The sequence below is a fragment of the Canis aureus genome, chromosome 4 (assembly GCF_053574225.1).
Source record: "Canis aureus isolate CA01 chromosome 4, VMU_Caureus_v.1.0, whole genome shotgun sequence".
NCBI lineage: Eukaryota > Metazoa > Chordata > Mammalia > Carnivora > Canidae > Canis > Canis aureus.
Window position 1 is genome coordinate 56,676,410 of NC_135614.1, and position 121,896 is coordinate 56,798,305.

General features: G+C 39.7%; 3 protein-coding genes and 1 pseudogene across 13 annotated transcripts; 1 reads left to right on the forward strand and 3 right to left on the reverse strand.

Moving 5' to 3' along the window:
• Positions 1-18,944: 18,944 nt before the first annotated feature.
• Positions 18,945-56,594, reverse strand: MRPL22 (mitochondrial ribosomal protein L22). Of its 3 annotated transcripts, none has more exons than XM_077895755.1 (7): positions 56,513-56,594; positions 55,613-55,655; positions 37,837-37,972; positions 32,253-32,318; positions 31,367-31,444; positions 26,424-26,493; positions 18,945-19,239 (listed from the first exon to the last, which is right to left on the reverse strand). In XM_077895755.1, exons 2-7 carry the CDS (start codon positions 55,642-55,644, stop codon positions 19,028-19,030), a joined length of 594 nt encoding a protein of 197 aa, XP_077751881.1. In that variant the 5' UTR covers positions 55,645-55,655; positions 56,513-56,594; the 3' UTR covers positions 18,945-19,027. The 3 variants fall into 3 exon arrangements, with proteins under 3 accessions (XP_077751881.1, XP_077751880.1, XP_077751882.1); XM_077895754.1 differs by lacking the exon at positions 56,513-56,594 and adding an exon at positions 55,738-55,847; XM_077895756.1 differs by lacking the exons at positions 37,837-37,972; positions 56,513-56,594 and adding an exon at positions 55,738-55,813.
• Positions 37,989-43,759, reverse strand: LOC144311998 (splicing factor, proline- and glutamine-rich pseudogene; annotated as a pseudogene).
• A 489-nt stretch (positions 56,595-57,083) lies between the features above and the next one.
• GEMIN5 (gem nuclear organelle associated protein 5) lies at positions 57,084-97,347 on the forward strand. 4 transcript variants are annotated; one of them, XM_077895757.1, is made up of 28 exons: positions 57,084-57,339; positions 58,134-58,294; positions 58,998-59,179; positions 62,216-62,367; positions 62,579-62,698; positions 64,074-64,206; positions 65,172-65,337; positions 66,671-66,883; positions 67,980-68,065; positions 70,781-70,863; positions 71,547-71,680; positions 73,889-73,962; positions 74,626-74,807; positions 76,316-76,455; positions 77,653-77,824; positions 79,388-79,615; positions 80,960-81,073; positions 81,518-81,640; positions 83,383-83,481; positions 83,883-84,020; positions 85,224-85,371; positions 88,133-88,252; positions 88,665-88,875; positions 90,447-90,695; positions 92,465-92,627; positions 93,401-93,905; positions 95,655-95,751; positions 96,400-97,347. In XM_077895757.1, the coding sequence occupies exons 1-28, from the start codon at positions 57,174-57,176 to the stop codon at positions 96,565-96,567; spliced, it is 4,527 nt and encodes a 1,508-aa protein (XP_077751883.1). In that variant the 5' UTR covers positions 57,084-57,173; the 3' UTR covers positions 96,568-97,347. The 4 variants fall into 4 exon arrangements, with proteins under 4 accessions (XP_077751883.1, XP_077751884.1, XP_077751885.1 ...); XM_077895758.1 differs by having other exon boundaries at positions 83,386-83,481; XM_077895759.1 differs by having other exon boundaries at positions 62,582-62,698.
• On the reverse strand, positions 97,306-119,419 carry CNOT8 (CCR4-NOT transcription complex subunit 8). 6 transcript variants are annotated; one of them, XM_077895765.1, is made up of 7 exons: positions 117,759-118,481; positions 111,229-111,409; positions 109,244-109,437; positions 105,202-105,363; positions 104,513-104,657; positions 103,671-103,781; positions 97,306-98,787 (listed from the first exon to the last, which is right to left on the reverse strand). In XM_077895765.1, exons 2-7 carry the CDS (start codon positions 111,343-111,345, stop codon positions 98,755-98,757), a joined length of 762 nt encoding a protein of 253 aa, XP_077751891.1. In that variant the 5' UTR covers positions 111,346-111,409; positions 117,759-118,481; the 3' UTR covers positions 97,306-98,754. The 6 variants fall into 6 exon arrangements, with proteins under 6 accessions (XP_077751891.1, XP_077751889.1, XP_077751887.1 ...); XM_077895763.1 differs by lacking the exons at positions 97,306-98,787; positions 117,759-118,481 and adding exons at positions 100,352-101,866; positions 119,292-119,419; XM_077895761.1 differs by lacking the exon at positions 97,306-98,787 and adding an exon at positions 100,352-101,866 and having other exon boundaries at positions 117,759-118,478.
• Positions 119,420-121,896: the final 2,477 nt, after the last annotated feature.

Here is a 121,896-nt window from a genome sequence, read left to right on the forward strand (position 1 = left end):
TTCTGCATGTGGATGTCCAATTTTCCCAGCACCATTTATTGAAGAGACTGTCTTTCTTCCAATGGATAGTCTTTCCTCCTTTATCGAATATTAGTTGACCATAAAGTTCAGGGTCCACTTCTGGGTTCTCTATTCTGTTCCACTGATCTATGTGTCTGTTTTTGTGCCAGTACCACACTGTCTTGATGACCACAGCTTTGTAGTACAACCTGAAATCTGGCATTGTGATGCCCCCAGATATGGTTTTCTTTTTTAAAATTCCCCTGGCTATTCGGGGTCTTTTCTGATTCCACACAAATCTTAAAATAACCTTACACATAAAGGAGCTAGAGAAAAAACAGCAGATAGATCCTACACCCAAGAGAAGAAGGGAGTTAATAAAGATTCAAGCAGAACTCAACGAAATCGAGACCAGAAGAACTGTGGAACAGATCAACAGAACCAGGAGTTGGTTCTTTGAAAGAATTAATAAGATAGATAAACCATTAGCCAGCCTTATTAAAAAGAAGAGAGAGAAGACTCAAATTAATAAAATCATGAATGAGAAAGGAGAGATCACTACCAACACAAAGGAAATACAAACGATTTTAAAAACATATTATGAACAGCTATACGCCAATAAATTAGGCAATCTAGAAGAAATGGATGCATTCCTGGAAATCCACAAACTACCAAAACTGGAACAGGAAGAAATAGAAAACCTGAACAGGCCAATAACCAGGGAGGAAATTGAAGCAGTCATCAAAAACCTCCCAAGACACAAGAGTCCAGGGCCAGATGGCTTCCCAGGGGAATTTTATCAAATGTTTAAAGAAGAAATCATACCTATTCTCCTAAAGCTGTTTGGAAAGATAGAAAGAGATGGAGTACTTCCAAATTCGTTCTATGAGGCCAGCATCACCTTAATTCCAAAACCAGACAAAGATCCCACCAAAAAGGAGAATTACAGACCAATATCCCTGATGAACATGGATGCAAAAATTCTCAACAAGATACTGGCCAATAGGATCCAACAGTACATTAAGAAAATTATTCACCATGACCAAGTAGGATTTATCCCTGGGACACAAGGCTGGTTCAACACCCGTAAAACAATCAATGTGATTCATCATATCAGCAAGAGAAAAACCAAGAACCATATGATCCTCTCATTAGATGCAGAGAAAGCATTTGACAAAACACAGCATCCATTTCTGATCAAAACTCTTCAGAGTGTAGGGATAGAGGGAACATTCCTCAACATCTTAAAAGCCATCTATGAAAAGCCCATAGCACATATCATTCTCAATGGGGAAGCACTGGGAGCCTTTCCCCTAAGATCAGGAACAAGACAGGGATGTCCACTCTCACCACTGCTATTCAACATAGTACTGGAAGTCCTAGCCTCAGCAATCAGACAACAAAAAGACATTAAAGGCATTCAAATTGGCAAAGAAGAAGTCAAACTCTCCCTCTTCGCCGATGACATGATACTCTACATAGAAAACCCAAAAGTCTCCACCCCAAGATTGCTAGAACTCATACAGCAATTCGGTAGCTTGGCAGGATACAAAATCAATGCCCAGAAATCAGTGGCATTTCTATACACTAACAATGAGACTGAAGAAAGAGAAATTAAGGAGTCAATCCCATTTACAATTGCACCCAAAAGCATAAGATACCTAGGAATAAACCTAACCAAAGAGGTAAAGGATCTATACCCTAAAAACTACACAACACTTCTGAAAGAAATTGAGGAAGACACAAAGAGATGGAAAAATATTCCATGCTCATGGATTGGCAGAATTAATATTGTGAAAATGTCAATGTTACCCAGGGCAATATACACGTTTAATGCAATCCCTATCAAAATACCATGGACTTTCTTCAGAGAGTTAGAACTAACTGATATTTTCATTTATGGCTTCTGCCTTTACTTTGATGTTTAAAACGCTTTCTCCAGCCCGACTCAGATCACCATTTGTTCATTTTTGATTAAACATCTCCTATCTGTAACCTAGGTCCTTTTAAGTTGGCCTTGGTTTATAAGATTCAGAATCTGTTAACTTGTGTTAAACCATGTGGCTGCTTTGGCTAACAGAGCATTGGATTGGGAGTGGAGAGCTGGACCAAGAAATGGGAAAAATTAATCTTCAATAGACTTTGTCTCTCTGTGCCTAAATCCTCTGTGTGTAAAACGTAGAAATTTGCATTTGGGCCCCAATTTTACCTTTTTTTTTCTATTGTAAAATATGGCACATATACAGAAGGCTGCAGAGTGATAAGTAATCATAAGACAACCATCCATATAACTGTTATCTATATTATTGAGATGGAAATAGAGATGGTGGGGGAGGGGAGGAGGGAGGGGGAAGAGGAAAGAGGGGGAGGGAGAGAGAAGAGAGATTCCTGTTCCAAGTCCTTTCTCAAGGACACACTCCCCTTAGCTCTTGGTAATCATCATCCTATGTATAATCACTATGTTAAGGTCTTCACTTCCTTACTGTGCTTAACGCTTTTATCCCCTATGCATTCATCACCTATAATTCCCACATATTTCTAAGTTTTTAATGGTTTGATTTTTTCCATTCATATCTATAATCCATTTAGAATTTATCTTATTTCATGGTGTGAGAAATCAAAAGTTATTTTTCTTCAGGTGGTTTAACAATTATTTAGGCACTGCATATAGCACAATGCTTTCTTCCTGAACTGTGCTTTTAAAAGTCCGGCTTCTTGGGATGTAATCTGTACTTTGTAAGAGTATAGTTCTGTGAGTTTTGACCAACATAGACAGTTGTATAGCCACCACCACAAGCAAGACACAGAGATGGAGTATTTCCATCATCCCACCAAGCTCACTTGAGCCCTTTTGTAGTCAGCCCCACATTCCAACACCCCAGCCCCTGGCATCCACACATCTGTTTGCTGTCCCTATACTTTTGCCTTTTCCTGCTTATCAACCTAATATGAGCATACAGTATATAGCCTTTTGAGTCTGGCTTCTTCACTTAGCATGATGCTTTTGAGATTTATCCACGTTGTTGCTTGCATCAGTAATTCATCCTTTTTATTGATGAGTAGTATTCCACTATATGGACGCATCATGATTTATAGGTCCAATCTTTCCCCATGAAGGATGATTGGAGCTATAGGGCTTTTGTAGATATCCTTTATCAGGCTGAGGAAGTTCTAGTTTGCAGAGAATTTTTAATCACAAATGGATGTTCAATTTTATCAAATGCCTTTCATGCATCTACTGAGCTATGCATCTCTGTCTGCCCTGGGAATAACAGACTTGACCACCCTAGAGACTTGAAGCTTCAGTCTGAATTCCAGGGAAAATTGCCCAGTGAAGTGGGCAGAGCCTCGGGCCCCATCTCACTTTTGAGCCCTGTGAACAAGTGAGTTTGCTGCCCTACCCCTGGGAGCTTAAGGGTTCTGATTCCTAAAAGAGGAATCCAGAGAAGTACATGGCATTTTGTATCCCCAACAGCCATTACTTGCCTCTCTCCTGCCTACACCTCTGAGGCCAGGCTGGGGAGAGGCAGTCTCCAGCCCCCTGTATTTCTTGTGAGCATCTGGTGGAAGTCTGTGGGAAAGAGTTGACAGCTGAGTGTGAATTCCTTGGGTACAGCTATTCCAGATTGACACACTAACACACAGGTGGATTTTGAGAGTGTTACAGTTTCACTGGTTTCTTACCCACCCGGACCACCATGGAAGCTGTGAGGCCCACCTCACCTCAAAGGGACTTGTGTCTCTTCTGAATCAGATGATTCAGTGGCCTCACATCCTCATTTTTCTCCTGGGCTTAACAAAAGTCATGATTTTGCAGTTTATCTGTCATTTCCTCATTATTAGGGCAGGAGTGATGTGCCTCACAGCTTTCTATACCTTAAGCAGAAGCAAAAGAACATTTAAATCCCACCTTTATCCTATATCAAACGTATATACTTGAGCCTGTTTGGGGGCTATTTTTATTCTTACAAAAGAACCATGCTACTTTGATAATAAATCTTTCTTTCTTTCTAGCACTGTAAGTCACCCTTCAATCTTCCAAAAATTCTTCAGCCTTTTATTAATCTTCCCAGGTGACCTTAGAATTATATTGTCTAGTTAAAAAAATACTTTTGACATTTTTATTAGAATTGAAATGGCAGCATTATTGAGTTATGCTATCCAAGAATGTGGTATGCCCTACCATTTATTTAAGTCTTCATGTCTCCCAGTGAAGTTTTAGTTTTATTTATATGGGTTCTGCATACTTTTCTTATGCCAAGCTTATTCCTAGATATTTTATGTTAGCCTCTATCTTAATGCCTTTTTTAAATTGTATTTTCTAACTGATGATTGTTGATTTAAAAGATAAGCATTGATTGTGTATACTGATTTTGTAACCAGAACTGCCTTATTAAACTCCTTACTTCTAATTATTTTTTGGTTGATTTTCTTGGATTCCCAGGAAGGCAATTATATGCAAGTAATAATCTATCTCCTCCTTTCTGATGATTTTTCTCTTATTTCATTTTGTCTTACTGCTTTCACTAAACTTCTGGGAAATACTAAATGACTATGGATAGTGGGTAAATGAGACTTGTACTTGACTTTGGTGGGGAACACCGAGTTTCACCATTAAGTATGATGATACCCGGGGCAAAAACAATGAATGTGCTTACTCAACAGCCACTCCAATCTCCTTCTAGATTGCACTTGAGAAAGAAAAGAGCAGCCTTTGACATTCGGAAGCTGGCCAAGCATTCAACACTAAGCTATATTGTTCTCCTATTGGTCATAAACCATCTCACAGAATACCAGCCCAGACAAGGTCACTCTGATACCATGATTAAATGAGATAAAGCAAGTGCACACCATAATTTTGTCTAAACACAAACAAAATTAAGGTCATTGTGCCACCCACAAAATACCAAACATCTTTCTCTCTTGGCTAAAATAAGTGACTGTTAATTCTTTACCAATTACACCTGTTTTCTCACTCTATTTGCCTATATATAAAATTTATCGAGATATTCAATCATAAAATCACACACACACTTGCAGATGGCACCCTACGTAGAGTGAATCCTTTCTTCCTTAGGCCCTCCACAAATCACACAACCAAAGGCCAAATCCTGTAATATGTTCTATCTAACATCCTCTTGTTGAGGGTTCCCCATGGTTCCCTATGATGTGTGTTCTTGCTCACTGCAACAAGTAAGGTTATGGTTATTTTCACGGCAGTCTCTGGCTGGAGGACACAGATATACTTTAAGAGTACAGAGAATTAAAAAGTGTATTTCTAGACACACTTATAGCTAAGGTTCAAGTCATATGATACTCCTGCCAGTCATTTAAACCTTTCAGAGATTCAGATAAGAAAGAGAACAATGTGAGGAGGGGGTCAAAGACAGAGAGAGTACATATTCTAGAAAGCACAGTGCATAGACATCTGGCCCTTTTCGAGCAGCTACAATAGATCCTGGTATCAAGCCTATAGCATCATAAGTAGTCTTTCCACTAGAACAGCCTTTTTTTTTTTTAAGATTTTATTTATTTATTCATGAGAGACAGAGACACAGGCAGAGACACAGGCAGAGGGAGAAGCAGGCTCCATGCAGGGGGCCTGACGTGGGACTCAATCCTGGGACTCCAGGATCACGCCCTGGGCCGAAGGCAGATGCTCAACCACTGAGCCACCCAGGTATCCCCACTAGAACAATCCTGTTGCAGTAGAGGGAATTTTTTTTGTGGCTATATCATCTGGTTGCATGTAGCTTTAAAATCTTAGTTCTTGGGCCTTCTTAGAAATCCTTTGAGGAATGCCTGGGTGGCTCAGTGTTTGAGCTTCTGCCTTAAGCTCAGGTCATGATCCCGGAGTCTGGGATCAAGTCCTGCATTGGGCTCCCTGATGAACAGGGAGCCTGCTTCTCCCTCTGCCTGTCTCTGCCTCTATGTGTGTGTGTGTCTCCCATGAATAAATAAATAAAATATTTTAAAATAAGAAATAAAAAAAACTTGGTTTAAAAAAAGAAATCCCTTGAACTATCTAATATTCCCTAATAATTCCCTTTTGCTTAAATTAGTCTTATAAGATGTTGGAATTAGAAGTTTGCTGCCTTAGTGTAGTGTCTTACTGTTACAGCTGTCAGGATGCCAAAATGATTATAAGGGCATCATTACCATTCTCAAATATTACTCAAGTTCATCTTTTGGCCAATTCTAACCCAGAATCATACAGAAAGGCAGATTCTGGGAAATATAGTTTCAGGTCAGACAAGTGGGCAATAGGATGATCTAGCTAGCACATTCCTACATAGGATTCTTCATTTTCTCTGCATGCTTTATGTCTTTTTCTCATACCTATTTTTTGATTTGTAATTCTTGATTGGACTCACAGCGTCTGTCCACTTCAGGAATTTTTTTTCTTATCAAAGAAAAAAGAGTTAGGAGTGTTCCATTATCAAGTAGACTATGTTTGAATTTTCTTAAAAAGAACAAATTTCCAGCTTTAAGGCAGTAGGATTTTTAAGTCGTCTATATAACTGTTATTTGGGAGAATCTAGTGAGGCCTTCTTTGTGATAAGTCTGGAATCAATTTTATAAATTGATTTTTAAATCAAAAGCATCTGATAATAGGTATTCTCTGTAGGGTACAAAGTTTGAAATATTTATCACAACTATTATTATAAAACAAACCACCTCAAATCTCATTGGCTTATACAATAAGAGCTTATTACTCTTCATGAGTCCATAGGTCAGTTGTGGTGATTTGTTTGTTTGTTTGTTTGTTTAAGATTTTTGGGGGGGGGGGGCGGCCCAGATGGCTCAGCAGTTTAGTGCTGCCTTCAGCCCAGGGCCTGATCCTGGAGAGCTGGGATGGAGTCCCACCTCAGGTTCCCTGCATGGAACCTGCTTCCCCCTCTGCCTGTGTCTCTGCCTCTCTCTCTCTCTCTGTGTGTCTCTCATGAATAAATAAATAATAAAATATTCTAATAAAAGAGTTTTTTTGTTCACTCTTAAAAAAAAGAGTTCATTTTGTTCAAACATGAACATTCAGGGCAGCTTTATTTGTAGTAGCCCTGTGGTAGGCTGGTTCTTGTCCACTTGATTCTATCAACTCTGTCATTTCTGAGTCCGTTTCAATTATTTTTCTTTTCATTAGGGGTCGTATTTTCCTGCCTCTTTGCATGCCTGGTAAGGTTTGTTTGGCTGCCAGACATTGCGAACTGTTGGTTGTTGGATTTAAAAAGAAAATTGTACTTAAATAATTTTAAGCTTTGTTCTAAGATACAGTTAAGTTGCATAGAAGTAGCTTGATTCTTTGACTTGCTTTCAAGCTCCAAGCCAATCCAGAACATCCTTTAGTCTAAGGCTAATTTGGCCCTACTACTGAGGTGACACCCCTTTGGAGGGGCAAAGGAGATCTTTCACTTCAGGCTGGTGAGAGCAGGAACTACTTCCTTGAGCTGTGTGAGCGCCAGGGATCAGCCTGCCTGTTCCTGTGCCTGCTTGTTTCCTCACACACCTTCGCTGATCAGTCTGGTAAAGACGAGGTGAAGGCTCAGAAGCAGTCTGTTGATGCAGCTCTCTCCTCTGCAGCACTCTGCCCCACAGAGCCTGGCCAACATGGACTTCCAAAACTCTGAACTCTGGTCCTCAATTCAGAGATCGCTTTGTTTCCCTTCTTTTAGAAGTCCTTTTCCTATGTGACTGTTGTCCAAAGTCTAAAAACCATTATTTCATATATTCTGTCTGTGGGTTTTTTTTTTTTTTTATTTAAGACAGGAGGATAAATCTAGTCCCTGTTACTCCATTATGGACAAAAATGGAAGTCTTTGCTCTCTTTTTTTGCCTGTGTGTCTAAAACCCCAACTACTTAGAAAATATTTTAAGATAACACAATATGTATTTGAAGAAGTAGATGTGACAAAATTCTAATCCATGAATACATAAGCTAACATTTAATAAAAAGGGGGCAGAGAGCAAATTGTGGCCAGATAGATAAATGAACTTAAATTGTTTAATCAGAATTTCTTATCCTGGGGGTCTACTGTAAATACTTGGAATTTATAGATGACCTTCAGGAGGTTTAGAAATTTTCTCAAATTGTGGGTATTTGTCATTTCTAATGGTCAAATTGACTTCAGAATATGTTCATCTATATGTGTATTCAACAACCCTTTTATTTAATGCCTTTTCCTTACCTTCTTTGACATAAATTTTGCCATCCCTAACTGGAGGGTATTTTGCTGAGTGAAGTAAGTCAATCGGAGAAGGACACTCATCACATGGTTTCACTCATTCGGGGAATATAAAAAATAGTGAAAGGGAATAAAGGGGCAAAGAGAAAAAATGAGTGGGAATTATCAGAGAAGGGTACAGAACATGAGAGACTCCTAACTTTAGGAAACGGACAAGGGGTAGTGGAAAGGGAGGTGGGCGGGGGGTTGGGGTGACTGGGTGATGGGCACTGAGGGGGGCACTTAACGGGATGAGCCCTGGGTGTTATACTATATGTTGGCAAACTGAACTCCAATAAAAAATATACAAAAAAAATTGCCATCCCTTATTTTCCAGAGTGAAATTTTTATGAGTCTCCATGGGACATAAGTGAAAATAATGATTCATTCAAGTCCCTACTGGAAAAACATTAATATATATATATTTTTTTTTACTTGGGGGCACTTGGGTGGCTCAGTCAGTTAAGCCTCTACCTTCCACTCAGTCATGATCCTGGTGTTCTGAGATCAAGTCCTGCTGAGCGGGGAACCCACTTCTCCCTCTCCCTCTGCTGCTTTCCCTGCTTCTGCTCTCTTGCTCTCTCTCTCTCTCTCTGTCAAATAAATAAGTAAAATCTTTAAATTTTATTTATTTATTTTACTTGTAAGGAGGGCTCTCTGGCCTGGGAGCTGCCACAAAGTAGTGTAGGGATCACCAGGATCGCACTGCTAGAGATCATTCTCCTTGGAGTACATTTGGAAAAGGGTAGGAAGAAAGACTGCAAATGCAGGAGCCAGCCTAGGGCCTTTCATTGGCAGGGAACAAAAGCTCACACAGAAGTGGCATAACCTGGTAGCAGCTTTTCCTGGTGCTGCAGCATAGAATCCACACATTCTGCAGGTGAGGGACTGTTTTTTCTGGGACAAAGGGCACTAGTCAGAGTGCAACAAGCCTCTAACCCAGAAGAGGGAGCAGATCCAAGTAGTGCCAGCTCTTTTAAGATTTAAAGGTTTGCATCCCAGCCTTGCTGGAGATAAACACAGGAGAGCTGGGCACCAGTCACCCTAACAGCCCTTGCTTTTCCATGAGGGCTTCCAGAACAGCGAGGAGTATGAGATACCCTGTCCAGAGAGGAGAGTGTGGGATGGCACCATTTTACCCTGCTACCAATAGGGTGGGATATCAGAGTACAACACAGAGGCCCCTAATAGAGGGAGGAGCCCCTCAAACCCTGCCCCACTGTGCGTGGCAAGTGCATTTTTACTGGGGCAGGACTAACTCTGAGTCTGCTCAGCCAGCAGCCTCTCTCCCAGGAAAGCAGCAAAGGCAGCACCCTGCATGCGCCAAGTCTGCTGATCATACAGTGGCCCCCACAGTAGCCCCTTCGGTTCCGGGAGAAATAGGACCAGGCTGTAATTTTTTTTTCTTCCTTTGGAATCAAGGTTATAGTTTTGTGTGTATTTATTAGTTTGTTTCTTCATTTCCTTTTTTCTTTCTCTTTAAATCAGGCTTTTAAAAAGAAATAAATAAAAAATAAATCAGGCTTTTTTCTTTTATTTTTTTTTCCTTTCTTTTTCTTTGGAATCAGGCTTATAGTTTTGTTTTTAATTGTTTAGTTTTTTTCATTCTCTCTCATTTCTTTTTATTTCTGGAGGCTTTTTCTTCCCTTTCTGTCTTTTTTCTCTTTCTTTCTTTCCTTTTTTCCAAGCCTTTTTTTCCCCAAGCCTTCTTCAACAAACAAATCAAACCACTCCTAGATGAAGGCCCAGGCACTCCTCACCCAAGGCAAGGAGGAATTCTGCAGAGGACAGACCAATGGGAAAGAGCAGCCAAAACACAACAGCAGAGACCACATAACATACGCCAGAAACACTTCCTGAAGTGTAATACCCTGGACAGTGTATGACCTCTTCTTAATATAGCATTACTCTGAGGTGCAGGAAACATAACAAGCTTTCATAACATGCAAAAGATAGAAACTTAGCCAAAATGACAAGATGGAGGAATTCTCCCTAAAAGAAAGGTCAGGAAGATATCACAGCCAGGAACTCCCTGAAAATAGATATAAGCAATATATCTGAACAAGAATTTAGATCAGCAGTCATAAGACTACTAGCTGGATTTGATAAAGCATAGAAGACAGCAGATAAATCCTGGCTACAGAAATAAAAGACCTAAAAACTAGTCAGGCTGAAATTTTAAAAATGTATAACTGAGAAGCAAAACCAACTGGATGTAATCATAATGAGTATAGAAGAATCAGAGGATCAAATACACAATATACAAGATTAAACTATGGAAAATAATGAAGCTGAAGAGAAGAGGGAAAGAAAACTATTAGATCATGAATAGAGACGTAGGGAACTCAGCAAATCCATAAAACAAAATATATCCATATCATAGGAGCCCCAGAAGAGGAACAGGAAAAAGAGCACAAGGGTTATTTGCACAAATTATAACTGAGAACGTTCCTAATCTGAGGAAGGAAATAAGCATTCAAGTCCAAAAGGCACAGAGAACTTCCCTTAAAATCATCAAAAACAGGTCAATACCAAAACATATCACAGTGAAACTTGCAAAATACAAAGGTAAAGAAAGAATTCTGAAAGCAACTAGAGAAAGAAAGTCCTTAACCTACAAGGGTAGATACACAATGCTGGCAGCAGACCTGTCCACAGAGACCTAGCAGGCCAGAAAGAAGTGGCATGATATATTCAATGTGCTAAATGGTGAAAATATGCAGCCAAGGACATTCTATTTGGCAAGGCTGTCACTCAGAAAAGAAGGCAAGATAAAGAGTTTCTAAGACAAGCAAAAACTAAAGGACTTTGTGAACACTAAATCAGCTCTGCAAGAAATACTATAGGGGACCCTTTGAGCAGGAAAAAAGAGACCAAAGCAACAAAGACTAGAAAAGAACAGAGACAATCTACAGGAACAGTGACTTTACAGGTAATATAATGGCACTAAATTCATATCTATCAACAATTACTCTGAATGTAAATGGACTAAATGCTCCAATCAAAAAACATAGGTATCAGAATGGATTAAAAAAACAAGACTCAATGATAGACTGCTTACAAGAAGACTCATCTTAGACACAGAGACACCTCCAGATTGAAAATGAGGGGGTGGAGAACAATTTATCATGCTAATGGACATCTAAAGAAAGCTGGAGTAACCATCCTTATGTCAGACAAACTAGATTTTAAACAAAAGACTGTAATAAGAGACAAAGAAGGATATTATATCATAAAAAAGGGTCTAGGGGCAGCCCGGGTGGCTCAGTGGTTTAGCGCCACCTTCAGCCCAGGGCCTGATCCTGAAGACCAAGGATCAAGTCCCACATCGGGCTTTCCTGCATGGAGCCTGCTTCTCCCTCTGCCTGTGTCTCTGCCTCTCTTTCTTTCTCTGTATCTCTCATGAATAATAAATAAAATCTTTTTTAAAAAAAAATAAAGGGTCTAACTGAAAAGATCTAAAAAGTGTAAATATTTATGCCCCTGACTTAGAAGCAGCCAAATATATAAATCCATTAAAAACAAACTTAAAGAAACTAACTGATAAAAATACAATAAAAGCAAGGGACTTTAACAACCCACTCATAGCAATGGAGAGATCATCTAAGCAGAAGATCAATAAGGAAACAACAGCTTTAAATGGCTCACTGGACAGATGGACTTAGCAGATATACTTAGAGCATTTCATCCTAAAGCAACAGAATACATATTCTTTTCAAGTTCACATCACCAACATTCTCTAGAATAGATCACATACTGGGTCATAAATCAGGCCTCAACCAATGCAAAAAGACTGAGATCATACCATGCATATTTTTAGACCACAATGCTATGAAACCTGAAGTCAATCACAAGAAAAAATTTGGAAGGACCACACTCATTCTTTGGTAGGATGTTTTTTAACCTCTAGGTGTTTGTGGTCCTTCCAAATTTACGTGGAAGCAAATGAAAATGAAAATGAAAATGCAACAGTCCAAAACCTTTGGGATGCCGCAAAAGTGGTTCTAAGAGGGAAGTATATAGTAATACAGGCCTTCATCAAGAAAAAAGAAAAGTCTCAAATATACAACCTAAACTTACACCTAAAGGAGCTGGAAAAATAACAGCAAATGAAACCTCAATCCAGTAGAACGGAAATAGTAAAGATTAGAGGAAAAATCAATGATATAGAAATTTAAAAAAAATAGAACAGATCAACAAAACTAGGAACTGGTTCTTTGAAAGAATTAATAAGACTGATAAACCCCTAGCCAGACTTATCAAAAAGAAAAGAGAAAGGACCCAGATAAACAAAATTATAGATGAAAGAAGAGCGATCACAACCAAGACTGCAGAAATACAAACAATTATAAGAGAACAGTATGAGCAACTGTATGCCAATAAATTAAGCAATCTGGAAGATATAGATAAATTTCTAGAAACATATACACTTAAACTGAAACAGGAAAAAATAGAAAATCTGAAGAGATCCATAACCAGCAAAGAAATTGAATCATTAATCAAAAATCTCCCAACAAACAAGAGTCCAGGGCCAGATAGCTTCCCAGGGGAATTCTATCAAATATTTAAAGAAGAAGTTATACCTATTCCTCTGAAACTGTTCCAAAAAATAGAAATGGATGGAAAACTTCCAAACTCATTCTATGAGGCCAGCAATACCCTGATCCCAAAATCAGACAAAGACCCCATCAAATACAATTGAATATTACTCAGCCATTAGAAATGCCAAATACCCACCATTTGCTTCAACATGGATGGAACTGGAAGGTATTATGCTGAGTGAAGTGAGTCAATTGGAGAAGGACAAACATTATATGTTCTCATTCATTTGGGGAATATAAATAATAGTGAAAGGTAATAGAAGGGAAGGGAGAAGAAATGGGTAGGAAATATCAGAAAGGGAGACAGAACTTAAAGACTCTTAACTCTGGGAAATGAACTAGAGGTGGTGGAAGGGGAGGAGGGAGGGCGGTGGGGGGTGAATGGGTGATGGGCAATGAGGGGGGCACTTGACGGATGAGCACTGGGTGTTATTCTGTATGTTGGCAAATTGAACACCAATAAAAAATAAATTTATTATTTAAAAAGGTAAAATAAAATAAAATTTCTTTTAAGTATCATGGAAAAAAAAAAAAGACCCCATCAAAAAGGAGAATTACAGATGAATATGCCCAATGAACATGGATGCAAAAATTCTCAGCAACATACTAGCTAATGGCATCCAACAGTACATTAAAAGGATTACTCACCATGATCCAGTGGGATTTATTCCTAGGCTTCAGGGGTGGTTGAACATCCACATATCAATCAGTGTGATACACCACATTAAAGAAGAAATGATAAGAACCACATGATCCTCTTGAAAGTTGCAGAAAAAGCATTTGATAAAATATAGCATCCTTTCTTGATTGAAAAAAAAAACCCTCAAAAAAGTAGGGATAGAAGGAACATACCTCAACATCATAAAGGCCTATACAAAAGACCCACAGCTAATATCATCCTCAATAGGGAAAAACTGACAGCTTTTCCCCCAAGGTCAGGAATATGACAGGGAGGTACACACTTACCACTGTTGTTCAGCATAATGCTAAAAGTCCTAGCCTCACCAATCAGACAAGAAGAAGAAATAAAAGGAATCCAGACCAGCAAGAAAGAAGTCAAACTTATACTCTTCCTAGATGGCATGATATTCTATGTAGAAAACCCAAAAGACTCCACCAAAAAATTGCCAGAACTGATACATGAATTCAGCAAAGTTGCAGGATATAAAATCAATGCACAGAAGTCTGTTGTATTTCTATACACCAATAATAAAGAAGCAGAAAGATAAATCAAGGAATTGATCCCATTTATAATTGCCTCCAAATCCATAAGATCTCTAGGAATAAATCTAACCAAAGAAGGAAAAGATCTATCAAAATCCTAGAGAACACAGGCAGCAACCTCTTTGACCCTGGCCTCTGCAACTTACTAGACGCATCTCCAGAGGCAAGGGAAACAAAAGCAAAAATGAACTATTGGGACTTCATCAAGATAAAAATCTTCTCCGTGGCAAAGGAAACAGTCCACAAAACTAAAAGGCAACCTACAGAACGGGATAAGATATTTGATGACTTATCAGATAAAGAGCTAGTCCAAAACCTATAAAGAACTTATCAAACTCAACACCCAAAAAAACAAATAATCCAGTCAAGAAATGGGCAAAAGACATGAACAGACATTTCTCCAAAGAAGATATACAAATGGCCAAAAGTCGCATGGAAAAATGCTCCACATTACTCAGCATCAGGTAAATACAAATCAAAACCACAATGAGATACCACATTGCTCAAAATGGCTAAAATTAACTCAGAAAATAACAGATGTTGGCATAGATGCAAAGAAAAGGGGAACCTTGCACAGTTTGTAGGAATGCAAGGAAACTGGTACAGTCACTCTGGAAAACAGTGTGGAGGTTCCTCAAAAATTTAAAAATAGAACTACCCTATGACCCAGCAATTGCACTACTACATATTTACCCAAAAGACAGAAAAATAGTGATTCCAAGGGGTACATGCACCCCAATGTTTATAGGAGTAATGTCCACAATAGCCAAACTATGGACAGAACCCAGATGTCCACTGACAGATGAATGGATAAAGAAGATGAGATTTATACATACAACAAATATTACTCAACAATCAAAAGGAATGATATCTTGCCATTTGCAAACACGTGGATGGAACTAGAGTGTATTACGCTAAGTAAAAGAAGTCGGTCAAAGAAAGACAAGTATCATATGATTTCACTCATATGTGAAATTTAAGAAACAAAATAGATGAACATAGGGGAAGGGAAGGAAAAATAAAATAAGACAAAAACAGAGACGGAGATAACCTATAAGAGACTCTGAACTATAGGGAACAAACTGAGGGTTGCCGGAAGGGAGAGAATGGGGTGAATAGAGTAACTAGGTGATTGGCATAAAAGAGGGCATGTGATGTAATGAACACTGTTACATTCCAATGATGAATCATTAAATATTCCCACTGAAGCTAATAATATACTATACGTTAACTAACTTGATTTTAAATAAAATCTAAAAAAAAAAAAACAAATTTTACTTGATGTGCACAAGTGATTCACCTACAGATATTTCTTCTCTTCCATCCAATGTATTTGCAATTCCATTAACAGATATTTCTGATGTTACATATATAACAGAATTCACAATAGGCTGGTTTGACTTAAAAATAAGAAACCTCTTATAGAGACCTAACTCCAGACAGTTATATCAGAGACAGAGACATACAAAAAGAAGCCCAATCCAGAAGTGTTAATAACGTCACCTATGCAACTTTCTCCTGCTTTGGAATGTGTCTGGAAGCTCATCTACTCCAAAAAAAAATTTCCTATTTTAAACCTATATATGTTACTGAGCTAGTCTTAATCAATTAAAATCATTATTACAACCTCTGTATTAAAATTGAAAGAATAAAGTTTACGATTTTTAATTGCTTACAGGAAAAACTCACCCATTTTGTTTTATAATGTTTGCAGTACAATTCACATGCCTTTCCCCTTGAGTTTAGCTGGAGCCTTATAAGGTTTGGTAGATTTGAGTCAGCTCCAAAGACAGTATATTCTCCATCCACATCCCACATCCATCTTAACTTGTGGAAGGATGAAATGGTCCTCATGTTCATACTGTTAAAAATAGAACCCAAGTTGGCATTCTAACACAATTCTTTCTGTATAATGTTTGTTGTTTTTACTCTTTCCCCTCACTGTATCTCTTTAAGGACATAAACTTCCCGTTTTTCAGGGCACCTTGAATGTCTGCCTACATAGCCTCATCCCTCCACCTCCCTAACAGTCAGCATGGTAAACCCTTGCAATCACTGACTTAACAGTCAGTCTTTTCCCATCAGTGTGAGCTCCATAGGGCAGGGCTGTTTCCTCTTCCACTGCTTAATTCCTCAGCACCAGGCAGATAATGGCTGCTCAACAAATTATTAAAAAAAAATCCAAAAGCTAATCACTTTTTAAAAATCTATCATGCTGTAAGTCAGGATGATGGTTACCTTGGGGGAAGGAAGGAGGGTAGTGACTGGGAGGGGGCAGGAAGGGGACTTCAGGACTGCTATCATGTGCTATCCACTGGGTTACTTGAGCATGTTCACCAGCGGATCATTTATTGGGCTATACACTAGTAATTAGTGCACTTTCTGAATATGCTACACTTCAGCAAAAAAAAAAAAAAAAAGTTTAAGTCTATCATTATCTGATGAAGAAGGAAATGACAAGCATTCAGAAATTGCCATTAAAAATAATTAACAGGGGTGCCTGGCTGTCTCAGTTGTAGAGCATGCAACTCTTGGATCTCGGAGTCATGAGTTCAAGCCACACATTGGACACAGAGCCTACTTCAAAAATAATAATTAACAGATAATTGTTTCTGAACATGTAAAGTGAAACTTTAAGAACCAAAATGTTCATTTATGTCAGAAAATGCACTCAACCATGGAAACTAATCAGATGTATATACTGCACCAGCACAATGGGGAAGATTCACTGAGATGATGTACATAGAGTGCTTAAGACAGTGCTAGATACACAGAGCTGTACATTCACTATTACACATTTTAACACATCAGAAGCATTTCCAGATGAAAGCTTCACCTTAGATCACAGCAAATTTCCTTCATTAGAATCCAAGGTCTGTTTAGCCCTTAACTCTTTGAAAATAGTTATGGAGTCCACGTCACCACTTGGCTTGCATCATGCCTGAGGAATTCAGAACTCCTGGGCTAAGAATCACGGAACATCTGCACTGAGAGAGCACAAAGACCCTCTAGTCCAGTGATTCTCCAGTATGCACATCACTGGTGCATTTGTTCAAGTGTTCACCTCAGATTCAGATTCACTTAGTGTGAGAGTACCACCCAGGAATTTGCATTTTTTAACCAACTCTTCAAGTGATTCGGAAGGTGGTCTAAAAGAAACAATGAACCTCTTGTTTTATAGATGAACAAAATAGAGGCCAGGGAAGGAAGGGACCTGCTCATAGTCTTCTTACTGGTTAGTGAGTATTCAAGGACTAGAATGAAGATTTTACCACTCCAAATAATACTATTTCCATGAATCCATGCCACAGTACCTTAGGACCCAGAATGAATCTGTCCTAAGCCTTAGTGGTTTATTCCACTGAGCCCTTTGTCTTCTCAACCACGCCACAGGTTAACTGGAGAAGCACAAAAACCCACCTGTATATTCATTAGGTAGACAGAACCAGGTACTTTAGAAACCTACTTTAAATCATTGCTCCAGGGCAGCCCAAGTGGCTCAGCAGTTTACTGCTGCCTTCAGCCCAGGGTGTGATCCTGGAGACCCAGAATTGAGTCCCATGGCGGGCCCCTGCATGGAGCCTGCTTGTGTCTCTGCCTCTCTCTCTCTCTCCTGTGTATTCTCATGAATAAATAAAATCTTTAAAAAAAAAAAATCATCACTCCAATATTTTTATACTCTGTGTAACACTGAAATAGTTATTTGAATTCTGTGTGCTTTAGTTTCTTCCTTTATAAAGTGACAAAATAATACCTTTGGTTTGCAGGATACTATGAAGAGTTATGAAAAATACTAGCACAGAGCTCGGCAAATAATGAGGTTCCAGTAAATAGTAGCAATCATTAATGCCATCTTAAAACATGGCACTATAACCACATTCTTCAGACTAGAGGAGTATTCTCAAGTGCGGTTCCATACAAACAAAATCATCCAGAAGTCCTTGTTGTTGTTTTTTTTAAATATAGACTTCTGAAACTCACCCTCACAAGACCCCGTGAATCAGAGTCATGTGGGAGAGACCCAGAAGACTGGAATAATAAGCAAGTACCCCACGGTCCTCCTCTGTATACCAAAGTTTGAGTAGCATTGGACTAGGGGTGTGGACCAAGGGCTTCTTGTAAGTGAAAACACTTGTATCAATGACAGCCAGGTAGTGCTGAACACTCCAACTTAATACTAACAATTTTCTGTTAATAAGAGGTAAATGAGTGCCACCTACTGCCTTATTTTAGAATGCAATGCTCAGACTGGTTCAATTCTTCTCTAGGTAATTGAATTTACTCTGAAAAATGAATCAATCCTCAACAAGATAACCAAGCAATAGAAAGCATTGTTGGAAGGAGACATGAAAACAGTCTTTATTTAACTAGAAGAAAACTTTCTCAGAGGGTTCTTGGAGTTCTAGATTAATGTATCTAATAAACTTCTGTAATTTCAAGTCACTGCTAAAGCAGTAAAGGAAAATATAATAATGTCTTGCCCACCGGCCTATGCCAACAGTGAAAGTAGAAACAGAACTACAGAATGCCCTAAAATACATGTAGCTATGCTCTCCTCCACCACCTCCTCCCCAGTCCCGAGAAGATCAAGTAAAACAAGAACTTATTCTGCATAAGAATAAGTGTTATTCTGTATAACTTATTCTGTATTTCTTATTCTGTAACATTCTACTCAAGTCCAGTATCAAAACTGCCACCTGCTTTTGGAAAGTTAACATTCCCTTCCAAAGGTATTCAAAAAAGCCTTCTGAATTGTAGTGTTACTGTTTAAAGCTGATTTCCCCTTCCAAGTTGCAAATGCACAAATATACCCAGAGGCTCAAAAAAGATGGGCAAAGCCTTATACATATTCATATAAAACAAGCAATTATACTTCATATTGCAATAACTCAATGACAAGTCATAAAAAGCATTTATCTTTAATCTGTTTGTTTTTAAGAAATAAATGGCAAAATATATACACTGTAGAGTCTGAATCCCCCATCACAGAGTGTGAATAATGGTCCGGTTGCGGAGCTCCTGAATATACTCTTTGGCATGGGTGACTGCTGTCTTCCGTGCCTCAGGTGGAGGCGGGGGGCCTTCCACCAACTTCACAAAGTAATGGCAATAAACCTTCTCCATGATCCCAAAGCGTCCTCTGCCATGGTATCGGATGCGTTTCAGGTACTGGCCTCGCCCTGAAGTCGATTCAGCTAGACAGGGAAGACAAAGAGAGTTACAGGAAATGATTACATCCACAAGACTATAGCTCAATCACCTGGGCAATTTTTGTCCTTTCCTTAACTGGATTCTAAGGCCACATGAGTTCATTTGGTGGTGTGAGGAGATTTGTCTCAAAATAGGTATCTCTTGAGTACTTATTAAGGACCTCTATCCTAGGTGTTGGATAAGAGTGAACAAGACTAGCAAGGGCCCTGCCTTCATGCAGCATTCTAGAGAAAGAAAATAAACATGATCATTCCAGTTAGTGACAAGTACAGTGAATAAAAACAGTGATGTGATAGGGATCCCTGGGTGGCGCAGCGGTTTAGCGCCTGTCTTTGGCCCAGGGCGCGATCCTGGAGACCCGGGATCGAATCCGTCGGGCTCCCGGTGCATGGAGCCTGCTTCTCCCTCTGCCTGTGTCTCTGCCTCTCTCTCTCTCTCTGTGACTATCATAAATAAATTTAAAAAATAAATAAATAAATAAATAAAAAAACAGTGATGTGATAGAGACTGATGGGGTGCTGGGGGCAACTTCAGACTGGACGGTGTCAAGAGGCATCATTGAGGAAGAGATATTTGATCCAAGACCAGAATGAATCATCTATGCAAATATCTAGGGGCACGGTACTCCAAGGAGAGGTAAAAGCAAGTGCAAAGACCCAATGGTGGGAATGTGCTTGGCTTGTTTTATTTTTTATTTAAATTCAACTTAACATATACTGTTATCACTGGTTTCAGAGGTAGAATTTAGTGATTCATCAGTTGCATATAACACCCAGTGCTCATTACATCACATGCCCTCCTTAATGCCCATCCCCTAGTTACCCCATCTCCTACTAACCTCCCCTCCAATGACCCTCAGCTTGCTCTCTAGAGTTAAGAGTCTCTTATGGACTGTTACCCTCCCTGTTTTCATCTTATTTTTCCTTCTCTTCCCCTATGTTCATCTGTTTTGTTTCTTAAATTACACATGAGTGAAATCATATGGGATTAGTCTTTCTCTGATTTGTTTTGTTTAGCATGATACACTCTAGTTCCATTATGTCATTGCAAATAGTAAGATTTCAATTTTTTGATGGCTGATTAATATGTGTAATGTGTGTATGTGTGTGTGTGTACACCACATCTTCTTTATCCATTTATCTATCAATGGACATCTGGGCTTTTTCTATATTTTGGCTATTGTGGACATTGCTTCTATAAACAATGGGGTACATGTGCCCCTTCGGACCATTACATTCGTAACTTTGGGGTAAACACCTAGTAGTGCAATTCTTAGGTCATAGGGCAGTTCTATTTTCAACTTTTCAACCTCCATACTGCTTTCCAGAGTGGCTGCACCACCTTACATTCCCATGAAGAGTGTAAGAGGGTTCCCCTTTCTCTGCATCCTCACCATCTGTTGTTTCCTGACTTGTTAATTTTAGCCGTTCTGATCAGTGTGCTGGCTTGTTTTAGAAACAGAAAAAAGATCAGCCTGCTGAAGCACAGTAAACAAGGCAAAAAGTAGTACAAACAGGGAAGGAGACCAGTGGTGAAGGCACCGTTACTGAGAGTCCTGAAGGCCGAAGTAAAGAATTTTCATTTCATTCTAACTGTGGTGAGAAGCCCCTGGAACCAAAGATTCCTAAATGCTGGTCCTCTGGTACATCAGACTAACCCACGGAACATATTTTAAATGCAGATGCCAAGACTCCATCTCTGGAGATTCTAATTTACTATATTGGGGTGGGTCTTGGAAATTACATTCTGAACCAACACCAATCCCCCTCCCCCAGTAATTCTGTTTTGTGGTCAATTTTAGGAACTCCCACATCACAAGAGCTCCCTCTTCTCCCCTCCCTAATTTTTTGCACGTCAATGTCTGACTTTGTAAATTTAAAGAAATTTTTCAAATACTAGTTAAGAAGAAATCTTTTCACCAGTTTTTACCCACAGTAAATCAGAGGAGTAACCACTTTCTACTATTTTCTGAATTTTAGTCAGTTACTCCTTGAGTTAATTTAATAAGCCCTTTAAAAAGCCAAAACCTTGGGACACCTGGGTAGCTCAGTGGTTGAGTGCCTCCATTCAGCCCAGCACGTGATCCTGGAGTCCTGGGATTGAGTCCCACATCGGGCTCCCTACACAGAGCCTGCTTCTCTCTCTGCCTATGTCTCTGCCTCTCTCTTTCATGAATGAATAAAATCTTTTTAAAATTTAATTTAATTTAATTTAAATAAATAAATAAAAAGCCAAAACCTATGGGTGGGGGATGGGATAACTGGTTGATGGGAAATGAGGAGGGCAATTGATGGGATGAGCACTGGGTGTTTGTTATACTATATGTTGGCAAATTGAATTTAAATTTTTAAAAAATGTAAAAAAATAAATACATTTTTTTTAAAAGCCAAAACCTACAGAAGACATATCAAATTAATCCACTTCAATACTCACCCTTCTTACTGCATTCTTACTGTGACGTAACTTTATAAATATAAGGACTGCATCAAAGTATACCGCGGACAACCCTCTAACTACAGTCCTCTCATGAAATGAGTTTCAGCATAAACATCCTAGCTTGGCCAGAGAGAAAGTGAAGGATGAAAGTGATTAAGAAAACTGCCTAGGGCCTCCGGGAGATAAGGAAAGAACTACTGTCCTTATACCAACTTCATCATTGGGCACTAAAGAAATGTGTTTAAGATTTCCAAAGAGAAAGCCAAATTACACAAATCACTTTAGAATGAAGTACCACTAATTCCTCTAGATCCATCTGTCAGGAGGAAACCTACAAATAAACACAATGACACTAGGAAAAGTGGAGAAATCTTCTAAAAGGCATTTTACAAACACAGTGGCTGCTTCTATCCAAAACTGCAACTCTATTCCACTTGAGCACCCATTTCCAAATACTTTGAGGAAAAGGAACACTACTCCAGTGAAAACAGTATCTGAATTAGCTAACTATGCCGTACTACATAACCTATCCAAGCACAATGATCTGCCTCTCAGGGTCAATGTTAACTACCATTTTCCATCTCCCCCAAACACGTAAGAGCAAATGTCAATATCTGCCAAATGCTAGTCATGATTTCATCCTAAAGCCATAAAATACCATCTGCCTATCTTGTGGCACATAATACCACATTTTTTATGTCAAAACAAAAACATTAATTATTCTGAAACACCAGAATTCTTTAATACACTGTAATGGGAATATGCAACATAGCCACTATGAGGTTTGAATGAAATCAGGACTTAGAGGATTATAGATTCCAAACTGGTTTCTGGTCTCTCCTCCTCAGTCTCTCACACTAATTCTGTATGTTAGGGATTTTAACTGCTTTTGTATAGAATCATCTGTTCTAATTGAAATACGAGTAGGGAGAGATCCAAAACTGTCCCATTCATTCACTCACAAACTATATCTGAGTTCCTGTGAGGTGCCAGGCTCCATCCTGGGCTCCAAGGCTGCAGCAGTGACCCAGATATCAAGGAGCTCTTCTGTTTGCCCTATGCCTCACCCTTGGAGACCCCACAGCACAATCTCAAAACCATTGCTTTATAGTTAATAGTCTTAAAACACTGCCTTAATAACATAAATCTCTTACCCCAAAACTTCCTGTGGTTCCTCTTCAATATGAAAACCAAATTCCACAGCCCGTCCTGTTCAGCCCTCTGGATCTAGGCCCAATCCACCCTTTCAGTTTTATCTGCTCAAGGTCAACTCTCTGCTTCCTTCAACTATTTCACTCACTGGACCACACAATCACTGCTCATTCCAACCTATGTGCCCTAGCTCATGTGGTTACTCCACTCTGAAAACCTTTCTTCCTGGACACTCTTTTGGATACCCAGACACCTATCTTCAAAAGCCAAATTGTTCTAGAAAAATTACATGACTTTTCTAACCAATACTAACATCCTCTTCTCTATTCCTATTTACACATATTACTCTTTTTGGTCCCAAACTATATACTATCTTGTATAAGTGTTCACGTTTAACCTGTAAAAGTCATTTCCTCAACCAATTAGGTCTTTTGTATTGCCCCCAAAGTTTACGTTCAACAAGGAACAGAAATGATTTTGAAATACAACCTCTACTAATTAATATCATTTTCTTCCAATATAGCTACCTGGTAAATTTGCTCAAATTCTAAAATAAGTTTCAAAGTTTTCCAAGTACATACAGTATTAATAATGTATATGGTTTGTTCCCACTCAGAAAAAAACAATTTATGTATATTTCTAAAGGACTACTGCTGTCAAAGAACAAAACTATGTGTGCTAAATGTTTTACATTGCTTTAATAAGATATACCATCCCTAACTACGTGGGCAGTATGCACATGGAAGGTACTCAAATACTTTCTGAATCAAAGAAAAAACATTAAGATATCTCAAAAATGAGAACAGTGTAAAGTATGCCCAAGATGGTGCTCATCTAAAGATGATACCCAACAGGTATGAAGAATATTAAAAATATTGTCAATATTTCCTATTACTGGTATTTAGGGAAATGTGAATCCTGATATTTTAAAATTGGAAACCCTCTTCTCTCTTCATCACTCTTAGCCCAGAAGACTGATTTACAAAGTCAGTCAATCACATTCTCTAAAGTGAATCACTTTAGATGCCATGAATCACTAAGCAGTGACATTTTATTAGTCCATGTCCACTTGTTAAGGTCTATTCACAGTGCCATTAGTCATCATTATAAGTTTGAAAAGGAAATGAATTTTCAAAATCTGTGGTCATGCAACACCAGGTATTAGCTTTAGACTGATGACAGGCATTTGAAGGAATTACCTTATAATGAGAACATATGCTACCAAAAAAAGTACTTCCCTTGAAATGCCCATACTTATGTAAGAGACTGAGGAGCCACTGCTGGGCCAAAATTGTAGCCAACATGTGACTAGTCTTTCAAAACTCTAAAAGACATTAATCTATGGAATGAAATGTCTAGTCTAGGTCTTTTCCATGAATACAAGGAGGAAAAGGAGTTTCTCATATTTTATAGGTAAGAATCACTGGGATATTTATTAAACAGCTCCCCAGGCCTCTCCCTTGAGGTTTCAGATCCAGTGGGTCTGTGGTGGGTTCTGGGAATCTGTATTTTTAATAATCTCAAATGATTATCAGGAAACTTTGGTTTTGTTTTTTGTTTTTTTTAAGATTTTATTTATTTATTCATGAGAAACACAGAGAGAGGCAGACACACAGGCAGAGAGAGAAGCAGGCTCCATGCAGGGAGCCTGATGTGGGACTCGATCCCGGGACCCCAGGATCAGGCCCTGGGCAGAAAATAGACGCTCAACCACTGAGCCATCCAGGCACCCCATATCAGGGAACTTTGGCAAATACAGGGATAAATGTCTGACATGTGATGGTAAGATACTTCATCTTCCTGAGGGTATTCATCTTTTTTTTACTCTTCATAAAAGAATTTGGCAGCAAAATATTTAGCAAATGAGCTTTTATAATCATAAGACAAATCCAAACTTATTAGCCCTACTCAAGAAAAGAGATTTTTACACAGAACTGGATGAAAAAAGGGTGCAGGTGCAGTAGAGATTTTTCAGCAGAAATGTGCATAAGGATTGGTTAATTTTATTTTTGCTCAATGGCAACATTGGACTTTGCTCCTTCATTTGGGAAGACAGGATAAAGCTCCTCACCCGTTCTCACTTTACTAAAATTACTGAAAAGGATTTAAAGACAAATTCTATTTCATTTGTATCTGAATTCCATTACAAAGTTTTGTCTGTCAGCTAAGAAAATCCTATTCTTATGAAAATGAATAAAATTAATTAAATTGGATTTGATATTCAGTCTTAAAAAAAGGAAAGGTCACCAAGAGGTTTAAAGCAAATGGTCTTGTTCTTCATCTACTTTATCTCTTCCAATGATTCTGGGCCCTCCCAGCATTATTTATTCATACTTCTCTCAGAAGAAAAAGCTTATGAGTAACTACTATGGCCCTGCATCTTCTGAGATACCATTTTGATTTCTCTCTGCATCTATGCATGTATCAGAATATAATCAGTTATACAAGATTCAGCTTTAAAATAAGATATTTCAATTGAAAATCATAACTCATTTGAATTTCAGGAGTAGGTGTGGCTGCCAGCATCAATTCCAGGTGAGCTGAGGTAGGATTTTAACTTAACCAAAATAAGTATCTCCAGTTAGGACTGAAGTGATATGATAAAGTAGAATTTGGATGATTTGTTTTTACTCTAATTGTTGAAAAATCATAATGCACAACTGATTTCTCCCATAATGATTTGGCCTCTTCTCTATTTGGAAAGCAGCAGTCCCCTGTATCATGAGTTTAAAAGATCTTCAGTTCTTCTCATACATAGGTTTGGCAGATTGAGAAAATTTTGCTTCGACATCAACATCTTTGTTTGATTACAAAACTGCTGAGGTTAGGAGTAATTGCTGCTGAAGTGAAAGGAAAACAGTAACTCCACCTACCGTTCCACTTGACTGTGGTGTTGGGAGGGGGTAAGGGAGGTTTGTAATAAGCGTTGATCTCTTTCTAGAAAAAAAAAATCCTTTACATTTATACGGAGCATCATGCTTCCCAAAGCATTTTCACTTACATTAATTTAATTTGATATAGAACAAGCATAGAAAACCTGAGATAATGCTTCAGAATGTAATAACAAAGGGAAACAAACACATCTGGGTCATCTGCGTCTTGGCTTTTACCACTCAACAGATTTTCCATTCTGGTAATTGGAAGGTTAAATTCGGACACCTTTATGGATTAGGCACCTGGCTTGGCACATTATAAATAGATTTTTTTTAAAGTCAACATGTGATTCTTCATTTACCTCCTTCATTTTAAAAAAATCAGTTCTGTTCCCTCTTAGTTTTATTGTGATTAAAGGACTACTCCAAGTACCATCATTTTGGTATCCATTATTAAATAATTATTAGCAATAGGTTCCATGATCTCACTTGCATTACAGAACAGGTAACAATAAAGCAGTGAGGTTATTACCATTTATAACAGATTAACATTAGCATGCTGAAGGCAGAAGAATAAGCTATTATCAGCAATTTTCACTGGCAAACCCAGTCTTAAGTAGTTAGATATCAAAGACTATTGTTAGATAATGAACTTGGCATCACTATTGGAAGACATTTTCCAATGCTAAGAATATTAAATATCTTACCTATATATAAATTGGATCTGAATTCCACATTGTGGTCTCTCACTGCCATATCTTGTGCTTCTAAGAGAATCTTAAACAAAGAAAAGACAGGCATTGATATGGCTGACCCTGAGCTAAAACAGAATGAAATATCTCATTTCTTGTTATCACTACAACAGCTAATCACATGCCTCTGTTTTATAGTTAATTTTTAAAAGAGAACATTAAATGATAACAGTACTGAGGGGAAGGGATGCACTGAGCTTTCTTCCCTCAGACAAGAACTGCAAATGCAGGCAACATGGCTCATCCTGCTAACTGTACAATGGGATATATGAGCTGTAAAAGAGGAAACAACAGGGCAGCCTGGGTGGCTCAGCGGTTTAGTGCCGCCTTCAGCCCAGGGCGTGATCCTGGAGACCCGGGATTGAGTCCCACGTCGGGTTCCCTGAATGGAGCCTGCTTCTCCCTCTGCCTGCGTCTCTGCCTCTCTCTCTCCTCTCTGTGTATGCTCATGAATAAATAAATAAAATCTAAAAAAAAAAAATAAAAAGAGGAAACAACACTAATAGTAACAGTACCCTTGATGATGAACATTATGTCTTTGAGTCAGAGACTCATTAAAAAGTTCAAGAGGCTTAAGAGCTAAATCTTACTGAAAAATTCTTAAACTCTGGATCCAAAATAACCATTAAACATCAAACAAGTAGAGAAAATCATACTTGAAAATTTGAATAATTATTAAATCTATTCTCTGTAGATATTTTGAATTAAGGTAACCTGCTCCAGAACACATTTTTAAAAACAGCACAATTGTCAAAATAACAGAAACCATGGAGAGCCTGGGTGTCTCAGCTGGGTAGGCATAAACTCTCAATTTCAGCTCAGGTATTGATCCCAGAGTCATGAGATCAAGCCCCACATCAGGCTCCGTGCTCAGCAGAGTCTGCTTGGGATTCTCTCTCCCTCTTTCTATCTCTGCCCCCTTCCCTTGCTTGCTCATGCACACACTCTCTCTCAAATAAATAAAATCTTTTAAGAAAAAGAAAAAAAAAAAAACAGATCTTTCATTCATTTAAAGATAAAGAATACAATACAAAGTTGAGTACACAAAAGATACTTAGTAACTGCATTCTGAACTAAATTAAATATAGGCATTACAATGGAACCTCTTCAAGCCTGAACCCATCAATCTCAACTAGTGAACTACTAAACTAAAAATATCTGGCTTTAAGGGAGAATTAACTGAAATGTAGAAAATACTACTGATATCCCCAGATGTCCTCAACCCAGCTTTTTGAAAAGGACATCATGTATCCACATCAAGGAAGATAGGAAGTGTAGGGACATGGTTTAGGGGAGAAATGGATTTCAGGTACTGCACAGGAAAGGGAACCATGGTTGTAAATAAGAGTGAGAGAGGAGCACATGGAGGAATGAACAAGAATGTTTCCCCATAACCACTGGCTTGGAAAACAAGAGGGGCTGAATTTCGTGACTTCTTACAAGCCGTGGGGGGCTTAAAGCCTGGAGTTTTAATGGTCAGCAGGCATGGCATGATAGGGATAGACCCCACGGGGGAACTGCACTACTCTTGGAGAGAAGGCAGGCAAACATCCCAGGGGCAGGCATCATGGAAATAGTGATTGGAAGAGCACCTAGGACCTCCAGTGGGAAGATCATTCGCTCTTCTCCGAGCACTTCCTTGAGAAGCAGTGTTCATAGAGACCTCTGGAAACAAAGGAGATGGCTGGCACCATTTCCTTCCCTACCCCTCAGCATGAACTCAGAGACACCTGAGGGTTTGAAACAGCTCAGCACTAGCACTGGCTGCCTAATTTGCTTCCATCAAGCCCCAATCTGCTGTGCTCTGGTGGGACTGCCCCTCTCAGTCAAGCTTGCCTCAGACCCACCCTGGCAGGCCCTTCCCCCAGAAGACCAGCACAAACCCCTGCCCATACCATGTCTCCTGACCAGAGAGTTTTGCAGGGCCTTAGTTCCAGCAGAGGTGGTAACAGGTCTCATTTCACAAGCAGACCAGAGCATATCTAATTAGAACTTGCCACATTCAAGCAAGGGATGAAATATGGCCCACAAAAGAAAAGGAGAGGCTCTGCAGGTGACTCAAAGGACAGAACAGCCAGAACGCAACAGCAGAGTACACAAACCACACAGACACTTCCTGAAGTACTAGGCCCTGGGCACTACATGGTCTCTTCTTTATAAGGCCAATACTTTCAGGAACAGGAGACATAACTGGCTTTTCTAACACAGAAGAAGGCAGAGACTTACATAGAATGCCAAGATGGAGGAATTTATTCCAAATAAAAGACCAAGATAAGGCCATGGATAGAGATCTAAACAAAGCAGATATAAGTAACATGCCTGATGAAGAATTTAAAGCAATGATTATAAGACACTCACTGCACCTCAGAAAAGAATGGAACACATCAGTGACAGCCTTAGCACAGAGATAGAAGAATTAAAAAAAAAAAAATCAGAGATGAAGATACAATAAAAGAGATTGGAAATAGGCCTGATCCAATCAACAGCATGCTGGAAGAAGAAAAGGAACAAATTAGTGACCTAGAAGACAAAATAATGAAAAATAATGAACCTGAACAAAAGAGAGAAAGAGTAATTATGGAACACAAGAATTGAGTTAGGGAACTCAGTGACTCCATCAAACATAACAACATTCGTGTTATAGGAGTCCAAGAAGAGAGAGAAGAGGGGGAAGAAAATTTATTTCCAGAAACAATAGCAGAAAACTTCCCTAATCTGGGGAAGGAAACAGACATCTAGACCCAGGAAGCACTGAGAACTCCCATCAAAATCAACAAAAGCAGGTCAACACCAACACATATTATATTTAAATTTGGAAAATATAGTGAAAAGTAAAAAATTTCAAAAGCAGCAAGACAAAAAAGTCCTTTACTTACAAGGAAAAACCCATAAGGCTAGCTGAGATTTCTCAACAGAAACTTGGCAAGTCAGAAGGGAATGACATGGTATGTTTATTGTGCTGCATAAGAAAAATCTGTAGCCAAGAATACCTATCCAGCAAGGCTATAATTCAAAATAGGAGAGGTAGAGTTTTGCAGACAAACAAAAACTAAAGGAATTCATGACCACTAAACCAGCCCTGCAGGAAATATTAAAGGGAACTCTTTGAGCACAAAGGAGAGATCAGAAGTGACAAAGACAAGAAAGGATCAGAGAAAATCTCCAGAAACAACAAAACAAGTAGTAAAATTACAATAAATATATATCTATCAATAATTACTTTAAAAAATAATTACAAAACAACACCCATCTACATGCTGCCTATATGAGACCCATTTTAGTCCTAAAGATATCTGCAGTTGAAAGTGAGAGGTGGAAAAACATTCATCACACAAATGAATCTCAAAAGAAAGCCATAGTAACAATACTTTTATCAGGCAAACTGGACTTTAAAACAAAGACTGTTAAAAAAAAAAGACGAGGGTATTATATAATCATTAAGGGGATAAGAAGCTATAACAATAAGAAGCTATAACAATTGTAATTATTTATGCACCCAACATGGGAGTACCCATATATACAAAACAATTAATAACTAACATAAAGGAACTAAAGGATAATATTACAGTAACAATAGGGGACTTTAAATCCCTCTTAACAATAGACAGATCATTTAAACTGAAAATCAACAAGGGAACAATGGCCTTGAATGACACACTAGAACAGATGGATTTAACAGACATATTCAGAACACTACATCTTAAAGCACAGAATATATATTGTTTTCAAATACACATGGAATATTCTCCAGAATAGATCATATATTATGTCACAAAACATATCTCAACAAACACAATAAAACTGAAATCCCACCATGCACCTTTTCTAAAGACTATAACCACAAGAAAAAAATTTGGAAACACCACAAATACAGGGAGGCTAAACAACATGGCTCCTAAACAGTGAATAGGTCAACCAGGAAATCAAAGAAGAAATTTTTAAAAACAGGAAAAGAAATGAAAACACAACAGTCCAAAACCTTTGGGATGCAGCAAAAGCAGTCCTAAGAGGGAAGTACATAGCAATATAGGCCTACCTCAAGGAAGAAAAAACTCAATAAACAATTTAATCTTATACCTAAAGGAGCTAGAAAAAGAACAAACAAAGCCTAGAGCCAACAGAAGGAAGTAAATAAGATTAGAGCAGAAATAAATGATATACAAACTTTAAAAACAATAGAACCGATCAAAGAAACCAGGAGCTGGCTCTCTGAAAAAATTAATAAAATTGATATACCTAAAAAAAAACAAAACAAAACAAAACAAAAAAAAACATACCATGTGCCTAGAATTAAGTCAGCTTGAGTACCAATTAGCATATTTGTATGTAGTGACTTAGCTACATTCAGAGCTAGAAGGGTCTTTAGAAATCATTTAATCCAATTCCATCCAGTTTACAAATAAGAAAAATGGTACCAGACAGGTTAAGTGTTTTACCCATCATCACAATAGAAACTGTCACAGAAAAGATTAGATTCTAAGTCTCCTGAATCCCGGGTAAGTGCTCTTTCCAACTCGATTAGTTATAAAATCATAAGCTCTCAATTGTGGAATTAACCAAAAAAACAGCAGTCACCAAAAACAAACAAAAAAAAAACAAATCAATCTTCTAAAAAAATCATATCAAGTCCCAAATCATTAAAACAAAGATTTATCACTTCATAGACAAATAGTAAAAAAAATGAATAAATGTCTGGTGCCAATAAAAGCATCTCCAGAGAAAAAATATACTTAAGACTATAACATTCCTAAGGTATAAGGAGGACATTAATAAAACTGAATGCCTTAAATCTGTACTATATGAACTATGTACTTACAGCAGGGAACTCAGGATTTAGGCTGAGCTTACTAACACCAGCAAAACAGCTATGCACTCCCTCCCTACAAATCTTAGTTTACCTCTTTAATTATTTGGGCCCCCTTTTTGTCACTGAATTCCAACTGAGCCAAAGCCTGGTCAATGGACATTCCTCGTATCTAGAATTAAAGGGTAACAGATAAGAGAAGATAAATTAGTTTACAAAGTCAATGTTCCCTTTTCAGTGAAAAGCAAAAGCCTTACATAATACAAATAACTTCTAAAAATAGCTAACTAGTTATATGTCAATTACATCTCAATAAAACTGGGGGAGGGGCTCTGACTTAAAAATAGCTAACGTAGGCAGAGAAGAAAAGTTTGAGAACAGATGCAACCCTTTTTAAGTCAAAATCAAACTTAAATGTTTTAACCATAAAACTGAGAACCGAGATTATAAATGTTTTAGTAATATTGAGAGCAGACATGAGAGAACACAGGGTGGCGAGCATCACACTAGGTATGAAAGACCATCTTTTTTGCAGGATAAGTGTATTATATGTTTATATCTGGGGCTTTGTCTTCTCTCATAGATAAATTTCATTCTCCTGGGGAAAATCTTAAAAAGCAATGGTTTTGAAATTTGAATCAACTTTATTTTTTTGAATCAATTTTTAAGATAAATAAGCTTGTTTCCTACATTCTCTCAGAGTACAGATTCCTGATGCTTTTGTTCTTAATATCCATGTATCCAATGTGATTTAGTTCCTCAGAAAAAAGGTAAAAATTAAGCAGAATCACTCATTTCTGAGCAAATCATTCGTGTATTACCTAACAACTGTCTGAAACTGTAATTATATTCCTCACTTTCTGGAAAAATCAGGGTGATTTTTTTCAATTTTTCAAATTGCAGAGGAAAATTCAAATTGTGGGGGAAATTTCAAATACTTCTTTTCCTAAGTATTATATGGTAATGTCATTTTAGCTTACCAATTTTGCCAAATACCACATCTTGTCTTTGCTGTATTTTATTTGCCTTCGACAATGGTAGATTTCCTTACAAATAGGGAAAAGGAAAAACAAGTTAGCAAATTGATCAAAATAATAACATACACTGTTAATAAAGCTTTAACTTTTTATGCCTAATGAAAATGTTGCCACAAGAAATAATGACATTATTAAGAATTTGGAGATTTTTTTCTCTACATACACTAAGTTGTATTTTTCCAGTCTCACTATGTTAAAAAGATCATTAAGACAGTAACAGAAACTACGAATGGCCACATCGTGCCAATATTTGTAACATTTCTATCCAAAGGAATAGTAAAAGATCTAAATGAAAACATTTAGCTGGCTAAAGAAACAAAAGAAAAGGTACAATAAGAAAAAAAAGTTTCCTGTTATTGGAGAGAATAAGAGAATAGGGTGAAATGGGACAAAATAACAGATTTCACAGGATATTCTAAGTGTCTGGTCAAGAGCAAGAGCAAAGGTCCTAGACTCAGACTGCCTGGGTCTGAATTCTAGTTCTACTCTCTACAAGCTACAGAACCCAAGCTCTTTTACCTCTCTGCCCAAGCTTCCTCTTTTTTTAAATGAAGATAATAGTACCAGCCTCATAAAAATATAGTAAGAATTAAAGAAAATAATCTATGCAAAGAAAGCATTTTGCAGTGCCTAGTACCTGGTAAGATCTTAGTAAATATCAGTTTTTATTATCTTCTCTTTAGAGTAGTAAATATATCCCATTTAAATGTTTAATCAATCATCCATTACATAATTTACAGTTCACAAAGTACTTTCTAAACCCATTATTTCATTTGACCTAACTCTATGAGTTGGGAGAAAAAACACTTTACAATCCTTTTACAGGGGTGCCTGGATGGCTCAGGTGGTAAAGCATCATACTCTTGGTTTTGGCTCTGATCATGATCTCAGGATCATGGGATTGAGCCCTGAATTGAGCTCCCTTCTCAGTGTGGAGTCTGCTTGAGATTCTCTCTCTCTCCCTGCTCTCCCCTCCGACTCACTCACTCTCTTTCTCTCAAATAAATAAAATTTTTTAAAAGAATAATCCTTTCCCTGGTAAAAACCAGGAAAAAAAAATCAGACAAATCAAGTGACTTAGCCAAGATTGCAAAGCTTGTGAGAGACAAAGCTGGAAGTCAAAGTGCCATACAGAGAAGTATATGAAGTGCCTAACACAATGTCTGGTAAGTGTATCTTTAAAGTTCCCCTATGACTGTAAAACCCAACTTCTTTCCACTACTACACCATATTGCTCCTTTAAAATAATTAGAAAACATTTGTCAAGGCAAACAATAGCAAGGGAGACTTCAGAACTTGCTAACATTCTGACTTCTGCTGGAAATTTTCAAATGCCTGAGAAACAGCAGAGTTTTCCCAAGGGGCCATCTTTTAATATGTAGCAGATTTCATTTCAGTTCCAATAGAAGCTGACAGACTGAAAACTGTAGCAATAGCCTAATTACATTTTCAGCAATGAAGTGTCCAGGGGAGCACTGGAGAGGAAAGAAGAACTGTCATGACTGATAATATTCATCTGTGAAAATTAATACACTCAATAAAATCTTTTGTGTAAGAAACCCTTCAATTCTTGGTTTCTCATAGTGGGCTATCTCCAAACCTGAATTGTATATGATTATCTTCAAATTTTGTAACAAAGATATTGTACTCCTGGCAAGAGCATGGGGAAAAAAGGAATCAAGTATTTAACAAAAAAGAAAAGTTATTCAATCATTTTCTTTTAAAACAAAAAGCTCAACATTTCCTTTAGGCAGGTGCAATGTCTAAAGGCATTTTCTAAACACAAGCCAGACAAACCTATCATTGCAAATAGATAAAGTGGCAAAGAGAGATCAGAAGGCTCAGTTAAATGTCACTATTAACCAACCTATACAGTAAATTAGATAAAGTTAGGATCTAATGTGCAAGATAGTTATTCAAATGAAATGAAAGCCTAAGTTGCAAAATGTCTAAACCACTAACTTCCAAAGAAACTAATTTATTTTGCATATAACTAAACAGTAAAAAAAAATTGTCTGGGATCCCTGGATGGCTCAGTGGTTTAGCACTTGCCTTTGGCCCAGGGCGTGATCCTGGGGTCCCAGGATCGATTCCAGCATCAGGCTCCCTGCCTTGAGCCTGCTTCTCCCTCTGCCTGTGTCCCTGCCACTCTCTCTGTGTCTTTCATGAATAAATAAATAAAATCGTTAAAAAAAAAAAAATTATGACCAAATGGGGCACATGGGTGGCTCTCAAGCATCCAACTCTTGATTTTGACTCAAGTCATTATCTCAGGGTCATCGAAATTGAGTCCTGCATTGGGCTCTGTGCTGGGCATAGAGCCTGCTTGAGATTCTCTCTCTCCTTTTCTCTCTGCCCCTCTCCCCTAATTTTCCTCCCCATCCATGCACACTCTCACTCAAAAAAAAAAAAAAAAAAAAAAAAAAAGAAGTGTTGCCTAATAAAAGTCCAAACTAGAGCTTTCCAGGATGCACACAATGATTTCTAAGTATGACTTATCAGTATGTCAATTAATCCATAAATTAAAAACATCCTCTTATAGAAATGGGTGTTCAAATAGTTTTAATATAGTCTCACTATATTTTTAGTTTATTTAATATAGCTTTCTTCACAGATAGTGCAAAAGTAAACTCAAGACCAAATTAACAAGGCCTATTATGTAGAAAACCATTTAATTTTTTTCTGGCTCATTTTCTTTACCCTGATGTAGCCATAAGTAAGATAAAGTCTACAGGAGTATACGCTATTTGGAAATTGATGTTAGCTAAATTAGAAAAAGTCTTAAAAATAATAGGAATGGCCTAAATGTGCCTAAATTGGTGACATGCATTTTAATTTATTGCTATAGGATTTATTCACTACTGATCCACTACTATTTAACTTCATATTTCAGGGACGCCTGGGTGGCTCAGCGGTTGAGCACCTGCCCCTGGCTCAGGGCATGATCCATGGTCTCAGGATAGAGTTCCACATAGGGCTCCCTGCATGGAGCCTGCTTCTCTTTCTGCCTACATCTCTGCCTTTCTCTGTGTCTTTCATGAATAAATAAATAAAATCTTAAAAAAAAAAAACTTCATATTTCAATGCTGAATATCAGAATGAGAACAGTAAATATTATTTGACTCCCTTTTATTTTTTTTCTAAGATTTTATTTATCCGTTTATTTGAGAGAGAGACAGAGTGCACAAGAGAGAGAGCGAGTATGAGGCTGGGGAGGTAGGAGGAACAGAGGAAGAGAGACTGTTAGCTGACACAAGGCTTGATCTCACGTCCCTGAGATCATGACCTGAGCCAAAACCAAGAGTTGGACGCCTGACTGAGCCACCCAGGTGTCCCTATCTGACCTCCTTTTAAATTAGGGATAAAACTAGTTTTTAAAATGTTTGCAGTTAGCAGATTGGCAAGTACAAGGTCACACTGCTGCACATAATGACAGTATAAGAACTATGTGGCTAGGTATGCAAACTACTCCATTATTAAGCTAGGTATTTAATGAAGGACATTAATATTTCACTCATAACAGGTACAAACGCACCACTGTCAATTTACTAAACACTATTTAGAGTCGGAAAATGTTATTTTCTAAAAGTCATAATTTGTTCCCAAGAGGATTACTCAAACAAAATCTGTGATCTACTTGTTAACTACTTGAATTTTGCCATTTGGGATATATCTTAAAGTGCATTTAGTTTAATGCCAAAAAGACTAGTACCATGAAATACAAATTTTTTCTTTTAGATTCTGGACCTGACAAATGTCATGATGTCTTTCTCAATTAACATCTAGGTTCGGGGCAGCCCAAGTGGCTCAGCAGTTTAGCGCCGCCTTCAGCCCAGGGTGTGATCCTGGAGACCTGGGATCAAGTCCCACATCGGGCTCCCTGCATGGATCCTGCTTTTCCCTCTGCCTGTGTCTCTGCCTCTCCCTCTCTGTCTCTCATGAATAAATAAAATCTTTAAAAAAAAATCTAAATTCAAAGAGCTCAACAAAGCTCATTAATAATAGGAAATTTTTTATTTATGATATTCATAAAAATATGTCACTCCTCCTAAACATTGTTAATTATAAAATTAGCACAGATTCTGCCACAAATCTAACTTTTAAGTTCTGATGGTAAGATAAAATATGGAAGTTAGAAAGTTATACACTTGAACTATTAGCATCTTTTTCTCTTTTATTCCCCAAAGAAGTGGGAGCTCTCTAAATCAACAAATTAACTCCTCTAAGAAAAAAAAGAAAACATAAAACTGTCCTAACTCAGACCAATACTTGGCAACTGAATCCTAATGAAAGGCAAGCTGTCAAATTCCTATAAAAACTAAGCAAATAACATTACTTAGATGATACTGATTATACAGTAGCCTTAAATCCCAAAGGCCTTTAAAAGATGTTTTCTAAACTGAATGACTTATAATTAACACTACTGATTCTATTAATATTTATTAATTAATAATTCTATTTCTAAGCACTTACAGTTTATTTTCTTAAGGATTTAAATGTTACCATCTTGTTTATGCCGTCATTACTTGTCTAAGCTTTGTGACAGATACCTATGTATTCCACAGCAAATTCCCATTAAGCTGGAAATTAGTCTTGTATCTCAGGCTAGAACTCTCACAAGCAGTTTGGAGGATAAAAGAATTCCAAGCAGCTAAAGATGAGATAAAATTCAGTATCTCTGAAAGCAATCCAATGATTAAATTCAAACCTTAGTTCAAAGCTTTGTGAATTACAAACACAAAAAAAATCACAACTAAGTGTGTCTATGTTCAAATTTAAAATGTTGGCAAACCACACATATGATTTAAATATGGTTTACAGTTTAAGTCATTCTTGCCAACCCCTCGTGCTTCACTACCAAGAATGCATTAGCAAGCCTCTTAAGAGTCAAAAATCTGTCAGGATACCTCAAGTTATTAGCTTAGTTTTAGAGTTAAAGCTCCCAACAGAAGGCTAGGTCAAGGCAAACACATAAGTAAAACAGACAATCTTTTAAAACTACCAAGAAGGGTGACAGGCAATGAGGAGGGCACTTGATGGGATGAGCACTGGATGTTATACTGTATGTTGGCAAACTGAACTTAAATTTTAAAAATGTAAAACAAAAAAAAACAAAAAAAACCCCTATCCACAACAAAAATAAATAAATAAAAATAAAACTACCAAGAAGATAAATGTAGAACAACTTCTGTATCGATCAAATGATCACACAAATTGAGGTATACTTTTTCCCTTCCTTCACATGGAACAGTAAATCAATGCTAGTCATGTAAGAGTAAAAGCTCTTTATCAAAATTAGGAGATTCTTTCTTTAAAAAAAAAATATTTGAGAGAGAGCACTCGTGCATGAGTGGGGAGGAGCAGAGGGAGAAGGAATATGAAGCAGACTCTGCACGGAGTGCAGAGTCCAATGCAGGGCTCATTCCCATGACCACGAAATCATGACTTGAGCCAAAACCAAAGTCAGATGCTCAACCAACTGAGCCACCCAGGTGCCCCAAGAGATTATTTCTACCCACAAACTTACTGCTGGTCTCCGAGGTTCTCCAGGCAACTGTGGAGGATAAACAATTTTATTCTTCTTTTCCCATTTTCGAGAAATGTCCAGAGACCCACTCGTGTGGATATATGACTGGGGTAAAACATTGTGAGATGAGAGAAGCCTATAAAACAAAAAACACTTAGAATTTTTTCCAGAGCTTATGTATCTCCTGAACCACATCAGCTCTATTTTGATCAAAATTATTTAAGGATTGCAAGTGTAGAGTCTAGATGTATTCATTAACAGAGAACAATTTTACATAAAATACCACAAAAATCTAGTTCACTGCAAAATAAGAATAAAAAGTTGATAACTAGCATAATCAAATAATAAACAGTAATTAACTCAAGATCTCTTGCCCTGACTGGCCAAAAAATACTAACTCTCTAATAGAAGTCAGCTTAGTCCTAAAATAGACTTAAAGAAGACACAATGGATCCCTGACCTGACCTGTAGAATTCCTCAATTTTGGTAAGCAGGCAAGACAAATCACAATATTTTGTAATCCCTAAGAAATTAATGGATAAAGGTGGCATTATTTGCCTCCTGAGGAAAGAACTCACTACCCACTGTCCATGAAGTAGTCTCTCTACAAAAAACAAACCTGAATTAATTAAGTTTCTAGATTCAATACAGGAAATACAGAGACAGGGGAACATGTTCAGCAATAGGAGATGGATGTGCTCAGCAAAATTCAAGCCGTACAAATTCTACAAGACAAACAGCCTTCAATAAACTACAACAGGAAAAAGAAAGAGCTGAATAAAGAACCTACTGATTAAGACTTAAGAGAAATATCAATTAATTTCAATATGTAGATTATTATAATTTTAAAAGTACAACAGTTATTTAACCATTGGAAATCTGAACATTAACTGGATATTGGTTACTTCTTAATGAGTTATATAGTTAAATATTTACTGATTAAATAGTATGCTATATGGGATTTGTTTCAAAATATGATAGAATAGGGGCCAATGATAAAACAAGACTGGCCATGAGTTATTGTTGAAGTTGGGTTCATGAGGGTTCATCACATTATCTACTTTTTTTATATCTAGGTATATCCAAATAACACACAAACTTGGTGTTTCCCTACTATAGAGAATATAGAGTCTAAACTCCTAGGAAGACACAAAAGGCCTTTTATAATCTAACTTGAAACTGGCCATCTTGGCTCATGTAACCTTATGGCCAGGCCACAGAGACATTCATTGTTCCCTGAACAAACCATCTATTTTCAGATCTTTATACTTTTGATTATATTGTTTCTTCCTTAATCATTGTCTCCTGAATGAAACACTTATCCTGTTTTAAGCTCTAGCTCAAATGTCACCTCAATGCAAGGCATCACTAGATCCCTTCTCCCAGACAACCATTCTCTCCACTATCTTTGTACTCTGTTCTTGCCAGCCATGGAGCAGTGAGTTGGAACTATGGTACTGTAAGGTGGCTGTAGAATGAGTTCCTGCAGTAAGTGTATAGATTTGAGCCTTCTGAGGGCAAGCATAACATCCTCTGTATTCCAGCACTAAGGACAATATCTGGCACATGGATACAGAGTAAATATTTAACCTAGACTTAAATATTCAAAGTTGTTGTAAATTGGCAGATGTTCACACAATTTATGCAACTGGATAATACATTTAGCAAGGCCTTTGTTTTTAATTTTAAAACCATTTAGACTAAAGGATTTTATTTTTTTTCATGTTTAACAATCTTTAATTCAAATGTGAAAGTTCAGTACAAGCCATTTGTAGGGCTTGGGACTTGTTCTTTTAAAAACAAGAATGGAGGAATGCGACAGAATGATTTTTCCACTTTTCTTCAGAAACTTTCAAGGAAAGGATAGATCATAGGGCCATAAAGATCCATTTAGTCATACCCACTTTCTCCCCTATCAATAGTCTTTCACCCATTCCATAATCTTAATACACATTCCTGAAGAAAGATTTACAGTTCAGCTTGCTTACATAACCATTTAAAAATACTTAGCACCAGCTTGCTTCCTATAATGCCAAACAAATCAAATCATGAAACTACTTCAATATGCATTTCTTCTTTTTAAAACAAGGGGGTACTTATTTTTAGAAAGCAATACTTAGCCTACAGATACATTTCCCAGAAATGGCATGTGCCATTCAAAGGCCTAGACACGCTCATGCTTTCAAAGTGGAATACCTAGCCTAATGTGCATAGAAGCATGAATGGCAAAGTTGAAGATCCATATTATAACTATTTTTTCTATGTATTTGAAGCACAGTAAAAAAAAAAATTGGTACACTTTGGAAATTCAGTGGCACAAGGTACACTGTCATAACTTGACACAGACATTATACAGTTAAAAAAAAAAAGGAAATAAGGGAAAAAATTCCCCTGTTTGAAACCCTGTATTACATAATTTTACCTGCCCAAACAGACCATTTACAAATATTAGGTCAATAAACTGCTAACATCCATAAAAAGATAGCTTTCTTACTAAAATGCAAGAATTTAAAAGATTGGTATCTAAACAAGAAAAGACAAAAACAAACTGGAATGAAAACCTAGATATCACATCTAAAATCGGGGCTTTTTGTTTGGGCCTTCATACTCTTCTCTCCCTCTACCATATCCTGCTGGAGTTCCAGGCCCCATTCCTCTAGGACCCTGTCCACCCACAGGTCCCGCACCTCCCTGCCCAAAGCGCTCAGTACGCATGTCGCTTCCCATCATGGAACCACTCATGGTTGCTGGCGGAACTCCAGGATTAGCTTCATAACCTATGCCACTGCCACCACCTAGAGGTGGAAATTTCTGGCCTCCTGAACCATAGGGATCTCCCATGTTCATTGCTCCTCCACCACCCATTCTCATGTCTCTTTCTCTTGGATCCACGTAGCCCATCCGGCTATAACTTTCCTCTCTTTGGCGTCTCATTTGTTCTTTCATCTCACGCTGCCGAATCATCTCTTCTTCCCTTCTACGCCGTTCTTCTTCTTGCCTTAGTTGCATTTCTTTACATTTCTGCATTTCTTGATTATGAAATTCTTCCATGCGTCTTAATTCTTCCTGGCATCTCATCAGATCTTGACGCAAAAGATTTGCCTGATCTTCCATTTCATTTTCCAATTTGTCTTTCGCATCTTTCATGTTTTTTTCAACTTGTTCCCTTTGCTGTTTTTCCATTTCATCCAGGGACTTCCATCGCTGAGAATATTCATACTCAAATGTGCCATGCTGGGCAACACGAGGAGGCGTTTCTCTCTCCTTTTGATACATTGGATTCTTCTGTGCAAGTTTTTCAGAAAGGCCATCTTCATCATCTAATTGTTCAAGTGGTTCCACAATGACTGGACGAGGCGTTGTTGTCAGTAAGAAAACACCTTCGCCGCATCTTTCAAATGCTTTTCTTGCCACTGGTTTAGAAGCAAATTCAACAATGCCTTTCCCTGTAGATCTCCCACGATCATCCACAATTACAACAGCCCTCTCAATAGGCCCAAAGTGGCTAAAGGCTTCTTCCAACACTTCGTTGGAAACATAAGGTGAAAGATTTCGCGCCGACAGGGTAGCAGCATGTGTGGCAAAGCGAACCCGAAGCTGCCTACCCCTCATGGGTGTATCATCGAGTTCAGGTTTGGCAATTTCAGCCAGTGCCCTAGATTCAAGTTTAATAAACCCAAATCCTTTGCCTTTGTTGATAAAAACTTCTCCTGGTTCTCCGAATTTAGCAGAGTCTTTTGAATTCATCCTCCATGATGTCCGCAGGTAGAGTCCCGAGAAACAACCAGCAGCGCCGCGTGTAGGTTTTCTCTCCGGGCCTCCTCAGGAGAGACAAGTTGGCTTTGAACCCCTCCGAGTCGGACATCTTCTCCTCGCTGCGGCCGCCGGGCGGGGCCCCCGGTGCTGCTGCTGCTGGAAGGGCGGGCGGGGCTGCGGCCCTCCGCGCTGCGCGGCTCCCCACCCCCCCCCCTCCCCCGCCCCGGCGGCTTGGGGCGGCCGCAGGGGGTACTCAGGCACGCCCGGCAATGCCGCCTTTCGGGCCTCCGGGGCCTGGGCCCTGTTTAGGCCCCGGGCGCGGGCCCCCTGCGGGCGGAGGCGGCGGCCGCCGGCCTGGGGCGGGGTGGTGGGGACCCCGCTGCTCGGCGGCGCGGGCGGGGGCGCCCCAGGCGGCGCCGAGGTGACCGGTGACCGCGGGCGGCGGGGGCGGGGTGGGGCCCGGGCCCGCAGGGGCCCCCGAGGTCGGAGGAGTCGCGGGCGGTGCCGAGCCGGAGGCGGGGGGCGCTGCCCACTCCCGGAGGCAGGCCGGGCCGGGCCCCTGAGGACCCACAGGCTTGGACGAGTCCTGCGGCGGCGGCGGCGGCGGCGGCGGCTGATGGCGGCGGCTGCTGCCGTTGCTGTTTGGTGCGGAGGTGGTGGCGGGATCGGGGGTTTGGGGCCGCCCTGGCCCGGGCCGGGCCCCATGGGTCCCCGGTTCTGATTGAGGCCCATGCCGGGCGGCGGGGAGCGGAAGTCGTGGAGGCCACCGCGGCCGCCGCCGCGGCTCCGGAACCGTCCCGAGACATGTCTGTGATCAAGGGGCGGTCGAGGCAGAAGCGGAGAAGACGCTCGGGGAACGCGGAGGCCACCTTGCTTCGCACAAGATGGCGGAGGACACAGGCCTAGACTAAAGGATTTTAAAAATCTCTTTTCCTACTGGCTCATTTCTCTTAGGCTACCTCAAGTTCACCACTTTATATCCCGATATTAAGATCAGTACCACCAAAATACTTGACAAAATCTTTGCCATCCACGCTTAGGTTCCACTATTTTAACTGAAAAGCACAAGACTAGGATACATGATGCTGGAGGGCAGACTTTCCATTAAAAAAAAATGTAAGCTAAGTGATAAGGGCAGAGATTATGGAGTCAAGTAACCCAGAGTCTAATCTTAATTCTAATACAACGTAAATGGCCTTGGGGACATCACATAACTTTCCAGAGTTCAGTTTTCTCATTGGTAAATGGAGTAATAACCATAATTACCTCATAGGCTTTTTGAAGAGCTCAAATAAGATACTTTAAGTAAAATATTTAACCTGACACTTAAAAAGGCTCAATAAAATTGATGTTATTACTTTTAGAATAATACCCACTTCATTCTGTTAATGGTGGATATATAATTAATGTACTGCCCCGTATGATGTCTAGCACATGATAAACACTGATGGCTAGTATTAATTTTAAATCAGGCCCTCTGAACAGTTCATCTCTCCTATTCTCCAAAAAACTGAACACTGTGAACTATAAACTTTATATTACACAATTTCAAACCTTCTTCTCATATTTGCAATTATGATCATTTGCCTCTCTCCTGCTATAATTCATAGGCACTCTAAGTTCATCAACTCTTTGGGCCTCCATTTTTTGATGAAAACAGGAATTGGAGTACATTATCTTTAGGGGCTTTCTGAACTTTAATTATATCCTGAATCTCATTGTTGACATAGGATTACAGAAACACAAACCCCTTGGCTTCTATTTAATTCTTCAATGAAACCACTGCTAATAGAGTTGCAGCCCCCAGGAGTCCAATTCCAGCAGCACAGGGCCCCGGATCCCAGGGCGCCCAAGAGGACAAAGCTGGTGATCCCACGTTCCCCCGGAACAGACAGAAGCAAGGACTCTCCTGCTGCTGGGTGCCCCCCCCAAGCCGTGCAGAACAGCACACCTGCGTCGGCCCTGGGAGCATCTAGGCCAGTGTGGACTGGAAGACTGCGTTAGTTACTCGCAGGGAACTGACTCCAGGGCTGGAAATCCGGCCGCCACCATTGTTTTTCCTTCTTGCTTCATCTTGTGTCTGGGAGACACGGGGCCACCAGGGAGCGGAGGCCTCACGGAGTAAACAACTCCCACTGAGCCTGGCACCCGGCAGGGGACGCTGCATCTCCCCCAGGTACACACACCTGAGAATCAGCATAGCACCCCTCCCCCAGAAGACCAGCTGGAAGAACAGGGAAGAGTGTTCTTGGCCAAGCAGTGCTGGAAAGCTCCAGGACCAAGGGAAAATCAAGGGAATATAATATATAGAACGAGAGGGTTTCCCCTCTTTAAATTTTTTTTTTCCTTTTTCCATTATACTTGCTTTTATATCAGACTAAAAACTTAGTTTTTTCTCTTTTCCCACCTTAACTACAATATTTTACCAGCTCTTCATTTTTAAGTTTCTTTCTTTTTGACTTCCATATTTCTACAATTACATGTCTTAGACATACTTTTCATTTCTGGATTCCCTTCAACATATTCAATTTAATTTTGGGAGATATATGATATGGGTTTTGTTTTCTCTGCCTCGTTTTATTCTAAAATGGTGGAAGTTAATACCTTCTGAAACATGACCAACATACACCCATAACCAAGTGGAATACCATGCCGGTTCATTCTGTGAGATTATATTCTCCCTTTGTTCCCATTCTGCCCCCCTCTTTTATCTTGTTTATATTTTGGTGGTCAATGTTGGGGCTATCAAAAGTATTGCTGGTTTATATAAATTTGGGATTGACCATCTTCTAACACACAGAACTTAATATACTCAGAACAAAGAGAATCACCCTTTAGGACACCTCAGGTAAACTACATTCTCCCTCCACTACCACTTCACCACCACCATCTCCAAGTCCCCTCTTTTTCTTTTTTCTTTTTCTTCTTTTCATTTTTTTTCTTCTTTTTTTTTTTTTTTCCTCCTTCTTAGGGATTTTCGGTCTTTTATTTTTTTACTACTTTCTTTTAAAATTTTTTTTCACTTTAGTGGTCCTTTTGTTTCATTTCATTCTGATCTTCTTTTTCATTTTCTGGTCTCTGACCTCGTCAGAATCATCTAGGATGGAATTTACTTAAGTCGTGGTTGTTATTCTTGACTCACCCCGCTCATACAGCCACTCTGCACTGAACAAAATAATCAGAAACAGCACTCTCTGCCACAGAGTTACAGAATATGGATTCCAATTCGATGTCAGAAAGCCAATTCAGAAGCACAATTATAAAGCTACTGGTGGCTGTGGAAAAAAGCATAAAGGACTCTAGGGACTTCATGACTACAGAATTGAGATCTAATCAGGCCAAAATTAAAAATAAACTGTAAATTTGTTTTATTTTATTTATCCATGAGAGACACAGAGAGAGAGAGAGGCAGAGACACAGGCAGAGGGAAAGCAGGCTCCATGCAGGGAGCCCGAAGTGGGACTCAATCCTGAAACGCCCTGTGCCGAAGGCAGCCGCTTAACCGCTAAGCCAGCCATGCATTCCAATTAAAAATAAATTAAATGAGATGCAATCCAAACTGGATGTCCTAATGGCTAGAGTTAATGAGATGGAAGAAAGAGTGAGTGATATAGAAGACAAGTTGATGGTAAGGAAGGAAGCTGATGAAAAAAGAGAAAAACAAGAGACCATGAGGAAAGGCTAAGGGAAATAAATGATAGTCTGAGGTCTAAAATTGGTCTATAATTCTCCTTTTTGGTGGGGTGTTTGTCTGGTTTTGGAATCAGGGTGATGCGGGCCTCACCCTGCTCAAAAGAGAAAAACAATTAAGAGACCATGAGGAAAGGCTAAGGGAAATAAATGATAGTCTGAGAAGGAAGAATCTACATATAATTGGGGTTCCAGAAGACGCCGAGACGGAGAGAAGGCCAGAAAGTATATTTAAACAAATCACAGCAAAGAACTTCCCTAATTTGGAGAGGAAAACAGGCAATCAGATCAAGACATAGAGAGGGGATCCCTGGGTGGCGCAGTGCTTTAGCGCCTGCCTTTGGCCCAGGGCGCAATCCTAGAGACCCGGGATCGAATCCCACGTCGGGCTTCCGGTGCATGGAGCCTGCTTCTCCCTCTGTCTATGTCTCTGCCTCTCTCTCTCTCTCTCTCTGTGACTATCATAAATAAATAAAAATTAAAAAAAAAAAGACATAGAGAGGACCCCTTTACTGCAAAATCAATAAAAACTGTTCAACACCTCACATTTAATAGTGAAACTTGCAAATTCCAAAGATAAAGAGAAAATCCTAAAGGCAGCTCGAGACAAGAGATTCTAAAGTTATATGGGGAGAAATATCAGATTAACAGCAGATATCTCCACAAAGACCTGGCAGACCAGAAAGGGCTGGCAGGATATATTCAGGGTACTAAATGAGAAGAACATGCAGCCAAGAATATTTTATCCAGCAAGGCTGTCATTCAGAATAGGAGAGGTAAAAAGCTTCCAGGATAGGCAGAAACTGAAAGAATATGTGACCACCAAACCAACTCTGCAGGAAATATTAAGGAGGACCCTGTAAAACAAAGAGGAAGCCCAAAGAAATAATCCACAAACAGGAATTGAATCGGTATTACGATGACACTAAATTTGTATCTTTCAATAGTTACTCTGAACATGAATGGGCTAAATGATCCCATCAAAAGACGCAGGATTTCGGACTGGATAAAAAACCAAGACCCATCTATTTGCTGTCTACAAGAGATTCATTTTAGATCAAAGGACACCTCCAGCCTGAAAATCAAAGGTTGGAGAACCATTTACCATTGAAATGGTCCTCAAAAGAAAGCTGAGGTAGCAATCCTCATATCAGATAAATTAAAGTTTATACCAAAGACTATAGTATAAAATGAAGAGAACACTGTATCATACTTAAAGGATCTATCCAACAAGAACCTAAGAATCATGAATATTTATGCCCCTAATGTGGGAGCTGCCAAGTATATCAATCAATTAATAACCAAAGTAAAGAGATACTTAGATAATTATACACTAATAGTAGAAGACTTCAACACAGCACTTTCTGCAAATGAACAGATATTCTAAGCACAACATCTCAAAAGAAACAAGAGCTTTAAATGATATACTGGACCAGATGGATTTCGCAGATACATACAGAACTTTCCAAAAGCAACTGAATACGCATTCTTCTCAAGTGTACATGGAATTTTTTCCAGAATAGACCACGTACTGGGTCACGAATCAGGTCTCAACCAATACCAAAAGACTGGGATTGTTCCCTGCATATTTTCAGACCACAATGCTTTGAAACTAGAACTCAATCACAAGAAGAAATATGGAAGAAACTCAAACACATGGAGGTTAAAGAGCATCCTACTAAAAGATGAATGGGTCAACCAGGAAATTAGAGAGGAAGTAAAAAAGATTCAAGGAAACTAATGAAAATGAAGATACAAGCATTCAAAATGTCTGGGATACAGCAAAAGCGGTCCTTTTTTTTTTTTTCTTTTTTTTAAGATTTATTCTCTTATTTATTCATGACAGATACAGAGAGAGAAAGAGAGAGGCAGAGACACAGGAGGAAGGAGAAGCAGGCTCCATGCCGGGAACCCGACGCGGGACTCGATCCCGGGACTCCAAGATCACACCCTGGGCCAAAGGCAGGTGCCAAACCACTGAGCCACCCAGGGATCCCCAGCAAAAGCAGGAAAATACATCACAATACAAGCCCCCCTCAAAAAATTGAAAAAACTCAAATACACAGGCTAACCCTGCACCTAAAGGAACTGGAGAAAGAACAGCAAGTAAAACCTACACCCAACAGAAGAGAGATAATAAACAATCTAGCAGAACTCAGTGAAATAGAGACCAAAAGACTGTAGAACAGATCAACAAAACCAGGAGTTGGGTTCCTTGAAAGAATTAATAAGATAGATAAACCATTAGCCAGCCTTATTAAAAAGAAAAAAGATCCAAATTAATAAAATCATGAATGAAAGAGGAGAGATCACAACCAATACCAAGGAAATACAAACGATTTTAAAAACATATTATGAGCAGCAATATGCCAACACAGAAGAAATCTAGGCAATCTAGAAGAAATGGATGCATTTCTGGAAAACCACAAACTACCAAAACTGGAACAAGAAGAAATACAAAACCTGAAGAGGGCAATAACCAGCAAGGAAATTGAAGCAGTCATCAAAAACTTCCCAAGACACAAAAGTCCACGGCCAGATGGCTTCCCAGGGGAATTCTATCAAATGTTTAAAGAAGAAACAATACCTATTCTACTAAAGCTGTTCCAGAGGATAGAAGGGGATGGAATACTTCCAAACTGTTTTATGAGGCCCGCATCACCCTGATTCCAAAACCAGACAAACACCCCACCAAAAAGGAGAATTATAGACCAATATCCCTGATGAACACAGATGCAAAAATTATCAACAAGATACTAGCCAAAAGGATCCAACAATACATAAAGAAGATCATTCACCATGACCAAGTGGGATTTATCCCCAGGATGCAAGGTTGGTTCAACACTCAAAAAACAATCGTGATAGATCACATCAACAAAAGAAAAAACAAGAACCATATGATCCTCTCAATAGATGCAGAGAAACCATTTGACAAAATACAGCATCCATTCCTGATCAAAACTCTTCAGAGTGTAGGGATAGAGGGAACATTCCTCGACATCTTAAAAGCCATCTATGAAAAGCCCACAGCAAATATTCTCAATGGGGAAAACCTGAGAGCCTTTCCCCTAAGATCAGGAACACGACAGGGATGTCCACTCTCACCACTGCAATTCAACATAGTACTAGAAGTCCTAGCCTCAGCAATCAGACAACAAAAAGAAATAGAAACCACTCAAATTGGCAAAGAAGTCAAACCCTCCCTCTTCAAAGATACATGACACTGTACCTAGAAAACCCAAAAGACTCCACCCTAAGATTGCTAGAACTCATACAGCAATTCAACAATATGGAAGGAAGGATACAAACTCAATGCCCAGAAATCAGAGGCATTTCTATACACTAACAATGAGACTGAAGAAAGAGAAATTAAGGAGTCAATCCCATTTATAATTGCACCCAAAAGTATAAGATACCTAGGAATAAACCTAACCAAAGAGGTAAAGGATCTATACCCTAAAAACTACAGAACACTTCAGGAAGAAATTGAGGAAGACACAAAGAAATGGAAAAATATTCCATGCTCATGGAAGAATTAACATTGTGAAAATGCCTATGCTACCCAGGGCAATTTACACATTCAATGCAATCCTTATCAGAGTACCATGGACTTTCTTCAGAGAGTTAGAACAAATTATTTTAAGATTTGTGTAGAATCAGAAAAGACCCCAAATAGCCAGGGGAATTTTAAAAAAGAAAACCATATCTGGGGGCATCACAATGCCAGATTTCAGGTTGTACTACAAAGCTGTGGTCATCAAGACAGTCTGGTACTGGTACAAAAACAGACACATAGATCAATGGAACAGAATAGAGAATCCAGAAGTGGACCCTCAACTTTATGGTCAACTAATATTTGATAAAGGAGGAAAGACTATCCACTGGAAGAAAGACAGTCTCTTCAATAAATGGTGCTGGGAAAATTGGACATCCACATGCAGGAGAATGAAACTAGACCACTCTCTTGCACCATACACAAAGATAAACTCAAAATGGATGAAAGATCTAAATGGGAGACAAGAGTCCATCAAAATCCTAGAGGAGAACACAGGCAACACCCTTTTTGAACTCGGCCACAGTAAATTCTTGCAAGATACATCCAAGAAGGCAAAAGAAACAAAAGCAAAAATGAACTATTGGGACTTCATCAAGAGAAGAAGCTTTTGCACAGCAAAGGATACAGTCAACAAAACTAAAAGACAACCTACAGAATGGGAGAAGATATTTGCAAATGACCTATCAGATAAAGGGCTAGTTTCCAAGATCTATAAAGAACTTATTAAACTCAACACCAAAGAAACAAACAATCCAATCATAAAATGGGCAAAAGACATGAAGAGAAATCTCACAGAGGAAGACATAGACATGGCCAACACGCACATGAGAAAATGCTCTGCATCACTTGCCATCAGGGAAATACAAATCAAAACCACAATGAGATACCACCTCACACCAGTGAGAATGGGGAAAATTAACAAGGCAGGAAACAACAAATGTTAGAGAGGATGTGGAGAAAAGGGAACCCTCTTACCCTGTTGGTGGGAATGTGAACTGGTGCAGCCACTCTGGAAAACTGTGTGGAGGTTCCTCAAAGAGTTAAAAATAGACCTGCCCTACGACCCAGCAATTGCACTGTTGGGGATTTACCCCAAAGACACAGATGCAATGAAACGCCGGGACACCTGCACCCTGATGTTTATAGTAGCAATGTCCACAATAGCCAAACTGTGGAAGGAGCCTCTATGTCCATCGAAAAATGAATGGATAAAGATGTGGTTTATGTATACAATGGAATATTACTCAGCCATTAGAAATGACAAATACCCACCATTTGCTTCAACGTGGATGGAACTGGAGGGTATTACACAGAGTGAAAACAGTCAATCAGAGAAGGACAAACATTATATGTTCTCATTCATTTGGGGAATATAAATAATAGTGAAAGGGAATAGAAAGGAAGGGAGAAGAAATGGGTAGGAAATATCAGAAAGGGAGACAGAACATGAAGACTCCTAACTCTGGGAAACGAACTAGGGGTGGTGGAAGGGGAGGAGGGCGGGGGGTGGGGGTGAATGGGTGACGGACACTGCAGGGGCACTTGACGGGATGAGCACTGGGTGTTATTCTGTATGTTGGCAAATTGAACACCAATAAAAAATACATTTATTATTAAAAAAAAAAAGAGAGAGAAAGAAAACCAGAGTCGGGGGCATCACAATGCCGGATTTCAAGCTGTACTACAAAGCTGTGATCATCAAGACAGTGTGGTACTGGCACAAAAACAGACACATAGATCAATGGAACAGAATAGAGAACCCAGAAATGGGCCCTCAACTCTATGGTCAACTAATATTTGACAAAGCAGGAAAGACTATCCACTGGCAAAAGGACAGTCTCTTCAATAAATGGTGCTGGGAAAATTGAACGGCCACGTGCAGAAGAATGAAACTAGACCATTCTCTTACACCATACACAAAGATAAACTCAAAATGGATGAAAGATCTAAATGTGAGACAAGGATCTATCAAAATCCTAGAGAACACAGGTAACACCCTTTTTGAACTTGGCCACAGCAACTTCTTGCAAGATACATCTATGAAGGCAAGGGAAACAAAAGCAAAAATGAACTATTGGGACTTCATCAAGGTAAAAAGCTTCTGCACAGCAAAGAAACAGTCAACAAAACTAAAAGACAACCTACAGAATGGGAGAAGATACTTGCAAATGACCTATCAGATAAAGGGCTAGTATCTATAAAGAACTTACTAAACTCAACATCCAAGAAACAAACAATCCAATCATGAAACGGGCAAAAGACATGAACAGAAATTTCAGAGGAAGACATAGACACGGCCAATAAGCACATGAGAAAATGCTCCACATCACTTGCCATCAGGGAAATACAAATCAAAACCACAATGAGAAAAAAGAAAAAAAAAAAAAAAACACAATGAGATACCACCCCTCACCAGTGAGAATGGTGAAACTTAACAAAACAGGAAACAACAAATGTTGGAGAGGATGTGGAGAAAGGGGAACCCTCTTGCACTCTTGGTGAGAATGTGAACTGGTGCAGCCCACTCTGGAAAACTGTGTGGAGGTTCCTCAAAGAGTTAAAAATAGACCTGCCCTACGACCCAGCAATGACACTGCTGGGGATTTACCCCAAAGATACAGATGCAGTGAAACGCCAGGACACCTGTACCCCAATGTTTATAGCAACGATGTCCACAATAGCCAAACTGTGGAAGGAGCCTCGGTGTCCACTGAAAGATGAATGGATAAAGAAGATGTGGTATATGTATACAAAGGAATATTACTCAGCCATTAGAAAGGGCGAATATTCACCATTTGTTTCAAAGTGGATAGAACTGGAGGGTATTATGCTGAGTGAAGTAAGTCAATCGGAGAAAGACAGTCATTATATGGTTTCAGTCATACAGGGAATATAAGAAATAATGAAAGAGATTATAGGGGAAAGGAGGGAAAATGAGAAAAATTAGAGAGGGTGACAAAATATGAGAGACTCCTAACTCTGGGAAACGAACAAGGGGTAGTGGAAGGCAGGCGGGCGGGGGGATGGGGTGACTGGATGACAAGCACTGAGGGCAGCACTTGATGAGATGAGCACTGGGTAGTATACTATATGTTGGCAAATCAAACTTCAATTTAAAAAAAAGAAAGAAAGATTGAAACCACTGTTTTATCAACCAGTCTGAAAATGCTTCAGGGTGAGGCCCATGATATCTAGCACAGTGTCTTATACTCAAGGCAATACACATTTGATAAATTAAATATGGTGCTTAATAAATTAAACACATTTTGAATTGATAATGACAAAGATGTCTGAATACCTACAATACTTTCAGGGCTCAAATGGCTCATAAGATGAATTATGAAGCACATACTAAACAACTATAATAAAATTATTATATTTAATAAAATTAAATTAAAATATTCCAAACAGAGCACTTAATTCAAAAGTATATTAAATCAAAAGTTCTTATTCACCCTCTCCTGGTCAGCTGTTGGAACAACAGAGATAAAGCAGAAAATGAAGCAATCATAAGGTAAACTGAAAATCTTTAATTCAAAACTTAACTATGTAATTTGAAACTTACAACTTTTAAGACCTTTTTATGTAAGAAACACTGTGAACACTCACCAGAGAAAATGAACTCAAGAAAAGGAAATTTGTGAAATTAACAAATGAGAACCTGAATTATTGCTAGAATCCATTTCCGTCTGTAAATTTTTTTCCAACAAATATTAAATTTTAAGTCTGTCTAGCACTTTAGATCATTGCTAGCATTCTAAAGAATTAGAACTAGTTAAAACCTTTAAAAAAAAAACTAAAAGGCATCAAAGGATCAACTTTCCTTACTAATATTTACTATATCCTCCTTTATTGGGAAGTTCAAATCCCTTTAGCTTCACTAGATCTCTGTAAAGTGGATGAACTAAGGTAGGCCTGAACCAAATCTCCAAAGTGTCTGTACACACAGCAGATACACAGGTACCCCATTATGGTGAGACTGACAGAGTTCAAATAGAGAGTGGGTGGTATACTGAAACTAGCATATGAATTTTCTTACTCCTGTTACTCTTATGTCTTCCATCTACCAACATTTAAGGATTCAGTTTAAGTATTACCTTTCAAATTCTTCCCATAGCCATTAGATACATTAAAGAGTAGCAGATACAAAGCAAATTTTAGGATTAAGAATTCAGATTAAACAGTATTTCAAAGTTTCTAAAGTCACAATTTGAGAAATAATACTTCCCATTTATTATTCAAAGTTCATTTTGAACTTTAGTACAAGATATACCCAAATCCCAAGTGAAGATAATACCGGCATCTGGCTTACCATGAGACTATCATGCTACTATACACATCAAGGTAAAAAATTCTTTGTTCCCAATTTACTTTTGCTAACATTAAGTTAATCCCACACTTGAGACTGAATAAAAGAACATCCTTGCCTCAATAAGAATCTAAAAGGGCTGAAGTGATGTGCATATTGTCATAACTCAATATAATTCCATTTTGTGAAAGTCAAGGACAATCAAACAAGGAAACAAGAGTTTAGCAAACAAATAAAAAAAAATTTTCAGCAACTTTCGACCCTAATAAACTCAGAAGTTCCTCAATCTCTGCAATATTGACATGTTAAGCCAGATCATTCTTTGTTGTGAGGATTATCCTGTATCTTATAGGATGTTTAGCAGAATTCCTCACCTCTAGCCACTAAATGGCAGCAGCACCCCCTGCCTGAGTTGTGACAACCAAAAATGTCCCCAGAAATTGGCAAATGTCTCAGGGGATTTGAGGTAGGGAGTGGGGGCAAAACTGGCCCCAGCTGAAAGTCACTATTAGCTAAAGTGATGGGGCAGGGGCGGAGGGGAGAGGTTTTTGCAGACTAAAGAACATGACTTCCCGGTTCCAAAAGGTTCCTGTTACCATGTCATAAACATGTGGATAGTTAGCAAGCCAGATTTTTAGGGAGCCTGTGTGGCTCAGTCAATTAAGTGTCTGACTCTTGATTTTGGCTCAGATCTTGATGTCAGTGTCCTGGGATAGAACCTGGCCTCACAGTCCCTGCTCAGTGGGGATCTGCTTGGGATTCACTCTCCCTCTCCCTCTTCCACTCCTCTCTAAAATAAATCGAAATTTTAAAATTATAATAATAAAGCCCAAAATAGAGATTCATAAAATTATATAACTTCAAAACTAAAAAGAGCCTTAGGGATTATCCAACAAAATCGAACTCTCCTGTATTACATAGATGAAAAGACCAAAACTAAACTGCTGAAGTTGCTTGCTCAGAGCTTCTAAGTACAAGTCAGTGCAGGACAATTTAGGTCAACAATCATTAAAAAATATTCTTTGTGCAAAACTCCATCCTGGAACTATAAAGAGAAACAAGAAGTATCCCTACCTATCCAGAGTATACAAGCTAGTAAAGAGCACAGAGACATAACATGAAGCCACTATGAAGACAAGCATGCTAAAAGGAAGGAGGGATTAATTTCCTTCCTTCTCAGTGAGATCTGAGAAATCTCCTAAAGAAGAAACATCTGAACAGGGTTTTAAATAATTAGAACTCCTATATAGACAGGAAGTGAAGGCACAGGATGAACGCCAAGAAGCAAATAAATAGACAGCATATTCAGAAAAAGTAAGTAAGTCATCCCATACTAGGGTGGGATGATAAAAGATAAAGAAAATCTTGAAAAGCAAATTGCAGACAAATCCTAAGGAGCAGTGCCTCCCATTTTCTTCTTTAGCCCACCTGTTCATTCCCCTGACCCAGGAACTGGAAACAGCTAAATATAATGGGAACTCAGTAATAGCTTATAATGATAAAAAAAAAAAAAAAAAAACAGTAATAGCAGCTAGAATTTAGGGTGGGATTGTTATATGCTATGCACTATGCTAAACACTTCATATACATTACCTCATTTAATCCTCATAAAAAATCCAAGGCATAGGTACCAATATTACTCTCCTCGCATATTTAAGTACAAAAACTTAGGAAAGATAAGTAATCTTTCCAAAATCAAACGGTTTAAAACGTGGATTCACACCCAACTTATCGGTTTCTGAAAGCCTATGAACTAAGCCAAAATAAGTTCCAACAAATGCGCCAGATTATCAATCTCCAAATATCAACAGCTGTACTGCAGAAGAGGGGAAGACAGACAAGAAGAAGGTGACAGAGAAAGGCTCCTTGCCATTCCTGACTTAACTGCATCTCCCTAACGAAAAAACTTTTGTTCTGAGGTCTAAGAATACTCTGGAGAATATAGTATAAAGCTTTAAAATTTCCTATGACTAGGGCAGCCTTAGGCAAGTCATTTTACTTTGAGGAGCTTCAATTTCCTTGTCTGAAAAATGGGTGTAGCAATACCTACACTATGAAAGATGTTATGAGAATGAGATCAAGCATATAAGGCGTTTAACACGACGCTAGATACGTTGTAAAGCGCGGTTGTCTCCGATACAGCCCCTGCTCATGGTAAGCAGGAACGAGAGGGAACTAGAAAAGTCGGACGCTCCCAACACCGTTGGGAAAAGCGTTAACCATGCTCAGAGACTGTCCAGAAAAGAGATTCACAATGTCCCTTGAATAACCGGTTATCCTGATTCCGTCGGAGCCATGCAGCACGGCGGCGGAAAGATGGAGTGACCAAGTAGACTGGCTGTCCCGTTCGTTTCCACAGCCACAGAACCTAAGGGCCGAGGGTGGCACACAGGCGCCCAGGAATTAACTGACAACCCGGTAAGGAGTCCTTGAGTCCTCTGCAACTCCGGGGTGAAAAGACTTACCCTAAGGCCAGCTTCCTCCGCAGGTTCGGCATCCATGATGCACCTGAAACATCAACACAAGCAGTCAGTTCCGATTTCCACCTCCATTCCCTCCTACGGCGCCTAAACCGCTAAGAAATCCCTACCCAAGCGCTCCAGCGTTGCCGCCGCCATCTTCCTCCCTCCCTCTACGGAAGCCTCCGAGTTCACGCACTGCCGGGACCACGCGCATGCGCAGTTCTCAGGTTGCCTGCCCCCGCGCGAGACCCGGCAGTACTCCCGCCCCGGGTGTCGTCCTGGGGACCGCGAACGCGCCGCCCGCGCCTGAGGTGTGAGCCGGACAACTTTGCCTGGGAGTGAGTGACTTTAACACAGGCCGAAGACTGAGAGTGTACGGACATTCATGGAGATCCAGAAAAATTGAGAAACCTCCCCTCACACGTGGCCAGAGAGAGTAGGACAAGAGACGGTGAACAAGCCACCTAACGTGGGTGGACCTGTTTCCTCAGCAAAACAGAAAAGCGGCACAGGCTTGTTGTGAAGATCACTAGAGATCGTGTGGAAAGCTCTTTCAAAGAACAAACAGCTCAAATATAGAGTATGATGTCCTAATCCCTATGTTAATCTCCAGGTTGATCTACAAGAGATAAATCAATACTCATATGCCGGGCAGGCGTTTCACTAAATCTGTGAATTCCTCACAGCAATCCGACCAGGCGTGGGTTATCACCTTCCTGCAAGTGAGAAAGCAGATTGGGACAGGTTAAGGTATCTCCAACAACAACCGGCAAAACCACTGATTCAGCCTCGGCCTGGATGCCTCCCAAACGTGCCCCTACCCACATTCAAAAACAGGCTTGGCCTCTCCCCGTTAGGAGAGATCTCCGGCGTCGTTCGTCCCCGTTCAGGGCTGCCACATACCCCAGGAGAGCCGGGGCGCGGAGCCCGCAGCTCCACACACCTCGCCCTTCACGGAGCCGGCACCCCATCAAGTCACGCGATTCTGCTCCTCTTTGAGTCCGAAGACTCTAGGGCCAGAATTTCCTCGCGGTTGCAGAAACTAACTCTTCCGGTCCTTTTTGATTTGATTCGAAGTTTATCTTTTGGTTAACTGGCTTGTTGCAGGTCTCTGCAGAATCTCCGGAGCTAGCGAAGTACCCTGGCACAGAGCGTTCACAACTACTTGATGGAATAGTGGCTGAACTATTCAAAAATTAAAAAATTAAAACGGCTGGTCGAGGTGACTCCACTAGTCAGTCTAACGCTTTAATTAGTACTTTGCTGTGGGAGGTGAGAAAGCCTGACCCCCAGGCTGGGCTCGGCAGCACCGGGACTCCTGGCCCCGGGCGGCGGCGGCAGGCAGAGCCCCGCGCGCGCGGCCGCCCCTCCCAGCCCGGCGGCGGCGGCGGCGGCGGCGGCGGGAGCGGCGCTCGCGGTGCGGCCTGGGCCTCGGCGCGCGCCGTAGCGGCGGGCCCGGCGAGGCGGGGCTCCGAGCCAGCCCCGCCCCCTTCCCGGCTGCGGCGTGGGGCTGCGAACGGTCTGCTCCTGGGGTTCCTTCGTTCGTCCCTGCTGGGCCGTGATCATGGGACAGGAGCCGCGCACGCTGCCGCCCTCTCCTAACTGGTACTGCGCCCGCTGCAGCGATGCGGTGCCCGGGGGCCTCTTCGGCTTCGCAGCGCGGACCTCCGTCTTCCTTGTGCGCGTGGGCCCAAGCGCTGGCGCGATCCCTGGGACGCCCCCATTTCGAGGTAACTCCCCGCTTTGAGCCCCCGCCCTCCTGCCCTTGTTGGGTTCGTCGTAGGCGCCGAGGGAGAGTTTCTAGGCACCCTTCCCTGCAGGTGGGGAAACTGAGGCCCAGGTTGGCAGAAGGATACCGGGCTGAGTTGCGTCCGCGTCTCCAGGATTGAGTTACCATACCACGCTGTGGCTGCGCGGCCCCGCCTCCTGGCGCTCTCGCGTAGAACCGCTCGCTCCCTCGAGTTACCCCTTTATGGAGCCAGGCGTTGATAACCTCTGTGGCCTCCCTCCCCGACGCAGCGCACACTGTCCCCTGGGAGCCTCCCTGCGTTCCGGGGCTGTCTACAGCTCCAGGCCCTGAACAACGTCCTGGAAATAGATGATACCTGTTTCTTGAAGATGAATGAGTTGAGCCAGATGCTTTCAGGCTCCAAGCTAGGTTTAGATTTTGCCTTGGGACATGGCAAGCCAGTTATTTATTCTTTCCCAAATGACCTCTGGGCCACGTTTAAATAAGAATCACTTTTACATTCTTCATTTGAGCCGCTCCTCAGCCTGTGAACTGTGAACAACAAGGGATATCAGCAGCATTTTACGGCTGAAAAGAGTGAGGCTCAAGGAGATAAAATGACTGGGCTGAAGTCCCGTGGCAGAGCCAGAACCAGCACTTGGGATTTCTGATTGTGAGTGCCTGGATATTTTTGTTATGCCATGGGATAAGTGAAGTCCCACTCGTCTAACATCAGTATGATCCTCCCAGGAATCTTAGGTAGCACTCTAACCTGAAGTCCGGTTTTGCTTGAAGTCGTAGGGGAGTTGGTGGGACACACCGAAAGGGTCTCTGGCTTCACATTTTCTCATCATCCGGGTCAATACAACCTCTGCGCCACCAGCTCTGATGATGGAACTGTGAAAATCTGGGATGCGGAAACAAAAACAGTTGTGACAGAACATGCACTCCATCAGGTACTGTGGCTTACCGGTTTCTCAGACCATTATTATATATTTGCTGAGGGTTCTTTTGTTTCAAGTACGCTAACTCATCTGTGCAAGTTAACTTTTATAATAATGTCCATTATTTGGATGAGAAGCTCTGTATTCTATATATAAATTGTAAGATGCCTCAAAACTTTTTTGGAAGGAGATACATATAAACCAGAGGTCAGCAAACTACTGTGCTGCCTGTTTTTGCAAATTGGTTTTATTGGAACACACCCTCAGTCATTCATTTAAGTATTGGCTGCTTGCATACTACAACAGCAGAGTAGTTGTACCAGAGACAGTATGGCACACAAAGTCTAAAATGTCTACTATCTGGTTTTTTAACATGGAAAAGACTCCTGACATAAACTGTAAATGAATGAAATTTGTTTCTAAACCAGATGATTACTTACTAAGCCTACCTTTTGAGAGAATGTAAAAAAGAAAAAGACTCAATCTTAGTAAGAACTTTCAATTAAGCTAAAGGAAGAAATGTTTTTAAATAGTTCTTTAATCCTTAGGAGCTTAAATTCTTCTACCATTTGGTTAATGTAGTCTTGGTATACAAGTGGTACTAACGGTATTTATTAAGTACGTATCAATGTGCCTAGTATTATACAAGTTAAAAATGAAGTAAAAATTCAGCACTGACAAATGAAAAGCAATGTATTTTTGTTTTGTTTTAAAGCATACAATATCAGCACTGCATTGGTCTCCTCAAGTAAAGGATTTAATAGTATCTGGAGATGAAAAAGGAGTAGTTTTCTGTTACTGGCTTAACCGAAATGACAGCCAGCACCTCTTTATAGAACCCAGGACAATTTTCTGTCTTACTTGCTCACCTCATCATGAAGATTTAGTAGCCATTGGGTAAGTACTGTGTCATCTGTACTGGTAATTTGTTTTTGTTAATGAGCATATTTTGCATTTGCTTTATCTTCTCTTCCTTATTCCTCAGAGGAAGCCATGTATAGGTATTAACCATTCCCTGAGCCCATGGTATCATTTATTCCTGTGACTTCCAGGTCCTTACTGTCCTTCTCACTCTCTCTGTTTTTATTTCTTTAATTTCTACAATAGTGTACTTTCCTCATTCTTCACATCTGATTTCTTCAGCTAGCCTCCAAATGTAGGAAATACCCTCTTTCTCCCCTTTCCTCTCTCAATATTTGCTCTTGGAGATAACATTTACTCTCAGAATGTCAGAGGACTTAACTCTGTCCCTGTTCGCAGCTCTCCCTCTGGATTGGGACAGTAGTCTGGCATTGGGCGCTGCCTCCGCCTCGATCACCAGGATTATTTCACATAAACTGCCTGAATGGGCACCACCCTTTTCCTCACTGCTCCATCTACTACTCTCCCAAAGATGTCTTATCACTCTAGTTTGGATATTTGACATAAGCACTAGAATGCTAGAGGAGAAGTCTGGTTGGAGTGAATTCAAGAGACTGGGGTACAGTAGTCAAGATACACATGGAGACTTTTGTTTTTTGTACAAATGTGCATAGACATGAAGCCAGAGGAGGTACATGGTAGTAAAGGGAATATTAAATGGAAGATAATAGGGCATATTTTTATGCTGATGGAAGAGGAAAAGCTGGTTGCATGGAGAAATGGTAATAAATACAGGAGTGATATGAGAAGTCAAGAGGGATTGTATCCAGATCACAAGTAGAAAGGACAAGTGAGAATATGGAAATAGTTGCAGGTGGGTTTGTAGATCTGGCTGGAAGAGGAAGGTGTTTGTTGTCGGGTTTTTTTTTTTAAGATGTTTTTGGGTTTTTTTAAAGATTATATTTATTATTCGTGGGAGACACAGAAAGAGAGGCAGAGATACAGGCAGAGAGAGGAGAAGCAGGCTCCATGCAAGGAGCCTGATGTGGGACTCCATCTTGGGAATCTGGGATCAGTCCCTGAGCCACCCAGTTGTCCCGAGGAAGGTATTTCATTCTGATGTCTTCTGATTTTCTCTGTGAGTCATAAGTCAGAAAGGTAGAGTCAAATTCAAAGTGGGGCTGGGAGCACGCAGGAAGATGTAAAAATAGTCATCTCAGAGAATAAAAAAATGAGCTTACTGAGAGAAATTGTAGGTCCAGTGGTCCGTATTGAGGCCAAGCTCTGAATCAAAATCATGAATTCAAAGTAAACTATTCAAACTGAGAAAGGGTATGGTTGGATTTGACAAGATTTGAAGTTTTGTGGAGTAAATACTTCTGAAAGAGACAGGACAAAGCTGCTAAGGGTGTTTTTAAAGGAGTGATAACGAAGCATGAGGGGAAGGATAGGAAAACAGGTATGTGTGCGTAATAGTGAAAATGGGAGGAGTCTGTGGATCGGTGGTCTGCTGGGTGAAGTGAGCAGCGTTACAGTGGGAGCGCTAGAGGAAGAGCAGAATGGGTGGTAGGCAGGGATCAAAGAAGGTAGGATCAAACTGACCTTGAAAGATGAGCAAGAATCCACAAGAAAAGAAGAAATCTTTCAGGTAGAGGGAACTGCACAGAGGATTGAATCAGAATGATTTGTTTTTAGAGGCTCTTCCAAATGGCAATCATTTCCTGAAAGGCTGATTAAAAATGAAGAACAGCTTGGTCACTTGACTGTTAGGTTGCAAAACTTGTTGGGTTTTCGAAGTCCATGTCTGCAAAGATTGATGTATGATTTCATTTTTTTTTTTTTTAAGTAAGGCTGTAATGGGAAAATGTTTTTAATAAAAGTTTCTCCTTTTATTAAAGGAGTGTAATGGTGTTTTTCCCTATAGGACTATCTAGTGTGTAGGAAATGTAAGGAGGTACACCCAACTTTGGAGTGCAGTTTGTACTTCTAGCAAAGCAAAGATGTATACATCTTACATCCTGGCAGTTCCACTACTATGCATTAAATCTGAAATTGTCTTAAGTGTGCATAAGATTATTAATGGCATTTTTGTTTTGTTTTGTTTTGTTTGTAATAGTAATAAACGGAAGCCCTCTAAATGGAAAAATGAGTAAATTTGTGTTATAGTCACACAGTGGAGTGCCATCCAATAGTGTAAGTGACTGACTAGGAACCAGAGTTACATGCATCCACATCAATGACTCGCTAACAATAAGTGGGAAAAAAACAAGTTACAGAAAAACAGACTGCATGATACCATTTATATGAAGTTTTAAAATACACAGAATCATTTTCAATTGTCTTTAGGAACATAAAGAAAGGCTAGGAATGATGGAACAGAAATTCACGAATAGCAGTTTACCTCTGGGGAAGAGAGAGAGAGAAGTTTGATTGGGGTGGGTTGTATAAAGGACTTTAACCATCTTGATAATTGGGTTTGTTTTTTTTTTTTCCTTTAAGCTGGTTGATAGATACTTCTTTTTTTTTTTTTTTTTGATACTTCTTTATGTGTATGAAATACTTCATCTATTTTTTTTTTAAAAAAGCTATTACAATTTCTCGGTGTCCTCTGAATTTTAAAAAAATGATAGGCTTGGAATATCCAGGTCTAGAAGCTGCAGTACTCAGTTTTTTGTTGAGTTCACAGTTAGAAAAATTACAAGGATTTTACAAGGATTACTTGTAAAAAGTGGGAGAGGTGTAAGTGTGTTAGGACAAATTCTGTCTCTAGTCAGAAGGATTGCTGGAGCCCAAAAATTACTGTTCTTCTATAAGTTTCCCCTTCAAACACAAGTATGCTTCACCCTATGAACTTTATGCCAGGCAACATAATACATTATTACTTAGTGCCAAGACTTTGATTGGAACAGCAGTGGTGGTGAGAAAAGGACAAAACAAGATTATTTCTTGCTTTCTTCCTTCTCCTTCATCCCTAGTACACTTAACTTTTAGATGTGCACGATGATAATTCCTAATCCAAAATGTTTACTGTTCAGTCTTCATTTTTCAATATTCCTAACTCTTGTTCTTTAGCTACAAGGATGGCATAGTGGTTATAATTGACATCAGTAAGAAAGGAGAAGTTATTCACAGGCTTCGAGGCCATGATGATGAGATCCACTCCATAGCCTGGTGTCCCCTGCCTGGTGAAGACTGTTTATCCATTAATCAAGAAGAAAATTCAGGTAGAGATGATTTAAGAGGGTTGAGTACTTCTCAGACCTAAAGAACAATGTGGATAAAACTAAATCATTTGAATTACATTTAAAACATTAAGTTTTACAGATCATATCTATAAACATAATGGCTAAATTTCAGGAACCTTGCAGACTAGTTTTTCTTTGACAAGTTCATGTTTAAAATAAGTTAAAAACAAAATGACTTTCTCTACCCTAGAAGAACCTGAAATCCCCAATGGTAAAGTTATAGCACAAACTCCAGTAACAAACGGCTGCTACTTAGCCACTGGAAGCAAAGATCAGACCATTCGAATCTGGAGCTGCTCTAGAGGCCGAGGTAAGATTTGATATGTGATGTTTCTTTTGTGATGTAACCTATAGTGATTGGTAGAAGTAGAAACTTTTTTTAATTGTGTCTTCTTATCCTAAGATTATGGTATCTGCCAGAAGGCAGTTCTTTACTTTTCTATCCAGAAAGTTGCTCCCCCCAGTCTGACTTTGGTTTTGGAGATGAGAGTTTCTGGTGCCTTCATAAAAGGGGCACTGTCATGGAAGGCAAGATGTTTGTTATAAGGATAGGAATGTTAGAACTTAGGAAAGTGTGGATCAGAGGATTAGAAAAGACCTAGAGGTTTTAATGCACAAATGCTAGATAAATAATATATATACAATGTAGAAGTACATGTTTAAATGTTATATCTCAGTTTATCCAAACTATAAGGATCCTCAGTCATTCAGCTTTCCCAAGCCTCTCTCTGTGAATAGAACTTTTACGTTCAATTTATAAATTGAGAGGCACTCCAGGCAGAGTGGGCGTGGATTTTACTTTATAGTAAAAATCTAGCCTTTTTCTTTATAGCAGTCTTCTTTCTCCACTTTATTTAAAACCATGAAAGTTTGGTCATCTTTATCTAAATGCATTAGTGCATATAAAGCAAATCATAGTTATAGCTTAGTCAATGGTAACTAACAGTATAACTCTGGAAAACAAATTTTTTAAAAGAATTGTAGACTGCTTTTGGACATACCATGGCCAATCCTCCCAAGTGGGAACAACATTAGGCCAAGAATCCCTCCAGAAGGGTAACCTCTAAGCTTATGGATGTCTAGTACAATGATTTTCAATTCTAGTCATGCAACAAAATCACCTGGAGAGTTTTTGGAAAATGTGGGTACCTGGACCCCACCTTAAATCTACTGACTCAGTATCTCTAGGAGTTGGGCCCTGGCATATATTTATTTTTAGAGGCTCCCCCAATCCCTCATTGTAGTCATTCTGGTACATAATAGGAATTAAGAACCATTGGTGAGTAGCATGTCAGAGGTGGAGGGACTTGTCTGCCACAATATGTTGACTGCCAAATTTGTCCCTTTTGTTGGATTTCTTGCCAACTAGAAGAAGGAATCCCACTCTCTATCCTTCCAGCTTTGGAGAATCTGAAGTTGTGTTACCACCTGGGTTCACAGTTCAGTTGAAACCTCATTTTCTCAGACAGTATGCTTAATATGCTTAGGTTGCCAGAACAGCCTATTCTTTAGTTAGAGTGGTATTAAAACTATGTATTAATAACATTTCCATGAGCAAATGAGTTCTGAATTCTAAGTAACCAAACTAACAAACTTAAACCGCAAACTGTGTTATGAACTGCTAGGGACTTCACATGTGTAGTTTCACTGTCTTGAGTACCCATTGACCTTCTTTTAATCTGCAGGGGTGATGATTTTGAAATTGCCCTTTCTGAAGAGAAGAGGAGGGGGTATAGACCCAACTATTAAAGAACGCCTTTGGTTGACACTCCATTGGCCCAAGGATCAACCAACACAGCTGGTATCCAGCTGTTTTGGGTAGGTCTTTTTTTGGTCATGCTCTCTCTGACATGTTTTGTTTTGCACTCTAGCTTGAGGAATTCCGAGGCTTCTCTTTCCAGACACAGAAGATGGAAAAAGCAGCATTTCAGGCTTATATTATGCTGGGCCATTTGTAATAGAAAAATCGTGGGATGTGTTCTTAAGCTGTCTAATAACAGTGCTGAGAAAAGATCAAATAAGTATAGCCTGGTGGTTAAGAGCATGGACTCTGAAGTCAAGCAGAACTGAATTTCAGAATCAGTCTCTTACTTCTATGTGTTCATGAGCATGACCCTTTACGTTGAGCTTCCGTTAGTTCATATGTCAAGAGAGATTTTATAGAATTTTCTCTTAGGATGATTATAGCCATTCACCGAACAAAGTTTATTGTGTAGAAGCCACTAGGCTTCTAGTTGCTTGAGATAATTAGTGAATTTAGCAGACAAGGGCCCTGCCCTTTTTTTTTTTTTTTTTTTTTTTCAAGGGCCCTGCTTTTAAATGAATTGATACAGTTAAAGCATATAAAAATCCTCCCCCCCCCAACAAAAAAATGTTGATCATGGCCCTACTCCCCCACACTATCCCAATAAAAGACAGTAGGTCTTCAAGATTTGGGGCTATGCAAATTATGGTGGCATTTTACAGTTAAAGCGGTTAGGAAACTGTTCCAAAGGTAGTGCAGTATATTCATGTCATTCAAAAAGAACATAAGAACATAGAGAAGCACTCTTCCTACCTGTCTTCTCAAGCAACTAGGTTCCCTTCCCCACAGGCAGTGACTCCTTGTTTTTGTGTGTGTTCTTTCTGAACTATTTTGTGCATATTTCAGAATATGCAGTTTTCTCTCCTTAAAAGAACAATTAGCAAATCATTTTGCAGCTGAGGGCCCATACTCTGTGTCCCCAAATCACTTGTTTTCAGATTGCTTCTGAAAGAGAACTAGTACTTGTTTTCCTTCACAGAGGTGAGCTGTTGCTGTGGGATCTCACTCAGTCTTGGAGACGGAAATTTACCCTCTTTAGTGCTTCATCAGAAGGGCAGAATCATTCAAGAATTGTGTTTAACTTATGCCCTTTACAAACTGAGGATGACAAACAGCTGCTGCTTTCCACGTCGATGGATAGAGATGTAAGAACTGCTTATTTTGCAGTCAGCATTGTAGATTGATGATTTATGACTTAAATGGAATTAGAGGGCTTTTCAAACCATCCACCAGTTTCCATGCCTCACCTTATTCCCTTGTGCCCAGACCAATCTCAGAGTTACAATTACTCATCAGCAGCAAGTACACCAACAGCAGAGAGTTAGGGGAAAGATGAGGAACTACCTTTTTGTTAAAGAGAGATAAATGATAAAGAATTGTAAGGGTACCTGGGTGGCTCAGTCAGTTAAACATCTGCCTTAAGAAAAAAAAATAATAGGGGAGATCCCTGGGTGGCTCAGCGGTTTAGCCCCTGCCTTCGGTCCAGGGCATGATCCTGGAGTTCCAGGATCAAGTCCCACATCGGGCTTCTGCATGGAGCCTGCTTCTCTCTGCCTATCTCTCTCTCTCTCTCTCCCTGCCCACTCTCTGTGTCTCTCACAAATAAATAAAATATTAAAAAAATAATAATAATAATAAATAAATAAACATCTACCTTCAGCTCAGGTCATGATCCCAGGTCCTGGGATCCAGCCTTGCATCGGCCTCCTTGCTCAGCAAAATGCCTACTTCTCCCTCTGCCTGCTGCTCCCCTTGCTTGTGCTCCTCTTTGACAAATAAATAAAATTAAATTTAAGAAAAAAGAATTAAAAAAAAAAAAAAAGAAAAAAAAAGAAAAAAGAATTATAGATGTGTCCAGGGAAGGATGTGTGAGATCATCATGCTTTGGCTTTAAAATAGCCTTGTCTATAGTTTAGGTAGAGAAACATCTGCTCTTGGTGAAGTCTCCAGGGGAGTATTGGCTTTAAGAGTCTGTGGCTATTGTTTTGCAGTTAAACTAAGGTTTACTTGATAGACTGTTTTCTCCAAAGCCCCTCTGTTAAACAAGTGAAGATTAAATATGTAGCACTCCTCTTTCCCTGGTATAAGATATTTCGCTTTTTGAGATAGCTCCTTTCATTTTCTAGTGTCCTGAGGCCATCTTCATTCTTAGGACTTGCCAAATGAAGAGATCACCAGTGCTGTAATACAGTAGAGTGGAAATGCCCCTGGACTCTAGGAAATGGGAAGCCCTGGTCTGGTTTATTCCTTGTGTGACCCTGAATTCACTTGACATCTCTGAGAATAAATGTATTTTCAGTTCCCTTTGAGCTCTACAATTTATTAATTTTTTTTCTAAAAGACACTTCTTCCAATACCTACTGGAATAATTAAATTATATTATTCTTATTCATTAAGTTCATCCTATTTGAGATGTTCATTCTTTTTCCAGTTTCTCTTTTTTTTTAATATTTAGACCCTCACCCTTGATCTTTTCAGGTAAAATGTTGGAATATGGCCACCCTCGAGTGCTGCTGGACCCTCCCTTCCCTAGGTGGGTTTGCCTACAGCCTGGCTTTCTCTCCTGTGGACATGGGCTGTTTGGCCATAGGTGTTGGGGATGGCATGATCCGCATATGGAATACACTCTCCATCAAGAACAACTATGATGTGAAAAATTTTTGGCAGGGTGTCAAGTCCAAGGTTACAGCGGTAAGGATGATTTCTTTGAGCTTGCTCTGAACTTTTTTTCAAATAATTCTTATAGTAAGAAATTAGGAATGACCTGGATGTGCATTCATATAAGTTATAAGATAAACATATATTGAAGGGTATCAGACTATTAAAAATTATAATATGGCTTTTTCTTTGATGTGGAAAGATGTTCACAATTGATGAAAAATGAAAATTACAAAACATGGGACTGCAGATTAGACAACAATAGGTTTATATTTTCTTTTCTCTATTTAGTCTAAAAGCAATAAATGCTGTGGTTAAAAGGAATACCATACAGGATTGTCAAATCACTATGTGATATACCTGAAAATAATACAACACTGTATGTCAACTATATTTCGATAAGAAAAATAATAATAATAATAACAGGGACACCCAGCTGACACAGTCAGTTAAGTGTCCCACTCTTGGTTTCAGCTCAAGTTGTGATCTTAGAGTTGTGAGATCGACCATGCCCACATGGAGCTCCATCCACTCTCAGCAGTCTGTTTGAGATTCCTCTCCCTCTTCCCTCCTTATGCTCATGTGCACGTGTGCTCTGTTTCTCTCTCTCTCAAATAAATAAATCTTAAAAATTAAAAAAATAATAATAAAAAGAGAAAAAAAGAAAACCAAACTGTATGGAAGTATAGAAAGCAAAAAGTTTTCCTACCCTCCACTCTATTCTCCCACTTCCATAATCCAGAGAACCACTAATGACAATTTGTAATGTATCTTTCCAAGTTTTATTAATAGAATTCTACTTTCTAAACTGTTATGGAATCTTTTATCCCCACTGAACAGTGTCTCAATGCACATTATTTAAATGTTTGAACCTATTTTTGTTTTTTTCAACTGTATATATTTACCTTTAGTCACAAAAATATCGGCAAAGATAGAAAATTGGCAGTGGGGTTTTTTGGATGGTGAACATACCAGTGACTTTTACTTTAATACTTTGTTTCTTTTAAATAATGAGAATTTATTACTTTTAAAATTAGAAGATACCAAGAGCAAGAAAGTTTCATTTGAATGCTTGACAGATAACCTCACTTCCCTTAACAGTATGCCCCTTGTCTTCTCTGTTTTGTAGCTCTGCTGGCACCCAACCAAGGAAGGCTGCTTAGCTTTTGGAACTGATGACGGGAAAGTGGGATTGTATGACACCTACTCCAACAAGTAAGAAGCAAGATTGTTTAGCCCACTGACCAAAATGTCTGTGATGGAATTAATTTTGATTTGTAAACCAATGTTTTTCCTAGCTATTTTTTTTCAAATTCCTTTCAATTAGGGTTCAACACATGGCATCTTATCATGTTTTTTTAGTCTCTCTTATTCTAGAACAGTACCCCCATTTCTTTCTATAACATTGCCTTTTCAGTTTGAAGAATCCAGGTAAGTTTTTTGGTGAGAATATTCTACATTTTGGACTTACCTAGTTATTTCTTTCTGGTGATTTCTAACTCATTTCAGTATTCCCTATATTCTCAACAAGCTGGAAGTTATATCTAGAGCTTCATTGTCCATTCCAGTAGTTTTTAGCCACAGGTGACTACTGGGATGTGCTGTAAGTGTAAATACACTCCAAAGTTCAGAGTCTGCGCCCCCCCAAAAAAAATGTAAAATATCTCAAAAATTATTTTATTTTGGTATTTTAAAAGATAATACTTTTGTATACTGAGTTTAATAAAATATACTATTAAAATTGAATTTTACTTATTTCTTTTGCTTCTTTTAATGTGGCTACAAGAAAGCTTTAAGTTGCATGTGTGGCTCATATATATGGCTCACATTATGAATCTATTGAACACAGCTATCCCAGATGCTTGATTGGATCCCAGACTGTGCTGTTCAGTTTGGTGGCCACATATAGGTATTTATTGTTAAAATAAAGTTAGAAGTTTAGTTCCTTGTTTCTCATGAGCACAAGGCCCAGAATTTAGAATAGCACTATTATAGACCAAAGATTGGAGAGCCGTGGCTCATGACTTAACGGTTCCACCTTTTGAAATTATTGGGAAAAAAATCAGACTATTTCATGACATGAAAATTAAAGTTCAGATTTCAACATTGATAGATAAAGCTTTATTAGGAACCCAGTCACACTCATTTATTTACACCTTATCAGAGGCTGTTTTCATACTACCAGAACACAGTGAGAGGAGTTGTGACAGAGAACACATGGCTCAGAAGCCTGAAATATTTACTGTCTGGCCCTTTATAGGATGGTTACCTACCCCTATTCTAAATCATTCATTTTTAAGTAAGAACTATTTGCTACACTGCAGAGTTAACCTTTTTTTTTTTTAGATTTTATTTATTCATGAGAGACACAGAGAGAGGCAGAGACCTAGGCAGACGGCAAAGCAGGCCCCATGCAGGAAGCCCAATGCAGGACTTGGGCCTCCATCCCTGGATTCCAGGATCATGGGATCACACCCTGGGCCAAAGGCAGGCACCCAACCCCTGAACCACCCAGGCATCCCAGAGTTAACGCTTTTTTTTTTTTTTTTAAGATTTTATTTATTTATTCATGAGAGACAGAGAGAGAGAGAGGCACAGACACAGGCAGAGGGAGGAGCAGGCTCCACGCAGGGAGCCCAACATGGGACTTGATCCCGGGTCTCCAGGATCACGCCCTGGGCTGAAGGCAGCGCTAAACCGCTGAGCCACTGGGGCTGCCCACAGTTAATCTTTTTATATGCAATTTTTTATACATATGTAAAACCTACACGCAGTTAGTTACCTACATATTTTGTTCTGCACTTAGTTAACTCCACTTTTAATTCTCAAAACATAATGCACTATTCCAAAGAATCACTGAAGAAAATAAAACCGTATTGCAGTTTAAATAGCTCTATGTCGTCACAAAATTGTTGACTAATTCTATTACATTACTATCTTCTGGATATTCTAAGCTGACTATCCAAACTAACACTAAGAATGGTATGTAGGAGGAGGAAGAGTGCTGCTGTAGATACTGTTAGGCAGTATTCAGCTAGAACTATTTATATTTCTTTTAGTCCAAAGAAACTGGAGTTTATTGCCCAGGATGATAATGATGCCTGTGCCAGAAACATGAAAGTAAGTAAGTCAGCAGCTAGTTTAGTCGTAGGTTCTAGACTCCAGGAATTCTCAAATCCTACAAAGAACATGGTTTACAGTGAAGGTAACAGCCATCCTGCCTTTACTGACACCTCACATGTCACTAACCACCAAATTACCCTCAAGAGCAAGTTTTCTTCACAGTCAAAAATTTTAAAATCAAACTTCTCTAAAATCTGGTCTTAGTTTAAGAATGTGATGTTAATGACCGAGTAAGCCTAAAATGACTCTTTGTCTTTTGGTTTTTGGTTTTTGTTTTATTTTTTGGTTTTTGTTTTTTTTTACTTTTTGTCTTTTGAAAGTGAGGTGGATCCATCTGTATGATGATAATAGATGCTTAGCAGTAACCTTAGTTCTGGGCTGAATGGTTTACGTTTTCTATCCTGTTCTATTTTTCTCTAGTTATTATAGCATTTACACTGCTTGTAACTACAGTGACATTAGAATATATGACATTTATGTGAAGTGGGCAACTGGCAGGGGGAGAGAGGTAAAATCCCACACTGGCCAGATTGGTGGTAGTTGGGGGTCAGGGCGGGGGCGGGGATAGCAGATAACATTTTTTCCTGGATAAAGTACATTTGGGACTTAATCATTTTGCTGGCAGATATCATTACATGGTATGTTATTTAAATGTTGGCTTCTCCACAGTCAGCTATTTAGAGGATACCGTTAAATTGCTTTTCTCTAATATTAGCAACTAATAGGTAGGAACCTTTTAGAAAAAGATGGATCTGATTTCCACTGTGCCTTCTGTTTAAATCTTTGTTTAATACCCCTTTCCCCCAGACCTCCACAGATTTCTAGCACATATCATAAGAAGACTGTGTACACTTTAGCCTGGGGGCCGCCACTACCCCCCATTGCACTCGGTAAGTACCTGAGCCATTCTCTAGCAAACATGAGAGCATTCTCTTTCTTTCAGTTTAATTGTAAGATATTTAAGCTGGAAAGTCATACATACTCTAGTATAATGACTGCTTCTGCAGACTGCTATGTCCCCCCAAAGATCATGAGGGCAGTCATAGCAAATGATAAGTTAGAAACCATTCACCTATAATAAGAATCCCCAAACTCTAAAGCATCATTTGGTTTCTTTGAGCTGAATTTTTTCACTGTGCATCTGAGAGGCAGATGAGAGAGGCAGAGACACAGGCAGAGGGAGAAGCAGGCTCCACACAGGGAGCCCGATGCAGAACTCAATCCCAGGACTCCAGGATCACGCCCTGGGCCGAAGGCAGGCGCTAAACTGCTGAGCCACCTAGGGATCCCCAAGAAGATGTTTTTTGATCCCAGCTTTGGCACCCATACTGTTTGGATGGCAGGAGAATGTTTAAAGCAAATACTCTGCCTTATAAATATTACTGTAAAGTTAGTGTATCTTTTTACTTCTCCCAACAGCTGTGTTCATATGCAAAGAACAGTGACTTTATTCCAATGTACTAATGAAATATTTTTAAAACAACTCATGGTATGCTATAGTTGTACTATGGCAACAAATAGTTAAGCTGGTGAAATGCAAAACTGATAAGCTTTCTTTTCTTATCTCATATAGGAGAAGGAGACAGACCTTCCCTCACTTTATATAGCTGTGGAGGGGAAGGGATTGTCTTACAGCATAACCCCTGGAAGCTTGGTGGAGAAGCCTATGATATCAACAAACTCATCAGGGACGCCAACTCAATCAAAGTGAGTCCTTGTGGTCTAAAGTCATCTTAATTTCCCATCTTATATGATAAATGCCATTATTAGAGATATCCATTATGCTCATCAGATTTCTTAGATGTTCCTAAAAGCCTCAGTGAATTTGTGATTTATTACAGATAACTAGAAGTCTTTATCCCTGAATAAAGCAAGGAACTTAAACACACACACACACACACACACACACACACAGTTTTGTCTCAGTTGCCATGCTGATTTATGATAAACTTTCAGATCTTGGATATAAAGCATCCCTTTCAGGCCAGCCACTTTCTCCAGAGTGAAACCTTGGTAAAAATTACTATAATGTGGTAGCCAAGGTTGGTTGCAAAGTATTTTGCTGAAGACAAAATAACCATCTTATTTTTAATTTTTTAGTGAAATAACTACAGATTTGCACAAAAATAATGCATATAGTTCCCTTATATTCTTGACCTAGATACCCACATTTAATCACTTTTGTCTTACCATTTTATCAGTCTATGCCAGAACTGTCTTTTGAAGTGAAACCATAAATGTTGAGAGTTCTTTTTTTTTTATAATTTATTTTTTTTTAATTTTTTTTTTTTTTATTTATGATAGTCACACAGAGAGAGAGAGAGAGGCGGAGACATAGGCAGAGGGAGAAGCAGGCTCCATGCACCAGGAGCCCGATGTGGGATTCGATCCCGGGTCTCCAGGATCGTGCCCTGAGCCAAAGGCAGGCGCTAAACCGCTGCGCCACCCAGGGATCCCATGTTGAGAGTTCTTATTCTTTCAAATGGACATTTTTATTGCTCATTATTTTTGAATGACGAGCATAAAAATAATAATCATTAATGGAATTATTTTTTTAAAGGTTTTTTTTTTAATTTATTTATTCATAGAGACACAGCTAGAGAGGCAGAGACACAGGCAGAGGGAGAAGCAGGCACCATGCAGGGAGCCCGATGTGGGACTCGATCCCGGGTCTCCAGGATCACGCCCTTGGCCGCAGGCAGCGCTAAACCGCTGTGCCACCGGGGCTGCCCTGGAATTATTTTTATTAACTATATTCTTTCATTAAATGTTATCTCCACATTAACATTCAGCAGTGAATGAAAAAGAATTCCTATTCCTAAAGAGCTTTCAGTTTTGTGGTAGTTGAATATATGGATTAGAACTTCATACAAGGAGGAGCACCTGGCTGGCTAAGGCAGTAAGGCATGTGACTCTTGATCTTGGAGTTGTGGTCTCAAGCCCCGCTCCTGTGGCTCAGCGGTTTAGCACCGCCTTCAGCCCAGGGCATGATCCTGGAGTCCCAAGATCAAGTCCCACATCAGGCTCCCTGCATGGAGCCTGCTTCTCCCTTTGCCTGTGTCTCTGCCTCTGTGTGTGTGTGTGTGTGTGTGTGTGTCTCTCATGAATAAATAAAATCTTAAAAAAAAATATTCCCTATGGCATAAAAAAATTAAAAATCAAAATTTTAAAAATTTAAAAAGCAACAACAAAAAACTTCATACAAGGTGTTTGGGCTGGAATTAGAAATTTAGAATTCCTAGGGTGCCTGGGTGGCTCAGTCGGTTAAGGACTGCACTCTTGATTTTGGCTCAGGTCATGATCTCAGGATCCTGCACCAGGCTCTGCTGGGTGTGGAGCCTGCTTAAGATTCTCTCTCCCTCTCCCTCTGCTCCCCACACTACCCACTTGAGTGCTCACTCAAATTACTTTCTTCTCTCTCTCTCAAGAAATTTAGAATTCCTTCAGGTGAATGGTAGCTGTAGAAGCTGTGGGAATATATGAGGTGATCTAAAGACACAATTAAGAAGACAAGAGGGTCCAGGCAGCCTTGGGGAAACACCAGCAGTTGGGAGAAAGAAAAAAAATAGGAAGAAAACTGGGAAAGCATGTATATAGCTTTTGTTAAGGAGACATGACCCCCATATTATCAAGCCAGTGGACATGTTACACACTCTGATGTGGGATAAAAATCATTTTAATGAAGTTCATTTCACAGAGTTAGATATTATAAACATTTAGTTTACTGGTCTCTTTTTTGTCCCAATTAAGGAAATTACAGTCAGAATGCTTGCTTTTAGTAACTCTTGTAGTAATTCTATGTAATTAGAACATTTTAAGCTCTAGGGATTTTTTTTTCTCATGCTGTCATCATTGATTTGTAAGATATGCAGAGAGAATAGTGCTTTTAGTCAATTGGTTTGTTTTGCTTTCTAGTACAAATTGCCTGTACACACAGAGATCAGCTGGAAAGCAGATGGAAAAATCATGGCTCTTGGCAATGAAGATGGGTATGTGTTTGTTTCTTTAAAAAAAAAAAAAAAAGACTTTGTAATTGCACATACATTTGATTAAAAGCTGATTCATGCCATCTATAATGTTAGTTGGGATGATATTCTGATCTGCCCTTGATATTCTCTGCAGAGACCCAGGAGCTCTCTGCATCTTCAAGAATGTAAAATAAGCTGGATATTTTAAGTCCAAAGGAATGTTCGCCTATTCAGTGTTTAGGCTGTTTTATGTTTCACAAAATGTTCATCTATTGCACTGTACTATCTAAATCTTCCTTCATTTTTTTAAAATAAGCCTGGGCACCAGTGCTTTTTAGACCTCACTGTGTTCTTTCTGATGTTGATCATAGCAACATAATCCTAATTTAGTCATTGGTTCATTATTTCTTTTAGCTTTTCCATAGCACCATTTATCACAAGAGCCTGATAAACACAACTTTCCAGAGATTATGTGGGATTTTTTTTTTTAAAGCTGAATATATTTGTTGAAAGAACAGCCTTTTGTATCTGGCTCTCTGTAAGAATAACCTTTACAGTGATAGATAGGATTATCCTATTCCATTTCACCTTTATTTCAGTAATGGGATAAGGAAGATACGTGTTTGCATATTAGATTGTAATTTGATCATCCATCTTTCTTGTCGCATGTGTTTGTTATTCCAGATCAATAGAAATATTTCAGGTTCCCAACCTGAAACTGATATGTACCATCCAGCAGCATCACAAACTTGTGAATACCATTAGCTGGCATCATGAGCATGGCAGTCAGCCGGAGCTGAGCTATCTGATGGCCTCTGGGTCCAACAACGCGGTCATTTATGTGCATAACCTAAAAAGTGTGATAGGTAACTTTGGTTTCTTACATACTAGGGTGATAACTGTTCAGCTGCTTTGCATTCCAAGTTTTATACCTTTATTTACTTTTTGATATTGTTATTCTTGTTTTTTCTGCTTTCAAAAGTAATATATTTTTCTTATTTAAAATAAGATGGGCACGTGGGTGGCTCAGTCAGTTACATATCCGACTCTTGGTTTCAGCTCAGGTCATGATCTCAAGGTCATGAGATGGAGCCCCATGTAAGTGGTTGTTAAAAGAGCGCTTTTTAAAAATATGGAAGCAGTGAGATTTCTTTTTTTCTGATATGAAGAAATTATATTATAATCTGTCACAATGCTGTTTCCAGAGTATTGCAAGTATGTGCTATCAGCCATACTGAAAATAGTTGACAGTTTTATTTTCTCTAGCATTTCCCATAGTTTTTTGAGAATCCTTATCTATAAGAACAAAAAAAAAATTTATTCTAGGAATGGCTCCCTCAAGTTGAAAGCAATGTGGAAAAACAAAGTGTAGACAGGTTTTTTCTAGCAATAAATAGCAGACAGTGTGTAACTTATGAGCATGATATGTTAGAAGGCTTATCCTGGTCTTATTGGGATTCCGAATTAAGCATCCAGTTTGATAGAAGGCATTAACAATTCTTCAGAGCAGTGCAGATCTGTGTTACTTTAATACTAACATCTCAGTTTGGTTTTTATTTCATATCTACCAAATAACAGAAAAAGATTTTTAAAAAATGGCCAGAATCAATATTACTTTATTTCAGACTTAGAGGAAAGATGCAAGAGTAATACAGAGAACTCTCATACAATCTTTCACATATTCAACAACTGTTAACCTTTTGTCATATTCATTTGGTTGTAGGTGTGTGGGTGCGTGTGCATACATATTTTTTTCCAAACCGTTTGTGTTGCATACATCATGCCCACCCAAACCCTTAATATTCGTGTATTTTGTAAGAATGAGGATATTCCCTTACAGTCAATCTACAATTCCATTATGAACTTCAGTTAATTTAATAATATAAATACAGTGGTTTAATCGATCATTCATATTCATTTTGTCAGTTGATCCAGTAATGTCCTTTATATCTGGAATAGTCTCTAAGCCTTTTTTATTTTTTTTAATCTTTGAAGGCTACTGCTCTATTATTTTGTAGATGTCCCCTCAGTCTGGGTTGATGTGGTATTTTCTTCTGATTAAATTCAGAATTATATGTCTTCAGCTACCATAAAACTGATGACACAGCCTTCTTGATATCACATGCAAAAGATACTATTTTCATTTTGGTGGCTTTTAGAAAGACAGAATGACAACTAAAACTTATTGCAGTAAACCTATCTGCATACCTCACTGCATATGTGCCCATAGTCTTAACCAATAAATAATATTGCCTGCTGAAAGTCATCTAGAAAGCATATGGCAAAATCTTGACTGTCCATGTCAAGATGTAACTCTGCTGTGTCTTTTTGTTGTTGCTATTAGTAAAAATGACATCTTCTCTTTGTCTCTTAGAGAGCAATCCTGAATCTCCAGTGACCATTACAGAGCCCTACCGGACCCTGTCAGGGCACACAGCCAAGATTACCAGTGTGGCTTGGAGCCCGCATCATGATGGAAGGCTGGTATCTGCTTCCTATGATGGTACAGCTCAGGTACTATTGTGTCCTTAATTCTGTAGGTTCTTCACTATGTACTCTAACTTGAACTCTTCCCTCCTTTCCCCAGTTGTGTACATTCTTTCCCTCACTGTTATCTTCTACAGAAAGGAATATTCTGAGCTCTAGAAGGCATTTTAGTTCATTCCACATATCTGGGCCCTTGGCAGGCTAAGATTGGGTTTTTGGGTTTTGTTTTTGTTTTCTTGTTTGTTTTACTTAGATGAAAGGGAAAGTATTGATAGAAACTAGCTAAATTCTAATTTTTTTAACATTTCATTCTTACTGTCATATGATGGACTAAACTGATGTGAGAACTACTAGCTCCTATTTTAAATACAGAAACGGTGGCTATAAACATGAACAGTTTTTAATAATAAATTAGTAAGTCAAAAATCTTCAAGTTAGAAAGAATAAAGAGGAGATGCCAAGCCAGAGCTGTGAGGTAGGACTTTCAGATACCAGAACCAGAACAGACATTAAGAACTGGAGAGCTAACTTCTGATGGATGTCCATCTCAGTGTAGAGTTGTAACTAAGCTAGGAGCCAGGAAGGGCTGCCCTCTGAAATGGAGACAGGAGTATTTCAAGAAAGTAAGGAAATTGATCATTTCCCAGAGATGGGGACAAAAGAATCACCTGTGAGAAATAAGAACCATACACATGCAGATATAGGCTGTAAATTAAAATTCTCTTCGTGATGTCAAACCCCCAGCCCAAAAAACATAGAATAACTGGTTCATTACAGTGAAATACTTAGAGCACCATTAGAAGCTCACTCAGAATCATCCCCATAAGAATGTCTCTACATCCCAGAGTACATAAGCCTCTTGTAGGAAGTAACATTTCTAAAATTTAAACTTGTGGGATCCCTGGGTGGCGTAGCGGTTTGGCGCCTGCCTTTGGCCCAGGGCACGATCCTGGAGACCCGGGATCGAATCCCACATCAGGCTCCCGGTGCATGGAGCCTGCTTCTCCCTCTGCCTGTGTCTCTGCCTCTCTCTCTCTCTCTCTGTGACTATCATAAATAAATAAAAAATAAAAATAAAAAAAATAAACTTGTAAGAGGAAATAATAAGTCATAAGGGGAAATAAAAGTACACAGTTTCTTTTTAAGTCTTTTTTAACTTCTCTCCCCCCAAAGCAATAGAATAACCAGAAATTATCTGTGCTATCCTGTGCCTTGTGGTTTTAGGTGTGGGATACTCTCCGAGAAGAGCCTCTGTGCAATTTCCGAGGACATCGAGGTCGACTGCTTTGTGTGGCATGGTCCCCACTGGATCCAGACTGCATCTACTCAGGGGCAGATGACTTCTGTGTGTACAAATGGCTCACTTCCATGCAAGAACATTCCCGGCCTCCTCAAGGTCAGTCAGAACCAGGAGCCTATAAATGCTAGCCTAATTCCCTTTCTCCGTTTCTCAGAGTAACTGAATTGATCAAGGTCAAGAAAAGGGGACATTCATGTAGAGTGGCAGTGATACACTGGCATGGGTTGCCTTCCTAATCAATGAAGACAACCATGAGAGGCCTGAGGACAACATTCAAATAGTAACAAGTATACCTAGAACTCAGATCTTGGTTTCTAAATATCATTTTCTGTTAAGAGACCAACCAGAGCTTCTTGGAGAAATGGCTAATTCCAGGTTGGTATAGGAAAAATACAGAACGGGCCTGGAACATCATCTGGTGCCACAAAGGAAGGAAGTGCTCAAGAACTGAGATCTGTCAAGAGAACAAAGAAGCTAGCTCACAGGGACTCCCACTAACCAAATCTGGCACAGCCTGAACATGAAAATAATGAACAGGAGAATTCCAATGTAGAATGAATGATGCAATCAGAAGATTACCATTCAGCAATCATCACATTAACAGTTTGTGGTCAAGAAACATCAATGGATAATAAAACTAGTGGATGCAAATACTTAGTAATTACAAAGAAAAAAATGATTTTTCAAGGAGAAACTCACAAGACAAGTAAACAACCAAATAATGGGACAGATAGAAATGTTGTGCTACTTTGAATGTTGTATTGACCACATCACTCCTATGTATGCCAGCCCAAAATGCAGAACCTAAATTTAATCATGACAGACATCAGGTCATGGGGGAAATCAACAAAATAATTGTCCTGTGATCTTTAAAAGTTTCAAGTCATGAAAGTTAAAAGAACAAAACAAGCCTGTTCCAGGCTGAAGGAAACTAGAGAGACATAACAAGTACATCATGTAATCCTAGATTGTTTCCTTTTGCTATAAAAGATATTCTTGGTACAACTGGCAGAACTTGAGTAAAGTATGTAGACAGTACTAATGTATTGATGTTAACTTCCTGATTTTAATGGCTGTGCTGTAGTAATGTAGGAGAATGTCCTGTGTATAGAATATATAAGTATTCAGTGATAATTGTGTGTCATATTCATGTTTTAATGTAATCCTAAAAAGGGTTTGGTTAACATGTTGAAAATACAACTCTAAAAATTCATTGGGAAGGAAAGGGAAATGGTGATAATGCTATCAAAAAGAAGAGTGATGAAGTTTTGGAGATAATCTCCTAGAGTGCTTTTTTTTTTTTTTTTTTTTTAATTTTTATTTATTTATGATAGTCACAGAGAGAGAGAGAGAGAGGCAGAGACATAGGCAGAGGGAGAAGCAGGCTCCATGCACCGGGAGCCTGACGTGGGATTCGATCCCGGGTCTCCAGGATCGCTCCCTGGGCCAAAGGCAGGCGCTAAACTGCTGCGCCACCCAGGGATCCCTCCTAGAGTGCTTTTAACTAAAAGTATATATTTTAGTCTATGGCCATGCCACCCTGAATGCACCTGATCTCATCTGATCTGGAAAGCTAATAAGCAGCATTGTGCCTGGTTAGTACTTGGATGGGAGAATATACATTTTAATCTGTCCTCCTCTTAACTGTGTTTCCTCTAGGTAAGAAAAGCATTGAATTAGAGAAAAAAAGGCTCTCTCAACCTAAGCCAAAGCCCAAAAAGAAGAAAAAGCCCACCTCAAGAGCTCCTATAAAGCAGGAAGTATGTGATGGGAATGAAGATGAGAGCATCAGGGAGAGCTCGGGACCTGTTGAGAATGGCGTGTCGGACCAGGAGGGCGAGGAGGAAGCCCGGGAGCCAGAGTTTCCTGGTGGTGTTGCCTCAGTGGGTATGTGACCAAATCCTGTGTTTCCCAGATGCTAGGACTTTGTAGGCATAACCTGTAAACTAAGCCAGGTCCTAACTCAGTTTGAAACTTCTCTGCCTCTGACCTACTTATGGTCCCATCTGTTTAACTTAGGTGGTACCTTTGGTGCCCTTAAATATTGCTAGTTTCTTAAAAGGTTGTTTTAAGCCTCTAAACTCCATTGAAGTGTGAAAGGGGATCTGACGGAAGACTGGGCTGGAAATAGTGAAGGTGTTCAGAGAACACTTTTTACGAACTTGGGCAGGACAAGACTACAGGGCAAAGTGAAACCAGGGAAGTAGATCCATAGAAACTTAACCAGGAAAGTTTTCACAGTGTGACATCTAGCCAGTTACTGAAAAAAACCACTGTCCCATACAAATGTCTGGCCTAGAAGCTACCATTGCTCTGGGAACTTGTGAGTTCTCACCCTCACAACTGGGTTTGTACCTAGTGTGTTTGTGCTGTTGTTGTTTCTGGAATAAAAATGTATGAATTTGGTTCTTCTAGTCTGGTAAGCTATAGTGGCCATTCTCCGATTTCTCAGAATACGGTTTTTCAGGGTTTTGTCACTGCTTTCTAATGAGGTAGGCTGTTTTTACTTTGAAGAGAAAAAAGTGTTACTGGATAAAATTGTAGTACTTTAATCTTTTTTTACCTTTAAATGTTTATCTTTAAGCTGTGGTGCCTATTACCTGTTAAAATGATTAAAGAGCAAAAAATATAAATAGATATTAGGAATGACCCATGTTTAGTCCTAAAATGGAATATTTTGATGTGACAGAATTAAAATGGCCAAAATATATGGTACAGACACATCCAGGCCCTGTCCACCTCAAGAGGTGGCTGTTGGAGCCATAGTTTAGGAAAATAAAGAGCTAAAAGTTTAATGGATTTTTTTTAAGCTCATGGTTGTGTATGCTCGGGATCGTGAGTCCACATCACGAACTCTTAATATTCTGTATTACAGTTAAACATGGAATTAGTAGTCTGTCATCTAAATATGTAAGACGTCTTTGGTCATCTGAGCAGTTTCAGAACTCCTGGGCCTATGATATGACACTATGAGGACTAGAAACTTCAGTGCCTCCATAGACCAATTAGTCAAAGGTCTAAGTAATAAACTTACAGATTCCTGGAATACAGACAGTTTGTGAGGTGGGAAAAGAGAGACTACCTATATTTCCTCTCCAGAGTATTTTATCTCATATTATGGAATACATAAGATCACACTATTAACCCTGATGGAGTTCTTAATTACTTAAAAAAGAACTAGATTCTGCATTGTTCTTCTCCAAACTTTTTTCTTCACCCCCCATGATACAGCTTCTAGAGAACCAGTTACCTGCACTCCAGTTTCATCAGGCTTTGACAAGTCAAAAGTCACCATTAATAACAAAGTCACTTTACTGAAGAAAGAACCACCTAAAGAGAAGCCAGGTTAGTGTCTAATGAGTAAAATATATTGTGAAAGCATCCTCAAATATTACGTGCCACCAAAAACTCTGAAGTGTTTGGTTTTTTATTGTTGGTTTTTTTGGGGGGGCTTTTCTTTGTTTTCTAGGTTTTAAGTGTTTGTGTTTTGATTGTTTCGGTTTGGGGTCATGTTTTTAAACAGTTTTAATATACAATTTTAAACATTTTTAAATATTTTAATGATGAAGGATCATTTTTGCAGCTGTCACTAATTGTTCAAAGTGTTCACAGCAACATTTTGTGTGGTAAACACTGCTGCCAGCTCATTTAACTTAAAGCTCTAAGAACAGGAACTTTTCTTCTGCCCAGCAGTATCTCTCCAGTAGGTTACAGTCACACAATGGCCATCCATTTTTATGATTCTGATCAGATCTTCTTCAGAAAGTCTGTATTTTTATTACATTTCAGAATCCTTAACCAAGAAGCGAAAAGCTCGTTCCATGCTTCCATTGACTACCAGCCTGGACCACAGATCTAAAGAGGAGCTCCATCAGGACTGTTTGGTATTAGCAACTGCAAAACACTCCAAAGGTACAAAAATAGGCTTCCTTGGTCCATACATAGTCTTCTGGGAACTAGCACCTAAGAGGTGCTTGTATATTTGAACGAGCAAACAAATGTGTAAAATTGTTTGTATTTCTACATTATCTTCCAGCCTTCCCTTCCATCAGACCCCATTGCCAAGCTCCCCTTTCTGATCCACTGTTAGCACTCCCCAATGACTTCGAGATGCAGTGCTCTGATTTACTGTTATAAATTGAGCTGTTACCAACCATCTATGTGCCAGAATTGGTATGATGGCTTAATGAATCTTACCATGAATCAACTCCTTCAACTCTCTTTTCCCTAGAAAAAAGTATCTTCATGTAGAAAAAAAGTATTCGCTTATTGGAAGTATACCCCTAATATGGCAAAATTTTGGTAGAAGTTTTTATTATAGAAGGTTTTTTTATTTTACTTTTGCAAGGCCCTCAATTGAATGCCTATTATTTTGATATTTGAGCAACTATATATTTTTTATTTTTGAATTTGACATGTTGAAACCAGGTACGTATGATAAAATGATATTCAAAGAGTCCAAAAGAATATAAATCTTTTTTACATTCTCACCCTAATACCTATATTTCCTCTCAGTGCCACACTATTACCAATTTCTTGTCCTCCAGAAATATTTTATGCTTTTGTATACATAGCCCTTTTGGGGGGACATTTTGATGACTTCCTATAACTTATACACCTAGTTGGATAGTTATACATTTTATTAACCTTACTGGAAAATCACTCATTTGACTTTTTAAAGATTTTATTTATTTGACAGAGCATGCATGTGCACACAAGCAGGGGGAGCAGGAGAGGGAGATGCAGGGCTCGATCCCAGGACCCTGGGGTTATGACCTGAGCCAAAGGCAGATGCTTAACCAACTGAGCCACCCAGGCGCCCTCATTTGACTTTTTAAAAAGCAGATGAATATTGCATCCTTTTGTAGAGGATTCTAGTGAACATCAAGGACATTTCTTGTTAGTTTCGTTTTGTCTTTTTAGTTTTTACTGCATTTAAAATACATGTTGAATCTGGGGTTGACTTTTTTTTTTTTTTTTTTTTTTTTTTTTTTTTTTTTATTTATGATAGTCACAGAACGAGAGAGAGGCAGAGACATAGGCAGAGGGAGAAGCAGGCTCCATGCACCGGGAGCCCGACGTGGGATTCGATCCCGGGTCTCCAGGATCGTGCCCTGGGCCAAAGGCAGGCGCCAAACCACTGCGCCACCCAGGGATCCCTGGGGTTGACTTTTTATATTCCCTTTTTTCCCCCTCCAAAATCTTTGAGCAAACTGCAAACTAAATTGTCTCATTGGGGCAGCCCCAGTGGCGCAGCGGTTTAGCACCGCCTGAAGCCCAGGGTGTGATCCTGGAGATCCGGGATCGAGTCCCACGTCGGGCTTCCTGCATGGAGCCTGCTTCTCCCTCTGCCTGTGTCTCTGCCTCTCTCTCTGCCTGTGTCTCTGCCTCTCTCTCGCTCTCTCTGAATAAATAAATAAATCTTAAATAAATAAATAAATAAATAAATAAATAAATAAATAAATAGTCTCATTGGATTTTGCCAAGGCTGAGCTAAACAAACTCGCATATTTTGCTACCCTTATAACCAGCAGGGGTCTCTGTTAGGGTAAACAAGGACATAAGACTCTTCTTTTCACTGTCTGAAATGGGTGTTCTGGACGTATTTTTGGAAGATTAGAGAACAGTAACTTCACTTTGTCTTTTTTAATTAGCAGAACTAAATGAGGATATGTCTGCTGATCTTGACGAAAGATTTCACCTGGGGCTTTTTACAGACCGGGCGGCCCTGTACAGAATGATTGAGGTTGAAGGTGAGGCAAGTCCAGTCAACATAACCCAGTCTATCTTTATGCTTCCCTGACACTTTGTACTTAACTCTTTTATGGCTGCCATCCTGTGGCATCAATAATGATTCACTTTGCATGCTGGTTAACTGGGTTTTGAGCTCCCCAAACCGTACATTCGCATACACCCCTTGCATCTGTCATAGGACCCTGAACATACAGTATTCACTCTGAGTGTAAGAGTGCATGGGTGACTAAGGGACTGAGTGGGCTTCGCACCACATTATGAACACTGGGAGATGACTCTCCCATCACCCGGCAACAACATATTCTGGGAGTTTGTTCCTCTTTCCTCCAGCCTTTCTTTCTCTAGAAGTCCGTGCAAAGGTCTCTGAACATCTTCCCAACATTCTATCTCCTCCAAACAGGAAAGGGTCACTTGGAAAATGGCCACCCTGAGTTATTTCACCAGCTCATGCTTTGGAAAGGAGATCTCAAAGGTGTTCTTCAGACTGCAGCAGAAAGAGGAGAGCTGACAGACACTCTTGTAGCTATGGCACCAGTTGGTATGTTCTTTTCAACAGAAGTGCTATCACCTTGAGGATGAGTCTACTACAGATGGACACTCTCAGGGCCCTGGGTGGCTCAGTTGATTAAGCATCTACCTTTGGCTCAGGTCATGATCCTGGGGGCCTGGGATGGAGCCCTGCGTGGGGTTGTCTGCTTTTCCCTCTCCCTCCGCCCCTTCTGCCCCCTCTTCCCCCCACCCCACCCCCACCCCCCGCTGGCTCATGGTCTCTCTCATGCACTTTCAAATAAATAAATAAAATATAAAAAATAAATAAAAAAAGATGGACTCTTGCAGGACAGTTTGGCCATGTCTAATTACTTTAACTCAGCAATTCTAAGTGTTGGGACTAAACGGTACTCAACAAAATGACAGGTATACATGGACTGTCATTACAGCAGCATTTGTAATAGCAAAGGATCACAAGAAGCTCTCTGTCCATCAATAAGAGACTGGTTAAATCTCGTACCTCTATACAGTAGAAGCTCCCATAAAAGAATGAGGCAGCTCTGTGCATTCTAATATGGAATGGAGCTCCAAAGTATAGTAAGTGAAAAGAATCAAGGTGTAGGTGTACAACAGTGTTTACTACTCTTTCATTTTATTTAAATGTGTCTTTGTAGACTATTTCAAAAAGGTTTCAAAAGAAACTAGTAATAATGGTTTTTTCCAGGGAAAGGAATTTGGATGTTTTGGGTAGAGGGATGCCAGGATAACAAGGAAAGCTTTTATGCTATCCCCAGTTTTTTAACTGTACTTAAGAATACTATATATAGAGAGAAGTATACACAGATCATTGTCCTGACTGACAGTGAATTTCACAATACACCCTTATAACCCACACCTATATATCAGAAGTATAACACTACCAACACTACCAGCTTCCCATGCTGCTTTTCCGTAAGTCTTCACAACACCCCAACAAGGGTAATCACTGTCCTGACTTCTATACTGTTTGTACATTTTTAATTTTAGACTATTTTGTATGTGTTGTGTAATCAAAGAAAAAACTAAAGTTTTAAAATGTGGGTATAAGGAGAGTAGATAAGCAAATGATCTGTAATGGCAACTGAATTAGTATCTAAATGTTGTACTTAATATACTGACTAAAACCAAAGCATTTTCAACCTGAATGTATTTGCTTATTTTGTTTTTTCTTAAACTTGCTTCTTATTTAACCACCGCCTTTTTTTTTTTAAAGCTGGCTACCAAGTGTGGCTGTGGGCTGTGGAAGCTTTTGCCAAACAGCTGTGTTTTCAAGATCAGTATGTCAAGGCTGCCTCTCATCTACTTTCTATCCACAAAGTATATGAAGCTGTAGAGCTGCTCAAGTCAAACCATTTTTACAGGTTTGTATGACCTTACAATTGAACCAACAGTTGGACATAATATGAAATTAATCTGCTATACAGCTCTGCTTACTGATAACCAGCATAAACCTTTGTTGTAATTAAATATCTCAAACATACAGAAATATATGGACACCAGCCTAACAAACATCAATGTACCCACTACTTGTGCTTAACAAATGTTAATTTTTATCAGTGTTTACCATTGATCTTTTTCAGAACTTCTTTATCCAAAGTAACACAAATAGGGAAAACAGTATATATAAGACAAAAGAGACAGGATCTTGCCAGCCATGCCAGAAGCTCCCTGTACCCCTAGTTTTGTGGTTTTTTTTTTAAGTGTAACATTCCAGATTTGGTTGAATTGCTTTTCTCCATTTCTATCCTCATCCCTTCTCTAGAAGTAACCACTCTCCTGAGATGGGTATGAATCTTTCCTAGCCAAGTTAATACACTTTCACTTAATACATTGCTAAGTAATGACAGACAAAAGGAACAAAATATTTCTTGTAAAACAGCATACAATTGGGTCTTGTTTTTTTATCCAGTCTGATGGTTTCTGTCTTTTAATTGTAGTGCTTAGGCCATTTACAATTAAGAAGATTGGTGTGAATGAAATTTACCATCTTGCTATTTGTCCTGTTATTTGTTCATTTTCTTTTTCTGCATTCTTTTTAATCAGTTGAATATTTTATTACCAAAACTGGCTTATTAGCTATACTCCTGTTCATTTATTTTACAGTTGCTTTAGGGCTTGTGAGGATTAGCATTTTTAACTTATCACAGTTTATTTTTAAATAATATTGTATTACTTCTTTTTCTTTTTTTTTTTTTTTTTAATTTATTCATGAGAGACACAGAGAGGGAGAGAAGCAGAGACACAGGCAGAGGGAGAAGCAGGCTCCATGCAAGGAGTCTGATGTAGGACTCAATCCCTGGTCTCCAGGATCACACTCTGGGCTGAAGGTGGCGCTAAACCGCTGAGCCACCCAGGCTGCCCTATTCTTATATAGAACGTTTTTTTTTCCCTCCCTGTGTGTCCTTTCTGCTACTGTCATATATTTGACATGTTATAGCCCCACATTACATTATTAGAATTTTTGCCTTAACCTGTCATCTTTTTAAATTTTTTTGTTATTAATTAATTTTTAAATGTTTTTTTAATATTTCCCACATATGTATTTCCAGCATTTTTCATTCTCTTATATAGGTCCAAAGTTCTAATTGCTATCAACTCTTCCTTCACCTGAACAGGATCTTCACTTTTTTGTACTGTGATTCTTCTGGTGACCAATTCTATCACCTTCTATTTGTCTAATAAAAGCCTTTAATTTTGCCTTCATTTTAAAGGATCTTTCTCTGGCAGTTTTTGTCTTTCGGGGCATCAAAGATGACATTGTTTCCTCTTTTTTTTTTTTTTATTTATTTATTTATTTATTTATTTATGATAGTCATAGAGAGAGAGAGAGGCAGAGACATAGGCAGAGGGAGAAGCAGGCTCCATGCACCGGGAGCCCAAAGTGGGATTCGATCCCGGGTCTCCAGGATCGCGCCCTGGGCCAAAGGCAGGCGCCAAACCGCTGCGCCACCCAGGGATCCCACATTGTTTCCTCTTACGTTGTTTTTGACTTGACTGTTGCATTTAATCTCATCTTTGGTCTATGGTCTATAGGAACTATGTCATTTTTCTGTTTTTAGTATTTACTCCATCACTGATTTTCAGCCATTTGATGTGATAGCTTTGGGGAGACCTTCTTGATTCTATTTTGGTCTGTCTTCCTTTAGAGAGTGTTAAGCTCTGTTTTAGTGTATATTAAAGTTGCTATGTATCAGCTTGATCAGCCTTGAGGAGTTGCCTACACATGTATGGCCTTTGTGTTTAGCCAAAGATTCCATGAGATTCCCCAGAGTTCTATAGACCCTTCTCTGGATAGATTATTCCTTCCTATCATCCTGGCCCTCAAATTCCAATTGCTCTGTCTCTTCTCCACTCAGTAACAGTGCTGAGGCTTTGCTGGGGGTTCCCTGTAGGAAGATGACTGCAGGAGGGCCCTTAACAGGGCTCACGTCATTAGTTCTCTTCTTTTCAGGATGACAGTCCTGAGCTGCCTGGTGTCCAATGTCTTTAAAAAATAAATGTTTTACCTAGTTTTGTGACAGGTGGTTCCTGTTACTCCATCATGGCTAGAAACTGATGTCTCAAAATCTTCTTAAACATTGCTCTACACAGATCAACTTGATCTAAAATACTTTTATTCCAGCTACTACTTTATGTTGGCTACAACTCAGAAGTTGTATGTCACTTGAAAAATATTAGTTCACTGAATTACACAGATACCCCCAAGTGTTAACACATTTCATTACAAAATATTCAAAAAAAGATCACATTCTTTAATATCACTGTCAATCTTTTCAGAAGAATCTTTAACTTTTGGGAAGCTGTCAGACACAAAGTTGCAGGCACAGATTTTTAAAATTCTGGTTTTCATTTGAAAGCTCAAATTTTATCATTGGCAACAGTACTGCTGGTTGTTTTCTGTGAAGTGACAGGACTTGGGGATCCCTGGGAATCCACAGACCACACGTTAAAACCTGACGACCTAGATGAAGAAATGAGCTCAGTGTGTGGTTTTAACTTCCTACGTAATGCAGGAAGATGATCTCTTATAGGAAATTGGAACAGTATAAACAATACAAGAGGGACAATTTGTCCTATCATCTAGCCTTTTCAAATTGGCTGATTATCTGTTCTTGCCTCTAGGGAAGCTATTGCAGTTGCCAAGGCCCGACTGCGCCCAGAGGACCCAATCCTGAAGGACCTGTACCTCACCTGGGGAGCCATCCTGGAAAAAGATGGGCATTATGCTGTAGCCGCCAAATGGTAAGCCTGAGGGAACAGGTAGGTATCTGAATATAGAAAAGCAGGATAAGAGTTGTAAGTGTAGAGGGGGAGGTAAAGTGACTAGAAAATGAAAAGGCATATGTGTATTAAACCAACTTCCTAAGATTCATTAGTACCTACTTCCTTGGTATTTATATGAATCACCATAACTATTCAAGAAACCTCTAGCAGATTCAGGAGGTCCCCCTTTTTCTAGTGATGTCTTTAACATCACTATAAGGAAAAGGAAACAGGAAGGGAATGAAAACTCTGTTTGGGTTCAGTTCAGCAAATGTTGAGATTCCTTTCTGTCCTTACCCTGTATGATGCGGTCACTCATTCTCTGTGCTACAGTGGAAGAGGAAATAGGAGATCTGTTTATGAGACTTTGGGGTTTTCTTTTGTATTACAGCTATTTAGGGGCTGCTTCTGCTTATGATGCAGCCAAAGTTTTGGCCAAGAAGGGAGATGCAGCATCACTTAAGACGGCTGCAGAGTTGGCTTCAATTGTAGGAGAGGATGAGTTGTCCTCTTCCCTAGCTCTCCGGTGTGCCCAGGAACTGCTTTTGGCCAGGAACTGGGTGGGAGCCCAGGAAGCCCTGAAGCTACATGGAAGTCTAAAGGTCAGTCTGTTGTTTTATCTCCTGGTATTTAAGAGGGAAGGGCCCCAAGTCCTTTTCTAGTTGAATTCCAAATGAATAACCCAGTTGAACAAGGTGTATTCAGCAGGTATCCTTAGAAGTGTCCAGCAAGCCTTGGCCACACTATCCTGTGGAAGTACTGTGGCTTGCCATTGCCATATTCAGAGTAAGAGCTAATGTGGTCATTCACAATAATTCTCCTTCCTTATTAGTTTGTGTACAACATATATGAATAACAGCTCAGCCCCCGGGGCTAACAATTTCATGTTTCTTTATTGGTGTCATCAGGTCTTCTTTGAAGAGGGAGGGGAAGAGGGATTAGCCTCTGACAGAAATCATGGTCCTCTGCCACTGCACCCCTCTTTAGCTTTAAGCCATAAAAAAGTATGGGAAAATCAATATTTAGTTAAATGTTTATTTATCCCTTTCTTTTTTTTTCTTTTTTTTTTTAAAGATTTTTTTTATTTATTTATTCATTCATAGAGATGCAGAGAGAGAGAGAGTAGCAGAGACACAGGCAGAGGGAGAAGCAGGCTCCATGCAGAGAGCCTGATGTGGGACTCGATCCAGGGTCTCCAGGATCACGCCCTGGGCTGCAGGCGGCGCTAAACCGCTGCGCCACCGGGGCTGCCCTATTTATCCCTTTCTGATTAAAAATGAGTGATGTACCACTGCCTTATTTGACACACCAAGACTGAGATTACTTTAAAAGCATGAACACTCAGTTTCCAAAACACATAAACATTTGGTCCATTTTAGACAACTCTGCTAGTCACATACTAACTTCTAACATGAATTTTGTGAATCCTTTTTCCCTAATAGGGTAACTAGGCCTAAAAACATTCCTAGCTAAATATTCATAGCCCAAGAAAAATTGTAGCTTTCTGGGAACTACAAAATAAAAACAGAGATAAAAGTAGTACACCCTCAAAGATAGTGTCATTTGGTGTATTATTTATAAAGTGACCAAACCTAGAGAGAGTTGTTTTTTTTTTTTTTTTTTTTTTTTATTTATTTATGATAGTCACACAGAGAGAGAGAGAGAGAGAGAGAGAGGCAGAGACACAGGCAGAGGGAGAAGCAGGCTCCGTGCAAGGAGCCCAATGTGGGACTTGATCCTGGGACTCCAGGATCACGCCTTGGGCCAAAGGCAGGCACCAAACCGCTGAGCCACCCAGGGATCCCCTACTTTTGTATCCTTTAATCTAAAATTTGGGCAGAGGAAGGAACTGGATAAGCCCGCCCATCTTTTCTCAAAGTGGGCCACAAGTCTTGTAGTCCTGTAGTGGACAGGACTACAGTTGAGGTTCCTTGTTAGGAAACTGCTTGGGTTCCAGGCTACCTCCAGGATCTCTGCAAAAGCATCTGGAAAAATGTCTGTTAGATCATGTCTTTTCCCACCTCACTCATGACTCACACTGGCCAGAGGCAGCCCACTAAGGGGTTTGGTTGCTGTAGATGGATTAGGGAACACACTCAGAAACTGAAGAGAGTTCTCAATAATCAGGGACTTCCGCCACATAACGGTTTCTATGCTTTGTTGTTGGTTCCAGGGGCAGAGACTGGTGTTTTGCCTTCTTGAGCTACTGTCCAAGCACCTGGAGGAAAGACAGCTTTCAGAGGCCAAAAGCTCTTCCTACAATGCTTGGGCTGCAGGCATCGAAGGCCCCTTTGTGGAGAGGGTGACTGCTGTATGGAAGAGCGCCTTCAGCCTGGATACTCCAGAGCAGTATCAGGCAGCACTACAGCAGCTGCAAAGTATCAAGTATCCATCCGCTACAAATAACACTCCCTCCAAACAGGTACCCTGTCTGCTCTCTGTAGTCAGACTTCCTTAATCTATGTCTGGTATGATAAGGAAACAAGCTGAATGCCAGTTTGCATTTCAGCAAAGACAAAGGCAGGCCCAGGCAACCTGGAAAGATCCCTTCAGACTAATTAAAGCCCTTTGGCTTTGAAGTTAGTCTTAGATCAGTCTTCTCTTAAAAGAAGAAAAGCCTAAAAATACAGAAAAGCAAAGAGAAAAATAGAAAATAGAAAAACCAGAAAAAAATAGAAAAACCAGAAATAATAAATGTTCGCATTTTGTCATTTTTGTTTCATATAATTTTTTGGTTTTGTTTTGTATATTCTTCTAGATTTTAGTAAAAGAAATACAATAAGGTTGAAGTCCCTGGTACCCCTTTCCCTTGGTTCCATTCCCCTTTCCTAGCTCATCAAAGGCAGCCCCTAGGTTAGGTTATATATATTATTTTGGACCTTGCTTATTTCAAGGACCTTGCTTATGACCAGTGTGTAAAATCTGTCCATATTGATGCACAGAGAAAAAGTTGATTCATTGTAACAGCTACTACACCCATCCTATATATATATATATCAATTTATCTACTTTTGAAAATGAGGGCACATAATTTTTGAGGAACAAGACTTCCTTAAATGATATACAGCACTTTCGGAAACAATTTGGCAGTTTCTTATAAAGTTAAACATAGATACACCCACTGACCCAGCAGTACCACTGCCTGGATATTTCATTTAAAAAATGAAATCAGATGTCCACACAGACTTGCACACAAATGTTCATTGCAGCTTAGTTCACAACAACCAAAAATGAGGAACAACCCAAATGTCCATCAGCCGGTGAATGGATATGCAAACTATGTTTTAGCTATACAGTGGAATGCTATGCAACATTAAAAAGGAACAAACTAGTGATGTCCAGATAATATCAGTGAATCCTAAAAGCATTATGATAAATAAAAGAGTGAAGACACAAAAGACTGTATACTCTGTGGTTCTATTTATATAAATTCTAGAAAAGACCAAATTTATAGTTACAAAAACCAGGCCAATGGTTGTCAGCAGGTGGAGAGAGGGGAGGGCATGCAAAGGAGCACATGGAGATATTTTACAATTATGAAAATGTTCCATGTCTTGATTTTGGTGGTGATCATAGCATATATACCTATACAGATATATGTCTTTATCAAAACTCATCAAATTATTCACTTAAAATTGATAAATTTTCTTAATTATACTGCAGGTTGGTTGGTTGAATTACAGCTTTTAGTTCTAAAACTCCCTTTTTGGGTTTTCTTTTTTTTTTTAAGATTTTATTTATTTATTCATGAGAGACACAGAGAGAGAGAGAGAGGCAGAGACACAGGCAGAGGGAGAAGCAGGCTCCATGCAGGGAGCCCAATGTGGGACTCGATTCCGGGTCTCCAGGATCACACCCTGGGCTGAAGGTGGCGCTAAACCACTGACCCACCCCAGCTGCCCTCCCTTTTTGTTTTAATTAAATACAAATGTCAAGGCTTTTTTTTTTTTTTTTTTTTTTTTTTCCTCATGAACAGACTTTAACACCAGACAAGGCATGTTACTGTGCAGCTAAATAGGAAAGTTTCTCAGATAAGGGAGCCGAAATGGGTGGTGGAAACAGAAGGACCTTTCTTGAACGTATACTGTCTCTACTTCCTAGTGCAGTCAGTAGGAATTAGGAATATTTCTGTATCATCCCAGTGCTTGCTGTGGGAGAATGTTTAACTGAAACTGTGGCTTCCCCCTCTAGCTTCTGCTTCACATTTGCCATGACCTGACCTTGGCAGTGCTGAGCCAGCAAGTGGCCTCCTGGGACGCGGCTGTGGAAGCCCTACTTCGGGCTGTGATCCGGAGCTATGACTCAGGAAACTTCACCATCATGCAGGAAGTGCACTCAGCCTTTCTTCCTGAGGGTAAATGCCCCCCAGCTCTGTTGGAGCATGCTGACTAATGGATGATGTAACCACCACCAATGGTGTAGTACCAGGAGTATATATAATATCGAAAGATAGAGACTGGCCAGTTGTGTCATTTAGCACCAAGTTTGAATCCTCTTACCCAGGCTCCTAAGAGGTAGCCAGAATGGCTGAGCTGTTTTCCTTTACCTAGCCCTACCAACTTTATCTACCTTACTGCCTTCTATAAATTTTCTTATAGTTTGAGAAAAATAGCAGTGTGCTCACAAGTTAGTTAAGAATGGAGAAGCACATGGGGCCCCTGGCTGGCTCAGTTAGAAGAGCATGCAACTCTGATCTCAGGATTGTGCGTTCAAGCCCCATGTTGGGTGTAGAGAAACATTTAAAATAAATAAGTGAACTTTAAGAAAAAAAAAAAAAAAGGAATAGAGAAGCACAGCAAAAAGACATTCTTTGAGCTGCATAGTCACTAAACTAAATCACTGTGATTTTTCAGAGATATGGTGGGATCTTACCTGAGAGTTTTCATAGGAAGATGGAATATTTTTTTCTGTAATGCTTTGATTGACACATAGACTACAGCAACAAGAATGCTATCCTAGGTCAGGAAATGTTTTGTTCTGGTTGGCTTTTGGTGAAGGGCATGTTGTCCCATGGATTATTGCTATCCTTGAGATCCACTCCTTGGGAGATAGGAAATACAAGGGGAGGAGCTAGGTTTCTAATAGATAAAGAACACACAACCCTAAATCCTTGTCTTCTTCTTCTAGGCTGTGGCCACCTAAGAGACAAACTGGGTGAACATCAGTCCCCCACCATACCAGCTTTCAAAAGTTTGGAGGCCTTTTTTATTTATGGACATCTGTATGAATTCTGGTGGTCTTTATCCAGGCCTAGCCCTAAATCTAGTGTCTGGGTAAGAGCTGCTCAGAGAAGGACAACCTCTATTGAGCAAAGTGAGCAGATAAACAGTGCCAGCCCTGAAGAAACTGACCCTAAAGTGTCTGAACCAGAGCCAAGCAGGCCTCCAGAATTAGATGTGAGACTCACAGAAGCAAGCAAGCAAATCCTGATCACTTGTAAAGAGCTCTTTTCAGAAAAGCACGCCAGTCTCCAAAACTCACAGAGAACCGTTGCTGAAGTCCAAGAGACCTTGGCAGAAATGATCCGCCAACACCAGAAGAGTCAAGTCTGTAAATCTACAACAAATGGTCCTGATGAGAATGAATCTGAACAAGTAGCAGAACAGTCCCTTTCTAGTCCTCAGAGGGAGTGGTAAGTAATGAGTCTGTTTAAGGTGGAATTGGAAATACCCTGCTGAGTTCTCACATCATCATCAGATAAAAATCAGCACATGATAAGCTTGATCAGATCACCTGCCACCACCATACTGTTGTATGCACAGGCTTTGGAGTCCAACATGGGGTTCTAATCCTGGCTTTGCTGAGTGACCTCAGGCAAGATTCTTAATGTTTATGAGCTTTTGTTACCTTATCTATAATTGGGAGGATCTACCCCTACCTCACTTGTTTGGGGAATTAAATGAAATCACAAATAATGTTAATAACAATAGAACAGTAAAATACTACTTTTGAGCAATAAGTAGATCCCCCCCAAAAAAAATTAATCCTGTAAAATGAGGAGTTGCATTATTGCATCATTAATGAATACCAGTTTTTCAATTATTCTGTGCTCTTCCAGAAAATACACAAAAACGGTAGTGTACAAAACTGCATGCTGAGTTGAGAAAATCCCAAGTGATCAGAATGCTATAGCTAATCACTTCTGTTGACCACAGGGTCCAGGTGGATGATAGGAGCCAATCACCAATCACTGTAAAGTTAATTTGCACTATTACAGGGCCCTCTGCTTTGGGCACTTGTAGTGATTAACAATTACTGCTTGGCTATTATGCTGAGTGCTTTTTACCTAGATTGTCTCCCAGCATAGGGCCTAAAACATAGTAACTAGTACCGCCAATAAACTGATAATTAGGGCAGCCCGGGTGGCACAGTGGTTTAGCGCCACCTGCAGCCCAGGGCGTGATCCTGGGGACCTGGGATTGAGTCCCATGTCAGGCTCTTTGCATGGTACCTGCTTCTCTCTCTGCCTCTCCCTCTCTCTCTCTCTCTCTCTCTCTGTGTCTCTATGAATAAATAAAGTCTTTTAAAAAAAATTAAAAAAAAAATAAACTGATAATTATTAGTAACTGAAAAAAAATTAGGTTTTGAAGCCTTTATATATTTATTGCTATAAAAATACTCCCATTGCAATCCTTTTTTTTTTTTTAAGATTTATTTTATTTATTCATGAGAGACACACAGACAGAGAGAGAGGCAGAGACACAGGCAGAGGGAGAAGCAGGCTCCATACAGGGAGCCCGACATGGGACTCGATCCGGGTCTCCAGGATCATGCCCTGTGAAGGTGGCGCTAAACCGCTTAGCCACCAGGGCTGCCCTCCCATTGCAATCTTGAATGAGTTTTGAGTCACTTCTCCAGTAAGCCGCCACACTCTAGGCAGCTTTAGGTCTTGTTCTAGTAACAAGAAAAACAGTAAAAATTCTCTAACCCAGCAGCTCTTAACTTTTGGATCACAGGATTCCTTTGAAAAGCTTTAGACACAAAAAAATGTGCATCCTAACCTATGGTTAGGAGCCACAGCTGTGCTAACTATTCCCCAAAGAAATCCAGGCTTTTTGCACTTGGCTGCAGAATTAAATCCCCTAAAGATCCTAAAGTCCTGTGATCCAAAGGTTAAGAGCTTCTGGGTTAGAGAACTTTTTTTTTTTTTTTTTTTTCATTAGAGCTATGTGTCTAAGAAGTGGGGATTTGGAAAATAGTGAGGAATGGTATTTCATTTTGAAAACTTTTTACCACATCACATTAAATCCCCTCCTCTTGACCTTGGTATTAAAGATGAGAGGTAAGACCCAGATGACAAAAGAATTTTATTTATAGGATAACAGTTAAAAGTTATGTGATGCAAGGCATATGACTTATACTTTTTTTTTATTATTACTAGTAAAGAAGAAAAAAATCAGCCACTTTCTCTGCCTGAATTAACCAAAAGGCTTACAGAGGCAAATGAGAGAATAGCTAAATTTCCTGAGAGTATTAAGGTAAGATTTATAGCAGTTCATTTGGTAAAACATGGTTTTTTTATATTATCAATTTACTAAACCAAATTCTTTAAGGTTATCTGATTCTCTGTACTGTTTCTGAAATCTCTACACATCTGGATATGCTTAAAAATTTAGGATCCCGTGGTCTTTGGTTAACTAAAATGGGAGAACTGGATTATTGACAACACAATTTTATACCTCATTCTTCAGAGAAATGAAACAAATTTTGGAATTGGGAGGTAAAATAAAATTAAAATTGGTACTTGACAGGATGAGCACTGAGTGTCCTACTGTATGTTGGCAAATCGAACTTCAATAAAAAAAAAGTTGGTACCATGTATTTGATAGTTACAGATGGATGAGTGTATTTGAATGTGGCACTGCTAGTAAAAGGAGAATCATGTTTTGAATTGAGTGGGGCTCTAGAAAAAGATTCTTTCATTTGAAGAGGATATCCCAGTATCCATCTGTTCTGAGTATTCCCTATCCTTAGAGTAACTGATGAAAAGCCCTGAAGGAGAAATTGCTAAGTTGTGCTGAGAAGTATCACTAAATGAGACTTGAAGGCGCTGGTGCCTCTCTCTATGCAGGTCTATGTGGCTCATTTGCAAATGCTTCCTTATTCATCCCTGTGTCATCTTTCAGACCTGGCCCTTCCCAGATGTGCTGGAGTGCTGTCTTATCCTGCTTCACATTGGGTCCCAGTGTCCTGGCAGCGTGACCCAGGACATGCAGCAACAGGCCCAAGAGCTCCTTCAGAAATATGGCAACACTAAAGTTTACAAAAGATACTGCCAGACCTTCTGCACATGAATTTTCAAGGAACTTTAAGAAAACTGTGCCAAATTCAGAACATATGACACCTTTCACCTCTGCAGTTACACCATGCCAGACATTCACTTTGATCCCTGGGTGTTTTTGCAGTGATCCAAATAACACAAATGGGGGTCAAGTTTGAATTGACTCTACCCTTAGACATAGTGAAATTGGACTTTGGACTCAGTTGTGGTTTCCTACTGGAGGAAGGATCATGAAAAGCCAGCAGTAGGTATTCAGAACACCTGCAGTGTGATTGTTGGTCATCTCTAAAGCCTTATGCAGGTTTCACCCAAAGAGGAGAAACTTTTTAATTACCCAAAGTATTATGTTCTCAAACACAAACTACCTTTAAAAATACTTAGCCTAATGGTAAACATGTCATTCTTGTTGGAGACAGAATTGCTCCATTTTATGACTTGGTATTATTTTTCTTATATTTGTTAATTTGGGTTCTCCCCCTTCTATTCTTTCAAAGACTTCACTTAGAATGTGAAATAGGCCTTTACCCATCATGTTGACTCTACCATCCATCTGAACTTTAGGTCAAAAACTTGGTTTTATTGTTTCATGTAATTGCTTATTTGAACAAATCATTTACTAAAGTGTTAGAAGAACAAATAACTGAAATTCAGATGTGTCTTATCCCTTCAGTTTTGTAAAATGTAATGGTGATTGAACAGCTCAGAAAGAAATTACTGTTTCAGTGGTTCTTAATCTTTTTTGGATCACAGGACCCTTTGAGAATTAAAACCACAGATGTTCTTTGAAGAAAAATGGGTAATTTTGCATATATAACTTTTGGATCATTTGACTCCAACTTCAGCATAATGGGATCCTACATACTATTTAATTATAAAACCTGTTCGTTCCCCCTCTCCTCCCATTATTGAGCATTCTCTTGAGGTCTTTTCTTTTCTCTGGTTAAATAGTTGAACAGTGTCAGGAACAGATGTTTCTGTAATATCCCAGTTGCTGGAATGTAAAAATCAGAAATAGTCTGGGGTAGGGTTCGGAGGGAGCACTCTTTACCAATAATGTAACTATTTTCTTTTGGAATTCATTGTGAAAGCTTTTCTGCTTGAGTGTCCAGTTTACTTTTCAGTTATTTCCTAAGTTGAGATGGTTGTGGACAACAAGAATAAAATTCACTAGCAGGAACTCTAGGAAGGAGAAAGTTTTAAGAGACCGTTATGTAAAGATCTGACTGACCAGGAGTTTTGTTTGTTTAATTAGACCTAGCTTTAAGATTTAAAAATGCTAAACCCAAAAAAGGAAATACTGTAGAATTTAGATCCTCCTAATTCTTTAGTTACTTGAGCTTGAGGAAGAAGATGCAGGTTACCAGAGATGGAGAATCTTGGTTGCAAAAAATTATACATAGACATGACTATGTGGAGGACTAGATACCAGTTCTACAGTCCTTGCTGAAATGAACACACACTTCACTTGCAGAGACAAAAAAATATTTATTCCCTATCATTTAATTAAAGAACAGTATTATTAAACTAGACATTCTAAACTCCTTTGTGATTTACCAGAACCATCATCTGTGCTTAGAGGAATCCTGCAGTCCTCGATTACTGCTTTGGTAAGAACAAGCGTTACTACTTGACAGTGACAGCTAATCAATAAAACTACCCAGAAGGTAACAGGTGACACAATTCCACTTCAAACAACCTCTTCTCTTTCCCATACTAGATAATTTCTATCTCCCTAATTATCAGAACCACAGAGAGCCAAAGCACTGAGGAGTTGACTCATGCTTAGTAGTTCTCACTAAGCAACTGAAGAAGTAGTGTTGGTCCTTTACCCAATCCAAACCACCATCTTGTTATCCAGATGACTGCTCTCACCTCCCACTGTCTCTATCTGCTCTTATTACTGATTCTCCATTCTTCATTTACCAATGCAAGTCTAAATTACAAACCAAATCTTGTCAATTTCCTGTTAAAAATTATTTCAGTACTGTCCCATTGTTAGTGGAAAAAAGATCATCTTGCAGGGCTCAGGAGGCCCTGCCTGATCCTACCTTTTACCCCTTGGCCTCCTGTTTATAGACTCTCATCCTTGCTTCTAGATTCCACCCACACTGGTCTCTTCGGCTGTCAGAACTACCAAGTTTTCAGTGGTTTTGCCCATGTTGTTCTTTTGCCTGGTCCATCTGTACCCATCTCTTAGATCTCAGCTGAAATGTCCCTTCTTGAAAGACTGTCCCTGGAAAAAAAAAAAAAAAAGACTGTCCCTGAACCTCCACCTAAAGGACATCAGTATCGTACTTTACAGCTCACAAACTGTATTTTTGTGAATTATGTATTCTTGTAACACAGATTGTAAATTCCAATGAGGGTAGAGATGATGTCTTCCATGTGCTATTTCATTGCTAGCACCTATTTACAGTGTCTAGTATCCAGTAGGTGCACAATGGAAACTTATGGGCTGAATAAATTAGGAAATTGAAAGAACATTCATTAGCAGCTTAGTCTTAAAAGACTCTGAGTTCATTCATACCAGCACTAGCTGATAATTAGGCTTGTAGTTGGAGTTAACCCTACGGGTTAGCAGAACACAAATTTAAGAACATTGGAAGTTTATGTGGAGGGGCTTGAATTCACCCATAATTAGCATTCTCTGGTTACTCTCTATGGGACCATCCCTTTCTGAGCATAACCACTGAACAAAACCACCCTACATGCACTCATATATACATATTCAAGGCAAAGTTCTTGCCAACTCTACTAGGCTTGTGCCCTTTCTTTAGCAACACTTTAATAAACTTTTTGTCTCCCATGCAATGATCAGACCCTCCCCTGCTCCCAACACTTGAGTTCCTCAACCCTTCATCTCAGCATTTCTCCTGGACACAGAAGTCTGTCCTCAACTGTGGCAAAGATAAATTCTCTATTTGAATCTAAATTTAGGACATCTGGGGGTGCCTGGGTGGCTCAGTTGGTTAAGTGTGTGCCTTCAGCCAGGTCATGATCCCAGGGTCCTGGATGAACAGAGCCCTCTCCTGCCTACCTCGGTGCTTGTACTCTGTGAAATAAATAAAATCTTAAATAGATAAATTTAGAACATCTGTGCAGGCCCCACAGTCACGGGTATGTTAAAGAACTTGGTTGAGAACCACTGACCTTGACCTATGCTGCTTTTACCACAAATCAGTGATAAATAACCTCTCTTCCTATATGTGAACATCCCAGTGAAAAGCCTAGATCTGCTCCTATACCAGACTTAAAACTCCTTGTTTTGTGCCAACAGGAAGGGTGAAATGGTCTGGAGCCAATACCACAATACCAGATCAATTTGTCTTAAAAGTTCACTAATTAAAAAGCTAATCCACCAAATGTAATGGAGTGGTCCCAGGACAGAATTGCTTTTCTTAAGATTTTATTTATTCATGAGAAACACAGAGAGGCAGAGACATAGGCAGAGGCAGGCTCCATGCAGGAAGCCGAATGTGGGACTCGATCCCGGAACCCCAGGATCACACCCTGAGCCAAAGGCAGACACTCAACCTCTGAGCCACCCAGGCATCCCCCCAGGACAGAATTAAAACTAGTTTTCCTAGTAAGGCTGGATAATCAGGGTTATGAAGAGACAATTCCATTTACACAGTTGGTCATTAAAAACTTCCTACAAAGTGAGACATTTTATATGCAAGCCAACTTGTGGGAAATAGAGACAAGAGTCTGGGACCGGACAAGATGTTTTTAGTCACTGACCACAATGACCATCTTCTACAGCCAGCAACTAACAGCTATGAAAGACCAAGCCTTCATGCCAGTGGTTAAAAAGAAATCTTTATTTTACAAAATTAAAAACATAAATAATATTTACAAGCATCTTAAATACCAGCTTATAATACTTGACATTTTTGAATCATTTGAAATTGAGTTTTCCATAAGCTTTTAAAATGTAAGAGTAATCATTCACTTCAGTGAGTTACCAGTTTTCATTTCCACCATTTCAAAGGAGTTTTTGGTTTTTCTAAATTGTCCATATTGTAGTCATTCAAAAAACAATACAATGTACTTTTTAAATGACTAGTTTAAAAAAAAAATCAGTCCTGAGCTTCCTACCCCAGTTGTGGGATATTACTCCAAGAGAACTAACCAATTTCCTTACTGCCCTGTTTACATGTACCACTATTAACTTTTTAAAGACTCACATTCCTGGTACTCATATAATCAGTCTCCCTAACTTCTCCTCAGGTTTGCTGAAAGGAAAAGCAGGGAGAACAAAGAGATGTGGGAAAACACAGATGACCATCTGAAATCACATTACTGAAAATATAAGACTTATGGTCCAAAATTCTGATCTTATTTTCATCCAGGAACAAATCCAGGATATTTTATTATATTAAAACTTAAAATGATTTCAAATGATAGACATTTACCAAATTTCAGTGGCACAATGGAACACAGACTTAAAGAAGCGTAAAGTGGTTAACTTAATATCCATTCTGGAGTTCCTCACGAATAAAGGGTAGACAGATTCAGGCGAATTTTATCTTTAATAAAAGTTTTCATTATCTGGTCTTCAAAATTTCAGCAGAGTAATTCATTTCCACATGATAGCACATAATGAAAAAGTAACAAAGTGTGAGAAAAACAAATGTTCTAGAAAAGAGTCAAAAAAAAAAAAAAAACACAGAAAAGAAGGAAAAGACATCTATAACTCACTTCACAAAAACACCATTTTGTTCCACTTTCCCTGGAAGCCCTCAGCTCAGCTGAGAATCACATCAAAAAGTCTTCCTCCTCAGAGATTAGTAACTGATTCAAAAGAAGATGACAACAGGTAAGAGTTATGTTTTTTTTACTAGTTTGTTTCTGACTTGTCCTGGATATTTAAAAAAGTGTCAAATGAGCCATGGATGCTGGTGGCAGGAAGCAACTGGAGAGAGGCTTGGGGATGAGGAATAGGGAAGACTTTGTTTACAAATTCAGAGTAAACTCCCCTCTTCTGGATCTAAAATAAAGACATCTTTTGTCTTCAATACAACAAAAGTCTTTCTGTCAACGGAGATGGTAGGTACAGTCTGCTCAAAAGAAGCATTTTCTCCTGGGGAGGAAGATAAGTACACAGACAGCATATAAGCACCACTCTGGGATCAGGCCCGCCCGGCAGAGCCTCGCCGCCATCACTGCTGCATGTTGTTGATGATAGCCAGGATGCTCATCTTCTCCTGGGCAGAGTCCACATCCTCATTCTGCTTCTGGGCCACTCCTGTGCCTAGGCCATAGAGCCGCCCACAGTACTTGGCATCATCAATACTGTCCTCAAAAAACAACTGCAGGATAGGACAGAGAACCCATGGTGAGAATTATGCCAAGAGTCATGCCAAGGCTCAACACTAGTCCATCAGCACCTCCCAGCTGTCTTCAAGCCCTGAAAATCTACCCAACTAGAAAGTTAACTTCATAAAGGCTCCAAATCTCTCCTATACATAAGCTCTCCTTTCTGAACAGACTTCTACTCTCCATGAGTTCTTTTACTGCCAGGATCTGGGTGGTGCTGTAGCTGTTTATAACAGCCACCTCCACCTCCTCTCTTCTCTTTAACAAGCACTGCAGTGGTTAAGAGCCTGGGTCTCATTGTGTGACCTTCACTGCTCTTCCAGCCATAGTTCCCTATCTATAATACGGATGCTATAATAGTAGGCTGTTACAAGTGAGATACTGGATATTACACACTTCAGCAGGGTATCACAACCCTGGCCCTACTGGGCAGGATAATTCCTTGTTGGGGGGCATGTAGGGGAGCTGTCCAGTGTACTATGTAGTACTGTAGAATGTTTAACGGTGTCCCTGGCCAGTAGTGGGCCTCCCCTCTGCTGCTCCAGATTGTGACAACCAAAAAACGTCTCCAGACATCGCCAAAGGAACCTCGGGGAAGCATGATGCCACCAGCTTTGTTCTTTCTCAAGACTGTTTTCGCTATTTGATGTCTTTTGTGGTTCCACACAAATTTTAAGATTATTTGTTCTATTTCTGAAAAATGCCACTGAAGTTTTGACAGAGATTGCAATGAATCTGCAGACTGCTTTGAACAGCATGAGCGTTTTAAGAATATGAATTCTTGGGCAGCCCTGGTGGCTCAGCGGGTTAGCGCCGCCTTCAGCCCAGGATGTGATCCTGGAGACCCGGGATCAAGGCCCACATCAGGTTCCCTGCATGGAGCCTGCTTCTCCCTCTGCCTGTGTCTCTGCCTCTCTCTCTGTGTCTTCCATGAATAAATAAATAAAATCTTTAAAAAAAAAAAAAAAAAAAAGAATATGAATTCTTCTAATCCATGAGCACCATATATCTTTCCATTTATTTGTGCTTTCTTCAAATTCTTTCATCAATACCTTATAGTTTTCAGGATATAGGTCTTTTACCTCCTTGGTTAAATTTATTCCTAGGCAGTTTATTTTTTTTGATGCAGTTGTAAATGGGATTGTTTCTTAATTTCTTTCTGATAGTTCATTATTAATATACAAAAACACAAGGTATTTATATATTGATTTTGTATCCTGAAATTTTACTGAATTCATTTCTTAGTTCTAAGAGCTTTTTGGTGGGCTTTTTAGAGCTTTCTATGTATATTATCATGTCATCTGAAAATAGTGACAGTTTTACTTCCTCCATTCCAATTTGGATCCCTTGTATTCCTTTTTCTTGCCTAATTACTCTGGCTAGGACCTCCAACACTATGTTGAATAAAAGTGGCAAGAGTGGGCATGCTTGTGTTGTTGCTGATCTTACAGGAAAACTTTTCAGCTTATCACCGTTGAGTATGTTAGCTGCCAGACATTTGACAATTCACAGATCTTAAGCATAAAATAAGTGAGTGTTCAAACAAATGTGTTCATATTAGAGAAACCAGAAGGAAAGCAAGAATGAGAACTGCTAAGAACACCAAGTACATGTCTAGACTTGTGTGTGCTGAGGAGCCTTCATTTCAGGATGTGTCTTTGCCTCTCAAACTACATTTAAAGTACTGAACATCAAAACAAACAAAACAACTGCTTTCAAAGTGATCACCAATTTCCATCAGAACTATAAATTTTCAACATATCTCAGCCCACATAGATAACCCACCTCCCTCCTTACCTCTTTCATTCTGAAGAATGCCATTCCTGTCAGCAGCGAGTCTGAGCCTGCCTGGTGCTGCCTTCCAATTCTCTGCAAATCCAATTGATCAGCAACTTCCTGAAGACCACCCTGCAGATATAAAGAAAACAAAGATAATATTTCAGACCCACCACTCCTCTACTAGAGTAAACTAAGTCCACTTTTTAGTTTAATTCTTTCAGTGAAGACACGTGGGAACCAGTCATTTACTAAGGTCTTATCCTAGCAATATCCCCTTATTAGCCCTCCAAACAATATACTGATATATATCACTTTTCACTCTTTTCTTTTATATACCATTAATTGTGTCAGACCTCTGCCCTATTTTAAAGTCTGTTTTAAAACAAAACAGGAAATAGTAAACTACTAATGCAATTCTAGACAGAAAATTTCATGTCAACAATCTATGAGGGTGCTAAATTCTCAAACGATCTGGGTTAAGAACCCCTCTAAGAAAAAAAAAAAAATAAAAAGAACCCCTCTGAGAGGCTGGTACACTACAGACCCCATCCCTAACAAACTGTATACATGCCTCACGTTGCCAACTGTTTCACTCATTTTGTGGGCCCTAAAAATGAAGAACGCCTCCCTCAGGATAAGAAAGGCAGAAGGCCCAGATTAAAGCCATTCACCACACAAATCCCTGTGCCAATCAGTTCTATATACATCTTCTCCAGCACAATGTTGGCACCTAGCAGGCATTGAAGAATGCCTAAGTAGCAACAAATAAAAAATAATTTTATTTCCAAAAATAGTGATAAAGCAAAATACAAGTTGATCTTTTTGTTGTTGTTATCAATATTAAGAAAAATATTGTGTACCTTAAGATTTTTGCAACTCTTCATCAGGTATTTCACATCATAAATGGATGGGAAAAAAAGGTTCAGAATATGAAAGAATTCATGTTCTTCTTCTGGCAAACGAGAATCCGTAAGTAACTTTACCATGTAGCCAAAATCATAGCCACTACAGGAGAGAATGAGGCAACATGGTAAAAAAAAAAGCAGCAGTTACCAGGCCCCAGAGAGTTCAACTGCTTCACTTCTCAAAACTTAATGATGCCACACCATGTGAGTAACTTTGTCTTCCAAACTAGTTTATCCTACTGTAATCTGAAGTTTCCCTTAAACAAAACCAGACTAATAAGAGAGACAAATAAGAGAACCCAAGGGGTTACAAATGTGGGTTTTATTCATCATAAACTTCAGGCCAGACATTTAAAGGACAAGAAAAAGATGATCAAGTGCTTTGATCCCCCACCCCATCCTCCATCTTTCCACTTGGAATGTACCCACTGATAACCAAATGACAGAGCCTACCACTGTGTGAAACAAACAAGAATGAGCTCCAAAGTATTTTTTGAAAAACAAACATGGGCAAGTTACCATTTGAACTTCATAACTGTTTCATAATTGACCAAAAGAAGAGAGCCAAAAGGACTGCAGAAATAACAGAAGAATGTAATTCCCTGCTCCCAAAGCAAGAGAAATACACATTTTCTGGGACTAACCTATGAAATGAAAGCCATTTGACGTTGTCACAGAGAACCACCCCTGATGTCATAAGCAGCTCTGCAAAGTGCAATGTGTCAATTCCTTCCTCTTCATGCTTCTGAAATTGCAGTCCTGAGTTAGCAAGGAGATCTATGGAATCCTGGGAGTACATGTCCTCTCTAAAAAAGAAGGTATTCACTTCTTAGCTGATGGATAATCTAAGAGTAGTGGGTAGCAATATTAACATCACCTTATTAATGAACAAGTATTATTGAAATGAAGGGACCAATTCATTTTTTCCAGTATTCAGCAAGCATTCAAAATAAATAATCTTATCTCTGTGGCAGATGGAAAAGTGAGACTTGCCCTCACAAAATAAGTTTCTTAATCATAAAAGATGAACATTTCCTCCACTGCTTACAAAAAAACAGAATCAACCAATACAAAAATATGTAAAATAGTGACTCCTGGGTGGCTCAGTGGTTCGGACCAGGGCGTGATCCTGGATCAAGTCCCACATCAGGCTTCCTGCATGGAGCCTGCTTCTCCCTCTGCCTATGTCTGCACCCTCCCCCCTCTCTGTCTCTCATGAGTAAATAAATATAGAAAATCTTTAAAAAATATATGTAAAATACTAGAAAAATTTTTTAAATGTTCTTAGTAATATAGTTACATCATAGAAATAACTGTTAACTCAGTTTATAGATCCTTGAAGACTGTTTTCTCTACCTATATATACACACCTTCATCCCTACATCTACACAGCACAGCACAGCCCATCTTTCCAGACCAATGCTCATAGATAGACAACATCCTTTGCAACTCTGGCATAATATTCTACTGCAAAGATACATCCATCAATTTAAACAGAAGAATATTTATAATACTATATATCACAAAAGGAGAGAAATAAATTATGTAACTCCTTTTCCACTAGATTTCACTGTTTTTTTTTTCCCCTTCATTTGTTTTTCACATAAACTTAGGAAAGATAAGTAGGAAAAAAAGAAAACAAACACAATCTTAAGTGTTTTCTTACTAAATTAAAACCAGTGTTGAATCACATTGTTTTGTTTCACCTAAAACAAGCACTATCTTAAGCACATACATAACTCTACAATAAAAACAATCTTTATTTTCTTTTGTGTATTAATTACCATCAAGGTATAAATAACAGGTTTTGGCAATGGAGTAAAAAAAAATGCTGTTAAAGGAAAGATCCAGATCATCTCCCCAAATTATTTCTGAACCTCAAAGAAATTTCCAATGTACATGAACAATCAAATTGTGGCCCAATAAGAAATACACTAAAACTACCTCATACAAAATTCAAAATGACAGTCTACCCTAAATTTTCCCCTTAAAAAATTACATCATTCTGGGATGCCTGGGAGGCTGTCAGGTAAGCCTCCAACTCTTCATTTTGGCTCAGGTCATGATGTGAGTGAGCCCCACATCAGGCTCTGCACTGGACAAATAGACTGCTTAAGATTCCCTCTTTCCCTCTCCCTCTGCCCCTCCCTAACCCTCCCCTGTGTGCACATGTATGTGTGCATGCATGCTCTCTCTCTTAAATAAAAAAACAATTACATCATCCTCAAAAAAATTAAAAACAGAACTACCAAATGATCCAGCAATCTCACTTCTGGATATATATCCAGAAGAATTAAAAGCATGGTTGTGAAGATGTTTGCACATCCATGTTAGTAGCAACACTACTCCCAACAGTCAAGAGATGGAAACAACTTACATGTCCATCAATGGATGAAGAGATAAACAAAATGTGGTCTAAATATACAATGAAATATTTATTATTCAGTCCTAAAAAGGAAGGGAATCCTGCAACATGCTACAACATGGATGAACTTTAAGGATATCATGCTAAGTGAAATACGCCAGCCACAAAGCAACAAATACTGTATGATTCCATTTATAAGAGGTATCTAAAACAGTCAAATTCACAGAAATAGAAAGTAGTATTATGGTGGTTCACTAAGATCTGGGGAAGAAGCAAAAGAAGAGTTGTTTAATGGGTACAGAGTGTCAGATTTGCAAGATGAGAAAGTTCTGGAGGTCTGCTTTACAACAATGCAAACATTTTTCTTTTAAGACTTTATTTATTTATTCATGAAAGATGGGGGGGGGGGGGTTGGAGGGGAGGCAGAGAGAACAGGTTTCCCGTGAATCAGGGAGCCCGACGTGGCACTCGATCCCAGGACCCCAGGATCACAACCCCAGCCAAAGGCTCAGTTTTAAATACTGAGCCACCTCAGCACTCTATATTTAACACAACTGAACTGCATGGGGATCCCTGGGTGGCTCAGCGGTTTAGCGCCTGCCTTGGGCCCAGGGTGTGATCCTGGAGACCCGGGATTCAGTCCCACATCGGGCTCCCTGCACGAAGCCTGCTTCTCCATCTGCCTGTGTCTCTACCTCTCTCTGTGTCTCTCTCATGAATAAATAAATGAAATCTTTAAAAAAAAAAAAAAAAACGCACAACTGAACTGCAGACTTAAAAATGGTTGAGATGGTAAATTTTACATGTTTTCTACACCATTTTAAACATCAAAATTCGCCCACTATCAAATAGGCTTCAGTTTCAACTACTTTTAATTAACATCTACTCCTTATTTCCTTATTTCTTCTATGATGAAATACTGTTTTTTAGATAAGGAAACTGAATTACAGAAGGTAAAATTACCTACTCCAAATCACCTAGATGAAAAAGGGCAGAACTGCAATTCATCTCCTAAGTGGACAAAAACTTTACTTTTTCATTTTAAACAGCCTTTCTAAACTATAATTCACACACTAAACATTTACTCATTTAAAGTATACACTTCAGGAGCACCTTGGGGGCTGTCAGTTAAGTGACCAACTCTTGATTTCCACTTGGTTCATGATCTCAGGGTCATGAGATGCATCTGGCTGTCTACCTTCCGCATGGAATCTGCGTCTCTCCCTTCCCTCTTCCTCTGCCCCTCCACCTTCCACCCCCCCCACCACCACACACACACTCTCTCAAATAATTTTTTGAATTCTTAAAAATATACAATTCAATCACTTTTAGTATTTTCAGAGTTGTGCAACCACCACCACAGCCAATTACAAACCATTTTATCACTTCAAAAAGAAAACCTATATCCATAATGCAATCACTCCCCACTATACCCCATAATCTCAACAGCGCCCTGAACAACAACTAAGCTATTCTGACTCTATAAACTTGCCTATTTTGAACATTTCATATAAACAGAATCCTACAGTACATGGTCTTCTATGTCTGGCTTCTTTCCCTTAGCATGTTTTCAAAGCACATCAATGTACAACATATATTAGTGCTCCTTTCCTTTTTACTGTCCAATAACATTCCAATAATATTGCATGGATATACCATATTTATTTTATCCAATCACCAGTTCACAGACATTTGGATTGTTTCCCCTTTGGGGCCTTTACAAATAATGCTGTTACAAACATTCACATACAAGTTTTTATATGGATATTATGTTTTCATTTCTCTAGGGCATATGCCTAGAAGTGGAATTGCTGGGTCATATGGTAACTCTACGTTTAACCTTTTGAGAAACTGCCTGTTTTCCAAAGAGGCTATACCATTTTACTTTTCCAATAGCAATGTATGAGGGTTCTAATTTCTCCACCCTTGCCAACATTTGTTCTTGTATCTTTTTTATTATAGCCACCTAGTTGGTATAAAGTAGCATCTCACTGTAGTTTTGATTTGCATTTCCCTCATGACTAATAATGGTGACCATCTTTCCCTAAGTTTATTAGCCATATCTGTATCTTCTTCGGAGAAATGTCTTCAGCTCTGATGCCCATTTTCAACTGGGTTTTTTTTTTTTTTTACTATTGACCTGTAAGAGTTCTTTAAGAGGGACTTTACTATCTGAGATCCTTATTTCATTCTCTATTTTATTACTGTGTCCAACCCTTACCTGGTTTTCAAAACTTTATATTAATAAAATCAGTTAGAAATCAGTCTGCACAAAGGTAGCAGATCTAAGAATAATACTGAGAAATGTCTCAGATACTTACGTAAGGTTAAATTTGAAGTTGAACTGCCAAGTATTGATTCCAGAAGGATATTCTCCCTTTTCGTTTGTGAATGTAAGGCCCAACTGGATAATTTTTAAAAGGTCAACATTGCACCGTAAAAGCTGATACTGGTAATCTATGGAACTACGAAATTCACCAATTGGTCGTACCACAACACCTGGAAATTCTGTGTCCTAGAAAAGGAAAAGGTCTCTCATCATAAGGTTTCACAAAACAGAGGATGCTGAAATGATCATTCATTAATAAAAATTTTCTTAATTTATGTAAGTTACATGACAAGACCCAAGCTTAGGCGCAAAAATCTTTATTAAAATACTGATCTCAGGGCACCTGGGTGGTTCAGTCGGTTAAGTGTCTGCCTTCAGCTCAGGTCATGATCCCAGGGTCCCAGGATCACCTAGCCCCACATCAGGCTCCCCACTCAACAAAGAGTTTGCCTCTCCTCCTCCCTCTACCTGCCATTCTGCCTACTTGTGCACTTTCTCTCTGATAAATAAAATCTTCTAAAAACAAATACTGATCTCATTGATGTCTATACAAGGAGTACTACAATAATGAAGTTTTGCATAGCAACTTGGAGATCACAGGCAGGATCTAAGAGTAAGAGTAGCTAACTACAGATCAATTAAGAATGCTCTAGGGCGGGATCCCTGGGTAGCGCAGCGGTTTGGCGCCTGCCTTTGGCCCAGGGCGCGATCCTGGAGACCCGGGATCGAATCCCACATCGGGCTCCCGGTGCATGGAGCCTGCTTCTCCCTCTGCCTGTGTCTCTGCGCCTCTCTCTCTCTCTGTGACTATCATAAATAAATAAAAATTAAAAAAAAAAAAAAAAAAAGAATGCTCTAGGGCAGCCCAGGTGGCTCAGTGGTTTGGCCCCTGCCTTCGGCCCAGGGTGTGATCCTAGAGACCCAGGATTGAGTCCCACATCAGGCTCCCTGCGTGGAGCCTGCTTTTCCCTCTGCCTGTGTCTCTGCCTCTCTCTCTCTGTCTCTCTCATGAATAAATAAAGAAAATCTTTAAAAAAAAAAAAAAAAGAATGCTCTAGGTGCACCTACAGTGAATTTAAAAAGTCTTGGTTGAGAACAATGCATAATTAAAATACAAATAGAGTGAAATTAAACAGCCATTCAGAAAAAAACAATAGTTACATTTACCTTGGGTAAAAAGCCTGGAACAAGATCACAGACAGTTTTAAATACAAAGCTAAAGACTTAATGCTTATGAATAATGGAGACTAGAGCAAACTAGATGGTGTATGCCTCCTCTAGAAGAGGCTCTTAATACCATGACACATATCTGCCTCTCTGGCCACTCAATGTCTGGCAGGAATGTGGATCCTTTAATGCCAGATCTTCCCTTTTTTTTTCCAGAGATGCCAGAAATCTGGATCTTTAAAAGAGATCTCTTGGGACACCCGGGTGGCTCAGCGGTTGAGCACCTGCCTTCGGACCAGGCCCAGGGCATGATCCTGGAGTCCCAGGATCCAGTCCCACATCCCACATCGGGCTCCCTGCGGGGAGCCTGCTTCTCCTTCTGCCTATGTCTCTACCTCTCTCTCTCTCTCTATCTGTATCTCTCATGAATAAATAAAATCTTTTTTAAAAATTTAAAAATTAAAAATATAAACCTCTTAATTTCTACACGCTGATAAATAATTTTTAAAAACCATTTATAAACACTGTCAAATTCACCATATCTGTGGAATAGATGTGCCTGATGGGCTGATATAACTCCTGCCTTAAACACTATTAAACACAAAATAACATTACAAAAAAATCTAAGACACTAGAGGTTACATCCTTCTCAGACACACTGGCTACCTTGATGTTTCATAAAAGCATTACAACCTTCCACCAAGTTGAATTTACCATGGCTTTAGTGTTATCCTTTCTTTCAAAATCTCACATTGAACATTCCCTAAGTCCATAGCAGAAGGTTGAGTCAAACAGAGTTGAGCTCTTTACCATGGCAATATAACTGTAACTGAGCACAATTTCTCGGATCTTCCTCATCTCTTCTTCTAGATTGCTGGCCCAGACTTCACAGATAACTTGGCTATTCTCCACAAGTGCTGCAGGCATCTTGAAGAAACTTCAGCCTCTTTCAGCTGACTCTGTTAGAGGGCAAGTCAATGCTTGATCTGATCTAGATTCAGAAACATATTTTGAAATCACATAAATGTACACACTTGCATAATGTCAACAAAACAAAGATATCAAAAAAATTACTTTATCAGTTTAAGCTAAAACATTAAGACTATTACACTTACATTCATTCTCCATTTTATACAGTGGGGAAACCTGCCTTTGTCAAGACAGAGATACACACACACACACACACACACACACACACACACAATTCGTTAACCCTAAGAAACTAAAATTTTACTTCAGAAATCTGAAGAAACTGGGGTTCCTGGCTGGCTCAGTTGGTACACATATGACTCCTGATCTCAGGGTTATAAGTTTGAGATCCATGTTGGGTGTAGAGAGTACTTAAAAACAAAATCTTTAATGGAGTGCCTGGGTGGCTCAATCAATTAAAAGTCTGCCTTCAGCTCAGGTCAGGATCCCAGGGTCCTAGGAACAACCCACAATTGCTCCCTGCTCAGCAGGGGTCTCCTTTTCCCTCTGCGCTCCTCCTATTTGTGTTCTCTCTCCCTCTCAAATAAATAATATCTTTAAAGAAAAAAAAAGAAAGAAAGAAACCTTTGCCCAAGCTGCCCATTAGCACAAAAGTGAAAGTACTACCCTAAACCAGTATTTGAGCCCTTTTCAGACTACCTAAAGACTAAAATATGTCCCAGTAACCACAAATATTCCCTTATCTGTGACTTTCACATCACCTTCCCCAGACTAAATCATGGAAACATTTTTAAAGGAATCACTTTAGCCAGTTTAAATGTACCTGGATCTCTGAAAGCCTGAAAGAATGCAGATCTGAACTTTCACACATTAAGTTTTAACAACTATAGAGTGAATACAGTCATGGGACTCCTCCCTCTGCCCCTATAAAAGGGGAAATTCTTTTTCTCTATAGTCCAAAAGTCATATATAACTAGAAGCAACTAACTAACTTAATATAGTGCCTCGTTAGATTTGTACAAATACATCATGAAGTGATGCTAATTTGGACCTTTAACCACCACAATGAAAATAAGAATTGGGATTATTAATGTCTACTTTTAAACACATAATAATACAAAGAAACTAAGCAATTCAACAATAGGAATAGAGAAAATGGCAAGTATAAATAATTCAACCAGACAGCATGAGATATAGTACATATTCTGGGAAGAATTGTGGAGGGGAACAGTATTCTTCAAGATAAAACTCATCATGATTCAGCTGCAGAGTAATGTTTTTATTATAATAATGAGATGCTTAGTTATAAAAAGACCAAAAGGAGCTTATCATAATAGCCTTTATTTAAAAAGGGGACCCTACCACATGGATCAACACAGTATAAGAGTGGCTCTATTATATAGATATATATTTAGAGGAAAATTCCTAGAAACAGTAAAATGAATCTTCGCTTCCTACTTTCAAGATAGGCAGATACAAAAATAAGAATCTAGATCAAAACAAAATTGTCGCTCTCAAATGTCATTTCTCTGAGAAACTTCTCAGAAACTGATTTGTTGGTTTGTCGGCAAACCTGAAAGATTCCATTTATTCAAGGTACCCTACACTTCAACAGACATTTCTCTGAAATTATAATAGACTGACTATAATTACTCTAAAATTTAAGTAGACTGTGGTAACTTCCTAACAAATTATGGGTGGACAGTTCTTCAAGGCAGAAACCATTTCTTCTTGTTTCAGTCTTGTACATGACGAGCATGAATTCAATGAACAAATAAAGAACATCCAAAAGGAGAAGTTCAAAATGAGTGTGGAGTGAATTCCACAATACGACCATAATTAAGCAAATGTTAGGACTCTGATTAGATTCTAAACTGTGTTTAAGGTTTTCCCCTGAAAAAACAGCACAAAGCCATTTCTATGTCCATTAATGTTAAATCAGTACCACTTCACTTCCTCATTTTCCTAACTTAAACAATACACTTCCTTTTTGGTGTCATTTCAAACACAACCATAAACTACTTTAGGGGAAGTGGTTATGACTGTGAAGACATTTCCATAAAAGCAGCAGCAAAAGGGACCCAAGCAAAAAACATGCCTTTGGTCTGCATGCAGAAAAGAACAGGTTTATAAAGAAGACAAATTAGGTATTTACACTAAACCCTAGAACCAGGCTCCCCAGCTAAGCTTTTAAGGTTGTGTCAAAAGAACTCAGGAAACAATCTGAAGAGGCTCCCTCCGGTCAAAGAAAAGATAACATAAACACCATTATGAATATTCACTACAATGTCTTCAAATTTCCTAAGACAGTTCACAATGAACTCATTGATTTAAACCTAAGAAAATAGGGGATCCCTGGGTGGCACAGCGGTTTAGCGCCTGCCTTTGGCCCAGGGCGCGATCCTGGAGACCCGGGATCGAATCCCACGTCGGGCTCCCGGTGCATGGAGCCTGCTTCTCCCTCTGCCTGTGTCTCTGCCTCTCTCTCTCTCACTGTGTGCCTATCATAAATAAAAAAAAAAATAAACCTAAGAAAATAAACTTTCTTGGTTACCAATAAAGAATCCTAGTTAATTTATTTTTTAAAATATGTATCTTGTCTTTCCTATATAAAATGTACTAAAGAGTTGAGGGAAAGTTACTTTTAATAGAAGTTACAAAGCTAACAAATCTGGAATGATAGAGTATTACTGTTTTGTAGCTCCTAAAGAATTCATAGATCTGGGAAATAATCATAATGGCATCTATATGGAATATCCAGAAAAGGTAAATTTATAAAGGCAGAAAGCAGACTATAACAGTGGGATGGGCATGGGAATTAATTATAAATAGCAAGAGGTATCTTATTGAGGTGATGGAAAGGTTACCAAACTCAACTACCTGATGACTACACAACTCTGTGAATTTACTAAAAACTGCTGAACTCTACATTAAAATGGCTTTTACATTAAAATACTTATTACATTAAAATAAGTTTTTGGGCACCTGGGTGGCTCAGTGGTTGAGCATCTGCCTTTGCCTCAGGTCGTGATCCCAGGATCCTGGGATGGAGTCCAGAATCTGGCTCCCTACAGGGAGCCTGCTTCTCCCTCTGCCTATGTCCCTGCCTCTCTCTGTGTGTCTCTCATGAATAAATAAAATCTTTTTTAAAATAAATAAATAAAATAAATTATTTTAAAAATGGATGTTTTATAGTACCTAAACTATACTTCAATAAAGTTGTTGGGATCCCTGAGTGGCGCAGCGGTTTGGCGCCTGCCTTTGGCCCAGGGCGTGATCCTGGAGACTCGGGATCGAATCCCACATCGCGCTCCCGGTGCTTGGAGCCTGCTTCTCCCTCTGCCTGTGTCTCTGCCTCTCTCTCTCTCTCCGTGTGACTATCATGAATAAATAAATTTTAAAAAAAGAAAAAAAAATTTAAAAAAAATAAATAAAATAAAATAAAGTTGTTAAAATATCACAATGGCTGTAATAACCACAAAAAGAGACAATCAGGTATTATGTGCCTCCTGACAGAATACATTACCACTATGAATAATTACTTTTGCCAAAAAAAAAAAAAAAAAAATTAACTTGAGGGACAAGTGGATGGCTCAGTCAGCTAAGCGTCCCACTCTTGCTTTCCGTTTAGGTCATGATCTCAGGATCCTGGGATCCAACCCAGCAGCAGGATCCATGCTCAGTGGGAGTCGGCTTGGGAGTCTCAGCCTCTCCCTCTGTCCACTCTCCCGCCCCTTCACACTGTGTGTGCCTGCTTGCTCTCTCTAAAATAAATGTATTAAAAAAAAAAATCTAACTTGAATCTGGCCAAACCTCTAGACCAATTTACAGGAAATAAAGAGGACAGAGGAACATGTTAAATGACACCACAGAAAAACAATCCGCAAAATCCACAAACTACTGTGGGAAACTACAGAACAACCCAGCTTCTTCAATAAACTGCAATAAATAAAAGTAAAAGACTCTCAAGAGACATATCAACCAATCAAAATTTATAGACCTTAATTAGATCTTTAAACAAACGGTTAGAAAAAATTTTTTTAAACTAGACAAAGCCTAAACATGGCTGGTTTGGGGTTTTTTTTGTTTTGGTTTGGTTGTTTTGTTTTGTTTTGTTTTTGCTTTTTTTAGGCGTTATATTGTCATGGTTTTTTAAAAAAGAGTCCTTATCTTTTAGAGATAATTTGAAATAGATATAGGTAACATGATAAAAAAAATGTGGGGTTCTGCTTCAAAATTAACAGTGGAGAAACCTCTTAACAACTTTGTACAGGTATCCGCTACATTTTACAGATAACAACACTGAAATTCAGAGACGTTAATTTTATTTTTTTTAAAGATTTTATTTATTCATAAAAGACACAGAGAGAGAAACAGAGACGTAGGCAGTGGGAGAATCAATCCCAGCACCCTGGGATCACAACCTGATACAAAGGCAGACACACTCAACCACTAAGCCACTCAGGTGCCCCAGACATTAGTTGTAAAAGACACTATCATGAATTCGATTTCAAAAAAAAAAATTTTTTAAGCTAAGCCACTTTCAAAAAGCTAGCCATTGTTACACATATCTGATAAATGCAGAACACAAGTGCAGACCACTTGCAAAAATATATAAGATGTCCTCACACCAAACCCTTATCTAGGAACACTGGGGAAATAGCTTCCAAATCCCAAAATGTAGTGCCACTCAAAAATCCAAACAGAACTGCATCATGCACAGTTAGCCTAGCATAAATTACCGAATATGCTACTCAAAGAGAAGGGAAATAACAATAAATGATGCCAGCAGTGTTGCCTGTAGCTTTCCACTCAGTGAGCACATGCTCCAGATGGGAATCACACACACACTGTTCTGTTTGGTTAGTCTTCCTCCTTTTAAGCCTCTCATTGCCAGCAGGGCACAGGACACCTCACAGTGTGGATGGACTCTATCCCATTCAAATATGTTTATTTGTGCAACACAGGCCCCAAAGGTAAGCTAATTACTTTGTCTGGGTTGCAATCAGACAGACAGCAACAAGTTTTGAAAGCCGAAGGAAAAACTGTGCTAGATTTACTGAGACACAGAATGGCCATCTACAGCTTTGCACCTTCCTAAGAAATTTTTAGGGATAACTATGATCACATGCAAAGTTTCCCTCACAGGCTGACTTTAAAACTTGACTCCCACTTGAGCTACTACCCTCTATGGGAATCTGACTACCACCTAAGCTACTCCACTCTCTATGAAAGCAAAATACCAGCACGGATACCTGCTGTGTCCCAGTACTGGATTGTCCCAGAAGGAAAGGTCACACACAGGAATTACTGAGGTCCTTGCCTTGTGCTCATCTGCAGTAAAGTCTGCACAGATCATTCTTGCTGACCTACAGTGTAAACTTCTCCAAAACAAAGCTCCTATTTACCCAGGAAAGCTCTAAAGAGCAACGGCGAATAAAGCCACCCGAAGACTTTCCCTGCCACCAATCCAGAGGGTTAGGTCTTGCTGAGGAAAAGAACGTTTGGTGTTACCGGTTTTGTTTTGTTTAAGCCCAAGTGTGCAAGGAGACAATAAACACCACTTCCCCGTTCTAGAGAACTGAACAAAGGCTTTGCCCGCGCAGGGATAAGATGGAAAAGGAAGTGGGAGCAAGTTAGAAGAAATGGCAGCTGCCTGGAAGAGGGTCCTCTCTCCTCCACACGGCCGCGGGGGCCCTCACCGTCCTCCATCGCCCCCAAAACAGTGTCCGAGCACAACTACCCCGGACTGGACCGCAGTTCAACCAGTTCTTAAAACCAGCCATGCGGTCCAGGCCTCCAGAGCAAGAGCTATGGTTCATACCCAGAACGGCAAAGAAAAGTTGTGGAGCCAAGAAGTGGGAGGCCCGCAAGGCTCCAAACTCAGGTCCTCTTCCTTACACAGGCTCCCATCAGCATTCTCTCCCCGTCTGGATCCCTCTCCATCCCCAAACAACACTCATCCCGCCCCTTCCCTGGTACCCACCTCCCCCCCACCCCCCGCCCCCGCCCCAAAGCAAAGGGATTAAAATTACAGGCTTTCAGGCCAGAAAGACCTACGTTCGAACTCGGGCCACCAGCTAGCTGTGTGGCTTTGCATAAGGCACTAAACCTCTCTGGTGCCTCAGTTTTCCTATCTTGTAAAATGGGCTTAATAATATACGCCTCGAAGGACTGTAGCAGAGGTTAACAGAATGAAGCAAGGGAGGTGCTCTGTAACGTCCTGGCACATATCACTAGAATATTATCACTGCGTGGCAGTGGCTGGGACTGTTACCATTATCCGATGGGCCTCGTTCCCTTTTCACACCCCCTGCCCCTCACTCACGCCCCCAGTCCTCTTCCTCCCCCAGGTCCTCGATGGCCTCCCTCACCTCACGCTCCTCTCTGGTAAGCGCGAGCCCGCTTACCCTGAGCAGCTGGGCCCGCGAAGCGCGGGCTGGCGGGCTGGCGGGCAGAGTCCCCCGGGAGCGGCGGCGGCGGCGGCGGCGGCCCCTGACCCGGCGCTCTCCTCCTGCCCCGGATCTGCTCCGGGAACCGAGCGGGCCAATGAGAGGGGCTCCTTCGGGCCCAGAGCGGCCTTACGCACGGCCCACCTAAAACGCCAGGCCGGACCACTCTACCCACTGAATCCTCCCGACTCGCCTGCTCCCTTAGCGTCACTGCAGACGCGCGCGGGCGCGCGCCTGGTCGTGCCTGCCCCTCCCCTTCTGCGCGCCCCGGCGCCTCCGTGCGTGTCCGCCCAGCCCGGGGGCAATGCGCAGGCGCGAGACGAAGAGGGCGCCCCGAAGACAGCGGGGCGGGGTGGCCTCGCGGGACGCATGCGGAACACGACCGAGCCGGGCCTGAAACGTCGGTAGCGCCGGCTCAGTTCGATTAGCGAGCACCACAGCGTCTCGGCTCTCCTTCCGCGCGCCCGGGGGGGGGCGTGGCCTAGGACGGGCGCCCGCCCGGGGGGCGTGGCCTCCGGATCAAATCTCCAAATGGCAACGCCGCCTCCGCTCTGCTTTGATAGACGGTTAAAATCGTTGGCCCGAGCGAGCTTTGAGGGGAGGCTGGCGGGGGCCGATGCTGCCCCCTGGACCCCTCACAGCCCCATCTCTCGGCTTCCCTCCCGGGCGGCACCCAGACCCAGGCCAGGTGACGTCGGGCCCGGCCCGCCTCGCCCCTCCCAGCCCCGAGTCGGCGAGCCGCGTCGCTATAGCAACCGGCCAGCCGGGCCCGCTCGGGTCACACTAAGGCTGGGCTCCGCGAGGGGGAGCGGCCGGCGCCCCCCGCCCTCCGAGGAGCCCCGCGACGGCGGACGCGAGGCCGGCTCCGCAGTTCTCCCGGCGGGAGCTGCTCGAGCCTCCACCTGCCTCCTGATCTTCTGGATGCTGCTCGGGGAGGGCCGCCTGCAAACGCCTGTCGTCGCGGCCTCCGGCCTCGGGGGAGACAAAGCGCTGGCTCCGGCGCCCCCCGCCCCCCGCCCCGCCACCGCGAGCCGCCCTCGCCTCTCCCGCAGCAACTCCACCCTGTCTGCCCCTGAGGCGGGTGCGGACGGCCCACAGCTGGGCTCTAGCCACAGAAGGCAGCAGATTTACTCCCAAGTCACTGGGCCTTCTTGCGTTTCACCGTTTCCTCCTAAGAGGATTCTTCAAAATCCTGCTTCCATTTCCGAGGCTCCAGGCCGATCAGCCGTCAGCGGCAGTTTCAAACTGGATTCCCAGAAGTCCTTCTCCCGGGGAGGTGAACTCCCACCCCTAGTCCCCAGGGGAGAGCATCAAATGCACTTTCTGAACCCCGCCCTTCTCCCCCCGCCCCCCCATGAGTGTCTATCTCCGTTTCTGTCACATAGGGATGTAACTGTCTCATAAGGCTGCTGCTGTATTAATAAATGGAAAAACCACCCCGCAGTGAGGGAGAAAAAAAACAGATCTATTCAATAAACAACTGTTTCTGGCCTGTCTCTGTTGTTATCTCTGAGCTCTTCATTGTTTGTCAGCTCCCGTGCAGGCTTAACAATCAGTCCGTTGAGCAGTACTGGCAAGGAGAAAGCAGGCACGACATTCCCACACCCCACCATCTCGTGGGTTTCTAGTGTCCTTTGGCCCGTTTGTAATTACAGTCAGGAGAGGACAGCCCAATGAGGAGCTAGTCACATGAGGAGCAGCCTCCACAATCCTTTCTTGGACTTTTGTTTTTTCCTGCAGCGCTGGGCTTGGTGAGCCCTGAAACAATCAAACAGGAAACACACCGACTCCATCTCCCCAACCCCCAGCCCTCACCCAGAACTGAGTGTTCATTTCTCAGGTTATTGAAGAGAAATGAAAAACATGCAGATGGCTTGTCCTTCGGGAGGCATTGGAGTGTTTGTTGGAAATAATGGAGTTTATGCTGTACTTTTTTGTAATTTTGCTATTGCAAAATTAGAACAATGATGTTAAATCACTAATTCTCAATGAGGAGAACCCAAACCAATGAGAGGGTAGTTGGATAAAAATATATTCAGTAATATAATTTACCATTTGAAGGGAAAAAAAACCCTATTTTTGGACTACAAACTATAGAAAGTAAGGCTTGAACAAATCTCAGCTAGAAGAGTACAGGTTGAATAGATTGAAACACTGGCTGTAAAATGGGTCTCCTTAAGAAGCAGACAGAGTGAAATCCTTGGCCAGCCAAGCCTTTGTTGTTCTTAAGTCTAAATACTAAATCTAATGGGATGCATTTCTTAAAGTATGTAGGAAGATAACATTTTAAATATATACAGGGATATATATATATATATATATATATATATATATATATATATATATAAAATATATATATTTGAACAATGCAGGGGTTAGGGGCCTCCACTCCCTGCACAGTTGAAAATTCATGTATAACTTTTTATTCCACAAAAAATTAATAGTCCACTGTTAACCAGGAGCCTTGATGATAAGATAAACAACCAACTAACACATAATCTTATATATTATATGTATTATATACTGTATTCTTACAATAAAGTAAGCTAGAAAAAAATGTTAAGAAAATCATAAGGAAAATACATTTGTAGTACTGTACCATATGAAAAAAAAAATCACATATAAGTGGACCCACACAATTCAAACTCATGTTGTTTCAAGGTCAACTGTTTTTGGGTTGAAATATTTTGAAAATGGAAAAGAAGGTAAATGTCTCCAGGTTAGTTCCACTATAAACACCTTCTAAACTCAAGTCTCAAAAACCTTTATACCTGTTATAGAGTGCTGATATACCTAGATGCCTGTCAGTTGATTCCATTGTTAAAAGCCACCAACACACACCAAGCTTAGCCAAGTTCTGACGCTTTGTATAATGTCTTTTAGGAGATTATACATTTACCTTTAAATTCAAATGAAGAATACCCCCAGCTGGCTTTTCTCCTTGGTACAGATGGGGTTAACTCCCTGCTTTTGAAGTGTGTTGTCCTTACTTTGTTTACATAATAGAAAACCCTCCTGACTCTTGGAAATTATCAAGATCATCAGACTTCCCCTAAATATAAAGCAAATGTCATATTTCATGACTAAGCATTTTATATTGCTTTGATATTTCGATTTCAACCTAAAAAAAAAAAAAACTGTTCTTTGATGAGATTAGACATCAGAGATCAGAGTTGTCTCTTTTATCTAGAAATAGATATCAAATCTATTTTATTCATACTTCATTTGATTTTCCTGGATTTTCCTTCTCCCTCAAAGTCTACTAAAGTAACAAAACTGTAAAATCTACCAATAATAATCATAGACCTTTAAGTTTTCGAATCTGTGGAGGTCCATAAAGATGTTCTAACTAATCCATTTCCCTAATTTAACAGAAAATAATTAAATAAGGTCACTCACTTCCCAGAGATAGGACCAGGACTTGAGCCTTTTGATTCCCAGTCCAGTATGAGATTAGGTGTTCATCCAGGGGGCTATCTTTATGGTCTATTTGCTGTGTGCAGTGTCCTTTGTTGATGTTGGAAGCTGCCCTCGCAGAGCTTAACATTTGGTGGCAGAGACTGACAGTAAAACAAGTAAACAAGCATTCAAGTAGGAAATAAAAGGATGATGAGAACTGGTGATAGCCATCATGAAAGAAACTAATGAGGTAAAGTGACAGAGAATAATTGGATTGAGGGAAAATAAGGGAAATGAGTAAGAGGTCAAAGAATGCCTCTTTGAGAAGGTAGCATGTAGGTCCAGGACAAGAAGGACCTAATCAGAGAAAGAGAAACAGAGGCAGGCTTTAAAAGTTGGGAACAATAAATTTCAGGCAGAGGATAAGAAATGAGTTTTGCATGTTAGAAGTAGTAAAAGGAGGCCAGGGCAGCCACCAAGAGGGGGACCAGAGGCAGTGAGGCCCAAGAGGAGGCTGGAAAGGAGAGCAGAGGTCAGGTGAAACAAGGCCTGGGAGACTTTAAAATTGTACTTTATTCAAAGTGCACCTGGAAACCCGGAGGATTTTTAACTCACAGGAACAACCCGATTGGATTTAGGTTTTTTTTTTTTTTTTTTTTTAAGATTTTATTTATTTATTCATGAGAGACACAGAGAG

Bases quoted from the DNA above. Each gene is read 5' to 3' on its own strand.
- GEMIN5 (XM_077895757.1), top strand. From the start codon at position 57,174: ATGGGACAGGAGCCGCGCACGCTGCCGCCCTCTCCTAACTGGTACTGC. The intron at 70,864-71,546 runs GTAAGTACCTGA...TATCTCATATAG, and splicing joins ACTACCCCCCATTGCACTCG to GAGAAGGAGACAGACCTTCC. The intron at 83,482-83,882 runs GTGAGGCAAGTC...TCCTCCAAACAG, and splicing joins CAGAATGATTGAGGTTGAAG to GAAAGGGTCACTTGGAAAAT.
- MRPL22 (XM_077895754.1), bottom strand. From the start codon at position 55,765: ATGGCGGCGGCAACGCTGGAGCGCTTGG. The intron at 37,973-55,612 runs GTAAGTCTTTTC...TTTGTTTTATAG, and splicing joins CGGAGGAAGCTGGCCTTAGG to GCTTCTCTCATCTCACAATG. The intron at 32,319-37,836 runs GTAAGTTTGTGG...CCTATTTGTAAG, and splicing joins GAGAACCTCGGAGACCAGCA to GAAATCTACCATTGTCGAAG.
- CNOT8 (XM_077895763.1), bottom strand. From the start codon at position 111,345: ATGCCTGCAGCACTTGTGGAGAATAGCCAAGTTATCTGTGAAGTCTGG. The intron at 105,364-109,243 runs GTAAGTATCTGA...CTTCTTTTTTAG, and splicing joins AACTTCAAATTTAACCTTAC to AGAGGACATGTACTCCCAGG. The intron at 103,782-104,512 runs GTACACAATATT...TTATATCTGCAG, and splicing joins AGAGTTGCAAAAATCTTAAG to GGTGGTCTTCAGGAAGTTGC.